The sequence below is a fragment of the Chrysoperla carnea genome, chromosome 2 (assembly GCF_905475395.1).
Source record: "Chrysoperla carnea chromosome 2, inChrCarn1.1, whole genome shotgun sequence".
Classification (NCBI taxonomy): domain Eukaryota; kingdom Metazoa; phylum Arthropoda; class Insecta; order Neuroptera; family Chrysopidae; genus Chrysoperla; species Chrysoperla carnea.
Genome location: NC_058338.1, coordinates 55,318,559 through 55,462,737, shown reverse-complemented (window position 1 = coordinate 55,462,737; position 144,179 = coordinate 55,318,559). Strand labels below are relative to the sequence as shown.

Below are 144,179 nucleotides of genomic sequence, written 5' to 3'. Positions count from 1 at the left end.
TTGTAACATTTTTAAGTATTACGTAATATTAATTTTGTTGGAGTTTTCAAATTACGCATTTAAACGTTAAAAATAAGACTTGTTTAAAAAATCCCAAAAATGTTGTGTCCCTTCAAAGAATTGTTGAAAACTTTTTAATAAATTAATTATATTTTCATACCAGAATATAACTACAAATTCTTGATTAAAAATTTCGGAAATACAATTTTTTAAACTTAAATTTTTAATGTAGGTGCGGAAAAAGAAACGCCTGCTTCCAAAGAAACTGTTAGAAGGCAACGTTCTGATTTATCAGTTAGTATTCTAGAACAATTAACTTCACCAATATTGGATGGTGAAGGTATAGTTGCCAATAAAAATGTCAATAGTAGACCCATTACTTCAAATAATGATAACTCTCAAGATAATGTTAGTAAGTCAGAAGCTTCACAAGAAAATGTTGATCAAGCGTCTGAAATAAAGGTATTTTAAGTTCTTTTTTTTTTTCGAAATTCAAGAACAAATTTCTTCAAATTTGAAGTTTATATATATTAGAATCTCGATAGTCCAGTAAATATAGAAAAATACCACTAGTTTTAATGTCTTAAGAAATCCTTGAAAGTAAAAATAAGAGGAGAGGACTTTAAAATAAAAGAATTGTCAATAATAAAACTTTAAAAGGCCATTAAAAGATATTATCAATATATTCAACGATTGTATTGATCCTACGTAAATCACTTTGAAATATTACGCAATATTGAGTCAATCAAAAAGAGATTAAATTTTATTGTGCAATCTGGTAATTATTGCTTCAAATGTGAGTAGCATTGCTCAACTTTGATTCAAAAGTTTTATCTTCAATGTCTCACTCAAGCTAGATTACGGATTAAACAGTAAACATTGAGTTGTCAAAGATTAAAGGAAAAAACAAAAATTTAATTTAGAATGTATGGAGTTATCCGTAATCTAGCTTATTGAGTAATAATGGTACCCTGCGTGGGTTGTTATATTATTGTATAATAAATGGTACCACAAGAGGCCGCTTTTTATATGTGTGTGGTATGTGCGTATTGTAGATTGTTAACAAACATTTCTGTTAAATATTATGTATCTATGAGCGTTGCAAACTATAGGTCTTTTTTCTATCGCTAGATAGTCTTTCTAAGTATTAAAATTCAATAAGATACTAACTCGCATATGAATGCAAAGTTACTAGCAAAATATTAAATAAAGCTAAATTTATTGGTGATTTTATTAATTTCACGCTCGACCTTGGTGGGAAGAACTGTCTAGCGTTGGGAAACATGTGTCACAAATTGAGAAGCAGACTTTCAAAACATATGTAGATGATTCTTCTTAAAACGTCCAAATTTATTTTTTTAAATGTTTAAACGAAGGTTTTTCCAAGCATTAAGAAAATCTAAATCCCCTTGCAGGCAAAATTTGAAGCAATCAAGCGATTCACTATTGATAATCAAAATAATAAAAGGTTTTTATTTATACAAGGTATTTCTCACCACGAACTTCCCATGTTTAGTATATGTATAAACTTCGTAAATTTCCCACATGTAATTCGTTATAAACTTCCCATTTCAATATTAAAAAAAAAAAAAATTAAGAATGAAAACAAAAAATTTTTTGAATTAAAGTTTCAGTAGTAAAATCATTTTTTATTTATTTAATTATTGAGATGGAAAGTTTATTATAATACTTTTGATAAATTTACAAAGATACACTCGATATAGGAAGCTTTTATATCAAAACACCCGGTATATGATTTTGTAATAAAAGCAACATATTTATAAACATGGTCAGGAAATTTAACTTTGAAAAATTTTTCCTATCATGAATTAAGAACACACGGCGCTTAGTAAATCTTCTCAATTCCACTTTTTTTTTATCTACTCCTCAATTCGAAGTTAACCAAATGTATTGTTAAAAATTTGTTGTATTTTTTTTTTAGAAATTGTTGAGCATTACTAACAGTGAAGTATTACAAGAACTTAGAGCTAGTGAAGTATTACTTGATTTAAGTCTTAAATTACCTACTTTACGTAAATATTCAAGTAAATATGACGACACAATTGGAGGCAAACCCTTCAGTTTACCATCGAATCATACTGAAACTCAGGCTGTGAGATCTAGTTTATCTTCCATGGTATCAGATATAACACTAGTATTGGATGCAATTTCATTACCTATATTAGAACCATTAACAATACCAAAATTACAAAAATTAATGACAATTAGTGGATCAGCAATATATTGTGCATTTTGGGGTGCAATGTCTGTAAATAGTGGTTCAAGTGCTACAACATCTGTATCACCTCGCACCAGTTCGACACAATCAACTACAACAAACACTGGACAAAGTACTATATCCAAAGAAGATGATCTAGATACGTTAGCAATACAACTGGTTGAGACGGTTTTAGAAATTTTCAATTATGTTACAAATACAATTAAAAAATCAACTAGAACAGGTGGACATGTAAGTTAATTTTATAATTCATATGTCTTCCTTTCATCAAAATTCAAATACACAACTTAGATTCAGTGTAACATAAAATAAATTTTGACCCCAAAAAATACAAAAATCGGATTCATTCGACGATTGGATACCCAGTGACTGATATATCGTTAGAAATTTAAAACCATGTTATTTAACTCACTTTAACGCATATATCAGGTTTCGGTAGTTTTTGCAGCTATTGATTAGATAAACCTTTCTCATTTCACTTCGTTTCATTAGTTTACGTATTTTTTGTATTTATTATGCTAATAATATGTAAATATTAAAAACTTTTTTCTTCAGGTTTTACAAAATCATGTGCTAATTGGAGCATGGCTGCTTGTATCTGGACTTCAAGCTCAAATTTCAGCTAGTCGACTTAATTTAATGTCAGTAGGAACAACTGAACGCGAACGTAGTTCACCTAGAGAAGATAAAGGCCGAAGTCCAAGTAAAGCTCGTGATAATAGTTCTCGTGTTAACCTCCTAAAAGTGTAAGTTACTATACTTTCGCAAATACTGATTGTTATAAACTTGTCTTTACAATATATTTTTATTTGATTAGGCAACAAAATTTTGGAGTATTATCAGTTGCATTAGCAACAAAAGCATTAAGTTTAATGTCAGAATTATTAGATGATTTACATATTGAAATATCATCGTCAACAGTTGTACCAGATACAATTGAACCAGCTCCGTTGAATATTACAGCAGAATCAACAGCTTTGCAAAGGACTGTGCGTTTATTAAGTGCTGCACCAATAAATCAAATGCTTTACTACTTAGCAACAATTAGTTATCGTAAAGCGTGTACCTTAAAACGGATACAGAAGCATCCACCTGAAGGTGACACTTTTAGTCAATCGGATTCGACTACTTATTATGAAGATATGATCAGTTGTTCAGATGAAACTTCAACTGACGAAGGTAGATGTACAAAGATGATATTTTCTTTCATATATTTTGGGTATTTCATGACAAATCATAAGGTTTTAGTATTTCATTCATATCAAAAAATTTCTAATAATACTACAAAATCACATGTTTTAAGCCTTGTTCATATAATAATATATACGTATAGGGTGTTCGATTATTCGATGCCTTGCTAATCGGGAACCACAAATGATCAGATCAGTCAAGTAATTTCAATAATAAAATCAAAATTTTTCGAATTAAATGAAACTTCAGATAAATTTTATCGCAGCAGGGAGGTAAACAAAGCAATTTCCTTGGATATCACTTTTCGAACATTTTTCAAAAACTATGTTAGAGTCACAAAGTTTCAAATAAAAGTTGTAGAAAATTTAATATTCATATCTTTCGATTTAGATACAAAATGTCGTTAAAAAGAAGATCGGAAGTAATTACAGTTTTAAAGCAAATCCTACTGTAACTTTGTTCTCATGTTTAAAAAAAAATAAGTAAATTATTTCAGTTTAGTATAAGGGGTCTCCATAATAGAGTGAATAGAATTCTAAAAAAAATTTCCTTTTCAATTTTTGAGCTCGAAGTACCATTAAAGAGATAGAATATTAAATAAGATTATGATTTTTGGTGGAAAATTGTATATTTTATATTTTAGAATATTGAACGTAAATATTAAACTGAAAGGAAATAAATTGTAGTAATTCTTATTTTCTAAAGCTTTACTCGTTATGATAATGGTACATCAAAATCCCAAAACTGCAAAGATATTTTCTGCTTAGAATTAGCCTGTTACTAGCCTATTTAAATAGAATTATAGCCTATCACTCCGCTCTTCTAATGTAATAGTTTCGGGACACGTTGTATTTTTAGTCATATTTCCCCCGAAAATATAGACTTAACCATTATATCTAAGGTCATCGGGGAAGGGTGAAGGTGTGTTGTAAACCCGTTTCATGACCCTCAGAACAAAATTTATGGAGTTTTTGGATATGTCATATATATATATTGTTATATCTTCACTACTTTTGAGTGTCCCATTGGTTCAAATGAGCTGAAATTCGGTATGTAGGGTTGTTTACTAGCCAAATCGATTCTTCGAATTTCTTATGGTTTTCAACTTCAGTATAGTCTCTTCCAAATTGAGCTAGAGAATTGAAAGGTATGTACATAGATTTAATTGTCAAGGATGTACCTTTTGAGGTAACAACTACTCAGTCCTTTTCTCTCTTTTTTATGACGAAATATTAAGTTTTTTTCGCGGTTTTTATGTCTATGAATATCTGTTCTTACTCTCCAAATTGAGCTAGAAGGTTGAAAATCGGTGTGTAGGCATCTGTAAAGTCTCTCCAAATTAAGCTAAAGGGTTGAAAGTCAGCATGTAAGTTAAGTAAGTTCAGGGATGTGCCTTGTGAATGTGTCAACATTCCAGCCTACTTTACCGTTTATATAGATATTGCACGTTTTCAAAAATTTTTAAAAATATAAATTCCATTTCAATAAAAAGCATCATTAAAAAAATATGATGCGGGGGAAATATGACTGTAATGATCGAGCTATGCTGCTCACGATTTTTTTTTATTAATATGAACAAGGCTTGTTAAAAAATTTATCATCTACCTTTCGTGCAAATTGTTGTTATACTGCATAATTAGCATGTAATACCTTTGGACTGCATGATGTCCACTTTAATACTAACGATTTAAATTTTCTTCTGTATATAAAATTAAAATTTTCAATACATTTTAAGTACCGAAAATTTAAAAAAATTGTCTGATACGCATACAATATGTATATAATTAATCTTAAAACAATTTCTAAATTATTCTTAAATATTTACGTTGGCAATTTCCACATTGTAACTTGTTAGTCAGTTCTAAATTCAAAAGCTTTTCACTCTAATACCCTTTTAAACCTTATAGAATTTGCCTCTCAGTCAAATTCTTTGTTTTTGAGATATGATATAAACTATAAACTCTTGATTAACATTTATCATCCAGGAGGTTCGAAAAAGAATTTCTGCAAATCCCTAAAACAATGAATATTGAAAGTTATGACATTAACTACAATATATCTCAAATTCGGAGGACTATAATTCTGAGAGCCGATTTTTATAAACTATAAGGAGTGTCATTTATCATTAAATAACTTTCATTACTGAACAAAATTTCGATTTATTGTATTAACGTCAATTAAACTAGATATTCTAGATAATTCAGTTCTAAATTATATCTGGTTTACAATATTTTATTGATGGATAATAATACAATCGTAAACGTTTTTGTTGTAAGTCTATTTTACCTTTTAATGTTATTCAAGCAGCTACGGGTCTAAAATAAATATGAAGTCAGTGTTGTATTACAATTAAACAATTCTTAGGATTTTGCCTTTCATTAAATGGGTAACTCAATAATTTTTAAAATTACTAGTTTTTTCCTTTAACAAAATATTTTACCAAAATTATTCGAAAATTTAGCATGGATTTTCAGTAATGAAAGTATATAAGAGTTAAAAGTAGATTCTTATATGATCTTAAGTAACCTTTTACAAGCAGGAACTGCAAGAGTAAATATGGCGCGTCTCAAAGCACGTTTATCAAAGCCTGAAGAAAATCCTCGTCCTATATTTCCCATAACTTCAAGTGTTTTTCCAACAAATGATTCAATTGAGTCATCTCCAACGTTACCACCAATTCAAACAAATATACAAGTTGTGAATGGACCTGCCTATCAAAATTCAATCGTATCTTCCACGCATACAAATAATTCATTAAGTTATGTTCATATTCATAATCCTACAATAACATCAAATCAAGGTTTTAATTATGCATCAGTTATATTAAATAATTCAAATCCACGAATGCAAAATAATCCAAATAGTCAATCAAATTCAATTCAATCGTTGCCACAAAATGTGGCATACAGATCACGTTATAATACAGTACCACCAAATAATTCTATCAATAATAATATAATAAATCAATCACGTGATATGGCACCAAGTTTAACACGAAGTATCAATCGCGGTATCAATCAATTTCATAGAACAATTATACGAATACAACCCGTTGATTCGACTTTAACAACTAGTATCAATAGCAATAATGCAAACAATAATAATCCAACAATGAATGCGATTCCAATAGCTGCAACCGTACAAAGTATGTATGCTATAAATGATAGTTGGCATCCAATATTACCAACAATTATACATACGGGTACAATTGGATCCGAAGAAACAATTGTATCAAATCCACAACATTTATCAACATTTGTACATACAGGATCATCTGCATCACATGATTGTGTACAAAATCCTACCAATTCCTTATCGGCAAATGCTATTCCCACCACAACCAATGATCTTGAATATGCGACGGTTTTTCCACATGCATCTATTTGGCGAAAGAAAAAGAAACATAATAAACCACCAGCTAATGTATTGGGTGAGCTTTGCAGCCTTCCACAGCTTTGAAACTATCTATTAATTACGTTACTTTTTCTTGGATTTTTGAATTAACGTCGATTTACAAATAAATTTCAGATAGAAATCAGAACTTATTATATCTCTTTACAACGAAAAAGGACAGGCTGTTAGGGTGGTAGTGCTATCGTTTGCCATCGTATTTTGATTTACTATTAAACTTTTGAACAATAAATGAACAGAAAAATCTATTTATAATGAAAGTATTATTTGAAAGAGGCAGGCATGACTAGAAGGTTAATGTACATAACGTAAACATAACTCAGATTAAACCGATGACACACGTGCGTCAAAATTGACGGGCGTTGAAAGAAACTTCCCACATTATAATATGCTTTAAGACGCGTCTAATGAATTTTTGTAATATGAATAGCTTCTATGAAACACAAAGCATTGCTAAAATTGACGTTGTAAAATCAACGTCCATTTCACAAACATGTGTCCCCGCGCTTAGATTTGAAATCTGAATAAGTAATACAAAGAAGTCATGTACAAAAGATAGAAATTTTAACGTGTGTAAACGATCAATAAAAAAGGATACCTTATTGCTTCTGTAGCCATTTTTTATTGGTTGATTTTTAACGCATGTTGAAGCGCATAGCTTCTGCTAATCAGGCCCAATGTTAATAGCTAATTTAAATGTGGTGTTGAATTTTCAACACTTTCTATAGTAGACAAAACAAAAGACGTGGATTCATGAATTATGAAAAAACCCAGCCTCTCTGCAGGTTGGTTTACCCGAAAATATATTTGGCAATAGCTCAGTAATTAATGGATAGTTCCTTAAATTTATATAAGCTATTTTTCTCTGTAATACAACTTTAATTATAAGTGGAAAAATATGTGAGTCATTTTTCTACTTTCTATTAAAATAGAAAATATATCTATCTAAAAATAGAAAATATTTTTTTAATATTTTCTAGTTTTAGGATGATTTAGATCTTGACTAACTTGTAGTACACCATTCTTAAAAAAATTTATGTAATTGCTAAGGTGGATTTTTAGAAAAATTTCAAATTTTACTGTCTAAAATATTATTTAGAATTGTGTTAATGGAATGTTAATTGTATTTACAAAAAATACAAAATTGTTCTTTAATCCAAGCTCCTTACACGAAGATAAAGTTCCTATCCCACGATACCAGTGCTTTGAGGCTCTTTTTATGTAAGATTTGTGTATTATTTCTTAAATGGATCGTTAGAGAAACCTATCCCGTGTTCCCGAAGTTATTAACGAAGTTTCATCGATATAGATACTCTAGGCATGAAGAAATGGTACCCATCTCAAAAATCAATTTTTTAAACTTAAGAAATTAAAATATTTTTACAAAAATTTATTATTTTTTTCATCAGATGATGATAGTGAACCAATTTTGGGTCAGTGGTTTGAAGAAACTATCGCTCCACCAGAAAATAATGATACAATAGCAATGAATTTAGTAGATGGCCAAGATAAAAGTAATACACAAGATCGTGTCAATTCAATAGTTCCAGAGAAAGGAGAACCTCATGGAGTAAGCATTATTAAATTTTTTTTTTTTAATTTAAACTCTTAATCTATATATTTTTTCTTGTTTTAGTTTATAATCCTATCAACAAACGTCTTTCTATTCATGAATAAACACTTCCTATGTAGCAGATCTGCATATTTACAAAAATATATTAAATCAGGATTATCTGAACAACAAATGGTTATCTTAGCTGCTATTATACAAGATTTGGACCGAGAAACTGCCCGAACAGAAACTGGTAGATATATTATTTTAATTATCCTCTCATAAAATTCGAGAACTGTTACAGATTTTTTAAGTTTGAGAGCGTTAATTTGTGGAAGTTATTAACATTAAATAAACACATTTTATTTTCTTAAAATTCACTTTATTTAAGATTTTTTCAATCAAAATAATTTGTTTATGTACAGTTCGACTTGTTAGTCATCTTCAGAACAATTAAAATTATCTTCATTAACAATTGTTCTGAAGATGACTAACAAGTCGAAATGTACATAAACAAATTATTTTGATTGACAAAATCTTAAATAAAGTGGATTTTAAGCAAATAAAATGTGTTTATTTAATCTTACAGCTTTGTCTTATAACTACCGGGAATTTTTAACCAAAACATAAAATTTTTATTCGCCTTCAAATTAGACTCATTTGATGAAACACACGTACACCAATGATTTTCTGAGTCTTCAAAACAAGTTTAAGTAATCTTAAATTCCATTAAAAAATTTTACCTATTAGATTCGATTGATTCAAAACTTTTTGATTTCGAGAACAAACTAAAAATAATACGGGTTCAAATCTAGTGAAGACAATACTTTATCGTTGGTATTTGTTGCGTTTTTTACATTATTTTATTAACCATCCGTCGTTCTGTAACGAATACATATTCGACTAAACCACGATAATTGAGGACTTTTATGAGCTTTAATTAGAGTTGTCTTTGTTCTTTTTTATTAAAGTGTTAATATAAACATTTTTAACATTTAAGGCAAACTCTGTTCAATAATTTCATATAATTTAATCAACTCTTGGATTTTTTTTCCGGTACTTTAACAGAATATATGTTTAGAAATCGAATAATTTAGGGGAAGTTGAATGAATGATTAAATTGAATTATTTTTCTTGCAGGAACCATTTCGGTATATTTTGGAGCAACACTTGGTCAATTATATGTTGATTTTTCTCAAGCGTTGGCTAGATATACACATAACCTTATAACGCGTAATATGTTAAGTACATCCATGCAAACGGTATTATTATCACATTTAGGTGTATCACCATGGACTGTTGATAGTAATGCACCGTGGCCATTACAAGTGTATCCTAGAACGTTAGCTGTGTTATCACAAATTTTACTTATGAAACCACAACAAGAAAAAGAAGCATCATGTATCAGTATTTGGCATCGTCTAGTTAATACTTTAGTGGAAAATGTTTGTAATCCACCTGCAACAATCGATTCAGAAAATGAAGGTAATAAATTTATAGGTTGTTGCTTTTTGAATCAGCCTCATATTATTAAAACAATTCTTTAAAAAAATCTGACAGGCGCCAGAAAGCATATCATACATGGCGCACAGTCTCAAAAATTCTTATTACATCTCAAAGGGTATAAAAAAATTATACTCAATGATTTTCTATGAAAGTTCATTATACGCCACTTTCTATCATTTTTAAATTATCGGATGAACTACTAAAATCTTTTGTATTTTGACCAGTTTTATTAAAACTAATCCATTGCAATTTTTTTCAGATTTAAATGTAGAACATGCCCAAGTACTGCTCTATTTATTCCATGCCTTAAACTTAATGCAGAAGAAATCGGTCCTTTTATTAATTGCTGGAGGAGTAGTACGTTGTTCCGAAGTAGCAAGACCATCAAAAGACACATCCACAAAAGTGACCATAGAAAAAACTGAAGATGAGTCGAAACAAGAAGAATCAAAAGATGTAGTAAAACTTAGTGAAAAAATTAGCACAGTTCCAACTACAACCCAACAAACTCCATCGTTACGTGATATTCAATTATTACATTTGTCAAGACTTCTTCTGTTATTAGAGTACGCAGTTCGACATTTATACGATGCACCTGCTTCCTTATTACAGCAAATTCAATGGAATTTATTTATTTCAACGGGTTTGATACCATCTGAACAAGAAAAAGATTTAACCAAAGCACCTTCTCGACAATATGCACCTTGGAAGAGTATTGAAGATAATTATCGTAAAATTGGACAACCTGACGAATTCTCAATGAAACCTAGATTTTACAGTATTGTAAATGTGGAATTAAATAATCAAGATACACCACGTTTAGATGGATTGGCGTGTAATTTTATTTTAGGAACGCCAGATAAATTAATGTATCCATTATTAATTGATGCATTGTTAGAAATTATGAATGTTGCGAATATTTCCACAGAAGGTGAAAATCCTAAGTTATCATTTCAAGGATTATGTGCAACACAATATTGTTTCACCATTTGTTGGAGGTAAATAAAGCAAATTCGTTTTTTATTATAACGTATTAGGTTATTCTTTTCGACAAATTAGATCTGCATGTTTAAGTTTGGTAAATACTGTTCATACTAAGCTATTATTTAATAAAACATTGTCTTTATGGCCCGGGAGACTAATATTTCGTAAGTGTTTGATCGAACGCACAAGATTCGCTTTTCACAAATATTAGCTGAATCCATGTCCAAAAAAACCTTTTGGCCTTCCGGACTGTTGTAAGTAAATTAGCAATAAATGTCCTTCGCATGTACGTCGCCAAGTTCTTAGCTATAACGCAAGGTTTTAGCTATTGTCCGAGATTGTCTTATAGTTTTTTATCAATCTAAAGTCTTCGAAACAGTTTTTATAGTCGTATTCCGGTTTAGACTTGAAATTGGGTACTACGGATTGGAAGTTTTAGTTTCGAAAACAAAGAATCGAGCGGGACAAAATCTAGCAAATGTAATGGTAAAAGTTGGATTCAAACTAATAATAAAATATAAATTAATAATATTAATGCCCGAAATAAAACTAACAGTTGGCATAAGATTGAATTTTGGTTTGGTATAGGTTCTTTTTATTAAATAAATAATAATTGTAACTATGTAAAAATTTCTTTTTGTTGTAGATTATTACAAGTTCTACCTCCGTCAACAACCTACATGGAAAAATTAGCATTAGGCAAACCATTACCAGTTGGGCCACTATTATTACATTCATTAATATGGGGACCACGAGCGGCTCACAAAACATTTAGTAGATGGTTGAAAGATGCTTTAGTAAAACAAAGTATTTATACCCAATGTGCGGAAAAACTTCTAAATACTGTAACCGATGTAGTTAATACTTTACAATATGATATTACAATGACTAAAAATACAATTATTGCCCTGAAACCGTCATTTGGATCAGGTAAAATTAATTTATTATACCTATTTGGATTTTTCAATTATCTAATACATTTTTTTTTTAAATTATAGATTCAATAATACCCAAGGAAAGTCTGCCCCAATTATCCACATTGATATTACTCGATTCAGTTATTGCCAAAGTTCAGATTGCTTTAATTGACGAAGAAGTACGCGAATCTTCAAAATCTGCTGGAAATCGTAATTCTCCAACAAGTACTGAATTAGTACAAGATATAATGCCGCATGTTATACAACTTGCCAAAGCTGTACACAATTGTATAAGGTAAATATTTTTAACAAACTTTTGATAAAAAAATAATTTAAGCCGCAAATATATATGACAATTCTAATTTTTCTATATTTAACACATCCTTTTAAATTATTTTGTTGTAGTTCGAGTCTTCTGTACGAAATGCACGAATCTCCTGATGCAGTAGTACAAAATAATGCTACCCCTGGAAATAAATACAGTATCCGAGAATTAGCAGCATTAACACCGGTTCTTGCCTTATGCTCATCAAAACATTCTTTGACTGAATCGTTAGCTAATCCTATCGTCGAACTATTACCTTTATGTGCTAGAAATGTACTAGAAAAATGGAAAATGTGTAGTTTACCAGACTGTAGTTGGGTAAGTAGTAATTTTTATATTATACTCTAAGGTGCGTTGATTTCAACGAGGTTGCGTTTAATAATGAAGTTTAAACCATGGATCAAGAATATATATATATAAGGCGCCTATTTGGGCGGCGTCTAGTCATCGGTCGTTGCGTACTTTGTACTGCTCGTCAGGCTATCTAGGTGATTGAAAACAATTGAAATTGTTCAATCTATGGACACTACACAAGCATATTCAACTCAAACGGGGGAATTGTCAAAATTTGTCATCAAAATAGCAAAATTAATAGCGTCGCAAGTGTTCATTTTGCACCGAAGAAATATAGTAAAATAAGTAGAAGTGAATTAATTACATTGTTATATTTTGTTAGATTTATTTTTTATAAATAACAAATTAATTTAATATCTGATTCAATAATCTAAATTGATTTAAATCTCTTATCACTGTGCAAAAGGAACACGATTGCCATCTTTTTTTTTTTTGCAGATAATTGTTTGGAGTTAAGTGTCCTTGTGTAATGAATGTCGGTGTAAAATGTCATTTTGAGCGCTTACTGATCACTGTTTTCTAGAACTTAACATATTAAACTTTTTGCTCACGTCAAATATTTGGCACTAGCGTCAATTAGACATAACTTGACGCCCAAATTAGGTGTCAATCAAAACAAATCTTAACAGTTATTGTTGTTTTTTTTACAGACTCCATACTTGAATGATATTATACCATCTGAAAGCAATATATTTGCTATTGTAAATGTTCATATCTCAACATTATCTACCCGTGCAAACTACTCAATTCATATAAGTCTAAAACGTTTACTGTTTGTATTAGTAAAATTCATTGGCCAACATATATCAAAATCAGATCCAGTTGAATTGAAAAATTCTGCAATCGATTTATTAATTCCATTAACATTGGACATTCGAACAGAATTCGCTCATGAATCGGCTGCAAAAACATTAGAAAAATTAATTGGTGATATTAATGTTGAAGAACACCAAAAACGTGTTTACTTATGTGTGTTAGAACATATTTATGTATTACTAATTAATTTTACATCATTAATTGATTTAAATTATAGTATCATGATTGACGAAAGAATTTTACATGATTGTCTAAAGTTCTTAGAAAAATTATTAGATTCAACCGGTGGTCGATATGCGTTAGCACAATTTTTCGTTGGTGATCATAATTTGGTCAAAGTATTAATGTCAGTTTCTAGTCCTTTAACATCTCAGCAATACAGTACTAAAGTGCTACAATTTTTCAATAAGCTATTCCAAACAGCTGATAAAAATCCATCCGATATTAGTTTAGAATATTTATGTGCTACAATGTCAATTCTTGCTAAAGTTGATTCTGATAAGTTACAAAATTGGTTACGTCATGTTATCCTGGGTAGTAATAACATGGATAGCAGTGTAACCTCATCAAATATTCAGACACCAACGATAATGACAACAGCAGCAGTTGCAACAACTTCTACAAGCCCTCCAGCCGCTGATGATATTACAAAAGTTGATGAAAATGGTTCAAAAGATGCTCCGACCAATGCACAACAATGGAACGGTGCACAAGTAGCCAGTTCTGAATCAAATGATTCACCTAGTCCAACTGTTGAACAAAAATCTCTTTTACAAGAAAATAGTCAATTATTACAAGCCTTAACTTCGTATATAGTCAAAGAATGTCGGGCTGTAACTGAAGATGTTTCACTCACTATTTTAAAAGCTTTATTGTCAATTGGATCGCAAGTATTATCTGCTGATATTGAAGGCAAAGGTTTTCCAGAGCTTTTGAAAGTTATGGTTAATTTAGCCGATGCACGTTGTGGAAAAGGCCATCAACATTTGTTTATTGCAGCAATTGATTGGCTTCAAATTTGGTAAGATATTATAAAATTGTAATCAAAATTTTTAATAAAATAATATTTAACTTCGAAAGAAAACGGATGAAATAATATAAGAAAAATAAGGTTTGATCCAAAAAATTTAAAAAAAGCACAATCAAAACTTTTGCTATAAATGTTGTGTGGACCTTTCTGTTGAAGATAACATAAAATTTAAGATGTGCTACGGTCGCTTTCTTAAAAAAAACAAGAAATATATGAAGCTAATCAAAAAATTGATTTTTTTTTTTTACCCTCAATTGTTTGCTCTTCTTGAAAGTGATCCATCACCTGGGAACAACGACGATTCTTCCTATGTGTAGCATCTTAACACTTTATATTTCCCTCCACAAACAATTTGATATAGATCCCTAAAGGGTTCTAGATGTCGCTGGCGTGACTCATTGAATCTTTTCGTATTACTTTCTAAAAATTTCACTGGCCACTAACCAAAGAAAGTGGTTTCCGTTATTCCAGATTCTATTTGAACTTCATATTCATTTAATTAATTCGTATTCATTTCCTACAAAGTCGTAGCTATCCCTTTTGAAAATTATCTTATTAAGCCTACTTTAGTTAAATTTAATTTAAAAAATTTTGCATTTTCTTGTCTTTCTTTTTTCAATATTTCAAAATTATTAATATTACTTTTTTTTTTGTTTATAGTAAACAATATTTAACTCAACCTGATGTACTACAAAAAATTGAATCCGGTCAAATTACTGGAAAACACACAGCCATGTTGGATTCGACATGCTGTTTACTATCATATATTGGAGATATTATTTCCGCATTAATACCTCAAACACCTGGAACGTCAACTTCATCGATTATCGGAACAAACAGAGCTTTAAGTCCTCCATGGGAGGGTGAAGTACCTGCTGAATTAGATCCTGAATGGTTAGACGATGTCAACGAAGAAGAAGATAGTGGTGCAGAGGATTCCGATGAAGATTCACTATGTAATAAATTATGTACATACACAGTTACACAAAAAGAATTTATGAATCAACATTGGTATCATTGTCATACATGTCGAATGTTAGATGGTGTTGGTGTATGTTCTGTATGTGCAAGAGTTTGTCATAAAAATCATGATTTAAGTTATGCAAAGTATGGTAACTTTTTCTGTGATTGTGGAGCCAAAGAGGATGGCTCATGTCAGGTATTTTTTATTTGGAATTTTTTAAACCTTTCAAGCTTTGTATTATCTCGTGGTGTTTTTAATAACAACAGTAACTGGTACTACTCTTTAACATCGCTTTCATAGAATGCGAAAAAATCTTAGTAAAAAATTTGCTCTTAATTTCAAATTGTACAGCTTAAACTTTATTTTGAAGTTTCCAATTTGTATTTACAACTGATGTCCTTTGTAGTCCTAAACCCAGCATACATTATCTGGATTTATTTTTTCATAGCTAAAAATTTATCCAGGCGAAGTTATTCGACAGTATATTAACATTGTGCAAGGGCGATATTGAGAGGACTGCCATTTTAAGTTATAGGCCCAAATGTATACAATAATTCCAAATGTATACTGACTCTAAAACTATTAGATTTTGTAAGAAAATTTATGAAAAATCAATTGGGATAAAAATATTTTTTTAAATATACGTGTTTAATTTTTTATAATTACAATTTTTATTACAGGCATTGGTTAAAAGAAATCCACAAACATCAGGAGAAAATCGAACGGCGGCATCCACAAGTGGAGCAATTACTGGTCATACTACCTATAATACTGAGCACGTCCTTACAAGTTCATTACGCCGACGTCCAACGTCACCAATTACCTTAGATAAAATAATAAATACTCGTGATAAAAACAAAATTGTAACGTTAGCCAAACAATTAGAAGATTGTCGAGAGGCTTTAATTACTCATGTTTCATCTAGTTCAGCTGTTACTGCATTAGTTGAGTTAGCTGATGCATTAGTACCTGCTGTACAAACGTCATGTCAACAATATTCACCAGTAGGATGTTTAGCACGAGCACAAAAAGCTTTAGAACAATTACATACTCTACCTAAAAAATGTGTGCATAGTGATCCATTTATGATGTGGCCAACATTAGGTTCACAAGAAGGTGCCTTTGAAAATGTTCGAATGAATTATTCAGGCGATCAAGGACAAACAATTCGACAGTTGTTATCTGCACACATGGTGCGTCGTGTAGCTATGTGTTGTATGTCATCACCGCATGGTAAACGTCAACACTTAGCTGTTTCTCATGAAAAAGGCAAAATTACTGTATTACAACTATCAGCGTTGTTGAAACAAGCTGATTCAACAAAACGGAAATTAACATTAACAAGACTAGCTTCTGCACCAATACCCTTCACTGTGTTATCATTAGCAGCTAATCCAGCAAATGAAGATTTTCTTGCTGTGTGCGGTTTAAAAGATTGCCACGTTTTAACGTTTTCATCAACTGGATCAGTTTCTGATCATTTAGTATTGCATCCACAATTAGAAACTGGTAATTTTATAATACGTGCAATTTGGTTGCCAGGATGTCAAACACAATTGGCGTTAGTTACTGCTGATTTTGTTAAAATATACGATTTATCTAAAGATGCCTTGAGTCCACAATTTTTCTTTTTGGTACCGAGTGGAAAAATTCGTGATTGTACTTTTATGTATGCAAATGGTTTGTTCCACATTTTGTTGATGTCATCGCCAGGGCATATTTATTATCAGGCATTAGATGATGCTAGTTCAGCAAAACATGGATCGTTTTATGTCACAAATACATTGGAAGTATTAAATGTAGACGTTAATGTAAGTAAGATGTTTTGCTAAATTAAAATTCGCATTAAAATTTATTTTGTTAAAAATATACGTGCCTATATGTATCTCATATTTCATGGGTTCATAAAGCGCCGCAATTGATGGTGACAGAAAAAAACATTTTGCTATTCCATTATAATATATTAGCAGCTATCCGCCCTTTTCGCTGGCAAATTTCAATTTTTAAAACAGACTAACGCGTTATAGTCTTCACTTCCCTTACCCTCACTTATCTCCCCTTTTGTTCACAATGTCATGATGCGGAACCCTTATTTTTTTTGAAATGAAAAACACTCCAGATACCAGTTTATACAGATAGATGTGTGAAATTTAATAAAACAATTTTAAATTGAGAGTTACGTTTAATTTAATTGTATTTTTTAGGATGATAATGGTCAAGTTGCTGGTGGTGGAGTCTCTATTTATTACTCGCACACATTACAACTTTTATTCTTCAGCTATTCACAAGGCAAAAGTTTCATTGCACCATTAAAAGAAATGAATGAATGTTTACCAGTTGTATTTCCAATTAATTTAACATCAGCAACGACAACCACTACAAACTCATCTAGTGGTGCAGCTGCTGCTGGAAGTGGAAGCAATGCAAGCGTTGCGAGTGGCAGTGTTAGTGGTGGAAATACCAAAAGTAATGGTAATAAAGTCACTAATCCACAACCACTTTGCCAATGGATGGAAATTGTGGGACACCCAGGTTTAGTTTGTAGTGTCATGCAAACGAGTAAGTTCTAAACTTATATAAGTAATGTCATTTTTACCAATTTACAGAGTTGGACATAAGTACATTTATAATGACTTCTATTTGATTCTGTATTATAAACAAATGTATTGTGTAACGACTTTTCTTTAAAGACTCGTATATCTAAATAAATATAATTTTATTGGAAATTCGGTGGTATACTAAATATCGGTTAAAAAATAACGTTTACAAGCTTTCGAAGTTTTTATATAAGTATTCTTGGCCATATTTTTTAGGCAACCCATTACAAGGATATTTGTTAGTTTTGATCATTTCATAAAAATAACTTTAATTTGGTAAACAGGTGAATGAATGTCGACCTTAATTTGGCTCTTGTACTATATATACAATACTGTGGTTTATAATGTTGAATCAAATAGCATTACAACGGTATATCATCTTGTACCGTTGTTCCAATCTTAAGCTTATTTTCCATTCGCCTAGCCAGTCTACGGTATCTAAAATAATTAATTTTTTTTAAAGGTAATAACCCAGTTATTTTAATGATTAAACCGAACACAATCCTTGTACAAGAAATAAAAATCGTACCAGCAAAAGCAAAAATAATGGATATGGTTGCTTTAAGACATGCAGCTTCACCATCGACAGCAACAGCTGTACCTGTTAGTAACAGTACTGGCACACCAGGTGGTGTACCTGCTTCAGCTGCAGAAAATCGTACTACATTGATTCTACTTTGTGAAGATGGCAGCCTACGAATTTATATGGCATATATGGAACAAACTGGTAAGTATCGTCTTTTATGATGATATATCGTCGTTTAAATAATAAGAACTATATTGTTATGTATATTTAAATTTTGATCTTCCCCCTCCATATCTCAAAAAAAAAAAACTTTGTGTACTTTCAGTCTTTTGACCTACACATAAACAAATATCAGATTTGGTTTTTTTTTTTTTTTGACAAAAATGGAAAGATTATAAAGTTACAGGCAGTTTTAAAATAACTTCAAAAGAGAAACGAAAACGCACGATCAAAAAAATGTTCGTAAAAGATCGTGTAACGTCATAATGTTATTTAATAATTGTATACAGTGAATACTATTCAATTAACATTATTACGTCACAACGATGTTTTACGAACATTGTTTTTGTCGGGCGTTTACGTTTTCCCTTTTGAAAAGTTCTTTTAAAACTCTGTAACTTTAAAATTATCATGAAACAAATGAAAACAAACAATTGACTGAGTTAATTGTTGAAATACCCTGCATAATCAGTTGATTTCTTTATCACATTACACATACAAACATGTGACACATACATAACTGATAATCAAGTATAGTACATATTATAAAATTTTCGCCTAATTGGCGCCCTCACGGGTAAACAGTGATGTTTACGAAAAAATGTTTCAAACAAAAGTTGTTTAATTTTTGATAAGGAACATTTTTTACATTTAAACTTTTGTTTTATCTCTAACGGTTTACAAGATGGGTCCTACGGACCCAAGACCCAATTGACCTATGATGCTCATTTACGAACTTGACCTCACTTTTTACGTCCTGAGTACGCTGTAAAAATTTCAGCTCGATATCTTTTTTCGTTTTTGAGTTATCGTGTCCACAGACGGACGGACGGACGATTGGACAACCGGAAACGGACTAATTAGGTGATTTTATGAACACCTATGACAAAATTTTTTTCCTAGCATCATTATTTTTAAGCGTTACAAACTTGGGACTAAACTTAATATACTATGTATATTTCATATATACATGGTATAAAAATAAAAACAGTTTTGTTATAAAACTAATATATCATCTTTCCATTTTTGTAAAAAAAAATTTGGTTCAAAATACCAATTTATGGTTTCAGAAATTTTAAATTTCTGCCTGGCCTATTTCTTAAGAGCATCATACATTTTTTTGCAATTTGCTAAAACTATACTTTTTTAAATCAAATAAATATTAACTAAAAATATAAATTACAGGTTTTTGGATGTCATCAGCAATTCAACCAGTGACCACAACACTGGCAACAAAACCGGTTCGAACAAAGAAAAAAATATTAAAATCTGGTAAGACAACTGGACAAGTGACATTCCCCGTTGATTTCTTCGAACATTGTCAATCTATGAATGACGTTGAATATGGAGGCAATGATCTATTACAAGTATATAATGCACAACAAGTAAAACAGCGTTTGAACACCACTGGAATGTATGTGGCATGTACAAAAGCTACTGGTTTTTCAATGGATATAATAAACAATGATAATTCAATGGTGATGACTGGTATTCGTGTATTGTTCGGTAACCAAGATATTCAGAGAACACCCACCTATGTTGAAGTATTTGGTCGTGTAATCGCAACAACCGTGACACGTAGTCGATGGTATGATATACCATTTACACGTGAAGAAAGTTTACAAGCTGATAAACGCATAACAGTCATATTTGGACCATCCTTGGATCCTGATTCCGTTACTATGGTTGACAATATTAAAGTGTATGGTAAAACAAAAGATAGTTTTGGATGGCCAGATGAAGCAGAAGAATCATCAAGCAATATTGTTGCACCCGTTGCAAATCCAACAATGACAAATACTGATTCTGATTTACATTCACCTAATCAGACTCAACTAACCTCTTTAGACAAGTAAGTTTTTTAGGCGCGTGTTTGAGACCTCTTTGATCTTATTGTTATTTTAGACAAAATTGATTGGCCAAAGTCTTTCTTAACGAAAAACAATTTTAACTAGTATTTACGAATGTTTAATTTCTTTTCTAGACTAATATCAGGAGTTTTAGAAGTACTAGACAGTAGTTTCTTGTTATTTGGAAATTCTAATGAAGAAAAATTATTAAATCAAAAAACATTAGCTTTAGAAATGGCTACAAAATTATTAATATTACCAACACCAATGACGGTACAAATGCAAACAAAAGCAGTTTTATCATCGTTACATACAAATAAACAAGTATATCACAACTTTAAAGATGAAGCATTACTAACGTATGTGCTGGAATCATTAAATACAATGTATGATATTGGTAAAAATAAAGATGCTACACATATTGATGCTGAAGATTTCTATCGACTTGTATTAATTGTGCGTGGTATTGCTGTTTCACGGCCACAAAATATTGTACGATTCACCGAATTACATCAAAGTAAGTTTTTTCTATTAGTTTAGGTTTAAATTTTCAAATGACTTAATTAATTTTACCTTACAGATGATCACCCAACTAATACAAAAGAATCACCATCAAATTATCTACTAGCACAAATATTTGAAGTACTATGGCTCCTACATTCTGTTCGACCCACAAATATAAATTTAGTGTCAGTTGTAGTACCTGGATTATCTCATGCTGAACATATAATACATGCCATCGTTGATATAATACATGCATATATGATATGTTGTGATAATTTAGAAACAACAGTAACGGCTGGTGCTAACTTCTACATAAGTCTTTTATTGAGTGAAGACTCACAAATCGCTTTTAGTGCAAAACAAGCCATTATTCGTGTACTCAAACCGAAAATAAAACGACGTCGAGTATTTATTCCATCGCCTCCACATTGCTCAACGCCTGGAACTAGTGGAATTAGTGAGTAATTTGGATAATTTTTTAAAATATTTTTCGATTATTATGAAATTTATTATTTTATTTGAAATTTAGAAACGTCAAGTGATATAGACATAGAAAAAGTAAGATCATCCACAACTAATAACGCAATTCGAGAACAGAATGAATCAGAAGTGCAATACGAAGTAGATACTGTTGAACCAATGGCACTTTTACAGGGAGAGAGTAAGTATAGTGTATTATCATTCACGATTTGTATTCGAAAAATCATCATTTTTTATTGTTATTAGATATTCGAGATTTAAATATAAATCCACTTGAAGCGTTACTTGGAGGTGCTGTAGCGGGTGGATTTTCGCCATTGTTAGATATTCCTCCAGACGCAGATGATGAGACTATGGTTGAACTAGCGATTGCACTTAGTCTTCAAGATCATGAATTAGCTGCGGTCGCAGCTGATCCAAGAGGAAACGGTATAAATGCAGGACCATCCGCATCAAATGGTGCGGCCACTGGAATTGCAGGATTATCTCGTGGAATGTTGCGTGCAGCTGCAGCTTTAAGCAATCACGAACTACAAAGTTTACAAGTAATAAGTTCAATATCATCCAGAAAAATAGACTAGTTTTGCGTTAAACAGGAATACAATGAAACACTTCACCTTAGATCTTTAATTCTCCCTTCCACTAAACTGAATATTCGAGGTGTTTTATCCATTGTCTTCATAAATATTGATTTTTTGTGGAAGAAGTCTTTAGAAGATAATAACTTTTTCAAATTTTAACTATTTAAAAAGTTATAAATTTTCAAAAATAACAGTTCGACGGTTGAAAACGATTGTTTTTTTAGAATTTACGAACGAATTTTAGGCGAAAAATAGATATGGCAAGAGTCGTGTCCGTTTAAAATTTCACTCGTTTCTGATTTAACGCAAATCCGAATGTGCATTATATTATGACTGTATTATATTATTAAATTTCATTATTTTAACTTGATAAAATTTTCCAGGCAATTGCTCAACAAAGTGTTTCTCAAAGTAATCCAATTGGTCAGCAAGCACCCGAAACAGGTCACTATAGCGATACAACTGCATCGGCTGGTGGATCCGATGACGAAGGTAGTACTGTTGCTACTGATGGCTCAACATTACGAACTTCTCCTGCTGAACAAGCTGGTAGTGCAGGTTCAGAAAGTGGTGGCAGTGCTGTTGAAAGTATTACAGGTGAGCATAATGTATCTGGACGAAGTTCAGCATATGATGGTGATAACATGAATGAGGGTATAGCAGGATTAGTTGCTCGATCGGATACTGCATCATTGGTTAGTGTTCAACAAACAGAAACCGATGGAATTGAACCAGAAGGTAAGTTATAGTGCAAATAAGGTAATCCCCACCAAATCAATAGACAATTTTTTTCTGACAAATGTAATAGGAGTTTTTTTTTTTTTTTTTTTTTGAGTACATCTTCAGGAGGTTACCTACCGCTCGTGCACTGGTTTACTAGTTAGTTAGTCTTAATTAACCTACAAGAGACTAATTAATATAGTGAATATGTCGTGATTATAAACTCTTACCGAGTCAATGTTTTGAAGTGTAGGTTTAAAAACTTACATAAAAGCCTCCCTTTTTTATCTGTATTTTCCAAAATTTTTTTTTTTTTTTTAATGGAAATTTTTATGTATTTACCCAAAATAACTACTAATATGACAAAAAGAAGTGGAAATCCCAATTCGACGAACGCTATTTTTGGTGGTAAATAAATATTGCTTACTGATGGCATCTTGGCAAAAAAATAACTGACGCTTTTTGCAAGATGAACCTAGTATTATATTATTTTGTTTCACGATAATAAATTTTAACAATGAATCGGTTTCTCTTGCAGGTGATCCGGATCCTGATGGTGATAATGATGCCGATACATTAGATGGAACCTCTGCAGCCAGATTACACTCACTGCGTGTCCTACTTTTAGAACGTTTAACTCAACAATTCCCCTCATTAAGTAATGTATCCGGTGTACGCGCTATACCATTTATGCAAGTAAGTTTTAATTATATTATCTGCTTGAATATATTTTCTGTATGGTTTGTCACAAACGCTCAATTCTATTTTAGGTAATATTAATGTTAACTAGTGACCTTTATATTACAAGTGAAAAAGATAGAAAATGTTTAGAAGGTCTTCTAAATGCTTTAGTAGCAGAATTACATGTTGATAATCCAGATACTGAAGATGTTAGTTCTAGATCAAATACCAAAGAAGTACGATTAATAATTATGAGATTATTAAGTAAGTAAAATCACTTTTATATCGATACTAAACATTGAGTATTTTCAGTTCTCCAGACAGACATTGTTTTAGAACTCCTTATTCATATAAAATTTTAATAACTTGGCTAAAAATTGCTTCTCTATGTCGTCGATAGTCTTTAATTATTTGGGCTCTAAATTAAATATAAGTGATACTTTGTCGGATGATCAAGATTTTAATTACTTTTAGAAATTCTGGTTTTTCATTTATACTTTTTTAAGCGATTCTTGTTGTTACCTTGTATTAAATTTAAACTCTCCAGCGAAAATTTCTTTGCTTTTTTCGTACCGTCTTAAAGGCGATAATTTTTTCAGATTCAATTTTTTTTTACAACCGAAAATAATACCAGAAAGACGTAAACTTGAAAATGTTATAATTTAAAAATATTATAAATTTTAAATCAAGTTACTTATCGTATAAATTTTATAGGTGTATTAATGTCCCGTTGGAAACTAACTACGACAAAACAAACTGATAACTCAGTATTTGTATCACAAACAACTGCAACAGTGTTACAAGAAGCACATCTAATCAACTATTGTTTAACATTATTACAAAATCTATTATCATATTGGCGTACAAATTCACTGGAGGAAACTGGTGGTATTGCACTAGGTGGTTCATTATTAAAGGAACATTTGTCAACACCAGCACCAGATATGCAACCATTCTTTTTACGACAATATGTCAAAGGTCATGCATCTGATGTATTTGAAGCTTATCCACAATTATTAACCGAAATGGCATTACGTTTACCATATCAAGTACAAAAACATTCAACACTTGGTCTAACAATCAATCAAGCATTTGATTCGGAATGGTATCAGCATTTATGTGAATATATGATGACGTTCCAAACTCCTCTGGTGAGACGACAAGTTCGTAAATTACTTTTATATATTTGTGGTAGCAAAGAAAAGTATCGACAGCTACGCGATTTACATGCTCTTGAAAGTCATGTCAAGGTAATTTGTTATTTTACACTTATACTATTAATGACTGCGATCACTTTGTAAACCTCATTGTTGACTGCCTGAAACAAAAAATTAGTGAATCTCATTCTCATAAGTTCAAAGTAGAAGAGTCTTGTACACCTTGTACACTGTGTTGCACACCATTAAATCTTTGCACCAAGGAAATGAAGGCGCCGAAGAAGATCCATTATTTTTATTGAATCAGGTCTCGAGTCCACGCCTTTAAAATTATTGTGATTACCTCACCATTGAGATTTTGTTCGTATGTTATTTACATTATGTTGGACAACTTCTTCTTTTTAAAAAATTATCTTTGAATCTTTTAAAATAGAAAATACTTTTTTGTATTTTAAGCTCTTGATTTAATTACGATTTTATTTTAGGCTGTTGAAAAATGTTGTCAAAAAGGTGGCTTAGACATTACCGTTGGAAATTTACATCCAGCTTCGTTGCCATACGATTCTCTTGTAGAGTTAATGGAACATTTAAAAGCATGTTTAGAAATTGCAGCAACTCGGACTGGAAATTGGCAAAGATTTTGTCTTAAACATATCAATACTTTGTCCTATTTATTAAACATTAGCTATTTACTTGATGAAGGTAATAAAATACAGGGTTGAATAGAATTCAAAAGCTCTCGAATAACTCAAGGAATATTGAATCCAATTTTTATTGTTTTATTTAAAAGTAACAGTGAAAAAATTATTTTTTACTGTACTGATAATATTTTTTTATTAGCTGAAAGTTTTTCGACCACCCCACTTTGAAATCGTGGATTATTCGGAAATATATTGCCAAATTTGATTATGGGTTTTTATCAAGGTTGATATTTCAGTTAAGAGTTAATTGTGGGCTTCAGAACTTTGTGGACATCCCTTTATAAGTTATACTTAAACCAAAAATAATTTTTTTTAACTTTTTAGGTGTTTGTTCAACCATATTACAATTACTACAATGTGCAATTTGTCCATCAAGTACGTCCATACCAAAAAAATCACATACAAATGAACAAAGCACAGCAGGTAAATCAAATTCAACAGCTACTACATCCAGTTCCCGTAAAGAACGTGAAAAATCTGAAGAATCTGACAACGAATCCAAATTTGAAGAAACCAATTGCGCAACACTTGTTGAACAAATTAATTCTCAAGTGCAACCTGAAATATTAGCTAGATTTATGAAAGCATTTTTGCTTGAAACTAATGCAACAAATGTGAGATGGCAGGCACATTCGCTTGTTCTTGCAATTTACAAGTAAGTTATAATTTTTAATTACAGTTTATTGAGATTGTTTTCTAGTATTATCTGTGCCCACTAGATTTATAAATATTAATAGTTTTCTCGGGCAGATGGCATAAATTAATATTAATAAAATATTGTTTACAGAAATTCAACAGCAGCTGAACAGGAACGATTACTAGAAATCCTATGGAAAGTGTGGCCACAATTACCAGCTTATGGTAGAAAAGCAGCTCAATTTGTTGACTTATTGGGTTACTTTTCATTACGTACCAATCATACAGGAAATCAGGTATAATTTAGTACTTTGATTGGAAAAATGTGTTGGATTTTTTAAATTGTTTTCTGTATGCGATTTTCAGATGGAGCAATATATGAAACAAGCAATAAATGTTTTACGTGCACAAAACGATTTATTGGCATGTCATCCAAATGCCAATTTGTATGCACATTTGGCTCAATTTGTTGAATTAGATGGTTATTACTTAGAATCAGAACCATGTTTGGTATGTAATAATCCAGAAGTACCGTTTACGTCAATGAAAATATCATCTGTAAAGGTAAGAATTAAAAAGCTACAATATCTTCTTCTCAAGTTTAACAAATAAATAATTTTCATAACTAAAAAAATTGATTCTTTTAAACAGATTGATTCAAAATACACGACAACTACACAAATTGTAAAATTAATGTGCAGTCACACAATAAGCAAAATAAGTTTACGAATTGGTGAACTAAAACGTACTAAAATGGTTCGTACTATCAATATTTATTATAATAATCGTACTGTGCAAGCTGTCGTTGAATTGAAAAATAAACCAGCAATGTGGCATAAGGCGAAAAAAGTACATTTACAATCAGGCCAAACTGAAGTTAAAATAGATTTTCCATTACCAATCGTTGCCTGTAATCTAATGATTGAGTATGCTGATTTTTATGAAAATATACAAGCATCGTCAGAAAATTTGCAATGTCCACGTTGTTCAGCTGTAGTTCCTGCAAATCCGGGTGTTTGTGGTAACTGTGGCGAAAATGTTTTCCAATGTCATAAATGCCGGTAAGTAACATAATATAATTTAAATTCCTTATTTAAAAAAAATCTGGCTAGGTGAGCGAAACTGCTTTAGTCGCTATGAATACGGTACCATGCATACTTTTTTTTAGCATATATAAATGATATATTAATATTGCCATTTTTTACCAGTGCTATTAATTATGATGAAAAAGATCCATTCTTATGTCATGCCTGCGGATTTTGTAAATATGCGAAATTCGATTATACAATGTTTGCAAGACCTTGTTGTGCTGTTGAACCAATTGAAAATGATGAAGATCGTAAAAAGACCGTTTCAAATATTAACACGTTGCTAGAAAAAGCTGATAGAGTGTATAAGCAACTTATTGGAAATAAACCAACACTTGAGGTATTTTCACGTTTTCATACTTATTGGTAAAAGTGAAAATAAAAATTAATATTAAACAAATTTTTCCAGCTTTTACTTTTGCAAGTTAGTGAATATCGAATTGATAGAAATGAAGATACACCAATTTCAAATACAATAACTGTAGGCTCAACACAAGTGAATAAAGCTATACAATTATTAGCTCAACGGTATTGTGGCGATTGTAAAACATCTTTTGAAGAACTTAGTAAAATTATACAACGTGTGTTGGCATGTCGAAAAGAACTAGTTGCATATGATCGAAAACATCGAGATTGTACAGTGCCTGTGCCACGATTGCAACAAAATTCCTATTTAAGTGTAAGTATCTAGTTATAACTAGGCTTTAGACTTTATACTCTATAGTATAAAGTATCTTAAAATAGCCGAATTTAGATAAAAAGTGATACAAAAGACAAAATTCTTAGAAGTTTCTTAATTCGATATAATATCATTAAGGTATATTGCATTGGAAATAAACTGAAACAGTTTTTCACCACATTTTAAAGAATAGTATATTTTTATTTAAGGATGTACGAGCGCAAGGACAATTTTAAATAAAAGGCTTGATTTTTTTAATATGACGTTAGACTAAGTCCAAATCAATTCTAAAATTTTAGGGTTGCCCGATTATTTAAATAAATGTTATAACTTGACAATATAAGACGAAAAGTAAGAATAAAATTTCTCGATATCTGAAATAATTTTCAAAATATCGATAATTGAAAATTTTGTTTAATTATTTAGCTGTCGATATTTCGAAAATCAAGGCAGATATTGAATAACTTCATTCTTATTTTTCGTCTACATTCATGAAGTAATAACCAAATTCATCATCAAAGTTGAAAAATAATGTAAAATTAATTTCAACCACAAGCATAAACTTGCCTTAGCGATCGTACTACTTTTTTTTTTTTTTATTTATTTTTTTTTTAAACTGGCTTTAGCTACTGCTATACAGCCATTAACAATGGTACCATGAAGGTTATAAAGAAGGAGAAAGATCGCTATGTACTAAAGCATTAGCGCACCCATGAAGGTTATAAAGAAGGAGAAAGATCGCTATGTACTAAAGCATTAGCGCACCTGTCCCTGAAAATTTGTAGAATTTATAGTTAATTTTTAAGCCACCAGCCGCGCTGTCATCAAGAAGTAGTATCTGCGAAGTGGATGAAGTTAGTTGCATAATGTACAAATTGATATATCATTTCAAATTAGCGCACAACAGCCCGCCTTTATTGATACTTCTTAGCGGTCGCAGCGCCTCACTTATTTTATCCATATTTCGGGGACAATATTTTCTATAGCGATCGTTCTCCTTCTTATAAGCTTCATGAATGGTACAATCGTACTACTTTAATGAACACATTTCTCAAATTAATAAATTTTCTGACGTTGGAGTAACTTATTGTAAATGAGAAATTAAAGAATTTTTTGATCCAACTTAAAAAAATTATCACGTTGGAGAATTTTTATACTTTAAAAAACACTAAAAAAGTATTTACACATAAAGATACATAAGCATTTCTTTTCACCTACATTACAAACTAAGGTTTCTAATCACTTGCTTAATTCACTTACAGCTTTCGAGAATATATTTCGCAAAGTACCTTTAACAAGATCTTTTTAGAGTAAAATTAAAATTGAAAGAGGCTTAAATTTCTATTTTTAATTTATATGCTAGTTATACTAGTATTTTGATTGAAAATATACTTATTTCTAGGATCCATCTTCAAGTTCGGGTGATGAAGATAACACATTACAAAATCCCCCATTAACTGGTAGATGTTATGGATGTGCGTCAGCCGCCACTGAACATTGTTTAACATTATTAAAAGCGTTAGCCGGACATATTCCGTCACGTTTAGCATTATGTGATTTAGGATTAGTACAAGAATTGGTTGAAAATAATTTACGCAAAGGTTCAGTACAAATGCAAGAAGAAGTACGTCAATTATTATGCATGTTGACACGTGATAATGAACCAAGCACACGTAAATTATGTGAATTATTAATGGAACGTATTACATTATCATTACGTAATCCGTCATCAGCACCAGATTTTGGTTCGGGTGTACGACATGAAATTATGTTGTTAGCTGCAATGGTACAAAAGGAGGATGATTGTTGGGAAATGAAGCTACGTTCTATGGTACAATTATTCTTGATGGCGTGTAAAGATTCAAAGAGTCCGCTTGTGATGGATTCAGTGATATTACCATGTTTGAAAATTATGCAGGAATTAATTGAACCACCACAGCCAATTAGTAAGAAAAATAAGGTAAATCATTTGGTTGTACGTATTTAATTATTAAAAAGGATAGTATATTTCTTTAGCCTTGGAACAAATTTTTTTATAAATACTTCAGACTTTTCAAATTATAAATTCTCTATACATTTTTGACAGAATATACTCTTTGAGTCTTAAATCTCCTAAATATTGTCATCACTTTTAGGATAAATCTGTGAATAACGTCACATCAATAAAACGTCCAGATGGTCTCACACTAAATCTAAACAAATGGCTTGAAAACGATGGGAAAAATACATTTGAAAAATGGGTTGAATCAATGCCTCACAGAGGTGATGATGGTAAAACGGTACGAAATTTATTGAAAGAAGAATCACGTATAATATTTGTAAGTGAAAAATATTTCCGAAGATGGCGCATTAAAGCGTTACATTTAGAAGAATCTGAACCATTAAGGCTTAGTGAAAATGCATGGATTAAACGTGTACTCTTCAATCCAAGTTCAAGACTTGCACGTCAAGTGGCGTGTAGTATAGTGGAAAGTATGTGTGAAGGTGTTGAACGAAAAAAAGAAGTATTGCTGCTGTTAACTTCGTATCTTAGCGAGCTACGAGGAGCTGGTGAAAGTGCTGCAGAATTTTTAGTTTTATATCAACAATTAATTAGTGATTCACAATGGAAACAATTTTTGGCTGTGCATGGTGTACTCAAAGAAATTGCTTCACTTTTAGTTCGTGAAATCGATGAATTACATAGACTTGAAGAAACAACTCTTACTTCAGATTTAGCTCAAGGTACAACGATATTATTACGTTTGATTTCGTGTGATTTTTATTTTGTTTTTGAAAATTTTCATTTTTTTTACAAAAATTAAAATACTGAGGTATGATATTTAGTTATTTCATAAATTACGAATTTAGTTAAGCTATATTCGAATTTTTTTTCCTAAATATTCTACTGCATACACGAAAGGTATTAGCATTGGTTTTTTTTTCAAATGAAAAAATTATTTAATTAGAAAACCTTTCATTGTTAAAATGTGCTTTGTAGTACAAATCCTAGGGCCGATGCGTTTTATTATTACAATCTCATAATAAAGCAATAAAAAAGAAATCGGATAAACGGGATCTGTTAAATTCTTTAGTATTTGTCACATTTTTACTATTGATGTGTATGCCGTGGTGAAATTCGACCAAAATAGTCTTATTTTCTGACGTGCTATCTATCCTTCCGGGTTGAAATCATAACGGACAAAACCATGAATATTAAACAAAAAAATAAACATAATATTATATTACGTAATCAATTATGTAGTTTCTTGTAAAAAACGTGGCACATTAGTTAGGTATATTGATTTTATTAGCTGCTAAAAAGAAAAGGGTTAACGAATCGTGTTTGTTTTAGACCATATAATTAAGGACAGGGAAATCAGTTTACAATTTAAGCATTTTAATTGCGGACGGGGAACCCAGCTTACCAAATAATGTCACAAGCCTGGATAGATTATGAAAATTCACCATTTTCTGGATTTATAATTATTTTTAGATTTTATTACGATTACTCTTATTTAAAGTGGGATTTATTGTGAAATAACTGAAAATTTTTTGCACAAATGAAAAACCTATGAACTCCTATAAAATAATATATGTTGTAATAATGTTGATTTTATTTAAATTTTAGACCGCTTACATTCCTTTTCCTTGGAATTTTTCCTTGTTCCACGTCTTGTTACTTGTAAGTAACAAATTTTCCAATTAGTATTTAACAACCAATTTTCTGAAACAAACGGTAAATGTTCCAGGTTACGCTTTAAAACAACTCACATGCCTCCTAGCATCTTTCTTAGAAGATTCAGCAATTAGACGCCAATATAAAGGACGCTTAGTTGGTGCTGTATTAAACGGATACTTATCCCTTAGACGATTAGTTGTACAAAGAACACGTCTTGTAGATGATACTCAAGATAAATTATTAGAATTATTAGAAGAAATGACCACTGGAACGGAGGAAGAAACAAAAGCATTTATGTCTGTATGCATTGAAACTGTACAACGATATAGTCCACAAGATGTTCGAACACCTGTATTCATATTTGAACGGTTATGTTCGATAATATACCCAGAAGAAAATGATATTGGTGAATTTTTCCTAACATTAGAAAAGGATCCACAGCAAGAAGATTTCCTTCAAGGGCGTATGTTAGGAAACCCATATTCAAGTAACGAAGCAGGTTTAGGTCCATTAATGCGTGACGTTAAAAATAAAATATGTCAAGACTGTGAATTAGTGGCGTTATTAGAAGATGACAATGGCATGGAACTATTGGTGAATAACAAAATTATGAGTTTAGATTTACCAGTGAAAGAAGTGTTTAAAAAGGTGTGGTTAGCCGATGGTGGTGAGGGTGATTCAATGCGTATTGTTTATCGTATGCGAGGTTTATTAGGTGATGCTACGGAAGAATTTGTTGAAACATTAAATGCAAAAACACAAGAGGCTGTTGATAATGAACAAGTGTATCGAATGGCGAATGTGTTGGCTGATTGTGGGGGCTTACGTGTTATGTTGGATCGTTTAGCTGCTATACAAAATATATCACGAGCGCGACCATTGTTACAAGTTCTATTAAAATTATTTAAGTTAAGTGTTAAAGTGAAAAAGAATATTGAACAATTAGCTAAACCTGAAATGGAAGCAATTTCAGTCTTTTTACATGTGTTACAAAGGTGTTTGGAAGAACCGGAAGCTAGTCAAGCTGGTTTAACAGAACAATTGCTTGATGTAAGTTTTTTTTAGTATTTATCTTTATGTGCCACTCTTAAAAACTTGCGTTCTCTAAGGATTAAATACCAGTTTAATAAGTGGACATAATGGCGCTAGTTTTACCATCAAGGTTGTACACAGAAAAGAAAAGTACATATTTATCGTCGTGTATGTACAGGGGTGGATCATGAATTTGTGGAGCCCTAAGCTAATACTATTCAGGGGCCTATTTAATTACTCAAGAAATTGCCATTTTATTTTGATTACACTGATATTTTGATTTTGTATAGTGATATTAATACATAGTATAAAACAAAATCGCTTCCGTCTGTCTGTCCCTAATCCCTATGTATGCTTAGTTAACTACGCAACGAATTTTGACGCGATTTTTTTCTAATAGATAGAGAGTGATTCAAGAGGAAGATTTTTATGTAATAATACAAGCATAATATAGTAGAGTAAGGATTTGAAATAGGGGTTGAAAACGATGTGCTTCAAATACTTAAAAAGTTGTGCATCGATTAAGCTCAACAAGATATACAACCAGCTTCAAAGATTGTTTTTATATATTTTTATCCTTCGGGGGAGGGGTGGAAAGATGGAGCGAGAAAGTGGGGATGAATAATCGAATATTTTCAAATATACCCAAGTAGAGTATCAAATAAAAGAGCTTTACAAAACTGTAACCTCTAACCTCTTCTGCATTTTGTGTTCTATATTTGACATTGTTGTCCTATATATGTTTTCCATATACGGAAAATGTTTTCTATATCCTGGAGAAGAAGCGCTCCGCTTCAAAGCTGGTGATTACGTTAAGAAAATCTTTAAGATGATATACAAGATATACAACTAGCTTCAAAGATTGTTTTTATATATTTTTATCCTTCGGGGGAGGGGTGGAAAGGTGGAGCGAGAAAGTGGGGGTGAATAATCGAATATTTTCAAATATACCCAAGTAGAGTATCAAATAAAAGAGCATTACAAAACTGTAACCTCTAACCTCTTCTGCATTTTGTGTTCTATATTTGACATTGTTGTCCTATATATGTTTTCCATATACGGAAAATGTTTTCTATATCCTGGAGAAGAAGCGCTCCGCTTCAAAGCTAGTGATTACGTTAAGAAAATCTTTAAGATGGTAGTTATCACTTATTTGTAAAACTCACCTAACGCAGTTGGCAGTTTTAATAACAACAAAGTCAATTTGTCAGCTTAACGACGAGAACAGAATTGCAATTGATCTCAGACTTGCCAACCTTTTTCCCCGTTTTTTGTTTTTGTTTTTTTTAATTTAGATTTATTTTTGTCACAATATCGTCTATTATTTTCAATGGAGGCTAAGGGACTTTTATGCACGGGGCTTTGGGTTGCAGGTCAAAAGGTCTTAAGTAGAACCGCCTCTGTGTAAGATAATAAAATAAATAAATATCAGATGTATATTAATATCTAATTATTACCGCGCTTTTTATACCATGCATATATGAAATATACATAGTATATTAAGTTTAGTCCCAAGTTTGTAACGCTTAAAAATAATGATGCTAGGAAAAAAATTTTGTCATAGGTGTTCATAAAATCACCTAATTAGTCCGTTTCCGGTTGTCCAATCGTCCGTCCGTCCGTCTGTGGACACGATAACTCAAAAACGAAAAAAGATATCGAGCTGAAATTTTTACAGCGTACTCAGGACGTAAAAAGTGAGGTCAAGTTCGTAAATGAGCATCATAGGTCAATTGGGTCTTGGGTCCGTAGGACCCATCTTGTAAACCGTTAGAGATAAAACAAAAGTTTAAATGTAAAAAATGTTCCTTATCAAAAATTAAACAACTTTTGTTTGAAACATTTTTTCGTAAACATCACTGTTTACCCGTGAGGGCGCCAATTAGGCGGAAATTTTATAATATGTGTACAAACTATACACTAAATGTCGGTCGGTAATGCAGAAACCTATAAAGTCATTTACATATGTACTATCTATACTTTATTAGTTATGTATGTGTCACATGTTTGTATGTGTTATGTGATAAAGAAATCAACACTGACTATGCATGGTATTTCAACAATTAACTCAGTCAATTGTTTGTTTTCACTTGTTTTTTTTAATGTATTATGGTTGATGGTGTATTTGAAGGTATAATCTATATCGAACAAATCAAAACAGTGAACTGTTAATTTTCAACAGTGGAAAGACAAGTTCGGTTTTGATTTATTTTCGATTGTGTATTGTTTTATTGAATATTTTCTTATCTTGTTTGGAAAACAAAAAATATAATAAAAAAAAGATAAGAAATTAAAACTGTAACGTCGATTTTGAGTGAATTACAAAAATCTAATGATTATTACATATCTATATGCTTCTATTTCAGATTATGGAAACGATATTATCGCATGCAACTAGCCAATCGCTAGATAATTTCTTAGTGTTTTCACAAACATTCGGGGGTCCCGAATATATCCAATCACTATTATCATGCACAACATCAACAAGTGTACGCAATAATCAATCAGTGATAATTCATTTAACACGGGTATTAGCTGCGCTGGTTTATGGTAACGCTGATCGTATGAAATTATTATGTGATCATTTCGCTTCTGTATTAGATTTTAATAAATTCGATTATGAGCATAATGCCGATGATGATTATAAATTAGAAATGTTTTGTGTATTAACTACTGGCATTGAACGTAATGCTATTGGTAATACACTTAAAGATTATATAATATCATTGGATATTGTGAAGAATGCATTAGAGTATATTAAAATGCATGCACCATTTGTGAAGCCAACATTTTTACGGACTGATAGTGATGAATTAAAAGAATTTATATCGAAACCAGCCTTAAAATATATTTTACGATTTTTAACTGGTTTGGCTACTGAGCATGAAAGTACTCAAGTAAGTTATTTCGTTTATTTACTATTATATCAAGTCGAATTTCTGTGAGAGGGTCATATTTCTTCTAAAACTATGCCCACATCTATATCGATGTCAACCAAATCGTTGTATATACCCTGATACATCACTACACTTGAAAAATTTATGTTTTTGTGTCCTGTTGGACAACTTCTCTTACACGGGGCGCAGAAAATTTTTGATTGTGATCGCAAGCTTGAAATTGATGGATATTCGTTTTATTAATATTAAAACAGGAAGATCATCGAATAATAAATGAAAAAATCATTTTGTCCGATAAATGTATGTTAATCGAAACCATGTTTGCTATTTTCTAGAATGTACAAAGATTTTGTTGAGACTACTGTATTTAAACGAAAGTTTGCTGAATGCATTAAAATTACACATATCCTTTTAACGTAAAATATTTCATTTTTAGCTGGCAGTTTCAGCTGATGTAATACCAATAATACATCGACTAGAACAAGTTTCATCCGATGAACATGTTGGTTCATTAGCTGAAAATTTATTGGAAGCTTTAAAATCATGTGATAGTGTGGCTCAACGTGTGCAACAAGTACGTGACCATACACGTAATGAGAAGAAAAGACTAGCAATGGCAATGCGTGAAAAACAATTAGGTGCCTTAGGTATGCGCACTAATGATAAAGGACAGGTTACCGCAAAATCAACTATATTACAACAAATGGAAGAATTGGGTGAAGAAACTGGTCTTGTATGTTGTATATGTCGTGAAGGATATCGTTATCAACCAGCTAAAGTACTCGCAATATACACGTTTAGTAAGCGTTGTTTAGTTGAAGATTTTGATTGTTCGAAACCTAGAAAAATGTTGGGATGTTCAACAGTTACTCATTTCAATGTTGTGCATGTGGATTGTCATATGAACGCTGTTCGGTAAGTACCCATATACTAAAAACTAATTATGTTATATCTTTGAAATAAAGTTTTAGTCAAGCACAACTTTTAACGATTATCATTTCTAGAATATTGAAAAGACATCTAATAGGTGACTTTAAACGCAATTATAAATTATTAAAATCAATTTTCATTTTATCGATATTTATTTAAATTAAAAGTGCACCAACCTTTTCCAATCTTCGGAATATTTTTAGGTGCTTTCGGGTATAGCTCTTTCTATCACAGTTTTGTTTTAAGAAGTCAATCTAAATCAATCTCAGTTTTAGTTTCGAATCAATGCTATTTGTCTCGTTTTGAGTCTTAAAGTATATCATAATTGCTGCTCTATATAATTATTGTCGCGTCGTGTTAATTGCTTGTTTTCCGAAACAAATTCCAAAGACCAAATAGACCAAAGTATCGAAAAATATTAAATATTTCCTTGAATTTTAGGCCATATTTACGTCATTTTTTCGGACATCATTAATGGTTTGTCACTTTTCAGTCCGTATTTTTGATAAAACTGATTGCAGCACAAAATTTTAAATAAACTCTGTTAAATTAGGTTTTCCATATTCTAAAATTCATAATAAAGAGTGTAATGATTTAATCTCCTATAAACAGAATGATTGAGGATTCCCGCTTATTTGAGGCACAGTACTTAAAGAACGAATTACTAGGTTAAAGAAATTTATTTATTTAAAACTTCTGAAACTTTTATAGTGGAATCTCTAAAATGATTGTTGTTTGTATTTGATTTTAGGCTGGCACGAGCTCGTGATGAATGGGATTCAGCAGCATTACAAAATGCTAATACTAAATGTAATGGATTGTTGCCACTGTGGGGACCTGGTGTACCAGAATCAGCTTTTGCAAGTTGCTTAGCGCGTCACAATACATATTTACAAGAAGCGACAGGAAATCGTGATATTGGTCACACTGCAACTATTCACGATTTAAAATTATTATTACTACGGTTTGCCCAAGAGAAACCATTCCATGAAGATACTGGCGGTGGTGGTCCTCAATCGAATATGCATCTAATACCGTATCTCATTCACATGGCACTTTATGTTATTAACACGTAAGTATATCATAGCATTTTAAATTACTATATAATATTTGTTTGTCCCGGATATTACTATTGTTTTTCGAAAATATTACCAAGTTTGTCCAGTCAAATTAATACAAAAATGTTGGCAGTTAAATATATACGACGAAACGGGTTACAGGTCCTTAGAACTTGGATTATGAATCATTTTCATCGAAATATTTTCTAAAATACATTAATTCCAAAGAACTAATTGCACAAAAAAGAAAAAAAACTCTTATTTCTTATCCAAATTAGAAACCCTGAAGACCATGGTTAAATTCGTGATCTAAATAAGATGTCCTCCTTCGTCAAACAATTTTTGTCTGGGTCAGTTTTGTAGCTGCTGGTGTATTCTAAAAGATTTTTATGTGTATCGATGTATCGATTAAAATGATTCCTTATGTTATATACTACAGATAAAAAAAATTCATCAAAAACACAAATCGAAAAATTTCATTTCTATAAATCCAACAATAGAGCTACGATTAAACTACAATTTTCTTTATTATCAAACTTGCCATTATCAAGCCTCCAAAAGATAAATAAAAACAATCATAGCGTTTCATCTAATTAAAAGCTTAAGATCTATTAATTCCTGTACAAATTTAATAAAAATCACCTTGAGTGGATTTTGCTTATTAATATTATATTTTTTAAATTTTAGAACACGATCTGCGACACGTGAATACAAAAACTTATGTACATTCTTAGACTGTACATCAGTTGAAAAATGGATACATTCAAGCTATGAGATTGAAGGGCCTCTATATTGGGCTATTTTCTCAATATTATTGTTAAGTCCGAATAGATGGAGACGACGTCGTTTATCACATTTAAAACGTTTAATTATTATTGGTCATGTTCGTCATATACAGCCTGAAGGACCATGTCCAAATTTAAATGATAAAACAATCAAAGATTATAGTGTATACAAACCATATTTAATATTCTTTGGGCTAATTGATGGAATTTATAATAATTTCTTTAAGGTATACCAAGAAAATTTAATTTTTAAAATTGAAAATGACGATTCTATCATTTATTTTAATTTACAGAAAGTGGTTTGTGGATCCGACGAGCAATGGCCAAGTGTTCTTGCGGATTATATAAGATATAATGACGAATCTCTTTTAAAGGCTTCTGAGCGTTTGCTTGCTAATTATAGGGAGGAATTGTTACCTTGTGCGTCTTTTATGGAATTTTGTGATGTGTGTGGTAAGTTATTTCTAATCAAAACCTTTCATTTCTCTTATAAAGTCATTTCTCTTTAAAAAAAAAAATCAAAGTTTTCTCGAATCTCCAAATTTAGTTTATTTGACGAATTAGATGAGTATTTTTTTGAGATATTTCAAAAACTACTCACAACCTGTCAAATATTTATTTACTGATAAAATAATGAAAACATTTTTATTTTCAGAATTACTTGGTGATATACAAAATCCTGATACATATATTGCTGATATTTTAAAAGGAGTTTGATTTTTTGAAGTAAAAGGAATATTTCGATTATTATTTCCTACACAAAACAAACTTCATTTATATTATTAATAAAAGTAAATCAAGCAATTTCCTTCTCTTCAATACTGAATAGTAAAAAATATAATTGAATTTATATAAATAAAAATATATGAATATATATATAAAGAAAAACAGAATAATAAAATAATAATTTAGGTTTTCCTTTTTTTTTTATTATTATTTCAATTCAATTTTGATGTTAGATAGTTTCATGATATTTCACATTTTCCTTAATCTCTCTTCTCTCTCAGTTGTAATAAATATTTTTATTATGTTTTCTGCTTCTTTAAAAACAATGTTTCATCATATTTGCGCAATATATATTATTATTCAAAATATCATCATAAATAATTATATATTTTTTTGTACGATAAATAAAATTTTTAATTAATAATAAATAGGAAAAATATTTAAAAAAATGTTTTGAATTTTTAAGAACTTCTAATAAAATATAAAACAAAATATTTTTCAGATTGTCCATACGAGGAATGTAAATAAAAACACAAAACCAATTTTAATTAAATTTATATTAAATATATTTTATTAAAATGTTTATAGAAATTCAAAGCAACGAAAAAAAAAACGATAAATAGGGCTGCTCTGGAACTATAAAAAAAATGTAACACAATTTTCCACACAGTTGTTAACAGTAGATTGTGTTCGTTTTGTTTTCTTTGTCCGAAGCTTGGCATTTCAAATTTTTCAAAGTTATAATGTTACAAATATTCGAAATGAAATTATATTATTTAAATATTAATAAGTACATAGTTTTTTTAAATTATATTTTGTAGTCGCCAGGAATTTGTTTTGTGTGTTAATTTTTTTTTTTAAATAATTGTTTTGTTATTGTAATTGCCACGACTACAAATTGGAGTGTTTCTAATCCAACTCAAGTTTTCTTTATATGTTAATTATTATAGAATTCATAACACACACTTTCATTTAAAACAAAAAACCAATTACGGACGTAATTATATTGTGCTTAACGAAATTATATTTCAATAAAAATTGTAATGTAAAAATATAATATGTATGCATTGTTGATTTTTTATAAATTTAACCCCACAAGTCGTTGAAAAGCACTACTGTATAGTTTTACATATTTACACCCAAGTTGTGCCACTTGTAATTAATTTACTTTGTTGGAACAAGTGGCCTACCGGTGAGCCACAACACTTTTCCTTCTTTATTCTCATCCGAAACTTTTTAAATGAGTCCTTCATATGGTTTGATTACATACTATACAAAAAATTTATCTAGATCGGATAGAATGGACGTTTTTATATTTTTACAACTTACAACAGCTACATTTTCAATAATGATTTTAACCCCAAAAATAGGATTCAAATGCAAATATTTGTATAACTGTGTGGTTATAGGTTCTTGATAACACTCAGCCAGGTGCTGTGTTCAACAACCCAACGCCCAATATCTCAATAACGTCGGGATTTTCAACCAAGTGTAGAAGAAACAAACATTTTGTCATATCACCAACAATCAACCTACCAACCATCAGACGGTTATAATTTTTATATAAAAATGCATGTCAGCTCCTATAATACTATTAAGATGTGCGAATATAGTTCGAAACGAATAATAAAAGCTGTTTCGAATATCGAACCAAAATTCGATATTTTGAATTTTTGGAATTATTCGAAAAATAATAATCATCATCATCATAATTTTTTCTGATAGTTACTGTTTTCTTGATTAATTCTTATTTTTCCGAAAAATTCGATAATCATAATTTTTATTTTATCTTGGTGGATCATGAAAACAATTAATAATAATAAATATTTTATGTATAATCATAAATAAACATAGAGATAGAGATAGCTAATAAACACACTTCTACAGGTGATGGGCAGAGAAGACGGGAAAATTAACTGAGATAAGTAAGTATACCAGGTAAAAATGCCTATTCTATTCTATGCCTATCCTGTTTCCCTAACGAAAAATTGAATAAAAATGTTAATCCATCAAAATCTACAAATAATTTTTCAATTTAGCTTTTTCAAACATAGAATGTGATGTGTATTTTTTGCAGCAACTATATTTTGTATTTGATATTAGTAAATGCTAAAATTTATCTCTATTCTGCGGTTTCCCAGGTTTTCCCCACAATAATTCATGTTAAAAACTTGAACTTTGACTTAAAATATTTTTAATTAAGACCTTGGTGACAGCCCCCTCATATTTTTGTTTATACTTATAAACAGTGCAGTGTTTAAAAAATAGACTTTATCTCGCATTAGCTTCCGTATTCGTAAATCCTTAATTCATCATTATTATTTCTAATAGAAAGTTTTTGTTTTCCTTCTGGAAATCGAGATAACAACTTAAGTTGTATCTTTACGTTTTGAGATTTAATCTCCCTTTGTTAACATAGAAGTGGATACTGAAATAAATGTTTAATTCTTTTCGTGAGGGTTTTTTTCCCAAAAAGATTGTGTAATTTATATTAAAAATTATTTTAGATTATTATTTGAGCAGTTCTTCGTAAATGGAAGTATTTGATGGCTCAAAAAAAAAGAAAATTTCGCTCATTTAAAGGATGGCTTAAAATGTTTTTCGAGTCCTAATTACTCAAGCTAATCCAAGTCACAAAAATCTGGTTTACTTTGAAATGAACGACAAATTTCTGAGAAAACTGCTCCGGAATATTACTCCTCGTATATGATTTTATTTGATAACCCAGAAGTTATTCAGTTAACCGTCAAATGTTCCCCGCTGTTTAGCAATTTTCAAAAGGGTACCTTCTTAAACAAAAATCAAGAAAAAAAAATTTTTGTTACAGAACTTGTTGAAACGTGATATATAGGATAATTTTGTCCCAAAATTTACGATAATTAGATTCATTTAACGATTGAATGGTTAGTTTTTAGGACATCGTCTAAAATCCTTCACGAAATGCTTTTATTTCGAATAGATTCTGCAGATATATCGAAAAATATTTATCTAGTTATCAAATGAGTTGGATTCCAGAAAATGTACGCCTCTATTATTTTAATTATTAAAAGATTTGATCGATCATTTGAAGAAGGTATATAAGTTAACATAAGAAGAAGAAGAAGGTATATACAGTTAAATCTGCCACTGACTTTTTATGCCCTGGCACTCACCCTGTTTTAGTGTAGAATAAAGTTCAAAAACTAAAGCCTCCACTACTACAAAATCACTCTAAAAATTATGAAACAAGAAAATATTCTCATCTGAAATTGTTATGATTTTCATTATGGTCAGGGGACTTCTAAGATTAAAAAGTTTTCCACCGAATGATCTCCCTACGTAATGACGATTTTGCTTATCACAATCATTCTCTTGTTTCACACTTTTTAGAGCGTGATTTTGTAGTAGTTGGTGTTTTAGTTTTTGTACTTTATTTTTAAATTATTTTTCGATTTTTTCTACATGGTACTTTGAGTCTTACATTATTGTGCATAATTCAAGTTCTATAGTTCAAAATTATTTATTGTTATCGTCAGTTTAGGGACCATCAGGGGTAAGGGGGTTAATGTTAAAATTAAAAATATTAACGCAAAATTTATATGTAAAAAAAAGATAAAAATAATAGAATTAAAATTGTAAACAATTGAAAATTAGTCATAACAGCACTTTTTAATGCTAGACTTTTTCAAAGATTCCCCATTTGCCAAGTTATGATAAGTAGTTAAGGAGCCATGAGGGGACAGATGAACCTACATACATGCATACCGGTCAAGCACATAACTCTCCTTCGCCGTAGTCGGGGTAAAAATATAAATATTTTTCATTTAAAATCAGAAAGCTATTGACTTGTGATCAAAACGTCATATCCACCATAACTTATTAACAATACATTTAAAATATAATTTTTTTCTATCCCATGCAGTAATTTTCACACCAAAGTGTATTAAGTAACTCATGTTACCTATGACTAATTAGAACCTATTACATTTATTAAAAGTAATTAGCGTACATAATGTAAATTTTTAAGTACACTACTAATAATAAATTATTTATTTCTAACAAATATTTATACTTTTTATTAATGTTCATTAAAATATCTAGAATAATTAAACACAAAAATAATAGGAATAAGTACATGTACTTGCGGTGTTATCAGCAAGATTAGATAATTTTAGTCAGAATATGTATAAAATTATTAATGAATGAATAATAAACAAATAAATAATGTATTTAAGCGAATAATTATTTTATAAGACAAGAGATTTATTTTGTGGTTTTGGCTTTGTTTTGATTTTATTTCATATTTATATACTGAGGTATAGTGTTCAATAAAAATTTAGTGATGCGACCCGATTCAATTGAATTGGTATCAATTGCTGTTGATATTCATGGTGAAAAACATTTGAAAAAAATTCATATTAGACATGAAATTCAAAAAATTATTGACGACTTAATCAAAGAATATGATTTAGTAAGTAATTTTTTAAATAATATTTAACATTAATAGTTGAGGAAATAAGACTTTTGAGATTGAAATTTAAAAGTACACTTCCGATTTTCACGGGACCGGGAGCAAACTGTTCGAGGTAATTGAAAAAAGTCAGTTTAATCAGAGAGTGTGGTCTTTAAATGTACGTGCGTGAGCGAATTTCCAAGTTGCTAATAACCAGCCGTGCTGAAAAAGTATGAAAATAGAAAAAAAACTAATGGATCTCATATATTTTGAACTATTCGTAGCATTTAATCGACAATAATACCACACATTAATTGTTAATTTTGTCAGTATCAAATTTGTATCAAAATAACGAATTTGTGGGAAACGGAGAGGTTTCTATCTTTTAAATTAAAAAAAATTAATAACGCGTGCCGAACAGACCCATTGTCGTGGAAGTGCAAGAAAATGTATATTATTAGCTCATTTCTTTACCCATAAAATGGGTAGAAACTTCAATCCCTCTCCTCTTTGAGCAAGCGGGTCTGATAGTGAAGAAAGTGAAAAAAACTATACACAATTAAAAGTTGTAACTTTTAGGATGGAACTGCTATTGAATATGGATTGCGGTTAACACATGCACGCAATAAAAAAATTGCAACACGATATGTTACTGATACGAATAAGAGTACATTAATTCAAGATGGTTGCGAATTAAAGCTTGTTGAAGCTCCCAAACTTCACTTAGAGTTTATATTTAAAAAGATTTTTTCAAAGGACCAAAGAGAAAGTGGATATGATCTTTTAAATCACCAATTACATGATGATTACTTATTACAAATAATTCGTAAGTTGAGCTCTAAATTAATAATTAAAAATGGTGGATTAAAGTTTCAGTTTTTTATTGATATTCACAAGGCCATGGTTTCATTTCCCTCAAATAAATATCAATGCTACTAAAATCTTATATTATTTATCTTATATTAAGAGTAGGTAAAGTATTTGTGAATATGCATGAGGTCATGGGTTCGGTTTTTGCATTTGCATCTGGACTGCAGCATCTGCTGCTTAAATGGACTTGATTATGTATTAATTGGTCTTATATAATAATGTTTTCAACTCAAAATGCCTAAATAAAATGAAAAATGCAAATTTATGTGAATAAATTTTTAAAACAGCTTAATTATTTTTCAGATGAAGTAGGTTGGGATACAGATATTTGCAATAAAGTAATTGCTGACGATAATTTAAAAGATAATGAAATTATGGTAACATTTAATATAATATTTAAACTGTTGCGACGTAAATACATAACAAATGTTCCATATGAAATTGTTAAAATTGTTATTGATAAATTGAGAAATTTTAAAAAACCTATATTTATTTATTCCGCCATACTTCTTTTACGTGAATTGTTATTTACAAGGCATTTTGATTTAATTATTTCTAAGGTAAGCCGGTCAGAATATCTCATTTTTACCCCCTATGCAAAAGAAAGATTTTATAAGTTTGTCCGATATATGTATGTGTCTGTTTGTCTGTGGCATCGTAGTACTTTAACGGGGGAAATTATTTTGATTTATCTTTTGTTTAAAAAGTAATTTAACGGAGAGTTTTATTCTTAGCTATGTTTCAAGAAAATCGATTCGATTGATCGATTTGTCGGGGTTTTTTTAAATTTTGTAAATTTCACTTGTAGATCGATTTTTGTTAACATATAGTGTGGCTCGTTTGATTAATAAATTTTTTCTTAATTTGGACAGGAAACAAAGAAAAACAGTTTAATCCCTATCTGTTATAGCTTAGGAGAAAATGGACACCAAAGTTTTGTCCTGATTTTCGCCCTCACGGGTAAACAATTATGTTTGCGAAAAATGTTTCAAACAAACAATTTTTTTATAAGGAACATTTTTTATATTTAAACATTTGTTCTATCTCTGATGGTTAACAAGTTGGGTACTAAGGACTCAAGACGCATATTTGACCTAAGTTGCATATTTGACGAACTCAAACTAATTTTTTACGGAATGGACTAATTATAGATGATTTTATAAACACCTATACCAAAATTTGGATCGTGTCATCAATATTTCTAAGCGTTACAAACTTGGAACTAAAACTAGTATACTTTGATATACCGGGTGTCTAGCTAAGTTGGCTACATATGGAAAACTTTTTTATTATAAGATTTACGAACAAAATTTATTCTTTATAAAAGCTCTGCGTTCTAAAATATTAAAATTATTATTTAAAATTAAAGTGGTCAAAACATTCCCTTCGTTAACAATTATTCGTTCCTAAACAGTTATTTTCAGTTCGTTTTTGACTCAACGTATCCACTTTCGTTTTACAAATGAAATGATAACTCTAACACAACTCAAAAACTATCTGAAACATCTCTTCGAGTAGTTAATTTACTTCGTAAAATTATTTTAGTATTAGTTCCACTGGTATAAAACAATCTATAATTGTAGGCATTTTAAATCAGAATCATAACGAAATTGCATGTAGACGTATTATTAATGAGTTTGGTTTTTATACAGATTTCTATTGCAAATGATTTGATACCGATTTTGTGGTATAGTGAATTGCCAAAATTACAATGTACAACATTATCTTGTATAAATGTAATTGTTAAATTGTGCGATAGGGATGAAAGACAATCAATTATACGAATAATGAATATAAAAATAAGCCGCAAAACCATATCTGAGACAATATTAAATTCAGAAACGAAATTAAGTCCTGAAATGGAAAAAGAATTACATATGTATCAGACATACATTTTAAGGTATTCTCGATTATTTATATTATAAATTACTAAAAATTTGTTTGTTATGTTCTCCCGATACAAATACACTAAAATTGATTTTTTTGAATTGTTATTATATTTACTTACATTATTTATTTTTATTATTTATTATTAATAACTATAGAAATTTTTTTAATATGTTCTCCCGATACAAATACATAGCAAAATTGACCAAACCTTTTTTTTTAATCCATATTAATTAATTATTTATTTTCTTTTCAATCATTTATTTATTCATTTTTCTTCCATTCATTGTTTATTTATTATGGGGTTTCGTACCCGAAGGGTAACCTACGGAACCCTTTTAATAAGACCCCGCTGTTCATCCACCTGTCTGCCTGTCTTTCAGCGGACTGCTTCTCATTAACTGGAACTGGAAGTTTAATGTGCATTATTATTTTAGTATAATAACAAACAACATATAATTTAAAATCCGTCAAATGCTTATCAAGTGATTAATCCTGCCATTCCAGCCTCGGCGAAGCAAGTTCACTTGATTACAAAGATATTAGGGATTTTCAATCTGCAAAATGTCCTTTACAGCTCTTTTAAATAAGAATGGCCGAGCTTGCCAATACATAAAAACAATTTTAAGTAGCAATAGATTCAAAGTTAAGAAAATGAAAATTGAATTCCATGCTTTCAGAGCCCTCCTAGTTTTAGCAGAACTTTTCTTACCGGGCTCATGTTTCCTTATCTTCTTCTATCTGCGGTCTGACACCCAATAGCAACTAAATAACTGCACAGGAATTAATTTCTGTTCAGTTTTATATTTCACAAATTATTTTTAGTAATATTAACTCTTTTTCTCAATTTCTCAATTTTATGAAATTGTAGTTTAAACTTGGAAAAAACAACTCATAAAATTAATTTATCTGATGACAATTTTGATTTAAAATTTTTACAAGAAGATATGTCTCATTATATGAATCAAAATTTGTATAGTCGTACAATATCATTTTATGAAAGTTTAAAAACAGCAGAGAAACCGAAACAAGATTACAATGAGGGTGCTAATACGTCCAAGTGAGTTCAAGTTTAAATGTATTTTAAAAAGTCTGTTTAAAGAATTAATATTTTGATTCTTAAGATTTTTTTTAGGTGAAGATATATCCGATAGCTTAGCATTGTTATTTGACGATGATTATACATCTTACTATCACGACATAGATGCCTCGTTAAAATGGGTCTCACATGCTAATAAAGATACTTATAACGATTTTTTGGAAGGTAATAAACATTATTACAATTTTTTCTCAAAACTTCTGCAGTGTATAGTTAGTCTCAAACGAGCACGAGTAAATTTTTTCGCATGCTTTGCGTGAAACACTTAAACTCTTAAGAACATAGTGTGAGCTTTTGGCATCCGCACTATTTAATTTAAAAAAAGCGTGAATTTTCTACATCATTGTCAGAAAATCTGCTATTTCTTCAGTCTAGTCATATTGTTATTCAATATCTGGTTTGGTTTTTAGAAGTTTTAGTAGATCGAAAATTTAAAAACCGAAAATTACTAATTAAAAATTCATAGTTCTTAAATCTCTAGAAAAGACTCTTGAATGCCCACTTTCAAAATAGAGGTTGGAAAAATTTGTGTTGGCGAAATGTGAAAATCAAATTTCGATCTTTAGGAAAGCCACAAAACAAAATAAGCAGCCAACAGTATGAGTTGTAAAAAGGGAGAATTTCTAAATAGATCACCTCTATGAATTCTGATTCTGTGGCGAGATAAATTTACGAAATGTCGAGAGTCACCCAAAATCATTAGTGAGAAGGCCGTTATTTTTTTGTATCTAGAGAAGTCACTTTTTGTAGCCAATGAATAAGGAGGAAAAACTTATTTTAATAGGTATTCATTAAAGCTTTTGGCGAAGATGTTAAGCAAGTCATTTTTTATTCGTTTATTTCTCGACCTCATTCCTTGGTTGTCAAACTCTATGTTCACCTGCATCAGTTGTCCCAATGAAATGTACAAATTTAAATATTTTTAATTTCTTTAATAGAATCATCGTACATATTACGAAAAACTGTTACGAACGAAAATGAAATTACAGAATTAACATTGGAGTGTTTAGGTATGCCAATTTCGTTAAAGCTGTTATGAACAAATTTTTGATTATATAGAGTGAAACTTTACAATTTTTTAAAGAATTCTCTTAAATATTCATTGGTGGAAAAACAAGTTATAAAGATAGTCGATTTTCTAGATAAGAATTATTAAAGTTATAATTGATTGTACAACTAAATTTCAAGCACTGTGATTATACTCTAGTTACTCCATCGATTTGAAATTTGAATATGTTATAGGTATTCATATTCTACCCGCCCTTTTTCTTATTTCACTGTACCTGGGTGTGAACAATGAAAATTTTAAAAATTAACAGGATTTTCGAAAGTTAAAAACACCCAGAGCAGGTAGAATTTGATTGCCCATAACATATCCAAATTTCAAATCGATAGAGTAAAGAATATAATCGCAGTGCTTGAAATTCAATTGTAATTTTAATTATATTATTATCTGGAAAACCGCTTTCCTTTTTAAATTTTTTTTTCATCATTAAATATCTAAGAGTATTCTTAAAAAAACTATAAGGTTTCACGCCAATCAAAGAATGTTTCACTCAAATCAAAAATTTGTACATAACAGCTTTAAATGTTTTGAATTGCATATAATTATAAAAATTGTAATTTTTAACAGTTTATTTCAAACAAAAATATCCACAAAGCTATCACATTGCATACCTTGAACAAAATGAGTACGAACCAGGATTCTTTACAACAAGCGAGCGGTAAATAATTTTTAATTTTTAAATAGAACTGTAAATAAACGATAAACCGTAAGTCTTAATTTAATAATTTATTTATATTTTCAGGATTTGTCAAATTATGTGCGAACAATTACGAATAGGTCAAGACCCATTAAAAAATAGTACTCTGTATTGTCCATTAGTGTTCAGTTCTTTGGAGCAACCATTTTTGTCTGAAATATTTTGTAGATTAATGTGGTTGTATGTTAAAACACGGATTGAAATGAGTGCTAAAACAGGGGATGATCAGTTAAAAGTTATATATGAAATTTATTTATGCAGATTTATTTATTCCTTACTTTTTGCTAGCCTTTTTTCAATGTGCAATAAATAAACATATGAGTTATAAACTACCCACATAGGAAATAACAAGCAGCCTACTATTGGTTGAAACCTAGGAGGAGATTATTGAGCCCTGGACCAAGCTAAGAAAACGAATGATAACATCATAACCAAGACAAACTCAGCCTTGAATTAACATCGAATGATAACATCGCGCTAAGCTCGAAAGTTAGATTTTGACCCAAAGCCTGAGTATCTGGTCTTCATGCATGCTTGGGTATTTGCCCTTCACCCAAACCTGGGTGTGAGTAAAAAAAGTTCTAATTTCAATCACTGCCTGCGTTTTTATGGGCATGTTTAGCTCTTACCTAGGCCGACCACTTTGATAATCTAATAGCCACAGTTGAAGTACCAGTATTAATCAGCTTGTGTGAATCCAAAATTGATTTTAAGTCTTAGCGATGATTTGGAAGAACTATAGTAACAAAAAAAATTTGACTTATTGCCCTTGGACAAGGACCGGCAAACGAAGACTTGATTTATTATATCCTTGGTCGAATCTTGGGAAAAAACTGGCAAACCAAGGCTTAGGTTAATAAATATAGTTGATGCTTGGGCAAGGACTGAAATAACAAGACATGGATTTCCCAATGTTATCTCAATTTCAATCCTATTTGCAAGCTTCGCATTTCCTATTTGGGAAGTGCTTGTTTCAAAATTTATATCGAACATTCATTTTCTGTTTCTATATTAAATTACCGCGCACATTTTAAATGGAAAATGGAACTCGGTTAAATTCGCTAATTTTTTTATATTTTGTTCGTCTCGGTGTGCTGAACAAATGTTCTCTCGGACCGAGCCTCAAAATGCTTTCTTACAAGTTCAGCAAAAAACGTAAGGAAAATGAGCCTTTGGTGTCGCTCATAACGACGTAGAGATTGTAACTAACCATTAGGATCCGTTTTTTTAGTTTGTGATAGTGTGCTTGTGAGAACATTTGTTCAGCACATCGAGACAAATTTAACCTGGGACCATTTTCAATTTAAAATGTGCGGGATTCTTTCTTCAAATTACGAATGAAGAATAGTTATTCTGAGGACAACACCTTGCAAATATTTTTAAATCATGTTTTATTCCGATAGGTATTAGCAGTTTTACATACGCAAACTAAACTTGTTTTTAACACTAAACCGAAAACATATAATGATTTTATGGCGGCATTAAAATGTTTTCCGTATTCTTTTATAAGTATCCTTTGGAAGGTATGTTTTTTGATCCCCGTGAGAAAAAATATTATAAAAATGATATTATTTATAAATAAAATTTTAGAACGAACAAAGAGTTAAATGGAAACGTATGTTAGAAAATAATCCAAATATAATTGAGTTGTCCGAAGCAATAGAACCACAAATAACCGGGTTAATTAAAGAAAATCGATATAAACATCTAATGAAAGGGAATAAATTTCATTTGTTTGAACGCGAAAAGGTTCGAAAAATGTTCAATTACATTTTTTTTTGTTAATATTTTCAGTTAATTTTTCTGTTAAATATATTTTAGAAATCAAAACCACAGTGGATATATTTTAGATTATTACAGAATCAGCAACAATTAGTTTATAGTGAATGGAATCCACAATATGAAATATGTTCGTTGGAAGTGACAACAATTCATATATCAGACATCAAATATTTAGTTACAGGAAATGCTTGTGTACACGTTAAGGACCATAGGTAAGTAGAATTGAATAAATTCTTCTCATACTGAGAAAATTTTCTGCTGTAAAAACTAGTCTTATGGTCCATCTCGAGATTGCAAACTTTTTCATTTCTAAATTTAATTGACATATGTTCAGTGATTTTATTGAATTAGTAGCTAAATGTGTAGATATTAATTGATGAAAATTTGGTAGCATTTTCAAGAGTTTTAGACTACAAGCCCATGCTGAAATTTTTCGGGTAAAATGACCCACCAGAAATTATGTAGTAAAAGATGCTCCTATATATGTAAAGGAAAGTTGAAGCACCATGTCGTCAGTTTTGCGCGGTACAGATGAGTACAGTACACATCAGCACATCAAATATGTACGGCGTATTACCGAAAAATGTTGTTTTTTCTTTTATAACGTTTCTAATTTTATAATTTCAAGCCTACACGGTAAATTCCCTTCAGGTTTTTTCCAGACAGATTTTCTATTATAGAAAAATGCTGTTTCTTTAAGGCGTTTCTCTAAATATGTCCGGCAGTGTAGTTAGCTGGGGCGTATTGAGATACAAGCAATTGAAAACATTTATCATAAAATTATCTTACTTTTTTAAAAAAAACTTTGTTATCTCACGTCTTCTATACTTTAAAGATTGAAATCTGTGATAATCGAGAATTGATGATGTAGATAAATGGTGGAAACGCAATGAAATTTTCCAATATGTGAATACTTATTATGTTTAAACGTTTATTTGCGCTCCCACCATAATTTTTTGAGTGTTTTCAAAGATGAAATTTGCATTTGATTACGATTGTAGGTATACCTACGTTTTAAAAATGGCTTAATATATACTTTTAAAAATGGCTTTATATAAGTCTTTTTTCTTGGAAAATTAAAATTATTTTGTTTTACAGAGTTAAAAAACCAGATTTTGCTTTTTCCATTCTTACCGAAGACAATTCATACGATTTTGAAGCCATAAACGAATCAGTATATAATACATGGATTGATGGTCTTAGTGCATTAATTGGTAATTTATGAAAGTTTCAAATTTTTAAGCTTTCTAAAAATTTTTCTTTTTGTAGGTAAAGAAATGGGTAGTAATTTTTATCAAAAAGATAAATCAAAATTACTTGAATTGGAGTTAATGCTGAGACTATTGGATACGGAAAACATTCCTTTACCGATGACTCCCCCACCAATACCTCCGCCACCGTCAAATTATAACTTTTATTATGACGATAATGAGAGTACTTGTTAAATTATTTTAATATAAATAAAAATATATGAATATAAATATATTTAAGGTTTATTCGAACACAACATTTATTTATTTCATTTAATCGCAGACGTGGATCCAGGATTTAATTCTGGTGAAGACAGTTTGTGATAAATGGAATATAAAATATACACATGAATGGAAGGGAGGAGTTTCGTCGAATCAACCAAATTAAAAAACCATAAAAACTTTTTTAAACATTGGCGGGGCAAAAAGCGATGGTATCTTAGGACAGGACCATCATTTTCGGACTCCGCCGCGAATATTACATAAAAATATCCTTACCTCTTTATAAAAATAAGGGTTCACCTACCAGGATATCTATCTGTTCCATTACTTTATAAATCAAATTTTGCAGTCGATTTCTTCCATTAATTTTTGGCTTACAAAAGAATGTTTCGTATAAAATAATGCTTTTTTGCACGACAGTAAATATGGAGGCTGCATTTGAAATCTTCAAGTTGATTTTCATAGGGTCTTCCATGGTTATTTCAAGGTCAAACGTATATGCTCACAAAATAGATATTGGCTCTTAACTCATTGTTTGAAACTTATAAATGTTTTTTTTCAAAGTACTTGGACCGCCCCGTTACTTTTGACATCCATTATACGTAATTGGGTATGTTTTTCACGAATTTCTTGTATGTATGTATGTATATTTGTTTGCAAAGGACTCGATGGATTTCGAAAGTGAAGGTATCGTTATATTCGACTTAAATGGACTAATAAGGTGATTCTATGATCACGTATACCAAAATTTTGTGCGTAGCATCAATATTTTTAAGCGTTACAAACTTGGGGCTAAACTTAGTATACCTTGTATAATATTACATATATGCATGGTATAAAAATTATTAAAACTTGAGCAATAGCTACAACACATATAAAGTGCCTTTTGCCTAGCATAAAAAAAATATATAAATTTACACATACATTTGTTGAAAATTTTAATTTAATTTTCAAATTCTGCCTTTACGCATTCTATTTTCTACAATTAAAGAAGTTAACTGTTGTACAGAAGTAGGTACGGGCGTTTTCGTTTCATTTTTGAAAAGTTTTATAAAACTGTACCTATGTAACTTTCAAATTAGTATCAAAAAAATAAAAATAATAACAATTAGTTTTTGTGTTGTGGAAATAATCTTTTAATCAAATATATGTGATATACATGGTGATTGATAATGTACATAATTATAAATTTCATGAACTGTATTAATTGTTGTCGTTACAGTTAATATAATTCCAAATAAAATCACAAATCGGGGCAGTAAATATTGAACAAAATAATTACATTTCGATTCTATCGATGCTAATTGTTGTGCTACAAAATTATTGCCATGTGTACTCCCATTATTATCCATTATTAATAAATCATTCTTTTTATAAAAATTAAATTTAAATATTTTAATTGAATCGTAATGATTATTTCTACGATTTGATGAATTATTAAATTGAGGATTTTGATGCTGAATTGCACGTAAATTTATGAAAAAATACGCTGGTAGTATAAACATCAATGGTCCAGTGAATGTTCCACCAATTAGACCCATAACAATATCAAAACGTGGTACAGATTCAGCTAATACAATGGATAATAGCATTAATGTTGTACGTGCGAAACAACGTTTGTACGTAAATTCTGAAAATTTTAATTTTGTAATTTAATATCATCATTACGCAAAATTAGGATATCGTCTATTATTGGATAAAGAATATTGTTAAATTATCATTGTTTTATAATTTTTGAAACTACTTAAGGTAGTAGGTACGAGCACCAATGCATTTTTAGGTTTAGGGTTGAAATTATTTGTACCTTATTTTCAACTTTGATGATTAATTTTGTCAACCCCCCTAACAACCTCCCCTCACCCTAATAATAGAGCAACCCCCCTCTCCCTAACATTTTCATAATTGATTTAGACTTAGTCTAACTTCATATAAAAAAAATTAAGCTTTTTATTTAAAATTGCCTTGGTACTCGTACATCCTTAAGCCTCACTGGTCATAAAATTACAAGATCGCATGATAAGAACGCAGGGTTGATTGTGTTTTAATTAAAACAAAGGCGGGCAATTTTAATGTATACGTAAGAAAAAGACTGGTAAAATGAGTTCAATGTTCAATCATTATAGCCATCGAGAGTGAATCAGAATACCTAATCCATATTTGAAGAATTTGCCCCCAAGTAGAAAGGAGTAGGTACTCAGACGCGAGTGGTGTAGTTTCATTCGAGAGAACAAATATTTTTAATATTTTATTTATGTAAGAAATCAAAAAGTCATACATTGGACTAGGAAAGAAACGTTCGTTTATCTTTACAAAAAGTTAAGACGACTTTTTATTAGAAATATTAAAGTTGAAAAATTGACAGTTCTGCGATCTCCGCGGCTCATAAAATGCAAACATACGTTTTCCTTAAAGATTTTTTACCGCATCATGAAGTGCTTCATTATGATGTCAACATTCATCCCCACATGAACAGGGATGGCACTTTAGAGAAAGTATTTTGCTGAATGCCTTATTTCTCTAAGACCCGATTATCAGTGGCTGGTGCGTTAACCAATTTAGCCTTTTATGAGGCTATCTGAAAACTATTGTATGCACCGATTATTCCAGGACCTTGGACCACGTTAGAAATAAGACATAAGATGTAATTTGCCGAGTTCATAACACGCCGAGTTCAATAAAAGTTTTCATTTACAGAATGAAAATTGAATCTAATAATTAGTTCATGCAACAATTTTAGGATGTCGAAAACCTTTATTTGCCAAGTTACTACCATAAAAAATAAGCGAGGGTTAATATTCACGTCAAACCTTCAAAATTTGTCTGCTTTTTTCACGCCATACCTTAAAAATATATGTGTCATAAAAATTTGTTTGATATTTTCAAAAAGTTTAATTTTATAGAAAATAATTATATTTTTATAATCGTGGGTTTTTATAAATAATAAAATATGGCTTACCTCTTGGTATGTGATAATGGTCTTCGATATCTTGAAACAAAGCCGTATTATATATAACCGATGTGAAACACAGTTGCATTGTTACCATAATTACCACAAAGTATAACCAAATATTCAACGGTAAAGTTTGTAAAATATTATAATCAACAAATTTTCCATAGTGCCAATATGCTAGTATAGCTGTAGTCGTAAACAAGCAAGTACTAACTGAAAATCAAGAACGAGTTAAATTAAAAGTTTGTACTTAATTTTATGATATATTAAGTATGATATCTGGTATGTAGACTGACTATAAAAATGTACGAAGTGTACTCCATCCTTTTTCACATTAAATTACAATCAAAATTATTTAATTATTTTGTACTTTTTTGTTTGTTTTAATTGGGTTATATCCAGTTTGAATTTTCAAAGAATCGATTTTTTGCCCATTTCTGGAATGTATATATATTTAAGTATAGGTATTCTCTGAAAATTTCAAGTTATTCCGATAAATATTCACAAATATACGCATCACAAGATTTTTCCGAAACGACTCGACCGACCAGTTTCGAATTTTTACACAATCTTCTTAACATTTTCCCTAGGTATTAATCGAAGGAATAAAATTTATGAAAGTTAGTTCGATATTTTAGACCACTTTAAAGTTAGAAATTTTTTTGTAGAGAACCATTTAGTCAAAAATCATAATTTTGACAATACCTTCGATTAATACCTGTATTCATCTATCAACTATAAAGAAATTGGATTTTTTATTTTGGATAATCCAAATCATAAATATGGTGCTCACCGCCAGACAAATTTTTTTGGAGGACCTACAGGAGATCGCTTCCAGGAGCAGTATCATATCAAATTTTTGAAATCGGACAACGGGATGTTCTATATGTATACGTTTTTTATAGTTAGGTAATATAAATGGTCTTCCAAACAAAAACTTGCTTGCGCTCGCAACTGGATATAATCCTTTAAAAACGTGATATAATAAAAAATTTATTATTTATTTCTTACTAAAAACAAAAATGCAAATCCTCGTTTACTTGCGGAATACTAGGTCGCTTGAATGGCCACAATAGTTTGATAATTATTTATTGCGTACATTAAAATTACTCCATTTAATGGAAAATCCTATACTTTTATCAAAATATGGTGGAAGCGATGGGAAGAAAAAAAAAACAATTTAGTTTTACAATACTTTCACCACAATTCGCTTTTATTTTTAATTTTTAATCCTTCAAGGCTGTGTTTTCGGAGTAATCATGCCCTGTGATCTTCAGGAACACAAATAATTGTAGAAGTGTGTAAATTTTAGTCAACTTTGTTATTTTGAGTTTTCCTATCGTGAACGAAATAACTTTGAAGTCCGAAAGTAGCTAATAATAATAAAAATGAATAAATGAATGGACACAATTCATGGTTAAATTTCTTACATATAAATGCATAAATAATAGCATGAATAATTTTTGATCTCTTCTCCATATCGACTTGAATTGTTAATAATAGTGGATGTACGTCAAATTGAAATGCAATGATTCCATAAGTTCTTAATAAATTATGTATAATTAACATATCGTCATCAAAACGAATTGTAGGTAGTTTGGTAATATCAATTTTTGGATCTCTATAATCATATATGATACACAAATTTATAAATATTGACGAAAATATCACCATTAACACTGATATTCCCGATATTAGCCTGTAACAAAAAGAAAACTGAATATCAATAAATGTTATTAATTGTTCAAACAACCTGAATACACTTAAACAATCTTTGAAATTAAATTTTCTATGTCAGTAATTCGCTAATTTTAACCTATACGATACCAAATATCGAAACCATACTAATGCATTTTTTAAAGGACTCCGCACGAGATAAGAAAATGGCTTTCTGTGAAACTTTTTCAAACCACCCCCCAAAATATTATTGAATTTGTTCTGATCAAAAAATATCATGACCATAAAAATTTTTAACGAATAGTTTTTGAGCTACGGGCGATCAAAGCCACACATATATTATAGTTATAGTATATAACTACCGTGTGTGGTATGTGTGTGTAACACTACCCCAATTTAGTATACATAGTCATACACACTTTGTAATTTGTTTGTGTATAATTGTATTATGTTGTATCATTTCGTTAATTGATGTGTTATACGATGTATTATAATTAAGACGGTAGTCATATAATGTAACTATAATATGTGTAGCTTTCATTTCCTATGGCTCGAAAACTAAACGTTAAACAATTTTTGTAGCCTTGTGTGCTTTTGATCAGAACGATTCGAAGAACATTTTGAATCAAAATTTAAAAAATAGGATCCAAATTGATTAGGATTATACAAACTTGATTTGTCAAAGTTGGGTAGAATTTGCGTATGAAAAAGCAAAATCAAATTTCCAAAAATCGGCTTTTCAGATAATTTTCAGTCAATTTTAATCCGACATGAATAATTTTTTCTTGAATCTCACTACTTTTGGTTCATATTTGCCTTTTATCGTGAGTAAAGTGGCGGTCCTAGGGTAGAGCTTGAGGAGCGGTCGCTCTAGGTACCAAGTAGTTAGAGGCAACAAGTTTTGGTTATTGAAATCGAAGTTGATTTATGAAAAAGTTGGTAATTATTATTTAACATGAAATGAAATATAATTTATTATTTAATTATTATTATTAAAGGGCGCCGAAAGACAATCACGCTCTACTTTGATTAAGGGTTAGGGCCAGCGCTGTGTGTGTAACGTATTTTTTATACCCCTCAGCTAATAATTATATCCCATATAAGACCAATGTTAAATATGCCTACTTTTGTTAAGTCATTTATTTTTAAATAATCGCCCCCCCTAAAATTTTCAGAATTGTAGACTTGACCAACTTCATATAATAAAAAGTCAAGCTATTTAATAAAAATTTCCCTGGCGCTCGTACATCCTTAAATAAATAAAATATTCATTTTTATTATATGGTTTATATTTTTCGAATTGATCCAAATTTTGTAAAACCACTTACCGGAGATCTTTGGGGCTGCCTAGCCACATAATTGGGATTTGTGCTATACCAAATATTAAAATCCAATAACAATATGAAACATTAAAGGAGTACGTTTTCACACCCAATTCTTCCAAATTTTGTGCAGCTTAATGGAAAATAAAACATATAGTTTCAAAGTTACAACAATATTAAAAAATATATTCATGGAAGGTGGTCCAAAAAAATTTATTATTCTAACCTCAAGGTACAATTTTTTTGAGCCACTATAAATTTTGATTACCAATAATAAGGTTTGGAATACCAGCAGCAAATACAGTAAAATCTAATAAAAATGCAATGATACGCTTCCATGAATTGCCTAACGTTAGTGATGCTAATGCCGCATATGGATATCGATTTTGTTGTTCCATTTGTTCGGGTGCAATTTGTTCAGCAATTATCCATGCTTTACCCAATAAACTTGCTGTGTATACCTGAAATCCTAACATGCCATAGACTAGTGGAACACCAAGCCAACCTTCAAATTAACAAAAGTTTTATGCAAATTTTAGAATGTAATTATTAATTTACTTATCTTAAATAAAAACTTTTGCTACGTCCCTCCCCTCTACCATTACTATTTTAAAATCCTTAAAAAAATTTGATTTTTCAATTATTTATCCAGATTATTATCCCGAACACTTATAATGTTTATAATTTACAAAAAAAATTTTCGTAACTGGGACTTCCTTCATGTATCTATAATCAAACCTAGTTAAGAGAGAGTTGAAGGGACCGCGAATTTTTTTTTGCTTATAGAGGTTTTTCACTAATTTATTTTTAGCTTATACAGGTACAGGAGAGGTTTGTCTCACTTAGAAAGGTCTCTTAACAATGTTCAAAATATTTAGTTTTAAACATGATAAAGCACAATTTATCATGTTTAAAACTATGTTGAATTGTCGCTTATAGAAAGTACAGGCAAGAGAGACTCTCAGTTATAGAGGTCAGGGTAAGAAAAAAGACTGTCACTTTTACAGGTTTTTGTTTTTCACTTATAGAAGTTTTTGAGGTCAAAGTGCGGGACCTGACAAATATTCTCACTTACCCAGTTTTCTCTTACTCAAATTTGACTGTATATCTATAAAAATTCGTTTCACAAAATATATTTCCGATCAATATTTTACATGCGAAATTTCCTGTAAAATGGGTAACAAATTTTCAAACATATTTTGACTTTTAGCCAAAAAATTTTGCTGAGGAAGCCCCAGTGTCCAAAAGTTATAAACATTGTAAATGCTTGTTATGCATAAAATTCCAAACTAGCAATATATAGTAGGTCTTTATACTGAATACCTTCGGAAGATTCCGGAATTTGTCATTTGTGTTTTTTGACGATTTCTTTTTGTCTGCCGTTTATGTTAAAAGAAAGTTATTGATAGAGCAGGATTCGTGGAAAAAATGGGCAACTCCACAACTGTCGAAAGTTGCAAACTTCCTGCAATATTCCCCTCGTGTCCTATTATTAATAACTTTCGTTTAACATATACGGTAGACAAAAAAAAAATCGTCGAAAAATATGAAAATCGAAAAACTCGTTTAGTATAAATTGGACACTTAAATCTTTAGATTTCTATAGAACTTAAAACTTCAGAGCCACGCTTAAAACTTCCAAATTTTTATTACCAAACTTATCTTTATCGATCCTCAAAAATGCGCACAAAAAGAAGCAAAAAATACTAAAATTTATGTAAATTTATTTTATTATCATCACTTACCACATTTTATAACAGCTCCAGGTAATGTAATTATTGGATAAACCCCAAAAACATCAATAATACATAATGTGGCAAAAAATAATGATAATTTGTTCGTATTATCATTATTATTTAGCAATGGTTTCTGTTCAGCAATCATTGTTATGCCATTGAAAATCAACAATTGAAAACAAACACTACACAATAATTTAGAATTTCATCAAAATATTATTACGTATTACCTATAAACTAAAACTTAAATATCGGTCCTCTAGTATTAACAAACACTAAATATTTTGCTTTAACTATTTAGATGGGTTTGTTACCATGAGAGAAACATGATTTAGGTTTGGGACCAGTTGTAGTATTTGATATTCATTTTAAAATGTCTGAAAATGTGATATTATGTTGAGAAGGTCGCGTTAAAACAGCTTTCTTCTTTTATGAAAAAATAATTTGCACAGCCGTGTGTCTTTCAAGGATCCTGGAAAATTTTCAATTATGCCGCAAGCTTGAAATTGATGTATATCTCCTATTCATTATAAGAACGGTGTTTAAATAACAAGATAATTGAAAATTAAGAGAAAACAAACAATTGAGTTGATTGTTGAAATATCCTTAATTGTTGAATTAGAAAGTTTTGAATGTCAGTGCTTGGGTTATTTTTAATAAATTAGAAAAGTTTAGAAAAGCAGCACATTAGTATTCGAAAATTTAGAAAATTTTCGAAAATATTTTTTGGAATTGTGTCTTATTTTTCGAGAATTTTTCGCAAGACCGCTAGTTGATCTCCGCTTTTCCACTTATTGGAGAAAATGGACACCAAAGTTTTGTCCTAAATTGTGCCCTCACGAGTATGACACTGATGTTTACGAAAAAATGTTTCAAACGAAAGTTGTTTATTTTTTTTAGGAGTAAAATTTTTTGTACGCAAACTATTTTTCTATCTTTAACGGTTTACAAGATGGATACTACAGACCCAAGACACAATTGGCCTATTGTTAGGCACGACCTTGATATGAGTCTCTCAAATTTCTATCCAGCCGTTGTGAATTATGATAATCAAATACTACACCCTGCCCTAGACCTATTTGTAATAGATCCATAAAGCTAAAATTGAACATAATAAAGATTTTAACTTTGTCCCTAATAAAGATTTTTGAGTAATTCGAAATTCTGTGTCGTAATTTAACTATCTAACGGCATTAAAAACTAAAAAATTACAATGAAAATCGAAAATACGAAAATTTGTTTATAAGACCCCCTATAATTATCCGGAATTTTTTACATAAGGGCACCTTGTAATCTGACAAATCGCAAATCTAATGATAAGATTCTATAATGATATATTCAATAATATGTATCTATTTTCCATCTTTTAATAGAAAAAATAGTTCGGATTTCAAAGGGCGCCGGATTAGCCAGGAGCCGGATAACTGGGGGTCCACTGTAATTCATTCCAAATTCGGAATCAGCAGATCAAATTACTGAGAAGAAGCTTAAGTGGAAAAGATATAACGAATACTGAGCGTTCCACCACTGTGTTAAATAGGTAGATACTCTTATTTTGTCTCCAGAGATTTGTTACAGCTTGTCGGTAAGTTGGTAACACTTTTGGTAAAGTGAACTTCCTGGAGAAGGTTGTGTGCCTAAAGAATCGCTAAAAGTAAGGTCAAATACAACTTTAATTAGGTTAGCTGAGGTTATATTGGCTGTCCACGAAGGACACACTTAGGCTTTAGAACCCATTGTGATACCATATATGTGTTTTACCACCTTTTCCGCTGATAATTTCATTCATCAGATTCTCAATTATTTTGAGAGGTTGAGTGGATTCCCTCATGCATATACCATGCACTACACCAGCCCATCACAACTATTAATTAAATTAATTTTTGTTGTACGACAGGAATTGAATGCGCTAACCCGAACTAACGAAGCTACCCGGTTTGACAAAAAACATTGCTTAAAAAAAAATTTCTTAAGAGAAATGTGAAAAATCTAGTAAGATAGTAAGATAAATGTCTAGGTTTGGTAGTTTGAATTTGTAAAAAGTTTGTGCCTAAGCTATTATCTTGGAAACTTAACTGATCTTTATCATTTCTACTCCTACTTTACGGTTTATCAAATAGTAAAAAAACTAAATTTTGAGTGACAACTTTTGTTTTTTGTTTATTATTTTTGTACTTTGTATATAATAACCATTGAAAATAATTGTTATGTATATGTATAAAAAGCAGGTTTTAAAATCCCTTGTGACTATCCAAATGTGTATAATAAATTACTATATTAACCCGTTAATAAAAATCATTAAGTGCACCATCACATTGATTGTGAAAGGCAAATTCTGATTTCTTATTTATCAGATATATTTGGTGGTTGAAAATACACATTATTTCATGTGTTTTAATGCCACCAAATATATCTGATATTCAGTTTTGTTGCAATTTCATTAACAGCAATATACATATACCATGTGTGTATCTACCATCTTGGGATATAAATTTGTCTGTAGTATGCTCCTCACGGATCGAGCTAGCGTATATTTAGTGTAGAATAGAATCTGAAAGTGACTTAAATTTTTTTTTTTCCGTTATTCAATGAACTTGTTGCCAAAGAACCTCCAGAACAACTCTGCTATATATAATTAAGCCGTGTTCATTTTTAAAGATATGGATTTCTGATTATCCTCTCGGGGTGCTAAGAAATGCAAGAGGCCCGTCTGCCAAGTGATGAAATTTATCGCAAGTGGACTCGCAAAACAGCCTGGTAGCCGTAGTTTAGTATATTTTTTATTCGTTCTCAAACGCACTGCTGCTTATATATATTTTTCTAGCTATAACTTCAAAATTTGTCCCTTAGTACGAGGACCGGGTTGTCGGTCCTCGCGTCCTAAACATCCAAGTAATCTAGTGGCCAGAACTTGAAGAATTGACCAATTGATGAGGTCCTTAGACAACAAGACACCTCGTATCCTATTTTGTGATATAACATATCCCTAAAACAAGTGTGGGTAATAATTATTTAGCTGATCAAACTGAACACTCCATGTATGCATCTTTTATACACCGAAGTTTTATTTTATTTGACTTGACAGTGAATTGCCGTTTATTTTGATAAACAAAAACCAGTTATTAAATTATACAAAACCCTAGAGAATTTGATATTATAATATTTTTTATTATTCTATAAGCATTATTTCTTTTGCATCATTGCTAATAATGAGCATTATTTCTTTTGAATCATTTAAAGATTTTATTTTTCTAGAAAAGACTTCAAAAACGGAAGTTATCGGAATTTTCGATAACTTGAACAAATAGCAATCGAAAAGCCACGCGGCCATAAATGTGTTGTTACTTTTATAATTTATTAAAAATAATAAGTCAATTATTTTTTTTCCACATGCTTTAATATTTCTTTTCTAATTACATAGATAATATTATATTGGTTGAATCGAAAGATGAAATAAAAACATGCAAGATATTCTTTTAAGCATTTTTTTTTATTATAAATGAACAAATTAATTAAAAAATACCACAAATAAATTTCTATATCACTATCAAAAACGTGAAGATGAAAATTTTATCGGAATTCTATCGCTCCATCGCCTTGGATGTTTAGATATTGTGAATTGAGCTTTGGATTCGTGATCATGGATCCCGAAACCCCCGAGAGAAAATTTGTGAGTTAAAATTCTGAGGTGAGGTGAAATTAAAAAAAAATTTCTGTCACTTTTGGGAGTAGTTTTAATGGGGTTGCAACTATCTTCAGTTACTTTTTGACCTCGAATTTGTAATAGCGACTTCTAAAACCCTCATCTAATTTTCTCATTTTTCATAGTAATGATGTTCCACTTTTACGCATTTACCGGCTTATTTAGTTTACTGCTAATAAAATTACAGCTAACGTAATTTGGTAAAGGTGGGGTAGTGGCTAGCACAGTCGACTCCGGTTACAGTGTACCTCTGTTCGTATCGAGCATTGTCTCGATTAGCTTTTAATTAATTAAGTTATAATGCCGAGAGAATGTAATTTTTTTAGATAATTGTTATGAGAACCAAAAGCGACAAATAAGTAAGAAAGGTAGGTATATTTTATGTTATTTTAATTTCCACCCCCTGACAGAAGAGTGATTTATGACATAGTAGGAAAGTGGGACTAGCATAATTATGTATTATTATTATTATTATTATTATTTTTTTTTGGGAAATAACATATTCTCCTATTACAAAATCTAAAAAAATTTCATTTCATTTATGTTATAAAAAAAGTGGGATAAAATATATAACATGTTCTCCTGTTACAAAATTTCAAATTTTGTTCTTAACGAGCGATTTATAAATGAAAAAATTTTATAGCTCCGCGATCTTAGCACCTCATGTGCGGAATTTCGATTGACCAATTATACCATCTGAAAGGTCAGAAATTGGTCATAAAAGGTCAGTTGGTCTCATTAATTGGTCAGCATCAGAAAATTTTTTTTTTTCAGGGCAGTGAGTACTTACGCACAGCTCTTCACTATAAACCAGACAGAGTAGGGGAAATATTTTTTTTATAATTTTTTTTTTTGATATGTACTACTATCAAATATACATGTATATTTGATAGTAGTACATATCAAAAAAAAAAAAAAAAATGGATACAATTTTTACTTTTAAAAAAATGAATTTTTCCTTTTATTTAAATTTTTCACTCTTTTTATACCATGTATATATGAAATATACATAGTATATTAAGTTTAGTCCCAAGTTTGTAACGCTTAAAAATAATGATGTTAGTATAAAAATTTTATCATAGGTGTTCATAAAATCACCTAATTAGTCCATTTCCGGTTGTCCGTCCGTCCATCCGTCCGTCTGTGGACACGATAACTCAAAAACGAAAAAAGATATCGAGCTGAAATTTTTACAGCGTACTCAGGACGTAAAAAGTGAGGTCAAGTTCGTAAATGAGCATCATAGGTGAATTGGGTCTTGGGTCCGTAGGACCCATCTTGTAAACCGTTAGAGATAGAACAAAAGTTTAAATGTAAAATTTTTTTTCATAAACATCACTGTTTACTCGTGAGGGCGCCAATTAGGCGGAAATTTTATAATAGGTACTATCCTTGATTATCAGTTATGTATGTGTCACATGTTTGTATGTGTAATGTGATAAATAAATCAACACTGACTATGCATGGTATTTCAACAATTAACTCAGTCAATTGTTTGTTTTCACTTGTATTATATATATTTGTACATATGTCACCTATAAAAAATTTGAATGAATAATAATTTTTTAATGAATAAAATTTTTTAATAAAATTTGAATGAATAATAATGGTTATTTTATATAGTAAAAAATCAATTTTCGGGATAACGTTTTCAAATTAATATAAATAAATAAATATCGTTATATATTTTAAATTTTGTTTTATTTTATTCTATCCCATTTTTCCTTTCAGAACAAAATTATTAATTAACTAATTAATTTTTTTTTAGTAAAGGTACAAACAAATTCTTATAAAATATAGGTGAGATAAAGAAGTTGGATTGTAAATACGTAATATTCTTTTTGGATTTTCATTTTATTTTTGTGTGGTATTTGGTTTGTAAAAAAAAAGTTGATGCAAAAAAATTTTTTTAAGATGAAATTTTTATATGGAATTATGTGCAAGTAATTCGTAAATAGTTTTTATGTATTTTGATTTCATTTAAATAAAGTTGAAAACTCAAACCCTGTTTTTATTTTATTTTTCCCCATCTCTCTGTAGCTATACAATATTATTTCAGTTAAAAATAGGTGAGTATTTCGAACTTCACGATAGGTAAGTATTTCAAACTTCGTTTGCCATTTTTTTTTGTAATAATACTACTCAAAATTTTCCGAAAATGAGTTTTACTTTTTGTTATAATTTAAGAAAGTCGAAAATATGAATATAATTATTTATTAATACGAATAACAGAGCCCTAATGGTATAATGGTTAGCGTATCTGACTTCGAATAAATAGTCCCTTGGTTCGAAACTAGGTGAGGACATATATTAAAAAAAGTTCATTAAATCTTTTAAGCAAAATCTGATTTTTATTTTCATTTTTTTTCAAATTTCCACCACAGCATGTTTGCCTAGTAAATGATGAAAAAATTAGTTTTTTTTCGTTCAAAAACTTCAATTTTTTTCACATTTCTACTAGGAGAACATCAAGGACGGACGGAATAAGTAGTACCTGATAGCAAGGTAATTGTTGTCACCTCGTAAGTCAGAAAGTTAGTGGTCTGCACACCCGTGTTTGGTGAGTGTGACCTCTAGTGGGCAGACCAATAACTTTCTGCCAAAATAAAATTTTAGACTTTCGGGGTGAAAACACTTACTCACCTTTCTCCTTATCAGGAACTACTAATTCCCACTTATGTTCTCCTAGTACAAATGTTGAAAAAATTGAAAATTTTTTCGAAATTATATTATTTTTTGAATATAAAATTGACTTATTTAATTTTTTTTAATATTAAATTAAACTGACCAATTATTTATATTAGCTGACCAATTATCAGCGAATGCTTCCCGATCGCGCATAGGTGGAGTTTTTTATTTTTTCTGCGAATGAGGTGCTAAACTTATTAATTGACCTTGAAAAACTTTAATCTTTAATACAAAATTTTCTAATGCTGACCAATTAATGAGACCAACTGACCTTTTATGACCAATTTCTGACCTTTCAGATGGTATTATTGGTCAATCGATATTCCGCACATGAGGTGCTAAGATCGCGGAGCTAAATTTTATAAATACAAATTTTAATATTTTGTAATAGGAGAATATAAGTGAGATAAACTAAATGACATGTTCTCCTATTAAAAAGTTTCAAATTTAGCGTAACCAAGCTATTTTTGTGCAAATTTTTTAATATTTTGTAGCAGAAGAACATGATTTTAAATGATTTATTTATGATTATTTAAATTCCCACCTCCTGACAGAATAGTGATTTATGACATATTTATAACTGAAATTATTTATAATAAGTGGGCGGGTTATATAGATTATTTAAAGTATAAAAAAAAGGGAAATTTTTAACATCAGGAAAAATTAGTTTAATTTAATATGCTAACCCTACCAGGATATGAACCAGCGTACTTTTGTTTCAAAGGCAAGTGCTATACCCACACAGCCATCTATCATAATTAATAACAAATAATTAACTTAATACTTACCTTTACTAAATATGTAATTAATTAATTGATAATTTTGTTCTGAAAGAAAAAATAGGATACAAAATTAAAAAATAAAACAAATTTTAAAATATATAACGATTTTTATTTATTTATAACAAACAAAAATGTTTTAAATTTTCATGAAAAATCATATTGTACATTTTCATAAAACAAATTAACAGAGATTCTTCTTTTCTTATTAAAGTTTTTATAAAAAATAAGTAAAATTCTATCACTTTTTTATAATAATAATAATAATAAAGGATATTCCAAGATTAACGTCTGATTCGAACTTCTTGCGTTAATTTTGGAAAACTCCTTTATAAAACACAATATATACTTTCTTATAAATAGCACTAACTAAACCATAGAGATATGAAGATAACGAACGCTAGCCTGTAAGCGGATGCGATATGACGAATGAGAGAGAAGACTGCCAGTTAGTTTCTATGTGTCCTTGTCATAGTCATATGTCATAATCATATAATGCATAAAGATTTTGTGTAATATTAAACAATATCTAGCCAATGACATATAGATTAGACAAGGACACATAGGAACTAACTTGCAGTCTTCTCTCTCATTCATCATATCTCAAATTTTAGGCAATGGCGTTCTTTATGCATAACATTCTATGCCTAATACAGAACTAACGTAATTTGGACCCCCACAATAATTTATTTTCGGATTAATTAATTATAATATTTATTATTAGCAATTGTTGGATTATAAATATTTGACATTAATGAATTTTTAATTAATTCAATTCCTTCTCAGGTATATACGACTAGCAATGGATTTAAAAAGATTTATAATTAATTAATCCGAAAAAAAAAATTTTTGTGGGGGGCAAAATTACGTTAGCTCTAAAATATCTGCTGTGAACGCCAACATAAGTAAGAAATTAAAACTGATCGACTTTTTCATTGATAGGCAAATAGCTTAAGCTAAAGAACAAATTAATAGTGGTTAAACAACACTACGCTCGGCTCTTTTGTTAAGCGAATAGTTCTAATAGTTTAGAAAAACGTTCGATTTCGAGGTATTTATCTCCGTGTTTCTAATCTACATTAAATTACATATATTAAATATTCAAAATTAAAATAAACAAACTTCTTAAAATCTGCTATTTTATAAAACGAATCGTTAATTTAACGTTAATTTAGTTTAAGTACAAAGTTCATTTCCTACATGAATGCATGCGTAGATAAAAATTACAATATCTTTGAATGCAAGTATATCGATTGTGTATGAATTGAATTGTTTTTAAATTACCGCGTTACGATGCGTTTGTAAATATATCTGTAGATGCAATTCTTTTCGATGTATTTTCTAGAATAATCTGTAAACTTCTATTTATGTCAAAATCGTGCTTATAAACGAGGTTATAAATACTAGATTCGTTAGTTAGGCTTGGATGTTATGTGAATTAAGTATGTGACAAGTTTTTTTTTTTTGTTAATATTTGAATAAACTTATTGTATTGTCGTATTTTTATAAAATTTACTAGTCATAAAATCAATAATGTTGGGGCTAATTGTTTCAGGACGATTGGCAAGTATTTTAATGTTTTTAAAATTAAATTTCACACATAATTAAAAACTACATATTTGCAATTTTTAGGTTCAAACTGATTTTCAACAAGTTGGAGAAAATCAATTTTTAACTACAATAACTGATGCTGATAATGTTAATCATATAGTTGTATTTTTAACCGGTCAAATGCCTTTACCCGATGGATATGCAGGATTAGGTATTTAATTATTTAATATTTACATTTTACCTAAATGATTTTATTTGGTTGATTTTAAGAAATTGAAAATAAAAATTTTGGTTCAGTTTATTAATTTTTATTTAAATTTTGATATTTTACACTGTTGTAAAATGCCTCCTTGAAAAATGTTTGTTTATACAAAACAAGGTAATTTTGGGTTATACTGAAACTGATATGCGGTTCAAAATTAATGCCCGAAAAAGTCTCTTGATTTCCTTTCTTCATTTGCCTTAGTGAATATGCTTTATACAGTAAAACAAAAGTGGCGATTTTGTATCGATCTTTCTAGTTACTGAAACCTATTCTTTTAAAACTTTCTAGAAATTAAGCAACCGGTATACTACAACTTAATTTTTTAGCCAGAAATTAGTCGAATGTATATAATAAATACATACATAAACTAGTCACGGGTGAAAGCTATCCAAAAAAGAGCTCCATATTGAGTTTTCGGCGATTCCATAGAGAATACTCGATCAATCGTCAAATGAATCCGATTTTTGCTATAATCGATAAAAAATGCGTGTCAAATCGTAAAAATTACAAACATTTAATATTCGATGTGGATAAAAATAAATAGAGTAATATCTCAAAAATTAACGATATATATTTTTTTTCAGTGTATTTTAGCTGGCCAGATCCCAATGCTCCACCAAATTGGCAATATTTGGGTCATATATCAAATGCAAAACCATCTGCAATATTTAAACTATCAACATTAAAAAAATTACATGAAATGGGTGACACAACAAATTATGCATTTGGTACTCAACAAATATGCCACAACGCTCAAATCGGTGTATCAATTGAATTAATTTCAAATGTACCGCCAGAACAACCACAAACGAATAATTATGTGACATTTGGACAGAAAATGTTAGAGAATTTATTTAATTATGTTGCTAGTTTTGCACAATCTCAATCCCAGATGTTACCGAATCCTAGTGAAACATATGTACCAATATCAACATTACAAACGTGGTATACAAACTTTGAGCGACGTTTAATATCGAATCCAAACTTTTGGAAAACTTAATATATATAATATTTATATATATTTTTGTGATAATTAACTATAAATATGTACGAATATGTGTTTTTTTATTTATATAACAAATGTTTCATTTAATAGTATGCGTGGCTTGCAAGAAAACAAGGTGAACGCATGTACACATGGAACATGAATAGTCAAATATGTGCTTTGGCAAATTAGGCTATTTTCCACATGCAAGTGCTATCAACAAATTTTTTTTTGCGAAAAATTAGGCTATTTTTAAGCATTTGTAATAAGTTTCTATTTATGAGTAATAAATATAATAATAAGTTTAGTAATTTAACTTAAACTGTACTAAAAAGAACTTACTTCTAGTAGTAGCACAGAGCGGAATACATGCGCACGTATCGCACACATAATATTTTAAATTTGTATTTATAGATTATATTATGATCATATCTTTGTACATCGATTAACTATGCGGACTAATGTACAATATGTATTTTGTTATTTTAGTGATTACTTAGTTCGAATCCAGCATCAGTCACAATTTGTTCTTTTTAATTTATTATCCTATGTAACTCTACTAGATTTTTTTATCTATTTGATTCTGTATTGTTTTAATTACGAGTTTGATAGGTTGAGTTTGTTGACTATAAAGGAGTTGGTTAGGTTCTAAAATTTTTAGCCCTTGCATTCAAAAATGGGACACTATTACAGAAAACGGAGATATTATCGTAAATAAAAGTTCAAGTTAAAATTTTACATGCATATATTCATACATAAGAGATACGCGATGCGCGCGCATGTATTCCGCGTTGTGCTACTACTAGAAGTAAGTCTAACAAGTGAAAACAAACAATTGACTGAGTTAATTGTTGAAATACCATGCATAGTCAGTGTCGATTTCTTTATCACATAACACATACAATCATGTGACACATACATAAATGATAATCAAGTATAGTACATATTATAAAATTTCCGCCTAATTGGCGCCCTTACGGGTAAACAGTGATGTTTACGAAAAAATGCTTCAAACAAAAGTTGTTTATTCTTTTATAAGGAACATTTTTTACGTTTAAACTTTTGTTCTATCTATAACGGTTTACAAGATGGGTCCTACGGACCCAAGACCCAATTGACCTATGATGCTCATTTACGAACTTGACCTCACTTTTTACGTCCTGAGTACGCTGTAAAAATTTCAACTCGATATCTTTTTTCGTTTTTGAGTTATCGTGTCCACAGACGGACGGACGGACAACCGGAAATGGACTAATTAGGTGATTTTATGAACACTTATGACAAAATTTTTGTCCTAACATCATTATTTTTAAGCGTTACAAACTTGGGACTAAACTTAATATACTATGTATATTTCATATATACATGGTATAAAAAGATACCAAATATTCATTAATTTAGTTCTTCTAATGGCCACACAGTCTTTTAGCGCTAAATGTAATGACTAATTTGTTGTTGGTTTTTATATACAATAGGGTATTTCACTATTTTTGAAAAAATACTTTAAAATGTTGATTTTCCTAATAAAAAGTCACAAAAAATTTATTTCAGAAAAATACATACGCTTTCTTGCCAAAAACTTAAATTAAATTTTAAACTGTCAAAAACGCGGGCATCCAATTTTATGACGTAATATCGGTATCATTATACGAAATAACATTAGTTTGACAGATATATCCATAGACATCTGATTATAATAAATATAAATACTGATTACCTATGTATATATTATACCCAGCTGTCTACACTAAACTAACTGATGGTCTATGACTCATACCGCTATGACCTCACAGCAGGGCTTACCTGCGTTTTAGATCACGTTATATACAGTGTAAAAATTACGGTTTTTAATTTTAATATTTTAAAAGAAAAATGTGCTTTTATGACCCGAAATCATTTTACATAAATTTTAACTTTTTTCAAATTTCATGATTTATTTTTGACAAACGATAATACCCTATTTTACATACATTTCATTTATGTAAAGTAAGTTGTCATGTGAGTTTAAAGTAGCACATTAGGCTCTTTTCATCCTAGGTGAAAGCTACTTGTGTAATTTGTGTATCAAAGCACTATCCATATGATTACCCGTTCCACTCTATCCCATTTTCATAACGAAATACACTACTCATTTGCTGTGTTACATTAGAAAATACAGCCTATATTCAAGATGAACCTTTTTAATCGTTAAATTTATCATAAATCCTTTAGGGTAGCTAAAATACAGAAGATTTGTTTGTCTCATTAAACATTATTTATTTCAGTCTATGACTGACATCCTATTTCATATATTTTTGATTCTGTTAACACGTATAAATTTATGTATGATGCAATATGGCGCTCATTTGATCTAGTAAGATTTTGTTTAAAATAAGACCAATTTTCATGCTGATTCACTTTGTTTTCTTTTTGTCATCATGATGTATCAATTAAGATCTCGAAAACGAAAGTATTTAAAAATAATACTCTTAAAGAGCAAAAATAAACTAATGACGCTAGAGTCTCAGGCAGAAATCACGACTGTAACAAACATTTTCCATATTAAATATTCTTGTTTTTGGTGTGATAAGATTGTCAATGAAATGATGCGAGCTCGTTTAAGTATAACTTCTAATTAAACATTACCCTGCTTAATCTTGTAAAATATGCCTGCAAAATATCATAATATACTGTTTTCGAGATGTAGTTGATTTCAATTGTGTGAAGAGTATAAATGAAAACTCGTATAATGTTCGATATACAATTATCTTTTTTTAAATAATAAGATATGTTTTTATGTTTATCATGTATGCGCAACTGTATATTTTCTCAAAAAGTACAGCTCAGTGATTGAATACCTTTCAAAATATAATCACTGCGGGTGACTGTTAACATAAGAGCTGCCTGTAGAAACATTTTTTTTATTTCATTGTGTCGCTGAAATTATTCCGAATCAAATCTTATTATAAGTCTCATTGATTTTTAGTCACTTTAAATTACGTAGAAAATGAAAATAATTAATTAGTTTTTGGTTGATTTTCACAAATTATAAACGATCGCATTCTAGCTTTAAATAAAAATGTATTCCTTTGGCGGTAAAATTTTTGGAACACAAAGTTTACTTGACAATTGAATTTTTCTAATTTTTTATCCAATTATTATATCTGATAGACTGCCCTTTCAAATAAATTTACGCATAAACATAAAAACATACAAGAAATATTTGCATTTTCGTTATTGAAAGCAGTTGAAATTGACTATTCAATAATATTATTTGTATTTACTTAGTAATTTAATTTTTATAATAATTTTATCGTTAATCGAATAAAAAAAATTATGCTTAAAATATTTGTGTTAATTTTTTTCGATTTCATAAATTATAAATTTCGAATTCGCCATGTTATTTCAAGCGCTTTTGTTTGCTAAACCATGACAATTTCTATAAAATGTTGGCAAAACAGTGTCTTTTAATTTTAAGAAGACATTTATGAAGTGAATCCCTGAATTATTTTAAGGAAGAATATAATATAATAATTTATTTGAATCCGTAATTTTCGCTTCATTAATCCAACTTTTTTTAATAAAGTAAATAAAAAAATTAACGTGATTAGATAAAGATTGAACAATTTAAAAGATATTTTCAGTTTTTTAGAAAAAATCTACTTTTTTGGATAGTTCTAAAAAGGGAATGCGCATCGATTTTCATTCTAACATCGCTTTTAGTGGTCAGAACCTTGTCAGAACCCAAATTAGGTAGTAATTTCATCTTCTAGTCAGGGTTGCCAGAAAGTTTTCATTCAAGTCGTCCCATCTGTGATCGAAAGTCGCAAAATATTCTGAACAGTCGCCCAATAAAAGTTTGAAAATACCTTAGACATAACAGACTTGAATTTACCATAGGTAATTTGAAATGGATTTTTTCTAAATAAAAATGCTGAGAAGAACTAAAATAAATTTTTGTATACTCTTTTATAATATAATAATTTCAGAGTCAATGGAAAACTCAAGAATATGAATTTGATATATATCTTTATTTAAATAAGTGAAATTTATTACTTTTCACACTAAAAAATACAGAGTACAGCAGATTTTCATGCAGAATTTTTATGTATTAAATACATTTTTTTAGGTTTCACCTTCTAACAATTTATAATGATATGTATTTATGATAATTAAGTATTTAACCTTATTAAAAGTAAAACTTGTAATAAAAATGTTGTTAAATTAATCTTATCTTTATTATTTGCAGTATAAAAAATTCTTTTTAAATAAGTAGAAAAAAAAAATATTCATTAACTTACACGATGCCCTAAGATACTAGATAAAATATATAGATGAAAGGAAATAACGTAATTATGACTTGAGCTCTAAGTTTTAAGTAAATTTCAACAAAATGAAAATAAGTTAATTTTGATATTTAAAAAAAAAAATATCTTTTGTAACGGTTTTATACTTTTAAATCGGTAGATACCTGTACTGAGAAATGAAAAGCGCCTAATTTGCGACTTGTCGCCCAAACTCAAAAAAAGGAGCGTATTCATGAAAAAAATCGCCCAATTCGCGATAAATCGCCCCATCTGGCAACCCTGCTTCTAGTTTCTAAATGTAATGTTCTTATCGTAGAAAGATATATAAATTAAATGGCAATAAAAAATAACGAATTTTGGATATTTGGGGGCTGGTTTTAGTTTAAAGTTGCACAAAGATTTAAGTTGATAGGTTAAATAGTTTTTTTTTAGAATCGTGAGAACCATTTTTTAAAAAACATTTTGAATAAATAAAATGAAGTTATTGAAATAAATACCACAAGACTCGAAGTCATTCGTTATATTGTTAAAAATAAAAATGTAACAATATGTAAAACATTACAAACAATTAAAACAAAAAAATAAAATAAGTCAAGAATAATTAATTCCTATCTATCATTAGTCAGGTACTCCTAGTTCATATAATAAGCCAAATAAATTGTTTTTAAACTGCAGAAGAGACCACTTAATTATTAATAGATAATTTTATTTAATCATTTAATTAAAATAACATTTTTTTTTTTAATTTGGAGTATTTATTTCATTCTTCTAAATATGTCAGCAATCTAATAGATACGAAATTTAAAAAAATTTATTAGCTACGAGATTAGGTTTCATGTCCTAAAAAATGTTGGTAGGGGAAATAGTCTTTAGCGGATATCTCGCCTAAAGTGGGTAATCGGAGCAAACGTGTTTGGCGCGAAAAACGGGTATGAAACTAAAAGTTTGTATGAAAATCCAAAATTTTTAATCCACTTCTTAACCGATTTAAAAATTATTTCGCCTGTAGAATGCTACCTTGTCAACAAATAACCTGGGCTATATTTTAAAAACAGGAGTGAATAAAAGGAGAGCGAAGGCTATAGCACGATAGTCTTTGTTTTTAAAGTTGAAACTTTCTAGGGAACATGAGATTCATTGACTAATGTTCAGCTAGTAAATTAATGAAATAAGTGCTATAAATTATAAAATATATGCATAAAATATTATCTTAAATATGAAATATGGGCGAGCATTATTTTCATATGGCACTGCCGGAGCTAACGGAAGTTTACAAATTACAAGAATGGAATGCATAGAATAATAACCTGAAAGAATGGCTGGCGCTCTCCATAGAATATTATACAGTGCTCTCATGTAATAAGAGCTTCATGTTATGAGGTTTTCAATATTTGTTTTTTTATTTTGCCCATATATAGATTAATAATTAACATAAGGGCAAAAAAGAAAAGCAGTAATAATTAAAAATTTTTTCAATGAGCTGCAATATAATTAAATTGTTTAATTAGTAATAACAATAATCGGAAATTAAACAAATTTTATCATCAATTGTTATTTTTTGTTTTAATATTTATTTTGACAATCAGCTGTTCCAGCAGCTGTGGATGACATCATTTGAGAAGAACTTTAAAATGAAAAACAAAATCTCTCCTCTTTACTACCTTTTAATCTGTACATAGAGGTAAAAATTGCAGAAAAAATTAACACTTCAACACTTTCCTTGATAGTTTTTATGCTTAATTCGATTTTGGTATTTTATGGTTGATAATATACAAGAGATTTACACATTCGGTACATTTTAGTAACTCTCATTCAATGGATCAAATTTTGTAAATTATTCAATTTTATAAAAAAGTAATTGTTCTAAAATGCATATCATATTTTTTATTTGTTTTCTAAATATATTCATTACGTTTATTGGGAGCGAACCAACCTGCGATGAAATACTTCCAAAAGAATTAAAACAAGAAATTCAGAGTTATCAAGCAATTGTGGATCGGATTATTAAAGAAGTTCTTAGTGGAGGGTACCAAAACAAAACTTACGATGAGCTGGCGGTAATTTTTCTCAAAATAATATACTTTATATAAAATTAATTAAAATTTTTTTATCTTTAGTTGTTTACCGATACATTTGGAAGTCGAATAGCAGGTTCAGATAATTTGGAAAACGCAATTGATTATACTTTAAAAAAGTTACAAAATATAGGCTTGGAAAATGTTCATGGCGAGAAAGTTGATGTGCCTCACTGGGTTAGGTAAAATTGTTTCTGATTTAAAAAATTTATTATTAATATTAACTTCTGATAAATTTATTGTTTATAGGGGATTTGAATCAGCCGAATTAATTCAACCCAGACACCAAAAATTAAATATGTTAAGTTTGGGCTATAGTGTAGGAACTCCACCTGAAGGAATAACCGCGGAAGTAGTTGTATTTAGATCGTTTGAAGAAATGTATGTTAATGCAGCATATGTATGTAAACTATTAATTTAGTACAATTACTGTAATTTAACTTCGAACTAATTCTAACTAAGGGGTTTTTTGGGAAAAAAGTGACCAGTTACAGGGAACTGGAAATTTGAACAAATTTAAAAAACATTTTTCAAAGTGAATTAGAGAAGTTTTATTTTTTTATTTTCACACAAAAAGTGTGTTGTTAGTCCTAAACTAACTAATAAACGTAAATTTAAGTTTTTTGATCGCAAATTTTTGATGCTTTAAAACTACCTTAACAGGAGATAAGAAGGAAAATAATGGCTTATTAGTTTTTTTAATACAGATAACAATCCAGACAAATTTTTTTTTATTTGACTCATTTAAAATAGAAAAAAAAATTGTTCTGACTTCAGATTTAGTTGCGGTAAGCAGGCATTTTGAAGTGTCATCACTCAAATCCGTTTATCTTTGTTTAAACTTTACAATGGACTTTTGCATGCATTTTATCATGTTGAGCTACTTTATTGCTCCAGAAAACGCGCATCAAAGATCCAACACAAATTTTATTGACGTTTTTTATCAATCATTATTGACAAGCAATATTAAAATTTAAGCTTCACAAAATACGTATTAAAAACAAAATTATTAGTCTGTGTTTTATGTTGATTTTTATTCTCTTGAATCTTATTCAAAGCTTAGCGAAGTCCGGAAGGTCGAGCTGTTTCCAATAATTTGATGATTATTTTATTATCAGTAATGGAATTCAGTATGTCAACTTCTTCCGCCATAAGCATGAATCTGTCCAGTTTCTCTTGACTCAAAGAAGATCTAATTCTATTTTTGATGTACTTGAGATAGCTGAAAGAACTTTCGCAATCCACCTTTGTGAATTAAAGCGTCAATGCGCATTTCATAGTTAGGTCTAAATTTGGTAAGGTTGCTGTTAACAAGTATATTTCTCATATAACTTAAGTTTAAATACTGAAGAATTCATTAATGTACTCTACACTCCATACACTGCGGTCAATAATTATAGAGATTTTTCGTTTATTCCACAAAATGGGGCCGCAGTTTTGAAGTTTTAATCGATTAAATATACGGATATATTTTAATATTTTTAATATAGAAAACTTTTTCCCATATTACCTACCGGCCCGTTTTTCATTTCTGACCAATTCGCCCTGAATATTTGTGAGCCATAATTTTAAATTTTGAAATTCAGAAGTGGTTATCATCCTCATAATGGCATATTATGGTATTAATCTCTATTTAATATTCGAAGTTGGCACTTTGAAGCTGAAATACTAAAAAAAAAATAAATTTCCGAACGCTATAGAATTAGTCCGATGTTTAAGTACTTTTTGATCTCAAATGATGATTATTTTTCAGGCGAAAAATAAGATCGTTGTTTTTAACGAAAAGTATACCACTTATGGCGAAACAGTAGAATATCGTTCCAAAAGTGCTTCATATGCAGCTCATTATGGAGCTTTAGCTGTATTGATTGCATCTGTTACACCATTTTCATTGGATACACCCCATACTGGTATGCAAAGCTACATGGATAATGTTACACAAATACCAGCTGCCTGTATAACTCATGCCGATGCTCATATGTTGGCACGAATGCAAAAGCGGAAAACTAAACTTGTAATAAAGCTAATAATGAGTGCACAAAATTTACCCAATAGAGTATCAAGAAATGTTATCGCAGATATAACCGGAAATCAATATCCAAGCAATGTGGTTATCGTATCTGGTCATATAGATAGTTGGGATGTTGGACAAGGTGCAATGGACGATGGTGGTGGTGCCTTTATTTCATGGAATGCATTAGGTCTTTTAAAAAAACTTGGTCTTCGAGCGAGAAGAACAATAAGGTAGCATTATAAAATATACTATTTTCTAAATGGTTGAGTCAACGGATTCGTCAACCTAACAATTTGTTATAATCGAATTTTTTTAATTCTAGATCAATTTTATGGACATCTGAAGAGTTTGGTTTAATTGGCGCAGCAGCTTATTTTAAAAGTTTTGATATAAAATCTATAAATTTAATTATGGAATCGGATTTGGGTACTTTCAAACCTCTTGGGTTTGATTTTGCTGGAAATTTAAAATCATCATGCATCGCCCAAGAAATTTTAAAGTAAGCCACAAAATTACTGTAAAGTTTACACTAACAATAATTATTATTCCATATTTTGATTATTAAAGGCTCTTCAAATCGATCGATCTAACTTATTTTAAAAAATCGTCCAGTAATTCCGTCGGAAGTGATATTGAATTATGGACGCGTGTTGGTGTACCTGGTATTTCGTTGAAAACATTGGATGAAAAATATTTTTGGTTTCATCATACTAATGCTGATACAATGGATGTGGAAAATCCGAATGAATTAGATTTATGTACGGCCGTTTTTGCTGCAACTTCGTATGTTGCTGCTGATTTAAGTATCAATTTCCCTCAGCAAATTAACAATACACTAGTTGATATTATGAGACAAAAACAAAAAACTCCTTTGTAAATTTTAATAAATTTTTGGTATATTTATTTCAATTTTCAACTTTAAATGTCCAAAACTGATATTTTTCTAGATTATTGCACTTTCAGATCTCATGATAAGGACAGTTCTGCAATTTTTCCTCTCTTGTCCATCTATATTCTTTTGCAATGGAACATTTTCGTTAATTGATAGGAGCTTTGTTAGTTCAATAATTTATGGACCTAAGCTTTCTGTGGTAATTTACGTTTGTAAAACATACGTAATTTCAGAAGCATCCTAAACAGCAACGGATGAATGGATACAAAGAGCGCAGGTATTTGGGAAAGGAAAAAAAAATTTTATTTGTCAAACTCTAGGTTTCGACAGATTTTGACAATCTTGAATGGACGGAAATTTTACAACACAATCTAAAGAAAAAACGTTTAATTTTTTGTTGGTGATGAATAAACTTAAAAACTACTAGACCGATTTAAAAAAAAATTATTTCACCAATAATATAAATCTACATTATCAGCGGGTAACATTAGATGTATTTTATTTAAAAAAAATTAAGGTTCCACATCCAAAAATTAAATATTTGATTTTATGTTTCTTTATTTTGTTTGTAATGGATAAACTCAAAATTACGGGCTCGATTTTAAAAATTCTTTCACTAACATAAAGCTATGCATTATCAACATAAGCTGTATTTTTTTTTTTTTTAATTAGGGCTCCGCCTCAATAATTTTAGATTTACATCGTCAAAAAATTAAAATCCGTAAAATTGATAATAAAAGGGGGCATAAGTGAGGACAAAGGAAATGAAGGCTATAATAATTAGGCAGTAATTTTTGTTTTTTTAAAGTTCAAATTCTTCAACGAAGCCAGAGAGTAATTGCTAGTTAATTATAAAAACAGCTAAAACTAAATAAATATAATAACAAGATAGTTACTTGGATGACAATTAAAAATTGAAATTTAAAACTTATAATCTATTTTTTTACTGCATTTAGGGCTGCCACCTCCAAGTTCCGCGGTTTCTTTCTTTTTTAGAATTATAATACTGCTCGATATTTCGGATATTTTGTGTACCCACTTTTTCATAATTATTTAATTTTATCAAGTTTAAAAAAAGCTGCTCAGAATTGTCGAATTTACCTGAATTACGAAAAAATAATCAACACGCAATTTTTTTACTCTAGATAATTTATGTTGATATTGGAAATCGAGACTTAGAGAGTTCCCGATCAAATCTGAAAAGGTAGTAGGAACCTTAACTGCATTTATGTGAGCCGTCCTGTACTGGAGACGTCATGAAAAATATAATTGACATATGAGAAACCTAACTTTTGATGCACATGTAAATATAACCAAAAAATCGAATTAATAATTTAGAAGTTTAGAAAATGTTAAAAATTTCTTAAAAAAATTATTAAAAAACAAATTTATAAAATGGCATCATTTGGTAAGTCATTCCAGGCATAAAGATTTTTCTGTAAATATAGACATTTTTTCACATTAGAAAAAGTAACCTACTTTAGATATTCTTTTATATCTTTATGTAAAAGAAAAGGTAACTTTGACCTCGAATCTTATTTAGAAAACCGCAAAGCATCTAGATAAAAATCGTTACAACTTTCGGTCAATAGGTACGCTTTTCTGGAGCACTATTAGATTCAGTACGTTTATTATAAAAATTATGCACAACTGCTAACGAAAATACCTGCTAGTCGCGAGATCTAATTAAAATGTGTCAATTTTTTAGGTAAACTCTTAAGTAGTTTAAATACTGCTTTCAAATTTAATCAACAAACAAATATTATAATATCTCGAACGTATGCGGCTAGAAAAGGTACTCGTGAAAAGGCCCGCAAGAAAAAAGTGAAAGTAGAAGTAAAAAAAATTGGGTTTATCCCACATAATCAACGTGGAAAAGCACAGTTAGTATTTAGAAATAATAATTTTATTTAATTATTTATGCTAAAAGGGTATTTTAATATTTAGATTAGACTTACTGCGTCAATCAAATCGCTTTAATGATTCATGGAAACAGACTCCTGTTGACGATGTTTGGTCGGCTCAATACAACAAATCAAAAGTGTATACTTTTGAAGAAGCAGTCAGTTGTCATCGAGAAACTCACCACCCTACTATGTACAATGTACCAAATGCACCATTGATTGCAAAGATTGAATTGGATATGAGAGCAGAAAAAAAGGTATAAAGAAGAGTATGAAAGAAAGCTGGGGCATATTTACATATTGAGTGCAAGGCAGCAGAATTTTAGAAGCGTAAAATATCTTATCACATTGATGTAAAAAAAACTATCTGTTACAGAATCGATTTATTGACAACATAAGCAGAATTTGTCCAATTCCATATCCATTTCAACACGGCGATGATCGTACAATACTTGTATTTGCCAAAGGTTCAGAATTACAAGACGAAGCTAAGAAAGCTGGTGCTACCCTTGTCGGTGGATCTGAATTAATAAAAGATATTCAAAATGGGGATTTAATGTTACAAGAATTTCAATATACAATAGCACATCCAAATATACTACCGGAATTAGTATCCTTACGTGGATTAATGAAGAAACGATTCCCAAATCCAAAAAATGGAACACTGGGACCAGATATATCGAATATGATACATAACTTTTTAACTGGAATTAAGTATAATGCAAATAAAGATGAAAGAGAACAAGATTATGCAGCTGTAAATGCCGTATTTGGAACTGTAAGATAATTTTTTTTTTAATATTATAAACAAAAATAGGATCGCTGAATCACAAGTCTTTGCACGTAGCTAACCTTAGTAGATAAATGAGAGTTTTACAGTTACAGTAAGTATACGTTGAAAGAAAAGAGGGACACTAGAGCTAGCTTAGCATTTGGTTCTACTGCTCCTTAGGACTATTGATAAAATATCGATGTATCAATAATAAGTTTTTATATGGTCATTTTTTCTCATTAAATTAAACGGACGAATTTACCACGGGAACTAAAATTAATACTTGCCGCTTTTCAGTTTACTTTATTTAGGTACTAACAACATCCTCAAAAAATTGTAGCAGGTTTGGATATTGTCTTTGAGTATGTTGTCAGTATCTAAATAAAGTCAATTGGAAAGCGGCAAGCATTAATTTTAATTCCCGTGGTAATTTCATCAGTTTTTGTGTTGAATAAAACATAAAAGATACGAGCAACTTTCTTTTCATCATAACTCCGTTAATTTTTATGCAAATGACATGAAACTTTTTTGCTTAGATTTCATCACTCTATCGATTCCATCGCCGGGAAAAAAGCACCACTCGGCACCATATAATTTTTGATCTAGAGAGTGAATAAAGCTTAATCGAAAATTTTCATCAAAATCGGTGCTGTAGGTCAAATTTAAGAGATTTCATTTTTTCTTGTTTACTGGTGTAAAACTGCTTTACATCTAAAACAACCAGTGTTTTAAATGTGTAAACCATTTTTGAGCTGACTTGCATTTTTTTTTAATAAAGCCTGTATCGAAATATCGATTTTTTTCGATATATCATACTCCGTTATTGATTATTTAAAAAATATCAAAGTGCTACTACATCCCCGAATTGTAGGTAAATTCTAGATAACTAAAATTAACCAGACAAAATAGCGAGGGAGTAAAATTGCATATTTGAGGGGTATCGAATGATACATATCTGATGTTTGAGAGTCATGTTTAAACATATAGTCTAAGATCCCAATTAGGATCGACCTTCACCCATCTGTTTACCGGATGAAAGTTATTTTTTATGAAATATAAAATGTTAACAAATATCCCTGCAATGGGTTGCCTAAAAAAATGTTGTCCAGACTACTTTTAGTGAAAATATCAAGAGTAAAATTTTTAGAAATTTTTCACTGACTTGCAAATCTTACGAATTTTGATCTACTCGAAAGTAAAAGCCATAAAGAATATGCAGCAGCTATGTTGTCTGCCTTTTTTCGTTCACTATAATCGCATTTATACAGGTTGTAAATAGTAATTACGTTCATCTGTTAATTCATTGACTCGCATATATAAATAAAGATAATTTTATTGCAAATACGGTGCTATATGATTGTCCACAAAATCAGTCAAAAAATAATGTTTACAAGCTTTCCCAGTTTTGATATTTTTATTAAAAGTTGTCTGGACTATATTTTTTAAGGCAACCCACAACAGGGATATTTGTAAATATTTTACATTTCATAAAAAATAACTTTCATTCGGTAAGCAGATAGGTGAAGGTCGACCTTAATTCGGATCTTGTACTAATAATTTTTTTTGTATTGCTATTTTAATTTTAATGATGTTTTTGTTATTTACAGTTAAATATGGAAACAATTCAATTAGAAGAAAATTTAATTGCATTATTGAAAGATGTTGACAGCGCTAAACCGAGAAGAAATAATCCTTTTATTACTAGGTAATTTCTTAGTAAAAATTTAATATATTTAAGAATTACTAATATTTTCATCTTAATAAATTTTGCTACTATAGATGCTATTTATTAAGTCCACCGTCTCGAGAAAAATTTATAATTAATTTGGAGCAGTATATTGATAGTTCAGAGAACACTAATAAATCTTCATTGTCTGATGAAAATGAAGAAGAGGAAGAACCAGCCGAAAAAACTGCAGTTAATTAATTGATTTAATAAAATATGTGTTTAGTTGTTTTAAAATTATAGTTAAGAATAAAGTTTTATTACTTTATAAATTAATATTTTTTTGTTTCATTCAAGCTCCTTTTATTAATAATATGGAGGGTAGAGATAAGGAGAACTATCTTAAATAGGAGTTAAAGTAAAAAAGCGTCCATCTAAAAACAGCAACGACTTAGAACACTTCTTTTAAAACTTACACTTTTGCTACAGCAGCGCCACCCTTATTTGCTGCTTTTAGATGGTTCTCCTTATCTCTACCCTCCATAATTAATAACATGATTTGAATCAAAAGTATTGATCTTGTAGGTACAGTCGTTCTGGGATTGTTTGCGAATGCTTGCTATTATGAATACATTATTATTTGTATTTCGTAGATTAAATGAAAATGAGGAATATACCGTGTGTGTTTGAAGCATCTTGGGATAGAATTATGTCTGTAGTATGACTGAATACAGAATACATTCGTTTAGTAATGCATCTAAAAGAGTAAGACTACAGATACGATAAACAGATACGATAGGACAAGCTGTTGTATGCCTGCAGAGAGTGGGAGATTTGTTGCATACAAATATTATTAATTGCTTTGATAACGTTCAATCATTACTAGTATGTGAATGCTTTTGGAAATACGTGTTTGTATTCTGTTTATTGGTATTCCTTTGGTATACATGTATTGGTAATCCAATGCATGTATATAATACCTCTCTTTTAGATGCATTACTTAATGAATGTATTCTGTATTCAGTCATATTACAGACATAATTCTATCCCTAGATGCTTCAAACACACACGGTATGCTGCAGGGGATACTAAAAAACCAACAATTGAGACAAGGTGTAGTGAATGCATTTTTTAATATAATATAATATTATAATATTTACGAACATACGAACAATATATTATGTTTAGTCTTAAATAAATTATAAAATAACATAAATCTATAAATATGTATATAATTTTTTAATGCTTATTAAAATTTAAAACATATTTTTATATATAGATATACAATATTTGTCAATTCGTCTCTCGTAAAAAAATCATCTTTATTTTAAACTCGTTGAATTTCAAACAATTTCACATATGTGTCATACCATATTGGAGGATCCATGTTCCTAAAAATTATACAACCTTAGTTGAAAATATTAAGTATTGTCAAAACTTGAACAAACAAAAATTATCTTAGGATAATTAAAAAATAATAATCGAAACCTTAAATATATCACACCCCACATGTATGTCCGAAACCATGTAGTTGTACCAGCATTTGCTTGATATTTTCTGATAAGTATTGGATGTGGTACAGGAAGTAGTCCAACTAATGTACCATGTTGTAGAAACTTTAAAATCTCACTTTCATCAGTAAGTCCTCTAAAATTTTAACAAAAATATTTAATAAATTATTAATTCATCCAGATATGTTATGCCTACCACAATCAAAAGCCCTAAGTGTTCAAAACACGATTTTATGTTATGTGAGCGTGGGTTAGTTCCTTGTACAATTTCGAACAATAAATTATTAGAATTCACAAATAAACAATTAAAAACAAACAATTGAATGTGTTAATTGTTTAAATACCATGTATAAACAGTGTTGATTACACTTTCACATTACATATCACGGATACATAGTGATGTTTACGAAAAAATGTTTCAAACAAAACTTGTGTATTTTTTATAAGGAACATTTTATACATTTAAGCTTTTGTTCTAGCTCTAACGGTTTACAAGATGGATCCTACAGACCCAAGACCTAATTAACCTATGTTGCTGATTTACGAACTTGAACTCACTTTTTATTTCCTGAACACGCTATAAAAATTTCAGCTTGATATCTTTTTTCGTTTTTGAGTTATCGTGTTCACAGACAGACAGACAAACAGACAACCGGAAATGGATTAATTTACTGATTTTATGAACACCTATACCAAAATTTTATAAGTAGTATCAATATTTTAAGCGTTACAAATTTGGGACTAAAATTAATACTTTGATATTTGCATGGTATAAAAAGTTTTAAAGTAATTTTGAACAAGTAGAGTTTTGACTGTAACGTGCACTAAAAATATATTACTTGTCAATGCAAATTTTTTCTACTTGAGGAACTAAAACTTGTAGTAATCGCATTATTGTTTGTAATGGTAATTTACTTTTCCATGAATGTACCCACTCTGCAGTTGGGACCCATATATCATTCATTGAATGTTTTTGTGTTGTTTCTTGAGAAACACGAATTAAGTCTTTCTAAAAACGCAAACAAAAATAAAATAAAAAAACTTGTATTAAGCGACGGCCATGAGTAGTAATCCATAAATAATAACTTACCTGATTTACCGTACACTTTCTTTGAGGTTCATTTTCATTTTCAGGTGTCCCATTCTTTGATGATGAATTTGAATGTATAGACAAGGCAGGTGATCCAGGTGATAATGGCTACAACAACAAAAAATCACCAAATTATTTTCGTTTTTATAAAAATAACAATTAACTAAACTTACTGATTCAGCTGTATTAATTAAACTAGTTTCAGCTCCAGATTCATTCTGATTAAGTTTTGGTTTATCCACATGTACATTATTTGAGTCATTAGTTGTTGGACTTAAATTTAAATTTAATGCATTCATTTGATGGAATGTTGGATGCGCACTTTCTTTTTCAGTCATTTGTCCAATACCCGGTGTATCTGGTAATGATGCTTTTAGCGTACCCGGTTGTGCAGGTAAAGCTGGATGTGAACCTTCCATGGGTATTTCAGGACTTAATGGACGAACATTATCATTTGTATTTTCAATATCAATATTTGATTCTATATTAGATGCCAATTGACGTTTACTGCGTTTACTTAACGAACGTGATATAGTACTGTAGTCAGATGGTAAATTTGCAAGAGCATGGAATACTTGACGTTTACGAATTATCGTGTATATTAAATTTGAATTTCCTGCAAAATTATTTAGAATTGAAAATAATTTAATTGAAAATTGCAACTCAGTGCAAATAAATAATAACCATTCAGGTCTCTTGATGTTACGGAGGTTATGGGAGGAATCGCCCAAGTGCACTTCTCACCTGAGCCTATAGCGAACCTTGATTATTGGGTTTTAAGGGAGGCTATGCTTCAGATCAAGTTGTGCTTAATCACAACTAGAATATTTTACTATGTTCGTTAAACTTACTAGGCTGAGAACCATTGAACCTTTTGACATGAAAGATTCATTCGTTCTGGAGTAAGCCCTGACAGAAAATTTGTGGACTTCCTGTTTTGCCTTAGCTTTTGACAAAATTCCATAGTTTTATTTATCTCTTTATCCTTGTAACAATAGTTAGGTTAGAGTGGCTGCCTTGGGGTGGAAGATTTACATATCTAGATGCTAGCAACTCGATTGCAGTACCCTTTTCATTATTTATTATTAAGTTCACTAGTTAAAGCACAAGTTCAACGCTAAAATAATATTTTAAAATGGTGTGGCAACTTTTTGGCTTGTAATTTATAAAAATTAGTTGTTGATATGCTAAATATTCGAAATATACATACCGTCAAATTGATACTGAATGATATTATTAAATATTTCCAATAAAAAGAATACTAAATGATGATTATTTTTTGAAGAGAACAGGAACCATGGAGTACTAAATGCTTCCAATAAATGCAATAGTTTGGTACTGGCAACCATTGATAATGTTTTTAAGTACGGTGATACTGCAAACAAAATTGTAATTAATAAAATCTGAGTGATAAATAAGGGAAAGGCGAGGGTATTTAATTTTATATTTTATACTATTTTGGAACTTGGCTAGAAATAGGATATACTATACCATTGACTAGAATAGTAAGTAAACAATCAAATAATGGTTGTAATCGTTGATGTCCAGTAGTAATAATCTTATGAAATACGGTGACTAGTAAATCAGCATGTGTGCCAGAAAACACAGGAATGTCCATTGGAATGGTTGCAGTATATGGTTTATTTAAACGTACACCAAAATTACGTTCACCAGACAGTAATAATAAAATAAACACACCAATATGCATTAAACCAACACGAGCTTAAAAAGAAATTTTATTTTAATTATAAAAACTTCTTTAAATTTGAATTAACTATAAATTGTTTTTACTTACATTGATCAGCACGCGAATCGTTCAAATGGTATAAAATAGGTACCAAAATTTCTAGTACATCACTGCTTTTTAAAACATAATATAAAAATTTCTAGAAAATAGGCACAGTCTAATTTTAGTATAAAATAATATTATTTTTTATAAGTTATCCATTAATTACATTACACATTAGTTGGAAGAGATAATATATAGTGGAGATGAAGCAGTAATAACTATCATGAAATCATTTTTAATTAACAAACCCTCGCACAGTGGAAAAAAATTCAGAAAATCTTGACTTTCTTCGTCTATAAAAGTCTACAGTGAGCCAATTGTAGAAGGTTTAATACGAAGCCTTTGATATCATTAAAAACTCGTAGTTCCATTCGATCTAGACACTAATGACGCGGTTATGGCACCTGTTTATGATATGGAAGGTAGAGAAAATAAGGGTTCTTAAAAAAACCGAAATCACGATAACGTAGCGAAAAAAGTATGACCTGCAATTATTTTTCAGATCAGGTTTCATATTTTCAGTCAAAATTTTTTTTAAATACATAAAAATATTTTTAAAACTCTACGAAATAATTATATCACCAAAACTCTTCAAAATAATTAAATCTAATAATTAAAAAATATTGTTTTAATAAAAAAATAGGCAAAATATATATTTTCATCATTTAAAATTTAAAAACATTTGTTTATTTAAAGTTGGCAGCAGAGACTTTTCGGATACTCAGTCTCATTTAAATGAGACTTTTCGGATGTTTTTATTATACGGAGTCGGTTCTACTCATCCTGTAACCTCAATACAACCGCCTTACCAGTGAATGAGAATAACGAGAATATAATTGCATTTTGTTAAAATATATCCCCTTAAGGACCCACAATAAAAATATTTAGCTAGATTATAAAATTATTAATTAGCTAGACCGGTTTCGATTGCTTTGGCAATCCTCTTCAATAGCATTAAACCTCTTAAAATTAAAAAAATCTTAAAATTAAACAATTAATTACTAAACTCCGAAAAAAGGCCGCATCACCCTGAAACAAATAATAAAATATTACCCTTAAAATGGAATGGAACAGTTAACTAGAGTACATGTGACGATTAAGTTTATTGCTTAATTATACTTGTGGTGTACACTTTTTACCTGTTTTATTTGAAGGGATCGAATGGTGATCGAAAAACAACACAATTTGGGCAGTGTTTCTTTTAGTTACCTGTTTCAGTTGTGTTGTCTCGAGATACTATAATTTATTCTATTTTTCAACTTTATTTTTATTTATTTCTCTTTCCTATTATTATTTTTTGATTTTTGATATATTTTTTGATTTTTCATTTTTGCTTATTATTTTTACTTAATTTGATTTTTTGTTTTGTTTCAGTTTGTCATTTGGTAAATTTTTTATTTTTCAACTTATTTTCTTGTATTTTTATTTGTTTTATATTTTTCTTTATAATTTTGCTTACTTCAATTTCATTTTTTATTTTATATTTTATTCTGTTTTAGGTACACTAACTAATAACTTCTTTTGTTTTAGGTACACTAATCAATAATTTCTTCTGTTTTAGGTACACCATTTTACTTCATTTGGTAATACTTATTCTATTGTTCTTTAATTATTTTTATTTATTATTTTTTGTTTTTTAATTTGCTTATTTTCATTGAATTTTATTTTGGTTTGTTACAGGTTTTTCTAAATTCTAATTATTTATTCTGTTTTAGGTGTATCGAGGATAAATTTTTTAATTTGTTGGTAATCTATTTTTCTCTTTAATTTTTATTTCTGTGTTTATATTTGATATTTACAACTTTCCTTATCTTATATTTTATTTTAGGCTAAGGCTTAATCCCTTAGTTTGTTTGATATATTCATAACGATAATCCTATCTTAGGATTTAAACTTAATATTTTATTGTGTTTTAGGTGAAAGCAGGCAGATACATTGTTTTAGAGGGTGTAACATAAAGATTTATTATTATAATCTGGTAAATAATTTTATTTTTATTTTAAGGGTAATATTTTATTATTATTTGTTTCAGGGTGATGCGGCGTTTTTTCGGAGTTTAGTAATTAATTGTTTAATTTTAAGATTTTTTTAATTTTAAGAGGTTTAATGCTACTGAAGAGGATTGCCAAAGCAATCGAAACCGGTCTAGCTAATTAATAATTTTATAATTTAGCTAAATATTTTTATTGTGGGTCCTTAAGGGGATATATTTTAACAAAATGCATAATACAGCCCACAGAAATGCTCATCTTAATTTGAATGAGCATATAATTAATTATGGATAGTATTAGGTAAAAAAATTAACGAAATTTACATAACGTAATTAATGGAAGCAACTTATACTAAATAAATTAAAAATTACCTTATTATAATCACACATTTTCCAGAAAAATACCAATAATTCTTGATGAAAATGTACTTTCTTTGTAGAGTTTGGTAAATAAGTTTGCATTAAAGGATTATTAAGTAATCTGGTAACACCACGTAGAATAAAATGAAAATCTTCATCACGATGAATACGTGATAAATAATTTATGAACAAATTATCTGGTACCGAACCCTAAATATAAAATAATAATTAAGAAATTAAATTATAGAAAAGAGGATTTATGATCAATTTTTATCTTCTAAATACGTATTGGGGGGAGCATTCATTTCACGGTTGACTAATTTTAATAATATACGCAAGCGCGTGTTAAACATTGCCCGGTTATTTTTTGCAATAAAAAAAAATGTACATTAGATAGTTGCTCAAATATGATCAATTTTTGTCTTGTAAATACTTATTTCGAAAATACAAAACTGACCTTATTGGGTTAAATTATATTTCATGATTCTAGAATCTTTTCATCAATTACCTACAATATATTTTTAAGACTAATTTTAACAATGTACAAAAGCGTGTGTTAAGTAAGCATTGCACGGCTATTTTTTCAATACAAAAATAGCCCTTGTTTATAAGGTGACACTACAGTTATCAAACATTATTTTTAAGATTAACTTTAAATGGTTTGTATTTAACCACTATGCTTTGTTTATATAAAATTATCGAGATTATATTCTTCAAACATTCGCTGAGTATTTAAAAACGAATATTAAAGACATTTTCTATGATAATTTAAACAAATTTAGGCTTGTAAAATATGTTTATATAAATTCTTTAAAACTGTAAAATTTACAAACTACTTCACTAAATTAGTATTTACCATAAATCTACGAAAGCTATACAAAGCGTCGGCATAAAGCAATATTAATAATTTTTGTTATTCTTACCGATAAGATCACGCGTAGCTGTTAATTACATTAAAAAGACAAAATTTATAATATTCAGTTATATAGGGTGCCGTATCGTTTATGTCGGTATGTAAAAATGGAATAATTTTGAAAAAAAAAAACAACCGATTTCTGTATATAAGGTATATTTATTCAATTTGGTCCTCAACAATTTATTTGGATTAGTTTTTAAATACTACTTCGTGGCCACCTCTATTAGCCAAAACGAAATATGCCTTTTATGCTGTGTTTTGAGCATGCAATGGCGTTTCATGAATCTCGTTTGAATTCTCCGTTCCCCAAATGCGGCAATTTTGCTTATTAGCGCCGCTAGAGAGTGTGAAATAACCCTTGTGAGGCATCAAAATTTAGTTTTAAAAATCTGATTCAGTGCCAATCATTCAAGCGACTGTTTGGTGGCCATATGACACTTTTGGGTTCTGGGCTCTCCCTGAATGTTTCAACCAGTTCATTGGAACGCTTTGGTCCTTATAAACGGCAGGCTGACAATCTCCTATTCCCCTATTCCGTGTTCAAAAAAATAACACCAAACGACGAATAGTGTTGTTGTCAGACGGTTCCTGTTGGCCACGATATTTTCGACGATTTGCACGCTGAGTGAACGACTATTTTCAATGAACAGAGTCACTATTTCGCCGCGTTGTTTTATTATGAAGCGACTCGTGGTTAAAATTGTACTGAATTGTTTCAAAAAAAATGTCTAATCAACTCAATCTGTTGACAAATGCTAAAGTTATTCAATGTTTTCATACTGGCATAAAATATGGCACACCCTGTAGAATGAAATTAGTGATTTCTATTCGTGTTAAAAATAATTATATGCGATAATGAATATTAATAATAGGTCAAGACTAATTGATTTTTTAAATCTTAATAGTTTTATGGCACAAATGTTATCGGTTTTTAATTAAAATTCTATTTAATTCAACCAAAGGATTTATGAGTTAGTACAAACTAATCAATCCCTAATACACAATGGCGTACCCTGAGTTATTTTCAACCAATTCAAATTTTAAATTTAAAACTCCTTCGACGCAGATCACAAACTCCATTTTACGCCACTGTTTTAAAAATTTTTTAAAACATATATATAATTGTATTAAATGCATTACCTCTTCAGTATCAGCAGAACTTGTATCATGATCTAATGTCACAATTAATATTTGCAATGCTGTGTCAACCAAAGGTTCCATTGTATCAGCAAATATTAAATGATTGTATGGTACACCTAAGCCGACTGGATCATAAGCGCATACGGTATTCAATAGTGAAGTAAACATTGGGAGAGCATGTCTATTTTCTGCACTAGTCAAATAACTGCAAAAAAATTGTTATAATTTTTCTTTAAAACACAATAATATTGTTTAAAAAAGTGGGTAAGTTTGCGTTAAATCGAAGTAAGGTGAAATTTCAATGGCAGGAAGTGATGAATTTACACAGATATACGTTCCTGGAAACATATATTACTGGCTTTATTTGAACTTTAATCAACTCATCTCATCTAACAAAATTTTTAGGGCTTTGTATCCTTTGAGATTTTTTACCAACTCATCAAGAACTATCAGAATACTTTTTTCATAACAGGCAAGTCCTTTAGTTAAAAAATTTAGTAATAAAATAAAAAACACTTACGCAATCCATCGATTTGGTGATGTAGAAATATCAGTTGGAGGTTGATACATTGTTTCACTAAAACATGTTAGTAATAACTTCAATATTTCAGTACGATTATGATCTAATGTTGGATGCCGTGGCGGCGAATGGGCAAAACCTACACCAGCTTCCCATATATATTCACAACTATCTATTGCACTTAAATCTTCAGCTTTATCCTACATTTAAAAACAAAATTATAAATCCATAAAATATGTATAATTATTTTATAAATAATTATACATATTATTTATAATATATATAAGTTCTTACCGGGCCTAATTTTCGACTACCTACAACAGTAAAATCTGGACAAAATAATAAATCCTGAAATATAAAAAAACATAAATTTCATTGATAATGTCTCCAGTCTATTGTAATTTTTGAGATAAATTAATACAAGTTGTCCGATTTCAAAAGCTTATGTACGTTTGATGATTACTTACGCATAATGCATTTATGAGGGATTGCGCAAGTGGAACAGATTCTTCATCCTCATCGGTTTGGCTAGGTAAAGCTGACCAAAAAAACCCTCTCCACTCATTATCCTCGAATATGTACGGTAAGATACGGGTTAATAATCGTACACAATTTAAGACTAAAAAAGTAACAAGTCTTTATTTAAAATGTATATTTTTTAACGAAATATTATTAAAAGCCAAGTGCGTATCGTACAAGCATAAAATGAATTAGGTAGTTTTTAATAAAACATTAGGTAGTTTAACAATAATAAATTTTTTCATTAGAAATTGTAAATAACTAGCTCGGCCCGTGCGGAATTCCACAGTGCGGTACCCGTGGCTAAAAACAGGCTAGATAAATATCAATAGTAATTTACTTAATTTTTTTCATAGGCAATATTATAACAGATATGATATGCAAATTACATACTAAACAAAACTAAAGCTTAATATTATTTTTATTTATTGTTTTTTGTTTACTTATAATCATGCATACGATATTTATTTACATCATGGTCTATTCGACTATATTTGATGAAATATGATACATACAGCAGTTCGAGTGTATTTTTTCAATTCTCTTTAACTAATATTACTTGACAAGATATTTGTCAATATTTAGTTTACGCCTGTATGTATCATATTTCATCAAATATAGTCGAATAGACCATGATGTAAATAAATATCGTATGCATGATTATAAGTAAACAAAAAACAATAAATAAGTGGATAAACAAATTAAAAAAATTCATTGAGATGAAAAAAATGCTTTTGTGTCTAGAACTCGAATAGCCTAATTGGTAGAGCGCTTGACATGAATCCAAGAAGTCCGGGTTCGAGTGTATTTTTTTCAATTATTTTTAACTTAATATATTTCTCTATGCTGTTTTTTCCTAAGCGTTACATTTTAGATAGTGACTCTATTTTTCGTCATTAGCCAGCACGATAAGGTCTAAAATGAGGGTCCGTAAATCATAGAAATTAATAAAGGAAGATCTCGAAAAGTGACATAAAAACAGGCTTAAAAAATATATATATAAGATAACTAGAAATTTTCTTTTTATAAAAACAAAAGCGATGAATAAAAATTTGTATTTTCATAACGATATGAAATTGGTGCCATTAAAAGTGTTCGTAATATTAGAAAATATTTTTTATACATTTCTCTCCAGGAGAGTATTTTTCGAGATAGGAACCTAAATAATTCTTTCAAGGCAGTGCAAAATATTTGTCATTTTTCGTATTCCCAGTTGTAATAACAAAGAGAAAGGATGTTTCTTAATATTGATAACAAAAATAAATAGAGAGACACGAAAAATAGGAAAAATGAAAAATTTTTGTATAACAATTTAAAAGGTACGGCATTTTTTATCGCTTTTATGGTAAATTGATAAAAAATCGACTGATATAATACCCGCAACTACACTGCAGTAATGTATAATTTAAATAAAACATTTTATGTTAAGTTTAGTCTGATAACTAAAACATTTGAATTTATGATTACTGCGCATTGACCGGAAGTTTTGTGTGGGAAAATCCACATCATACCAAAATTTCTGATACAAAATTTAAGTAATTATACCATGGTCTTTTCATTTGGAATTTTCACCCTTCTTCCCTGAACAAAACAAATTTTTACTCTCAGGCTTGGATTATCTAACGGGTTCAGCAAAACTTGCCCTTAAAAATTTTACCATTTAACAAAAGATATTGTGCATAAATTTTAGATTTAAAAACTTTAAGTAATGGTTAATTAAAATTGTTATCTCCATAAATTTAATTAACAAACACTCATAAAAATATTCATTTTTATAATATTAGTAGGAAATTATACGTAATATAATAATAATAATGTAAGATAATAAAAACGATTGAGTGATAAGAAACTGTCAAAGCATTTTTAGTATTACGTTATAAGGAGAGAGGAACTTACCCGTTTGCTGTTCTTGTTGTGTTCGACAACTGTTATCAACTGCTTTAACTAATTTCTCCACAGCTTTATAACATAATGTCGCTAAATTAGACGGTGCCTCTTCACGCAGAGCACGTATTTCTCTAGCTGGTACTAATGTAAAAACATCTTGTACACTCGTCACATTTTCAGACCAAAATTGTTCCCAAAATGTCTCATCTTCAGGGTCGATTGGCTATTTTAATAATTTATACATTAAATACATTTTGTTTATGTTTACTAGTTTTAACATATGTTTACCTGTGTTTTTGATGTTAATTGTACAACAGCTTTACGAAAATTTAATTTTGTATCACTATTTCCCATAATTAATTAATGTTTTGAATCTTTTTTTCTATGTTTTGACTTGTTTATAGCAAACGTCAAAATTATTTATTGAATAACAAATGACAAGAAACCGGAACTAATGGCGTATTGCATATTGAACTAAAAAGGAAACTGGTATGACAGAAATGTATTTGTCTCTTTTATAATCATGAAAATGGCAATTAACTATCACTTATTATTGAATGACGTCAGTTTCTAAATGAACTGATATGAAGGTCTTTCCGTCAACAAAAGATTTTATGTTTTACCACAGACTTATAAATGTTAAAAACATAGACTTATATAAACTGTGGCTGTAGAGTGTCGTGCGTGCGTGCCAAGGCTTTATTGAAAAAGTTTTATTACTCAGTTTTATTCGATAACATGAGCGTACAGAGGGGTGGAAACATCTCCGGGCAGCTGCCCTCCCTGGACTCACCATAGATTATGTTGCCTACGTATATGCTTAAAAAATAGATTTATAAAAATAAAATCAAAATTTTCCTATCACTTTTATCTTAAGGCGTATCGTTCCCGAAGGCATGTATTAAAGCCTGTATTTTAATTTTTAAGGATAGAGGATGTATAAAAAGATTTTTTTTTGAAGTCATACAAGGTCCAACTTTAATTTTTTCAATTCAAAGTCGCCAAATTTGTAGCGTTCCTGGAATCAATGTTCCCTGGCAAAGTCGAAGTCATAAAATAATCCACCTATACAAAACTTTTTTTTAGTATACTCTGTAAATTTAACTCCTTAATATACTAAAAATTTTCTTACAAAGGTCATCCTAAATTTACAAAAGTGTATCATTTCAAAAAAGAGCGGAATATTATCAATGTTCCATAACAAAGTAGTAACCGAAATCATAAAATAATCCGCCCATACAAGACGCTTTTTTAGCGTACTCTGTTTTAGCACCCTAACACATTGAAAACTTACAGAGCTCGTGCTTAATTTACAAAGCAGTATCATTTAAAAAAAGAGTGAAATATTGATTAACAACGATTTTAGAACAAGGTTCATTTAACAAGGATTATAATTAAAAAATCATAATTAAAAGGAAAAATTGTAAAATATGAAACACATTGACAACTTACCTACAGAGCTCGTGCTTAATTTACAAAGCAGTATCATTTCAAAAAAGAATGAAATATTGATAACAACGATTTTAGAATAAGGTTCATTTAACAAGGAATATAATTAAAAATAGTATAATATGAAATAAAGCAAGTTGATGTATAGATTTTACAATTTTATTTAATCGATGATAAATATTTAAGTCCAAAATAAAATTAAAAAAATTATAATTATATTATTCTTATAATACCAACTCAATGCTGTCTTAATATTTTTTTTATAACAATAACCGACTAATAAAGTATATTTCTGTTTTATATTTTATGCATTATAAACTGGATTGATTTTTATTTCGTTAATTAGTTTTTATCTACTACACCAATGATTCTTATTCACAATATTTAAAATAATAAATACTGAAATAATATAATTAATTAATTGGTCAAAATATATCCTTAGTTTATCTGTAAAATAATAATATTCGTCTCAAAATTTTATTATTCTCCTACGTCTTCTATATTTGGCCAAAATAATTACTAGTAGCGCAGTGATTGCATTCTCAGCTTAAGACGTCATCAGAGTGGTCACAACAATAAACTTTCAAAATTCCTCTTGATTTTCAAGTATAATATACTACTAGAAACAATATATTCATTTCCAGTATAAATAATTTATACTTCTTCCTCATTTTTTTGAAATTCATATAAATTCAAGTATACCAAAAAAAAATTCAGCAAAATAAACAGCTCGTTTCTGGTTTGGATAAAAATCTAATTTTTCTAAAGTAATTAAAACTCAAAAATTAAAAAAAGTCATTGTATTGTTGGACAACTTCAAAGGTTTGTTTGATACTTCTTAAATTTCATCCATTTCTATTATAATTACCAGATATTTAGACCCTCTCTTTAGTGGTAAATATTGCGATACTGTAGTACTAAAATCGACCTGAAATTTACTATTTACGACAGAATTCAAATACAATCATGTAAAAATGAGGCAAAGAGTATACTTGAGCTCTCATAGCTTCCAGTTGTTGGGGCTTCAGACCATAATGTTAATTTTACGTCGACCTGTAGAAAAACTTTTAAGAATATATATTTGACCTGCTGTTGGACGTAAATTAAATGAATAAAATTTTGTGAACAGACATTTTTGATAGTTATAATAATTATAAAATGTATATTTGTTCAAAACCTTACACGATCTTATAACAATTAAAATAAAAAAAAGATATTTTATATAAAATTATACAAAATAAAAAATATAATTTAAGAAAAATTATATATATATATATATAAAAAAACAAATTGTGTAAAATTTTTCTTTGTGTATAAAAATATCTATAAAAAATGTGCTTATCTTGTCTTTTTTCATTCATTTTGGCACGTTTTCTTATTATAAAGGGAACTGAAAAATTTATTTATCAAGTCTTATATTTTAGAACAAATTTTAGTACGTCTCATTTTGATATAAATACCTTCCATGATTACGTTCTATTTAACGCATATACAAATTATTTTTAAGGATTGTTAAATCGTACGTAATCAAGAGTTTTGAAAAATGTCGAAATTTTTTTAAATAGTTTTTACTTTAAAACACTTTGAAACAAAAATGAAAATTAAGATTATTCATATTATAGATCAAGAGAATTAATAAAAATTCATTTTTAATTATCATCTGTAGAAAATAGTAAACCATTGATATTACAAGTAAACATTTGGTAGTGACTCTTACTATTTAAACTAAAAATGGGAATTGAATTCATAACTTCTGATATTCTTGACCAGCACTCATTTTAATTTTGTAAAAAATAGTTCTAAAAAATATTGTTAAAAATTTTATAAAAACTCAAAACCTCATAAAAAATAATTTACCAAAATAATATTATTGAATAAAAGATTTCATTCATTTGCAATCAAAACTTCCGCTTTAATTGAAATTACAAAAATCGTAGGTAGATTGAGCTTTTGGATTTATGGATATAAATGAATGAATAAGGCAGTTGTACACGGACATTTTGCTTTGGAACTATATAAGAGAGGGAATTTATAAAGAGTAGATTTAAATGTTATTAAATGAAACAAACTTATTCTCACTAATTTTCTTAAAAGCTAGTTTGAGCAATTATATTATTGCATTGTAGGCGCCAGAGTGAGAGTAAGATTGTCTTCACAGCTCAATGTACTTTCGAATGGAATATGTATTACTATTTAAAATATTTTAATTTGTTTATTATTGGCATTTTATTTAAAGCTACGATATACCACAATTTCGGTTAAAGCTGGCCTAAACCTATTGGATAAAGCAACTTTTGTTTAAATAATTTAAATAAATAAATAATTACACAGAAGTCGGGTCCTCTAGATATCCGATCTAGGACGTAACCAAATCCGCTGCTTTCAAATCTATATTATTCGATTAGAAGGAATGAGGGAGTTGTGTACATCTTAGTACGGATATCTATAGAATTCGGATTCGAGTCTCGGCTTCCGTGTAATTTTTTTGTTTCTTATTATTTATTCAAATTAAACTAAGTTTATAAATGGTGCATGGTTAACCACTTCCCTCGAATTCATAGCGAATAGATTATCGACCTTTTAACGTATTCGGAAATAAGGTGCAATTATTTAGCAATATTGGCTATAATTGACAATTGACAATTAGAAATAACAATTTAAAATATTATTTATCGAAGAAAACTTGAATGTAAATTACCGAAGATACAATTAAGCTAGAATTGTTTCTAGACACCGCTCATAACATTTTTATTCAAAATTTATTATTGCTCTACTCTTCTAGTTTTTTTTTTGCCAAATAATTTTTTAATGCAGATTTTATGAGGTTATTTTGGTTTAGACTTTTTTTTTTAATATTAATTATTTTCGGCGCAGTTTTTATAAAGGTATATTGATTGTGATAATTTTAATTTAAGATTCGAGTACTAAAAATATTCAATACAATTTTTATTAAAACTCTTATATTATTATTTTACCCATTCATAAAAATCATTATTTACTGTAAATAGTTGTTCCCAAAAAAACTACTATCGACAATACATTGGCATGTCACTAAAATATCCTAAAACTATCAAAAATATGTATATATAATATATTTTTATTTATGTATATGTTATTTAAAAAAAAAATGAAAACAAAATATGCAAAATTACATTTTTAAAGCTATATAGACATAATAAAATTTATAAATTTCATTTCTTTTAAGTATATAAAATAAAACAGTACGATTAAATCTATTGCATTCAGTACGTAATTTATAATTAGCACACATTTTAGTGTAATTTACTTTGATCACAATCATTTAGATACAGGGTGATTCTAAAAATATACACTCAACGTATTACTCATTAAGCGCTACACTTAAAGTGAAAAAATATTTAATCTGGTTCAAGATCGTATCAAATTTTGATACAGTCTGGGATCAATCAGTTGAAGAATGAAGAAACTGAAAATGATTACCGACATATTTGACGTTAAACACATTGAACATTAATATCACTTGAATCGTGATTAGTGATTTAAAAAAATTGACTGACATTCAGCTGTAGCTTTGTACATACTTTATTTTGACGAGCAGTAAACATTTTTATTTGAAAAATTTTTTAATTATGTGGTTTTACTTTTACACCGACCAAAAGCTGAAAATTAACGAATATTCGTTTTTTGTCATTCAAACTGATAAGTTTATGTACCGCTTTCATTATCTCGAAAATTGCTATTTTCGAGGTCGCAGGCTACTTATTGTCGTGTGGCTGCCGTTACAAATTGCTTCAGGATCATTTCAATGAAGCCACATACTGAGTTATTAACGAGTGTTATATAATTTTTTTCACTATTACGGCCCAAGATTAATATTAGTATTTAAATTTTTGCTGAAATTTCCCCACCGATAGGAATAACGTACGGTTAATTAAAAGAGAAAAAATTCCGGAAATACAATTTTGTGAATATTTGGAAAATGATGTTTAAAATTATAGTGTATATGTAATAGTTCCGCTATAAATTGTAGCTAAGACAAATGAGTTTCAAATGTTTTTTCTGTTGAAATAACCATTTATGATATGAAGCGCTCTGAAAGCATTATTCCTTTTGATCCCGCGCAATTAATCGTATCTTTCGCGTTGCTAAAAGATTCACGGAACATTTTCTGTATTAATACTAAGCTCTGATCGGAATTCTGACATTTTAATTAGAAAACTTGTATGCATTTAGTTAGAATCACATCTGTATTTTATCAACAATAATTTTTTTAATCAATTTTCACTAATTTTATAGTAGTTTTATTATCATAAAAGATATTTCATAAATGGATTCGATTTTCACACTCACTATTCTTAAGCAATTTATGTCAACATTTTAATATAAAACTTAAAAACTATCTTTTCAATTGCTAAACAAATTTCCTTCCTAGCATTTCATGAACATTGGAAAAATTTATCTAATTTTCAAGAGACGTATTTAACAGGTAAAATGTGTTTAAAAGAGCATAAAGAATAAAAAATGCGAAATTTTTCTTATCAGTTGATCCTTGACGTTCTTCTAAATGCGTTGTATATGCTAGATAGGTATATTTCCAACCTTCCCAAATGTAATAAGCTATTAGTTTAACAATTTTAAGAAGAGTATTAAAGAATGAACATCAACATTTATGACGTATCGTTCTGTATTAAGATTAAAATCGTGAAGGACTTTCTTAAATAATATATTTATACTACATTAAAATAAATTTTTTTTAAATAAAGTTAAAACGATTTTTATAACGATAATTACTCTTTTTTTTTTCTTTTGAAAAATAAATTAAGTACATTACAATTTGACCAATATATAACATTTAAAAATTTTTTAAAAGCACAGAAAAAACGCCCAAGATTTTTTTATTAAAAAAGGTTTTGAAAAAAAAAAAATTTAACAGGCACTAATAAGTTTTTTCTCAGAATAGTATGCTGAAAAATTAGCGCAAGAAATTTATAGAACGACAATTCATTCATTGTTAGTGACATTTCTAATATGGCTCACATGTATACACATCTGGGTAAAAATCTAACTCACCCTATTTCTCAGCCACCAGGTAGAAAAAAATGTACACATCTTATCATCTACATATGTGTATTCCAGAGGACAAATTTCTGGGCTAGAACACCACAAGCTGTGGGTGTGATTTTTATCCTGATATGTATATTTCTTCCTATTCATGTATAAATTATTTAACCCGGCGTCATTGTTGCCGTATATTTAATACTCGACAGTTTGTAAAATCCTAATAATTTTTAAGCAAAATACGCGCATTATTTACCGCTCATAGTAGCTGCTGTCGTTGAACTCTTTTAGCGGATTAGCTAATAGTGTCACTGTCACTAAGTTATACCCGATCACAGTGCCCACGTAACTATATAGGTTATTTTTTGCAACTTTTGATTATTATATTCTCATTTTATAATAAATAAATTCTTAATATTTATAAATAATGTGTATAACTACCTATTTCCCTAATATAGGAAACTAATATTATCATAAGATTGATTCACTGTACAATAATGTACATGGATAAAATACCCGAGCACAACGGCTTTGTTCGGTTTATACAATGACGCTGAATTAAATGCCAAAGCTGTGTGATACATGCATGCTCTGTTCCTGGTTGCTGAACCGTATTTATATCTAAGTAAGCGGACTATTAAAATGGAATGTTGCACTATGATAAATTTCTTGCATTGCCTTTCTGAACATTCTGTATTATGTCATACAATAATTTTGTATAAGAACTTTATATATACACAGGGTTATTTAAAATTGCACTAGGTCATTTCAGGCATGTATTCTCTACCACAAAAGAAACAACAAAATTCCTTTAAACTTCTGTCTCTGGAGTTGTTAAAGGGTCACCACAATCTTCTGATTTATCCCGTTAGCTTAATTTGTGAGTACTGAATGAATGTATTTATTCCCGTCAACTTATTTTGTGAGTACTCTATGTCTTCTAGTAAATCTACGTAATAAATTAATTTTAAACATATATGAACTATTTTGTGTCAGAGAATGCGTACCTAAAATAGTGCTGTGCGATTCTGAAACACCTATATAATGTTTTTTTATTTTCTTTTCACAATATCCGTAAGTATTATCAGTATGAATTTCATCAAGATACAACTAAATTTTAAGATTTTTCTAATTTTCACAAACAATTTCAACATTAAACTCCGAAATTAATATTAATAATTAAGTATTGCAAACAGTACAACTTATATAAAATTAAAAATTATTGCACAGCCATTTAAAAGAAATAAAAAAAGTATTAAACTTATTGTGTTTCAACTACATTTTGCTTATTTGTAAATCGTCTTTTAGTGATGTTACAATTTTATTTGCATTTAGCGAATAAAATTAATCAATACTTAAATAATAGAAATTAAAAAGAAACTTTAGTATATTTTAAAAAAATAATAAAAACATAACAAAATTAAGCGATAATGTAGTTTATTTAAGCGATAATGTAATAAAATGTATTCGTACTGTTTCAAAATTTTTTAAAATCCATAAGAAATATTAAATTCTTTTTAAAAAGATAAAAACTCATTCATTGTCCATTATTCAATAATTATAGATATTGTACTTTAGAAAATTACGCGCAAGTCATGATTTTGAAGACCTTTAATCATGTGACAATTTGGACTTATGGAAAATTGGTTTTTCAAGAGAATTTGATATCTAGTAAACAATATATTGGCAAATTCCAGTTCCCATGAACTTCTTCACATATTTAGGTTATTAAAAAGAAAGAAAAAAATAAAATTTCAATTTGAAAAACGTACGACTGTATTTTAATTGGGAAATTAAGAAGATACGACATGAAATCGAACCGAAACTATGAAAAATTTAAAATTAATATGATCATTTTTAATAATATTGATTGATTATTTTTTAGTATTTTCGATAGTACATTATAAAAATTGAAAATGATTCAGAGATTGGGCGATAAAGAATAATGATTAAGAGAGATTCAAAAAAAAAAAAAAACAAAAAAAACAAAACCGCTTTGAGTAGTTGTTCCTAACTAATTTTTTGATTCGAAAATTAGATGTGATTATTTTAAAATAATTTTTTCTTTCCCTTTTTTATATTTAAATAGTTATAAAAATTCAGTTTACAATGCAATTCTGATAAAATAAAAATATTTTCTTTCGATTGTAAAAGGCAAGCGAATTATTTTATACAATAAAACTTAAGGTTTAAAAAAAATAAACAAAAAAAAAAGTTAAAAATTTTTAGTAAAAAAAATTTTACTTTTAATAAAAACCCCCCACCATTTAGACATTGTGTATTATTATTATTACATTTTTAAGAAAAGAAAATTAATAATAAATGCAAATTGTTTTTTTATGTTGGGTTTTTTTTTATAAATTGTATAAATGGTCATAAATTCTTTTAAAGTATAATTTAGCAGAAAAAATAATACCTATAGAAATCATTCTATAAATTATTTTATACATGTCAACACTATCGAAAACTAGCTGTTATCAATAAATAATAATCTTAAATTCACTTTGATTGATATTTGTTTTTTCGCAATATAAGGAGTTCCCTAGTGTTGACATCTATAAAATTATAAGTTATAAATAAATTTCGATCAGATTCATTTTTTCTGCTACTATTACCCCTTAATGCACAATCATTACATCTATTCAATGATTATGCATCGTTCTCAGTCTTGAATTATTGTTTCTGTGTTTAATAACTTTTTATGATTAAAATACTTTTTATGACAAGTCTTAAAAAACATAACTAAAAAGTTAGCAGCCCTTGATCATTAGATCAAAAGACTCCATAGATACAAAGGCTTAAAAATTTCGATTTTCGAGATATATAGAAAGTTCAGAGATCAAATATAGGCAATAATATGCGCTTTCGGGAGTATCTGGCATAATATTCGTCTGAGATGAAAGATCGCTGGAAGTTTTTAATTATATTTTAAAAAAATGTACCCACCGAGAAGGAGCGAGAAGTGCGTGAACACAAAATTTTTCATCAGCTACTTCTTTTTTCACACATTTTATGGGTACTTTTTGCATGTATTTTTAAAATTAATACAAAAATTCAGTGAATTTTATTCCCAGACGAATATTACGTCAAATATAAATCTCTAATGCATGCATTATTTCCAATGTTTAAACTTTTTACATCCAATATCTCGAAAACTCAAAAATTTTTAGGACTTTGTGATCGTGATGACTCTAAAGTTACGAGAGTTACTTGTCAGAACCCACAAATTCATAAAGTTTGTACGATTTTCCATGCGTAAAGTTTATTTATTGTTTTATCGAATATTTAAAATTCGGTATAGAAATTAAATTCTTATTTTCGAATATTATTAACAATGGCAGTTTTCGTTAAGTACTATAACCTATAAATAATTTAATAACTTAAATGACTACTTTTAATTTCAAAATTAAAAATTTTTGTTTTTAAATTTCATCATAATTTTTATAACTGCAAAATACTAATAAAACATTTTAACTATAAACTTAATAAAAAGATTTTTAATCATAAAAAGGAGCTGAGAACCTATATTTTTTACATGTAGTAATGCGAGATAAATTAAAGAAAATTTCGAAAATATTTACATAATAATGTTTCTTATTTTTTTTTTTTTTTTAGCTTACACTCCTATAATTTAATAATAATAATAAAGGCACTCATCAATATTATCGATATGTACAAATAAGGCATTGTGAATTTAACGCAATGTATATAATATGTATATATATAATATAAATATATACGTAAGTACGTATACGTATAAAAAAATTTTAAAAATAATAAAATCTACGATTTTTAATGATCACCACGCAATAATTCCATCAGTAAATTGAAACTGGGACCTTCGCCTTCTTTTGATTTTATAGATAACATTTCTTTGCCGACCTATAAATGAAAACAATATGTTAAAAATAGCTCCTGAGCAGAAGAGCTCCATTACTAAATTCCTATTTCCCCCTTGATTTATACATGTTTAATATATATTAAATGCTTTTTATTGAAATGGAATTTTGTCTTTTCATGTTTCTGAAAAGATGAAATACCTAAATAAAAAGCCGGGAAGGCGATTGCAAGGTTGACACTACACCCACAGGCTTAAAATTAACTTAATTCACATACAGATTTTTAACCCTCTAGCTCGATTTAGACTCAATGAAGAGGTGCGTACAGAATTGAAAACCGCATAAAACTTGATAATGTGACATAAAAAAGGAAGAAGACAATCTGAGAAAACGCCACCCCCAAAAATTTTTTATTTGACACTTTTCAACCAACACACAAATTTCTAACTCTCTAGCTCGATTTAAAGGAGTTTAAAAGTTGCGAAGTCTTAAAAACAACGAAAAATTTGATTTTTCTGCTACGAATCCCTTTACTGAATTGCATCTCTAGTTTGAAGATATTTTTTTCGCCTAGTATACAACTCTACATATCCAATTTCTGGTCTTTTGGACTAAAAGGGGACGCTGCAGATGATTAAATGTTGGGGGAAACTAATATTTAAGCCATCAGATATTCTCATAATTAGTGTTTTGGGAGTAACGAAACGGATTTATAACGTCTCCCACCTTATGATTTTTTAAACAAGGGGTAAAATTTTTACACAATTAAAAAATGAGGCTTAAGAATCAAACAATCTTTAATTACCCCTTAGAACTTTATAAAAGATGTTTAAAGATAGCTTTAAGATTTTGAAAAGCTCAAAAATTTAATTTATTTGCATTAATTTTCAGTTTTGAAAATAACTTTTTTGGAGTTTTTTCCAAACATTAAACTGTTAATGACTTAAAAACGGTGGGGAAAGAAACACAAGGAGATATTGTTCTAGAAAACAACATCCAGCCCATACGACGCCGTAGGATCTATTTAGAATTTGTTCATGAAGACTGGAAATAAATCCGAAAGACTAACGGAGGTTTTCCAAAGCCTGCTATTCATAGTGTAAGTAATGTCACATGGAAAGTCCTGTTTGGTGAAGGTGATTAAGCTATAATCTGTAATACTTCAATTAAGTTGATATTCGTACTTAGAGGTGTTCATCTCATACGACATATTTGGGCAATGAAATAAGTACCTATATTGAGTTCAGAATTCGAAATGTTACTTACTTGACAAGTTCGTTGTAAATCAGGAATTCGTAAAAGTAATTCACCAAATTTTGCAGGACTATCTGGATAGTGCGCTAATGTGTATGCTTGTAAGGCTTGCAGTGCTTTTTCTTGTGAAGCACGTACCTTTTCAGGTTCTCTTAATTCAGATGCATCTAAGATAAAACAAATAATTTTTAAAAACAAAAATATTTAACTTATTTTAGAAATTTTCAGCGTCGAAAAACTCTGTCCTTATTTAATTAATAACTCAATTAATTACCTGAAGTAAGTAACACAATCACTTTCATTGCAACATATTCGTATTTATCGACACGTAATCGTCGTAAATGTTCTGTAAAATTTAACATACGCTCTATACATGCTTGTAAACCCATCTCACGTGCCTGCGCGAGATTAATACTTTTGCCAAGTGAAACCTAAAACAATTTGAAAAAGATTCTGTAGTATTTATAAAAACAATTACTAAGACATTAAAAAAAACAATAATAACTTACTTTTATTTCACCTGGCGTAGAAATTGACCGAAAACAACATGAAAATAATAATAATTCACACCATGAATTTATCAACAAACAAATTTGATCGTCAATCTGCAAAAAAATGTATAATTTTTCAATATTTCTCAAAATATTTAAATCCTATCCCTGATTTCTAAAATTCCTCGACAAATTCTCAGGTGGCTTTCCAAATTTACAGGTTTTCAAACGTTTCTAAGTGGCTTTACACTCTGTTTATTACATGGAATTAACTCAAGTATAGGGCCGTCCTAAGATATTTGGCTTTCGTGAACTGTTATTATCATAAATGTATGCGTAAAGAATATCGATAGCGGAATAACCAGCAAATTTTTATGTTTAAGGACTATAAAATTTATAAAAAAACGCTATTTCAAAACCAATTTGTGTCAACATTAAAAATAGACATTCTCAAAATGCCCGGTAACCTGGGGGTGATTATATGTGGTGAGAATGAACTTGTCTACGGAAACAGGAAAACAAAAGATATGAACTTACAGAAATATTTTTAAACAGCGGTAAACTTTTACACCATTTGACAATTTTATAAAGTCTATGATCAGCAATATTGCACAAATTTTGTAAGAAATCAGAATTTGTTTCATCATTAGCATTTGCAGCTAATTTTGTATTCATGAGTAATGGATTTGTTGATAAACCAACAACTGGATTACTGGAACCACCTGATGCTGATGTCCTGCCTAATGATCTTTCATTACTCAATTTTGTTAATTCTACTTCATTATAATGCCATAAATGTTCCACATCCATTATTTCCTTTATAAAAAAATCATTTATTTTGAATTTTTTTTTGTAGATTATGTGGTTTTTAATGTTTTTATTTTGAAAAATTATTTGATTGTTACCTGTAATAATGATGGAACCGCAAGGCGTTTTTGAGACGAATATGGTGAACTTGAATTTGATATGTCAGTTGGTTCTAACTTAACAGAACCTAAACTGCCAGGACTTGCCTGTAAATCACTTAATCCAGCCAATGATGGGGGTATACTATATGAACATTGATACGTAGATCTTCCACCTCTTGTACGATCTTCACGTATTGCTGTATTTTTTTAAATAAACATAAGATGTTATTGATAAAAAAAGAATCCCGTACTAATCTAATTAAAATTGGATCGTGATCCAATTTGCTTATATTGTATGCATGATGATACACATTCAAACCCTTTTGTTTAATGGACAATGGAATGTCAATATAATCATTTATACAGATCCCGACTTTTTACCGAAAAATGTAAATATAGAGACCCAATTTTCATTAGATTAGTGCGGGATACTTTTGCTAAAAACTTCTGATTTGTTACCGAAAAATGTGATTATTTCAAGGTTATTTAGTTGTGGTTTATTCTAGTTTTTATCATCTTAACGTGAAATTAAAATTACACCCGCAGAGTTGAAAAATATTTTATCAATAAGATAATTTCTTAAAAAAAGTAAAAATTTATACCGAAAACTTGGCGTTGGCGAATATTACAGTAAAATTTTATTAAAAATTAATAGGACATAAAAATATTATTATATATATAAAAAAAAAAAAAAGTAGAAATATATATCCATCAAAATGGTGCTGGCTGATAAAAAAACCTTTTCACATCACTATTACTTTACCGGGATTAAATTAGAATTATTTTTGAATTATCTATCTTACTTACCCTCTAATTTCATGCCACATTGTAAACATTTATCAAATCTACATGCTGGGCATTTTTTTCGTGTTGTAACTGTGACTGGACACAAGGCACCACGTAAACACACATAATTTTTACGATTTTGAACAGTACGTTTAAAAAATCCTTTACAAGATTCACAACTAAATATTCCGTAATGAAAGCCCGAAATTTTATCACCACATATTGGACAAGGGCTAAAAATTAAAAATATTAATTAGAAAACTATTAAACTTACCAGAATTTTTGTTTCTCCTAATTTTTGAATGCCTTTTCAGGTTTCAAATTTTAGTAGATTTAAAGTAGTACGAGCGCCAAGCTAATTATTTGTGCCTTATTTTTTACTTTGATGATGAATTTTGTTATAGCTTCATGAATGTAGACGAAAATAAGAGTAAAATTTTTCGAAAACTGCTTTAAAATATCGAAAGCTAAATAATTAAACAAAATTTTCAATTTTCGATATTTTGAAAAATACTTCAGATATCGAAAAATTTTATCATTACTTTTCGCCTAAATTAAATAGTTTTTTTTTTTTTAATTTCCACTGACTAGTTTTAGAGAAATCTATGCAAACATATCTCCCATCTACCGTTTTCCCATAAGACCAATGTTAAATATGCCTACTTTTTAAGTCATTTATTTATTTAAATAATCGGACAACCTCCCCTAAAATTTCCAAAATTGATTTAGACTTAGCCCAACTTCACATACAAAAAAAATCAGGCTTTTTATCCAAAATTGCCCTGGTGCTCGTACATCTTTAATGATTCTAATGTCAAGAAATTAACAATTCTAAAAAAATTTGTATGGGTACTGTATATAAATAAAAGCAATGTATTAATCATACCTGTTAATTAATTGCTGCCTGGATATACCCTGGGTATTTTGTAATGTTGATTGCGAAATACCAGTTTTATCATCAATTTCATCAAGTTGCCCTATATCAGTTTCACCATTCAATTCATTGCTGCTATGTCTGTGATTTGGGGTTCCATACAGACTTGCATGTTCAATATCTTGTATACTTCTATATATTGCATTATGATGTAACGGACTACTGTGTATATGTTGTGTATGTCGGCCCTAATACACAAATAAATAATTATTTAATAATCCTGTATATAATAAAAACTATTGAGTTTGAACCGGATGGACTAATTCCTAACTAACTGTTCATGCTAAAAACAATTTTTTTACCTGAATGGGGGAATGTGTAGGAGAAAATTGTTGCGTTGGCGAAACAGAAACACTCGAATAGCTGCAGCAACTGGAATGCGATGCGTCACTATTATTTCTTGATAGTGAGGATGTGACATGTCTTTGTGTTATTGGAGATTGGCTGGGTGAACTAAATACACTGAAATAAAAATTTCATCTGAGTACAATTGCATTCTGATAATCGTTTAAAATTCGTGCTAATGATGCTGGAATGTTGACTATAATTTTAGTAAAAATGCGATTCTGCAAGTTTTATTAATATCTGATCTCTAAAATCAGGAACAATAGACCTATAAGTCTAGCTAACGAAGTCCCCATTGGGGCAAATTTATAAATAGTTAAAATTATGACTAATACCTGTATGCAGAATGAATAGCTGAATCAGGACTGGGCGTTGGAGGTACATTCAATTGACGATGACCCAAGGGCCGTTGGCTTAATAACGGTGAATGGGATGGTGTACTATGTAATGAGTAACCACCCACGGGCGGAGGCGGTGGTGCAGGTTGTTTTAAACGTACAGCTGTTGGATTTGATGATAAGGGTGTGAATGGTTGTTGTGATGATTGATGTTTAGTACTTATATTACAAGCGGTACTTAAGTTTTCTGGTATTATATATTGTGTATTTTCAATTAAATGTATTGAATCTTCGTCAATACACATTGTACTCTCACCATCTGATAATTCACCCTCCCATGACATCGGTCGAGGAATTTCTGGCTTCTAAAAAAGAAAATAGCATATGAAATAATATTAAACAGAAAATAATTATATTTATTAGCTTCCCTCCGCGCCTAAGAAAATATGTAATATTCCTATGATTTGTTTCTGAAGACCTTTAACCTTTTCAACATTACGATAACAACGCAAAAGCAAAGGAAATTGTGTTTGAAATTTTATATTATAAACACAATCAAATCTCTCACGAATCCGTTCGTTAGAGTTTGGTGAATAATTTGGACATGAGACGTAACGTTGTTTTAAATGAGCTGAATTTTGAACGAAAACAGTATAGACCTATTTTGGTATACTAAAAGGCGTCAATTATTCATATTCATAGAACAAATAATAAATAAAAATGGAAAATAAGTCTATGAGGAGCAAAAATTAATCAGCAGACATCAAAATTGAGAGCATAAATCGAGCTTAAACCTAAGAAACAATATTAAAATTATTATTGAAATAAATACCACGACACTTGAAATAAAATTATGTATTAAGAAGTTTATTTAAAAAATATAATTAAAAACATACAACATACATTTCGGAAAATATCGATATGTCGATTGCAACGGAATAATTTTCACTAGCTAAATTTATCCGTATAACACATTGAATAAATTTACCTCAAAGCTCATTTATGGTTGTGTTGCAATCAAAATATCCATATTTAGCAAAATGTAAGTCTGTAAGTCTGTTGTATATTTTTTAATTAAATTTTTTAAATAAAATATATTAATATACAATTTTATTTCGAGTATCATGGTATTTATTTCAATAACTATGTCTCAACTCGAGCTCAACAAAAATTCACCCTTATAAATATTAAAATGGTTCAAACTTTCAAGGATGATGTTGCTGGCATTTTTTGTTATTCTCGATTTTGTTCATTATGAATTTGTTTCAAATGTTCAAATCAAAAACGGACATAATTATGGAATAATTCGCGAAATTTGAAGACAATAATTGTGACAATTGTGATCGAATTTTAAAGGCAAAAAATAAATTTATCATCGATCACCTTCTTATTACTTAGATTTAACTTTGCCTGAGTTGTTCATTCCTGAAAATTTGTTGCAGGAAGTGATAGCTATATTGGAAACCGTCTATAAAAAATATTTCGAAAAAATGCTTATTATGTTACGTCGAAAACTTCTTACTTTTGAGCTAATAAAGTAAATAACGCTGACAACTACTTTGATTTTGGCATTTAGTACAGATTGTACCTTCTTTGAGTTTTCATCGGTATCACATAAGAATATAATCGAAAAAAAACTAAGTCATCAGTTGAATTCAAAATTTACTTTTAGCTCTTTTTATTTTTGAATAAACTAAATTTCTGGCTATTTATTTATTCTACAAACATAAAATCACATCACACAAAAATACGAACCTTTCCTTCTCCATTTTTAGGTCGTAAATTGACATTTGTACTCTGAAAGTCGATTTGTGCAACTTCTGAATCAGAATCACTATGTCTATTTAAGGTAGATCGCGAAGTCGAATGTTCTGTAATAACATTAACGTTAACTGTATCCTTTCCTCTACTATGCTGAGTCAAAACTCCACTATGTTGTTCATTTAAGGAAGATCGTTCAACACTTGAACCACTGTCAGTTATATTTACGGTGACTCCATTTATTGATGATGTACTACTTGTTTTATAATAGTCGGTGTTGTCCACATTGATTGCAGTCACCGATACGTTAGTTGAACGCAGATCTGCCGCTCCCGCGGCTGATGCCATGGCACATCTGTGAGAGGTACTATACCTCTCGCAAATGTATTCAATTTGATTCGAATCGAATCACAATTAGTGTAGTGAAGACTACTTGGCATATGCTTCATTCAATAAGTCTTCTCTTTTTTCTCATTAATCAACTAACCGCACTGGTTGTATTGTTGATTATTTTTCGATCATGATGAAGTCTTAATTTTTTATCCATTTTCTAAAAATTATAAAAATAAAAAATATATTAATTAATTAAGTAATATATTAAGAGAATTGGAGCGTGATTTGATGTTTTTAATGATAAGGTTTCAATAAAATTATGCATAAAGTTATCGCGAAAAAAATAACAAGTTTAGTACTTTTAATATAAATTAACAAGTGAAAACAAACAATTGACTGAGTTACTTGTTGAAATACCTTGCATAGACCGTGTTGATTACGCAATCGTTAGTTTCCTTACGTCAAGTAAGTAAAGAAAGTCACTCTTAGATAGCCACACACACATACATGTCACACACGCATAACTGTATGTATTATATTCCCACACTATATAATTTGTGCCTAATTTGCGATCTCGCGGATAAACAGTGATGTTTACGAAAAAAAGTTTCAAACAAAAGTTGTTAACTTCAAGGAACTTTTTTTACATTTAAACTTTTGTTCTATCTTTAACGGTTTACTAGATGGGTCCTACGGGTCCAAGACCCAATTGACCTATGTTGCTCATTTAAGAAAAATTTCAGCTTGATAGATTTTTTCGTTTTTGAGTTATCCTATCGACAGATAGATGTACAGACGGGCGGACAGCCGAAAATGGTATAATTAGGCGATTTTATGAACACCTATACCAAAATTTTGTTCGTAGCATCAATATTTTAAGCATTACAATCTTGGGAATAAAGTTAGTACACCTCGGATAGTGTAAAAATAGGTGAAAGCAAATGTGCAAAAATACAGTATATCAAAATAGTGATTATATGCGTACATTAAAGCATAGAGGATCCCTTGGTGCAGGTGCTAAGGACCCATTTGCGGTACCTTTTTATGATTTATTATGCATACACAGCACACATAGTCTCAAATTCATCAGAGCACTGTGGCCCGGAACGTTTAGATTTATTTCCGCTCAAGTCTGTATTAAAGAATGTTACAATAATTGTTCAGACGTATTGTTTAAATATGAAAGTACATGACCTATCTGTCATTTCCATTAGCAAAGCATAACCTTATAGTAATCTTTACTAATAAGACGAATGATTAGGCAAAAATTTTCTTTACAATTAAATAGCTAAATTTTTCCAATATGAGCGCTTAATAAACTATGGTCCAAAAGCGGTGGTCATCAGCCTTCATATTGAAAAATGCAGCCATTAAATCTTTATGATTAATATATTAATAAAACAATATAAAAGTTGCGTTGGTCAGACACTTGGCATAAATCCAAAGGATCTGGGTTAGATTCCTGTTATATGTGAATTTTTTTCAATTCCTTTTAATTAAAACATGATAAAATTTCAATTATGTGCAACTAAAAGCAAAGTGACTATCATACATCTAGTGCTTGAATTCAATAGTGGCCTTATTAGCTCAGACTGGACAGTGTTTTTTTTATTTAGATGAGGTCAATGATTGAAGATGCTGTACGAATGGGATAGACCCGAAATAAAAAAAAACACCAAAAGAGTTTTTGGAAATAGTTTAAAACTTTAAGACTATCGACTTTTTTTCTAGGCCAGTTTCTCTATTTGCGGAGTCGAGTTTTTACGGGACACTCAAATGCTTAATTAACCTCCTCAACGTTAATAAAAAAACCATTTTTTTACATTTCATAGAGATTTTAGTTTTATTTAACCTGTAAAGAAAAACAAATAGCAAATCTGCTGTTATAAACAATATAGCTCTGAAAAAAAACTCTAAATAATACACTAAAAAGGTACTTTTTTTATACTTTTTGTGTGATTTAAATCCTCGAAATCGACTGTCTTGGCAGTTAGTGTTTCGGTGAATCCGTGAATAATGTGCGGAGATTATAGTGTTCACAATAACTTTTTTCATTATTGACTGTACTAATATGCATGATTATTATGTTAGATATTTTGTGTATGACTAATTTTAAAATACTTGAGTACAGAAAAATGTCAACCTAAAGCACTAAAAACTGGTTTTTGATGCAATAACTAAGTTAAACCTAACAGTTTTTAATCATATAAAATCATATAATTTTATGTTTAACACCACTTACTGCTTACTACTTAATTATAGTCAATACCATTAAAAATGGCTACAAAAACACATACGTAATTTTTTTTTAAATAGAAAAAGAATCGAACCACGAAAGTCGAAATGAAACTTATTGTAGGGACAACCATTTATATATAATAAGGTTTAAAATTAAAAAAAAAAGATATCGGTCGTGGGACCCCCGTTAGGAACGAAGTTCCTTACGAAACTGTACAGAAACAAATGTAAACTTCAAATAAATACATGAAGGTAATCTGTTCAATCTGTAGTGTCAAGTAGGCAGGGTTCCAAGACACATATAATTATAGTACACGAATTTTTTGCCTTTTTTTAACTATTTATATCCAAATCTAGTCATGTATATAAACAAAAATGCAAAATACGTGTGCCATAATAAATAAAAATAATACAAAGTAGGATAAAATATCGTGGTTGCCATGGATATGGCACACACACTTAAGTGTTCCAAAATCATATTTATCTTTCTTATATCGTTTTTTCAAAGCTGTTCTATACACATTTGGCGTGAAACTTTATAATTTTTTAAAAATCCTCTTAAACATTCATTGGGGGGGAAAAAGGTTGTTAAAGAAAAGCAGTTTTTCAGATAAGAATGGAAGTTACAATTGAATTTCAAGCGTTATAATTATAGGTACACTTAACTTTATCGATCTGAAATTTGAATATGTATCCATATATTCTACCAGATCTGGATATTTTTATTTTACGAAAATCCTGTAAAATTTCTCAATTTTCATTGTTCACGGAGTCCATCGACGTCAAAGCTCTCCTGTTGTTCTTAAACAGCTCCAAATGGTTTATGGAGTAGTGCCCGGGGATGGGCCAACCCTTTTTCGGTATCACAACGGACAGTATGATCAAAGTGTGTCCCACCCCAGGACAGCCACTCTAACCTAACCTAACCTAACCATTGTTCACAACTAGATACAGTGGAATAAGAAAGTACCTGGATGTGAACAATGAAAATTGAGAAAATTCGTTTTTTTATGCGAATCAACTTTCTAATTTAAAGTGTAATTCTATCTCTTACCGTTTATGATCAAAATTGGCTATTAAAGAAACACGAAGAACTAGGTCCAATCTGATGTCAGGACATGATGTCCTACACATCAAACTCTTCAACTTTTTTAAAGTTATTTTTTGATTGGTTAGCTACAAAACGAAATATTTAGGTGTATAGATTAAAATGACCCACTCTGTATACACTGGTTGTTTATAATAATGCTCCGCCTAGTAAAAAACCTTATATACCCAATTTTATAGGGTTAAGTGCGCTGCCGCTAAACATATTGTATACGGCTGTATTTTCGTGAGAAATATGACTAAAAAGTGGCCAAATCAGAGAATAAATACTGTACTACATATGATATTCAAGATATGTGATTCAAGTTGCCTAAATACATATACACTAAACCAATCGATTAAAATTTTATTTAATTATTATTATGCAACGAATATTTTGTGAATAGGTAATAATACTGTTAAGTATGCATATACGTATATGTATATATACAACATATAATGCAATAACCAATACGTTATTACTTTTAATTTCAAATCATTTTGTACATAAATAAGGAGTTTCAAGATAACTTTAATCATTCTATTTTATCGAGAGATCAATACAGGTAAAAGACCTCGCACAAATTAGATATGTAATTTGCATTTCGGTCAAACTTTTTCAAATTATGGGAAATGATAGTTTAAGTCATTCTAAAGAAAAGTTCCCATAGTCACAAGTCATGAAAATGACAGGATTTCATGTTATAGCTAAATTAAAGTTGGAAAATGTACTTATTTGTATAATATATGTGCCTATGTGTGTATAGGCAAATACATACACAGATATGTATAACTACATGCATATTTGAAGAATATGTTACGAAATTCAAAGAAGAAGCAGTGTTAAATGATCAGTGAGTAGATCAATAATATGAAGTATTAAGATCAATATTTTCAGCTACATATATACGTTTATGATTTTTTGACAATTAAATTACAATAATTTTTTTATACAAATTAGTACATTTTCCAACTTTAATTTAGCGATAATTTGATATCCTGTCATTTTCATGACTTGTAACCATGGGAACTTTTATTCAGAATGACTTAAACTATCATTTCCCAAAATTTGTAAAAGTTTGACCGAAATGCAGATTACATCTCATTTGTGAGAGGTCCTTTCAAGTCGATTCTCTGTACGGATTACGAGAAATTAATTAATAAAAACAGTCCTTTTTACATGTAAATCCGGTAAAATCCATCAATGAGCATGAATAATTTTCGAATGGAAAATTTTTGCAGGATCCCGTTTAAAAAATGCTCCTGAAGTAGTGGTAAATAATATTAAATAAATAATTTTGTCCGAATCACTTCATATAATTGCGGTCAAAATTAACAAAAAATGTGCTTAGACATTTTTCGATAAACTCTCCAGTTTTCGAGTAAACAATTCGTAAAATTTGGAAAAACGCTATTTCTATGATTTTCAAAAAGTGTATGAAAAAATCAAATTTTTAATTTGTATAAAATTTTCATTTGCAGTATAAAGCTACCTTACTTAACAACATCCCGCAAATTTTCCCAAAAATAACGATTTTTTATCCTATACATACTAAAAAGATGGAATTTTTACTAATCGACTCGAAATAAAGTCAAATTAACAGAACATTCGAAAAATTTTATTTTTCAAAACGTAACCACCCTTCGTTTTGGAACCTTCGGAGTCGATTGGTGAAAATCCCATTTTTTAGCATGTATAAAAATCTTTTTTTGGGTGATTTTTCGCATGCTTCTCTTAACAATTATTAATCAAGCACTCAGAATGCAAATAGAACAAAAATTTTTTCGGAATGTTGTTGAGTAAGCTTTACAGTACAAATAAAATTTTTAAACATATTAAAAATCTAATTTTTTCATAAATAGTGTGAGTATGCAACAAGCTTTACGTCCTACCCAGACAAATCTCTAAATCACTCAAATTTGTCCACGGACAAATTTAACGAACATATCACAGTATGTGCTGTCACCGTAAGAAAGGCTAAAAATGTGTTGCATATAAGAGTGTTGAGTCTCCTTAATGTTATTTACAAATGAATAAAATTATTTAAAGAAAATACGTGAGCTATAAAATAATTAAACCAAGGATTTAATATAAAATACATAAATTTTTAATTAAAATTAAGTATATTATGAATTAAAATAATAAAATGACCTGTGTGTGATTTACAAATACAATTAATTCTATGTTTTTTATTTGTTCTTTACAATAGATTGGACCGATATGACCTTAATATATTGAAGGTCATGTCATGTAAGCATAAATATTATACTAAACTAAACAATCATTCAAAAGTTAACGGCACTAACTCCATTAGGTATTATTTTATAAAATTATACTAAATATTGTTTACAATGTGTCATGACGCGACGGTTCAACAAAATCATAAATTGAGGCCCAAAAAAAAACCCAAACCATGAGGATATGACCCTCAGAGGATAATTTAGAAATTTACTGGTATATAAACTTTTGTTGAGTTAATTAATATTGAAGTAGTATTCAAGATGAGAGAATCGTTTGCGATTTGGAGCAGTATCTCAGAATTTAAATTTGCAAACTCGAAATAGACTTGGTTTTTGTATTTTAAGGGGCAAAATTACTTTAGAACTAGACAAATTTTTTTTTAAATCGGAGACAACGGTAGATTGAGAAAATCTCCAAAATAATTGTTTCAGAATTTCATCAAACTTGGTATACAGGGTGGGCCATTTTAATCGATACACCTAAATATATCGTTTTGTAGTTAACCTATAAAAAATAACTTAACCAAAAGTTACAGAGTTTGATAGGGAACATCTTGTTCTAACGTCAGATTCCACTTAGATCTTCAGGTTTCTTTAATAGGCAATTTAAATCCTAAACGGTAAAAGATAGAATAACACTTTAAATTAGAAAGTTGATCCTCATAAAAAAAAACTAACAATTTTTGTTTAAAACATTTTTTTCGAAAAACGTTAGCTTTCGGAGGAAATGCGACATAAAATATGTCCTTATTGCATTCAATCGGAAGAAAATACGCTTCATAATCTTTAACAAGACTTACTAGTTGAAGTTAACTTACAAATTTTTAACTCTCTATCATTCATAGTTGTGGAAGACACAAAAATTATGCCATAATTTGCTTCCTCAAGAAAACAATAAAGGTTTCAAACGAAAGTTGTTTATTTTTTATAAAGAAGTTTTTTACATTTAAATTTTTTTCTATCCCTAACGGTATACAAGATGGGTCTTACAGTTCCAAGACCCAATTGAGCTATGTTGCTCATTTACCAACTCAAACTCAATTTTTGTATCGTGTAACGTATTGTGATGACGGACAGATAGGCGGGCAAAGGAAAATGGACAACTTATGTGATTTTATGAACTTCTAGATACCAAAATTTTGTTTGTAGCATCAATATTTTAAAGCGTTACAAATTTGGGATAAAATTAGTATACCTTGTACCAGTATAACCGACAAGCTGAAGTCTTCATTCTCTCAAAAGCTTCTGAGTTCAAACGCAATCGACTTAAACGATTTGACAACTTAGACTTAGGTTGCGAGTTCGAATCCAGGCAGCGGCACTCTTATCAATAATGGGTTAATAATGATTGATCATAATAGGGCGGTAAATTGATCACACTGTCATCGCTTGCATAACAACAAAGTAACGAAGTCCACCCACATCATAAAAATTTAATTGTAATCGGATGTAGTTTAAATAAATAAAAATTAAAAATAATTATGTGGGTGGCATCTGTTATAGACGTATTTGTCTGAAGAACGGAGGTTTAACCCCATTATTATTTATAAGTTCGAAAGGTTCAAACAAAAGCTGTTAGGCTCGAAAATAACACACTTGAAGTTGACCTTGACTTCCAAGGTCATTTCAGACTGATAAAGATAGAAAAACTATACTTTAAAAATTAGAAAGATTTTATTTATAAAAGCCTATATTTTTTGAAAATATTTGTTGAATTCAACTCAAGAATTAAGTAATATAGAGATGAATCCTTCAAAACTTCTCGCAGCTCAACCATATTATATTCTTTTCAATACCTTCATTTAGATATAGTTATATAAACTCTTAGTCAGAAGGAATTGAAAGTATTGAAACTGTTAAAAAGCTTTCGTTTCAAGTTTTTCAATTTTCTAGGCTTGGGTAATTTTTTTCGCAGAACTTTTTCGATGTGTGTTTTTGTAAATTTCATTTTGATGGATTTTTTACTTAAAATTGTGGCGAAACTTTCTTCTTTGTGGTGATTTTTCTTCTATCTCTTAACGATTTAGAAAATGCAAAATGAATAGTTAAAAAAGTTTGTTACTGGGATAAAAATTCAAGTTAAGTAATCTAGGCTTCTTGAAATTCTCTTTTATAATTGAAAAATAGTAAGATACAAGTTTGGATGCGAAACATCATCCAAAAATACATTCTTTTTGTTGGGTCTCGTCTAATTACTACGGGTGAAATCCTTTAGACCTAGTATTATTAATATAGCAAAAAAAATGAATATTAAACATATATCATATACTTTATTCGCCTTCTTTGCAGGATCTGACCAATTATTTCTAGTAAAATTATTATTTTAACCGTGCTCTGCAACTAATTAACTCACTGTTATAAAACTTAACATGTACAGCTATTATATGTCAATAGAAAAAATAACCACCACTACATCAATTGAACAAAGCCACAGGTTAAAATTATTTCATTACACAAAAGACTTTAGCCTAATATTCTAAAGAATCTTATGATTAAAATCTATTAATAAGTGATAAATATTTATAAACACTTACATAAGATATTAAGTATTTAATTAAGATATTACATAATTAAATAAAAAGGTGCATATGTCACATATGTTTTCAGAAAATTATTATGCATTTTATTATTATATAGATAGATATAAAATAAAAAGACCAACATGTCTAGATTGATCACGTGACTAGTAGTATACGACCTTCAGGATATGTTAGTTGTGCATTGAACGCTATCTTTATTATGTACCTGTCACCAATCAAGCTTTACCAGAGAAAACTTCTTACATTAAAATAAATAAAAATAAAACTATTTTTATAATTTAAAAAAAAAAATAGAAAAAATCAAAGAAAATCGCACCTATTAAACATGTTTTTCATTAAAACAATTTTCACATAACACATGAAAAACATTTTTTTGTTTTATGATGAAATAATACTGTATTTATTACTTGTCATTGGCAAAATAATAAAAAACTTTTGATAAAATGATTAAAACACAAATAAATTTTCCATATTACATAAGTTTTCATAAAAATGAATAATTTTCACTTTCACAGCAGTACGGAACACACGGCACGGCACACCTTCGGTTTCGAGTTTATTGACACCACAATGTATACAGGTAAACCCTTGTTCTCATACAATATTTTTATCACTATACAATGAAAAAGTTCATTATACACATTCACTTCTTTGTTTATTTGAAATGAATTCATGTAATTATTAAATTGATGTTCAAATGTTACAATTTATTCATTTGTTTAAATTTTATTTTGTTATGTTATTGTTTTAATTTTTATTTATTTTCATACACTAAAAAATGTCTGACTAACATGAAAACAATAGCCTCAACGTTTGTTAATATCCTTGCGTCATCTACTAGCAACATACTCAACTAAACACCTGTTTGCCGCCTTATTTTTAAATATTTGAATAAATGTTTATTATTTATCCGATGATATTATTTTAAAATATTTTGAATATATGTATGCACTTATAATTTACACGCACACATTCATTAATTTCATTTTATGATATCATATTGTTATTTTTTTATATATTTTTAATTGAACCTATTTTGAAGGTTAATTGTTATTGTATAATGTTTCTACTGAATGGTCCTTTAAAATCGACTGTAGGTTTATACAATTTGGATTCTTCTTAATTCAAACTGTAGGAGTAGAAGCAAACTAAGTTGTGCATAACCACAACTAGAACGATTAAGTAAGTGTTCGATGAAATCAATGGTGTAATTAAGGTGATGGTGAGTTTGTTAAATGTGTAATTGTCGGTTGAATTACTGTCTACATTCTACACAATTTGGGGGTCTTCAGGAATTCCACTTGTAAGGCAATTGTATGTCGGACAGAGGCGAAATATCTTTAAGACAAAGTAAGCACGCTAAGACAAAGTAAGCACGCGCCTATAGGTGCGAGATTACAAAGGGGTACGTGCTTGGAAATTTTTAAACAAACATAAAATTAATTGTGTAAATATGCAAAAAATTACCCCGGTCCATGGATATTCAGATTAGTACAGCTATTAAAATGCATGATAATCTAATTCATATAATTTCTACAAAAAGGGGAAACTTTAATAAAAATGAACACCAAGCCTTGGAACTTTTAATAGTCAAATAATAGGAAAAGGATACGGAAGAGAAAGCTCACAGCAGATGAATTTGCCTAAAAGCTAATACTTCTTCATTAAATGATCAAAAAACATTCAGGGGACAGCTGTATACTTAGTATAGACTTGTGGTTGAACTTCAAAAGAGGCGAGAATTGCAGTACAGCAATTTTTACAGTAAATTTTTGTTTCTAAGCAATTTGATCAATTTGAATACTAAAGAAGTTCAAAATAAAGAAAATATGTTAGTATAACAATGTAGTCTGATTATTTAGAAAAGTGGCTTTTTGATGAATGCATCCATTTACGTTTCATTTAACAAGGATAACTCGAGTCGGATCACTTTCCTGAAAAACCAACGCGATTTTACAGGTTCTAAGAAATAAAGAATTTGAAACTAAAGAACTAAACGATTGTCTTTATTGATAGATTTAGATAGATGTCTTTATTGTTAAAAAATGGGGTTGTTATGAGTTATATTAATCTTCTAAGATTTCTTAAGACTTCCTAAGGATTTCTTAAAAAAGACTTGTATTTTTCATATGCTGCCTGGGTTAAACTATGTCAATGTAGTTATTGAGATAAATACTACGATACTCGTGATATTTATTTAGACATAAAAGTGTATATTACAAAAAATTCTATTTAAAAAATTTAATCAAAAAACATAAACAGACTTACATTTTACTAAATATCGATATTTCGATTTCAACGCAACCATCATTAGTAGCTAAATTTATTCATATAACACTTAAAAACATTCTTTACAAAGTTAAAACTAAATTTAACTTTAATAATTTAGCTACTGGTGATGGTTGCGTTGCAATCGAAATATCGATATTTAGTGAAATGTAAGACTGTTGTTCTACTCTTTAAATAGAATTTCTTAATGTACATTAATTTTCGAGTACTTATTTTATTTCGAGTACCGTGGTATTTATTTCAATAACTATATCTCAACACGAAGTCAACAAAAATTCATTCTTATATGTAAATGTCATTTTACAGTCTGTATTAAATTGACACTCAATATATTTTAATTGTTTGACAGATAGGTATATTATTCAGCAAATAAGTAAATTGATTATAACATTTATAACCTGTACATATATTTATTTGACAAATTATTATATAATTACGTATTATAAAAGTATTTATTAAGTTAATCAAACAAAAATGAGTAAACACTTTTTAATAAATCATGTTTAAAAATAAATCAAACATTTCTTAACATTTTTTTAAAATGGCAATAATATTTATTTCTATAGTAAATGTAAGAGGCATTTTTTAAAATCATGTGATATATATTATACTTTTTTTTGAAATATACAATGCGTTTAAAATATAAATATTTATTAATTATTTACATATCTTAAAAAATATATACACATTTATATTATATATTATTAGTATAAAATTGTGTTTAAAAAACATAATGTCCGAATCATTAACGAAATGTAAAATAAAATCACAAAAAAATACACTTTTAAAAGTTGTTATACTCGGCGATGGTGGTGTTGGTAAAAGTTGTTTAATGAATCGTTTTGTTTCGAATCAGTTTGATGAACATTCATTTCATACAATCGGTGTTGAATTTTTGAATAAGGATATTGAAATTGATGGGGAAATTTATACATTACAGGTAATATTCAATTGTTTTTAGAAAAGTTTTTAGTTCGAAAAAGACAACAATTAGATTCAGTATTTTGGGAATAATTAAACTATTCTAATCTTAGTATTTGTCATAAAGATAATAATTATTGAATTTTTTTATTGGGATCAATCTTCAATTGTAATAAAATAATTTTTTTATTTACCTATTACCTATATATCTATAATTATTGTTATTAAGTGCTCCTATACATACAAAAGAAATACGTATACAATAATGAAGCCACTAATTGGCTTAATTATCAATAGTTACCACAGATAAAAAACAGAATATATAATAAGAGCCTGAATGTTTATCAAGCCGCATGTGTGAAGGTTTATAAAAAAAAGGTTTGAGAATTCGATCATGATTTAATATAATGTGCGTCATTGCGTGTTCAGAACAACAAAGTGCTGAGTAATATAACTTAGAAAGTCCGAATAACTAACGAAAGTTTCTGGCCAGAACAAAAAAGTAATTTAATTACGATTTAGCTAGATATTCTGCCGAGAGTATAGCCTAGATTACTAAGCAATTAAAATTTGAAAACATATATAATAATTTGGTTGTGGCTAGATAATACAAAAGACGATTTAAGTGTTTTTTTTCCTGAATGAGCCCTTAATTTGAAGCTTTATGAAGTTATGACAAACTTTAAGATAATTTGATTTAGCCCTTGAAATAAAAGGTATAGATAAGTAATTAATTTATAAATAACTACAATTTCATTCGTTGCCAATCCAGAATTGGAAGTTTTATGAGACATCAATTATTTTCCTACCTTGTAATTCATGTAAAAAATGAAATTAATAAAATAAAGAAAACAATAACTTGTCTTCGACATTTCACTTCTCTCAAAATATGGTATAAAAATTTAGATTTGCACTCTACAGGGAGGTTAAAAAGAAGAAGGGCGAGTCGAGGGTTTGTTATTACACCTTTAAAGATATACAGCGTGATTTTATCTACCGATGTATTAAGGATCTTTAGCCTTTGATCTTCAACCTGACTTCAGCCTCGATGTGTCCTCAAACTCTTCCCTCGCTTCGCTTGAAACTGGTAGCGGTGGTCTACGCGAGAAGGGTTTTATAGCAAAAACTATCGTCTCGACAAAACAAATATATTTTGAGAATTTTACGTTAATAGGTCAAGTTGTTCAAAATTTACACGACTCCAAACAGACGTACCGACAATTAATACATAAATAAAGATTGTCCTTGAAAACTAGATAATTTTAATTAAATAGAAAATATTTTTTTTCTAGATTTGGGATACAGCGGGACAAGAACGTTTCAAAACACTTCGAACACCTTTTTATCGTGGGACGGATATTTGCCTATTGACGTATGCTGTAAATGATAAAACTAGTTTTAGAAATGTTGCGTTATGGAGGAATGAATTTATTTATTATGCAGATGTAAAAGAAGATGAAAGTTTTCCCTTTATAGTTGTTGGAAATAAGGTAAATATTTTAACTATGCGATAAATGCGAGCAAGAATAAAAGGTTTCATGGAATTGAACTATCAAAATATCTTTGAAACTATGGATTGAACTTATGGTTTTTTTTTAGTTATCAAATGTAACCTTAGAAAAAAGAAAAAAAATTATTTGTGATTTTTTCGATTTTTTTAAAGGGAATAGGAAAATTGCAAATAATAAAGAATTATTTTGGTCTTCAATTTAGATAAAGTTCTCTACATAATTGTGATCCAAAAAATACAAAAAATCGGGTTAAATTTATGATTAAATGCGTACCTAGTTTCTGAGATTTTATGATTAAGTGAGATTTTTCGAATTGTTTTAAGGACGTTCCCAAAAAAAAAAAAAATATATTAAAATATTTGAGACTTACGTTTATATTGATGTCTAAAGATTTACAGAAAATCATTTATAGAAGAAATAACACACAAATGCCATTCATTTCAGCACTGTAAATGAGTTTTATGGAAAAACGTGTGCCGCTTGTTATAATTTTCTTTATAGGAAAATGTTTGTCCTGCTTTTAACTAATTAATATTAGTTTTCCAAATAAATCTTAAGAAAATTAGCTTTATGCATAATAAAGTATACCTTTAAAAACATTTCAATATAGAATTTACATGTACCACCATATAAAAAAAGGACTGTATAAATAATTAATTTATGGTAAACTGTACAAAGAATCGACTTGAAATTTATACAGAAGGCGTGTTAAATACGTATTAATTGACGCACAAAATTTAAGTTTTTTTGTAACTCTTTCGTTTTGGTATCAAAACATCTTAAATAAGAAAGTGGCATTCATTTTTTTTATAAATTTTATTTAAACCCAAACAATTACATTCTTAAATTTTTTTAGTGTGATGTACCATTACATCAGAAAGAAGTTACGTTGAATGAGCTAGAATCATGGTGTAATGAAAATGGAATCTCATGTAATATAGAAACATCAGCTAGAACCGCTATCAATGTACAAGAAGCATTTCAATTAGCTGTACGTCAATGGATTAAAACAGAATCTCGAATCGAACCAGATACACGTTCATTTGGTGATACCGTTGAGCTGACACGAATAGGCAATGAACAGGCATCTGATTATCGCAGTTCATGTTGTGTTTCCTCGTTTGACAACGACCAAAGTATTTAATAATAAGTAATGCAATATTTATATTTTAATCAATGGTTTTCAAATAACACAGGAGTGGAGGAATGTGTGATTGACGACGATCGCTCACGCTTTTGTATTTAAATATTTTTTTTAAGCGTTGTTTAAGAAATGAGATTCCAACATCAAAAATATTTGAATATCATTTTATTAACCTCACGAATTTTTAAGTTATACATTAAATGATGCATTTGACGAATATTAAGTCGCCGTGAAACTTTGGGATAATTATTGGCAATATTGCTGATATTCTAGCAATTATAGATATGCTAAATATTACTTTGAATTTCTTCCATCTTCGTATATTTTAGATAGAATAAATAATGCGATAAAGCAGATATTGCCAACGTGGTGGCAATATTGGGGGCTACCCGAAATGTATCCGGGTCAGTGGTAACTGTAATAAAACATTATTGCGAAACTATGCTTGTGCTATTGACGATGCGTATCAACCGAGAAAACAATACGCTCAAAGATGTATTGTAAAATTCGCTTGGACAATGTCGGAATGCTTTATTTCATCTAATCGTCATTTCAACTTTAAAATTAAACCGTTTTCGTTTTTGCTATTAATTATTTTCGGTTTAATTTTTTATATATTTTCAGAACTTCGGTAGGACTCTTCAAATTATCAAAGGGGGTAGATAAATCTGTGTTCGTGGCCAGCGAAAAAATCACAATTATCGAAATTAGGCTGACATTTTTGAGACGAATTAGTCACTTAATCTTCATTTATAAGAAATTTTCAGTTTCTTTCTAAACTGTGAAAATTACGGACCATTGTCAGAATAGTTGTTTAGAAGAAGTCCAAATAATTTGCTTTGTGCAAAAATCCTTAAATGATCCTTGTTTTGGTCTGTTTATCGGTCTAATTAGAACATCTTAATTCACTTTTGCAGTAAGTCTACGTGGAATAAAAGGATTGACAAGCGCTTTTTTTCTCTATAAAGTCGAAATATTGTTACAAAAGGAAATATAATTTTCAGATAATCTTTTGCTTATAAGTTGACGATTAAAAGATGATGGCAAAATGTTGTTTCAAAAAATTATCTCAAATTCAGAGAATTAATGAAATGATTTCAATTCTGTTACAATTAAAACCATGATGAGAAGACAGTGCAAAATAATTTTTTTTCATCAATTGGGGAAAATGTGTTTTATATTACAGAATGATATTGAATTGTAGCTTTTATAAAATGAAAAAACGCTTAACATACCAAATTTTGTCTGCAATCAGACGTATAACAGATTATGGAATCTGAGAGTTGATGTACATAAACCTTCTGACTCTTCTTCTAATATAATTTGCAGTTTTTCGTTTTATTTGTATATATTGATGTAAAGAACATGTTTTAGATTATGTGATGAATTGAACTTTAATTATTAATTCACTGCAATATATTATATACCCTTGTAACCTACGATATGACCGTTTCTTAATTTTGCCAATTAAAATCCTCATATAGAATTAATTCAAATAATCTCAAAATTAGTAATATATAACTAATATAATTAGTAAAACTGGATTTTTCACTTGCTTCTAAATCAAGTGCACATGCTTCTATGCAAGCGTTGAGTTCACGATAGATAATTCCATTAACTCAGTTCGTTTCATAAAAAAATGTGCAAAAAACGATTTTCATGTAATAATAGTACAATTAATCTTTAATAAATACGCATTAAGGTCTATTAAAATCCAAATCCAAAATTGATACAGGATTCACCGGGTTACACAAATAATATGCTGATAAATTTATTAACATATGTTAGTTCATACTAAACTGTCATATATTTATTTATTTATATTCAATTATACGAACTCTACAATTTTCAAGATACTTATTTCAAACTCTTCTCAATAGAGAATATGCATGATTTTTTTTTTTTTTTTTGCTTTAATAAAAGCTCTTCTATGCAAAAAACAGCAAAGAAAAATTATTTTTCGAATAAATATAAAAACAACCAAGATAAATGCCATCAAAGATTTGTTTGTATGTCTTTCTAGCAAAACAGAATTTAGCATGGCCGTAGTAGCCTCTGGCGTCACTGTTTCTCTCAGATCTATCTCTCTAATTAATACTTTAAAATATTTATATCACGGTATTTTCATATTTTGTTGAGGAATGCGAAAAAAAATTTCATGCATATTCTCTATTTTACGATTAACGTTTTTGATGTTATATAAACATGTAAATATTGACGTCATAGTAAATAATGTAAATTTGACATTATAGTAAATCAAGTTACAAGATGTGAACGCATGTAATTTTGACATAAAATTGACATTAATATGATATAAAATGTGATTCTTCGATTTGTAACGACATCGTATTTAAAGCGGACCACCGAGAATTTTATTCTTGCAAAACAACTTTTGATATGTAATCTTTATGGCAATTGCAGTTTATGACGTCACCAAGTGTTATTTTCTTTTCTTTCTATTTGTATATTTAAATCCTTCATATTTTCGTAGTTATTGATGTTATCAAAAAATTGATTTCACACGAAGATTTGGCTCGGAAACGAACGTCTTTTGAAGCCTTATTAAATTTTAGGACAAAGGCCCATTATACCTTGTAAGAGTTAGTATTGTCATGGCTATTGAATTCTACTTTATCAAACACTACAAGTACATAAAACTTTATTTCCTAGCATAGTAAATAATAATAGTTTTTAAAAAATATCTCGAAAAAATTTTAGTCTTTAATATAATTTTAATTTGGTATGGTTTTATATTCAAATGCCTGCCTTTTGTTTTACGAACTAAAATCATATTAAATTTCATTACAAATTGCTCAATATTAATTTCAAAACCTTTATTTTAATTTTATTTATTTAAAAAAAAATTATATTTCTGAATATTTCAATTAAATAGGCTAGCATAAGCCTATTATAACTGACTAGGTAGGAACAAACGCTGTCAAAATAAAATCTTATTTGTTGTAATTTATTGATAGTATTTGTTATACTGTTATAATTTTTATCATTGGTTATATTTGTTATACTTTTGGGCAGCATTTGTTCCTACGAAATATTGTGCAAGCGGATTTTATTCTTAGTGCGACTGTGTTAAAGGATAAGATTGTTTACTTTTACAACCAAAGTGTCATTAAAAATTATTAATACTATTCTGATTAATAACAACGAAATTAAATTATTAACAAATATTAAGGCATCTATTTTGCCATATTTATTGATTAGGCCAGACTCATTAATTCAATGAAGCTAGCCATTTATTTTATATATAGGTATAATTTGAGAGATCAGATACCAATATTATTTATTGATATTAATAATTTATATTTAATATAACGGTGTATATAATATAATTCGATGGTAGCAGCTGTTAACATGTTTCAAAAGTTTTTCGAAACTAAATACATTTCAAAGAAAAAAGAATTTATTAATATGTATATAAATTTGTATAATTTACGTGTTATTTTTCGATCCTGCCATCGAATTATTATAATAAATAAGTACTTGATAATCCTCAACTAAGTTCAAAGATATTTTGATCGAGAAATAGTCAAAACATTGAAAAAAATAGATTCATCTTGAATTATTTGTATCATAAATATTTTACTACTTTAAAGATATACCAAGAAATATTCCATTTATAAAAAGTTTTAAACTTATCATATACAAATTATTACGTGTCCACAATTCGAGATTTATATTCAATTTCTTGAAACTATCATCGAAATCGTATATATTAGAAATTTTAATATAAAAAATGAATGACATATTTGAAACGAAATAAAGAGCGTATTGGAAAATCAGGTTCTAATTAGATTCAATGTTTAAAAAAAATATTTTCAACCGAAGTTTTCCGTTATTTTATAAGGAATAACTTTCTATCTTAAAACGTTTTGATGTTTCTTTTCAGTTAAATTGAAGCTTATTTATAAATAACCCTGAGAGTTTCAACGTCAAATTTAAGTATCACCATTAATAGCAATCCTTTTCTTTAAACTTAACAAACAATTATTGTTTGAAACATTTTTGTCAATAAAGCTTATTTTTCGAATAATTTGCATTTTTTAGGTAAAAAATGCCCTGTATAGCCCATGAATAATAATTTACCTCCTGTTAATTTAAATGATAAAGCTTATTTCTCAATTACACTGCCATTTACCTGCCGTTTAATTAATTTGGCAAAATAAATATGTTGCATTCGAAATTTCGTATTTTGGACACAGGTATTATTATAAACAATTCACACTTTAGTGTCGTTTTCGAAACATTATTATTTTATCCGCGTCGATTGATTAAAAAAAAAAAAACAAACATTATTCAGTATTATATTCAGAACCATTGAATCGAAATGTAAATGGAAGTAATAGTATAAATTTTTCATTTGTAAAAATATTTAAATGAATCGAAATCAAATCGATATCGTTACTACAGCGTGAATTGAATTGAGCCCTAATCGTGTCATTTTGAATACGAAAAAGGATTACATTTTGTTTGTTTCAAATGACTGTTTACATTATTTATTATAATTTTAATTATAAAGCAATATGATCCTCTTTTGAAGTCTTATTATATAAATATTTAAAATTACTAACACATAAAGTCTCGAATATAAAATACCAAAGAAAATGTTTGAAAGCCATTGTTTTTATACCAATATTTAATTAAATGCTTGTGATTATCATTAAATATAAATAATTAATAAATTTATTCATTATAAAAGTCAAATTAATTTTACAAGTCAATACAGGAGGTGGTTTTTTATAGTTAAATATTGAATTTTAATTAAATGTTTTATACAAGGTGTCCCAAAAGTCAGGAAGCTATTTTAAACCAGAAAAACTTTCCAGAATAAAATATTTTAAAGAATACCACATAGGTACATAAATATAAGAAATACAAAACTCTGTGTTAGTGTTCAGTTGAAAAAAATTTAAACTAATGCAGGTATCAACTAATTAATTAAACACCCTGTATTTTTCCAATTTAATTATATATTTTCAGAAAAGATACATTCAATTATTATAAAAAGGGCAGGGTAAAAAATCCCATAAATATTTTAAAATTTATTGGTAGTTGTATTCAGTTGCTCATTTCCTTGTATAATTATTAAAATTGTGTTATAAATTGCTTGTGAGCAAGCGCATTCCATAGATTACACAAATTGTTGATTATCAAAAATGGGAAATACTTTAAAAATGATCGATTTTATTAAAAAAATATGTAGCTAAAAATTATTCCCCTTAGCCTCTAAGTTAAATGATTGTTTTATCAAAATTTCTGCGAGCTAAAAAACAGATATGGAAAAAACTCATTTTCAAACAAGAGATTTCGATAGTGTGTGAAGGAATTTTAATGCAGTTACTTAATAATAAATTATTTTTATATTCATACTTGATAATAGTTTAAAATTATGATAAAAAATTGAAAATATATAGAAAAATGATTTATTTTCTCAAAAAATAGTTTGTTTTTCTGCTCTATCATTATCATACCATGGAATACATTAAGAATGACGGGACCTAAACAATCTTTTAGTTTTCTATTTTTAAGCCTTCACTTAAGAGATAAATATCACAAAGCCAGTTAACATATAATAAAAACATTACTTAATTACTATTCTATAATAATTCACTTTTTGCTCACGCTCGAATTTTTTACTGTTATATAAAAAGTTTTTGATTTTTACGAAATTACTGATTAAAAAAACTTTTTTTATTATGCATTTAATTAAAATTCAATACTGCTGGAACACCTTATCATACTGCGGTATTATTTGATAATATTTTTATAATAATTGTCAATGTAATTATAATTTTTAAAGTATATTTCAAAAATATTAGTCAAATTTGTGTATAAAATATAAACAAACATCAATATTTTATAGCATATTCATCAAAATGTCTTGTAATAAATGAACATATTATGCTTTATTTAATAAATTTTACAAAAAATTGATTTATTTTGTCAATTCTTTAAGGATTCCTTATATCGGCCATAATAAAAGTACGGAACTATCCAGAGAAGCAGTTTTTCGAAAAAAATTTTATGCATCATGAAAATCTATTTAGTCAGCATATAACAAAAGTTACCTCAATTAAATATCCATCTGATACTTTTTAGGTAAAATATCGCATTCGACATCATTCAACTAAAATATTTTTTTTACGTGTAGTTTTATACGAATTGGCAACAAAATATGTTAATTTTTATGTTATGGGGATAGTACGACAAGTTTCTGAAACAGCACAAGAAATTTCTCTGGGATATCACCCCTTGTTGATGATTTTAATCTACATAACATAAACTACTTAACCAATCGTCAGAAGGACTCAATTTTTATAACTTTTTAAAAATTTTAAAAACCCCCGACAGTTTTTTCTGGTACGGAACTCTAATCTCGCACTTGAAACATATCTGAGAACGCTTTTCATTAAATTACTTTTTTCCTTAGAGCCTTCTCCAAACTGAACGGATTTTGGAGATCATCGACTATTTTTTAATTCTTCCGGGTACGGAACCCTAAGCTCGTACTTGAAACATAGCTAAGAACACTCCTCATTAAATTACTTTTCAAACAAAACAAAAAAAATAAAAATCGGTTCACCCGTTTAGATGCTACGATGCGACAGACAGACACACACACATAGGGATCAAACTTATATCGCTCCTTTTTTTGATACGAGAGTTAATAATTTTAATTCAAATCGGAGAAAATATTTCCTCAATTTTCGATATTTTTAAGGGAACCCTCTTCAAGGAGAAAAAATAAAGAAAACCTAAAATTTTTTGATATTCATTCTATAGGCTATCCAATTGTGTTATGCATTATGGCTTAGAGCTACAATAATTGTTAATTATTTAATTAATATAGTAGACTTCCATTCTTTTTGGAGGGGGCAATTGTCCCAAATCTCCGTTTCTGGTTGCGCCAAATCTGTATTTTCTCGTGCCTAAGCCCCTTATTTACTAAAGAAATGTTGCAGCGAAAGTCTTCATTTAACAACAACGGGGAAAATAATAAACAAGGGTACAATAGTTAGAGGGTCTTAAGGAAAAAGGATGATCAATAAAATGGACCACAAATCTCGGAATTACGAAATTAGTTTGGTTGTGATACTTTTTGAGTTTAATATAATAAAAAAGTTTGGTAAAGAATATTGATATATTTTGTCAATTAATTAAAAAAATGCAATATAATTTATTTATATTATAACATAATACATTCAGTCATGAAACACATCAAATACAAATTTTAAATACAATTTTAAGAATAACGAAAGCTACAATTAGGGGTAGATAATTGTTTGTAAATGTATCCTAGTTCTTTCTTTTGTCTATTCGTAATAATAATCAAAACTAAGCATGAAAAAATTCTTTCTTTCAATTGGCTGTTATTTTACAATACATGTAATTAAAAATTATTTGTTTTTTAATAATCACAGCCTATTATTATTATTTTAATTATACACATCCTCATTAAGACAAATTCTTGAATTATTAATGTTCAGTTATATTTTATCTGTGAATATAAATATCTTATCTTTTTAAGTAAAAATCTAAAACTAATTTCTTGTAAAGATGCGCAAATTTAATCTGATGGTTTCTACATTTTAATATTAGGTAAAACGCGAGTATATAGCCATGCAGGGTAGGGCTATTTTAATCACACGACGATAATTATTCTTAAGGAAATCATTAATAACAGCTATCTTCAAAAGTTGCATGGTCTGCTAAAAAAAATTAACAACTTTTGTTTGAAATACTCTTTCAATAAATTTTATAGAAAATGAATTTAGTTTTTAAATTTCAAATCTATCTAAATTTTAGCACCGTGTGGTAACATATGGATCATTTGATAACAATCAAGGCATTTTTAAATGACAGCTTCGATAAACCATGGTACAATAGAATAGTTGGCACAGTTTAAATTGAGAAATTAACGATTACATTATTATTTTTTAATAAATTTACAAGTTAGTTTTATTTAAGTGCCAAAACTGTCTACTAAATTCTTAAGTATTGTATCCATATATTTAAAATTTTAATATTCAATAAAGGGGCGTTATACGAGAATATTAATGATTTAGTACTTTGGGTATTAATTAAATTTACATATTAAGGTGTTTAAAAAATGGGCGAAATTTAATCAAATTTAATATGAATTAAAATCGAAATATATTACATTCATCATAGCCTTTATTATCTTATATATTATTTCTCTAGCCTGTTTTTCCTGTCCACTCGAGATCTTCCTTATTCCTTTATCAAATTCCATGCTTTACCCCTTGTTTTAAAGCTTATCGTGCTGGCTAATGACGAAAAATCGCGATCTAGAAATGTCTTGCTTAGGAAATAACAGGCTAAAAAAATAATATTAAGATTTATTCATTATTTCATATTTCCTCAACTGAGAAAATATTTTAATTTGACTAATGTATCTAACTTACTGTAACAGACACTTTGTTATTCTGAATACGCTGATTTTTTTTCGAAAGTAAAGCTACTTTTAGAAGCAGTAGAGAGAAAATAAAAATTTATTGTTATACTAAGCTTCTATTTCATTTCATTGGATAATGTGGAGATAAAGTTATGGAATTCTAAATGAAATTACCTAACAATAACTTTTAGAAAGAAGCATCTACAAAAACTTAATAAAAACAAAAGATAAATAGATTTTGAAAACTAAACGCTTAAAATATTAATAATAAGAAATAATTTGTATATATTAATTTATATAAAATAAGTAAAAATGGAATGATTTGCATTTTTTAAAACAATTATTGGCAAGCAAATAAAAATGATTTTTGTTTATACACGTTAGAAATTGTTACTTTTAAATAGTAAAAACGGTTTTGATTTATAAATAATAAAATATAAGATAAGATAGATTGACTAAATTTTTTAATCTAATATTTGTTGTGACTTTGTTATATAAGTTTGGTTAGACTCCCAGAGAAATTTTTTTAGGAGTTTCAAATACAGTTCTCGGCTTTGATAATAGAAATTCGGAAATGATAAAAGAAATAAAGAGGTATCTCTGGAGACGATTTGACGTTAATCAGTTCGATTTTAATTCATCACTACACAAACATAAAAGAGTGCGTCGTCTTCCCAAACGATTAATATAATAACGTCACGTTTCTTTAACAGACTTATATGTTTCAAATTTTATAGTTCCTTATTATAATTTTTAATTGAACTATTATTTTTGCTCTCAGATACATTTACAAACATTTAAACTTGCAGAATTAATTACATTTTTGTTAGTTCATTTAATTAATTGTTTGTTAACCATACTAAATCAACTGGTACAAAACAAATATTTATAATATAAAAATTTAATTTACAAGTGGCATACATTCAGTCATTAATGGTCATTGTTGTATTAGCTTGTTTGTTGTTCGATGTATTGAAAGAGTTAGTAAAAGAGTTATTCGAATTACATATAAATGAAAACTTAGCGTAGACAATTATGAACTAAAATGCTTTGAAAAAAAATTAACTATGGGTAATAAATCAATAAAATAGAAATTCGGTTATTTTCTTTTGCAGACAGTTAGTGTCTGCAAAACAGTAACACTAACGAATTTGCAAACAGTTTAGTAGGAAAAGCAATACATTCCCAAGCGACCATGGAATTTAGCAACCATATGTGTCCGAGAATGTGCATTTCCTACTAAATACACATGCTATTTTTCTGAAAAACTGGTTTAGTAATTTAAATAATTATGTACAAGTGCGGCACGGATTTACGCAATGTTATTTTTAACACTACGTAAAAGTAAATGAAAAGCGAGGCTCAGTAGAATGATACCGCATCTTGTACCTTGTAAATAAAATCATTTGACATGGCAATTTCTATATGATATATAAATCAAACAAAAAAATAGTAGCAGGTGCTACAACATTTGTATAAAAAAATTTTAGACAATGTTGAATTATCACCAGAGCGACAAACATCCGTCCAATGAACTCTATTCAATTATGATCAGTTGATTTTTCCTTTGACAAGAAGTAGTGATAGATCATATATGGGGGGGGGGGGCAAATTTACAGAAAGAGCGACTGCTGTTGTAAACACAGTATCTTCTCTGTTATACAGTGCGTTATGCTGAATAAGGCCAATGATTGAAAATCTATGATTCACGATTAAAAAACTCTTTGGACAAATCTGTCAAAATTCGCGGTCCGTCCGTGGCAATTTTTTGTAAGATCTACAAAGGTAAAGTTTACAAAAAATTGAATATTAGCATACACAATTGTCTACGAATTATAATACCCACTTTAGTTATCTTTTATTTTCCCATATTTAGACTTGTTTTTATCATTAACAGACCAGACAAAAGAATGTATATTTAATTAATAATGATTCCTATTAAAATAAACTAGTACATAAGTTTAAGAAATGTTAAAAATATATTAATTTACAAATAAACTAATGGACGCTTTCCAATAAATAATTTTGTGGAAAATATGAGGGTTCATTAATATTCTTGAAAATTAGTAAATACATATACATTTGATTGAAAATCTATTATTTAAAGCCTCATACAATAATTTTGTAAATGAATAAATATACCAATTTTGTCTTACTTTCATCCTCCACCCCTAAAGTTGTAATTTAAATAACTAGACCTTATTTAAAATTAATTTAGCAATTAGATTGATTTAATTTTTAGACGAAGTCAGCTTTTTGCCATTGAGTTCATATAAAAATTAATCAGAAATATTCCAATACAATGAATAAAAAAAGTAAGCAAATTTGTATACCCTGTAATTTCATAATAAATAAATCAGGAGTATATTAAATTAGTCTAACATTAATAAAGCTTAGAAATATTGATGATAGAAACAAAAATTTGCTATTAGTGAGTTGAAATCGAAAATAAATAAATCCGGAAATTGTTGCACAGATTTTAAGAGATAGATGAAAAGTTTGCAAATAACAAAAAAAAATTTTGTTTGGAATATTTGTTCATAAACTTTATTGATTCGCAAAAATTTCAACTCAAAGCCGATTCAAGATTATTACATATTACATAATATTTGTATGTAAATTATAATACATATTTCACATAAAAAATAAATGGAGCGCCCATAATTATATTTTTCAACTGAATATTTAATATAATAATATTTACAGTAGTAATTATTGAATTAATTAATATATTTTAAAATTGAAAAGAATTCAACAGATATGTATAATGAATAAAAAAACAGTATTCAGAAAACTAATTCTAAATATCCGTGAGCTTACCAAATATTTATAATTTGTATTTATATTAATTAATCTTACTATTGGCAATATTTTAAATGCATTTATTTTTTGGACTATATGCTTCAAACTAATATTTATATGTATGTATATGTGTAACAAAATATTTATTATTATCACATGTAAGTGAAAAACGTGTCATGTCCATTGTTCTCTAATTTACAATATTTTAAAAATATTTAAGTCCATTAAATATCATCTGTGGAGCTCTCAACGTCAAATAATTGTATATTTGATTCTTGGAAGTATTTCAAAATTTAATAAATTAAAATTGATAACTTAATAAACATATTTTTTCAATTTAGGATGTAGGATGTTCCGTAATTATCGCATTCGGAGAGCACGGTATTCGGAGTATAGTGATATATAGTATAAAGTTCTAAAGAGAAAGTTCCTTTCCTCTTTTATGATTTGGCGTACTATTAACGAGAAGATCGGACTTCGAGAATTACCTTTTATTACATTTATAAGTTCTATAAGTTAAGGAACTGACGTTCATTTTTATGTAAAAATTTTAACTGTCTGATGGTTGGCAGGTTAATAGTTGGTGCTAACACAAGAGATCAGAAATTTAATTCATTCTCCAAACTTGGCTGGGCAACCCGACGTTTTAGAAATAACGGGCGTTGGGCTGCTGGAAAGGATACAATTAATAATTCCATATGAACCTAGACCACGTATTCAGACAAAAATTTTGATTTTAACTCATATTTTGGGGTTAAAAATCATTATTGAAAGAAAGGGTACTGGAAGGGATTCAAGCAGCCACGTGATAAAAGATGACCATGTGAATATAAGTTCATTTGTTTCTCAATAACACTCAATTAGAAGGTCAGACAAAAATTTTTAATCCAATCCCTACCAGTAGGCCCAGCCCCAACATTTCGAAAACGCCGTTTATTATATATATTTATAGAGATATTTTTATTCTATGCTCTTCTAAAATAAAAAAAGGAGCGGAACCATGGAATTGCGCATTATTGATCTAAGCATAACTCCGTCAAATTACATATTAATTGAGATTAGAACAATAAAACTGCTTGTCAGCAAAAGTGGCCGCTGAATGCATACCGATATTTTACATTTGAAAAAAAATTGACCTAGCCAAATAGTGAAATAAATAATTTATGTCTTAAAAAAACTCTAATCCTATCCTGACCACGAATAATTTCTCACATTCAAGACCTATGGATCAACGGCGGTGATGCATAGGTCTTGATCTGTGATTTTTTTTCAGTATCCTTGAAATCACGCTCTGCTGTATACATCGTTACAAAAGCAAATTATTGTTCTATCAAAGTTAAATATTTGTTTCGAAATTGACAAATTTTTAGGAACCTTTAAGTATCCAATTATTTTTTATACAAAAATTCTAACCACCTCCAAGAATACATATTGAATGTATTTTCAAATATTTCTTAGGTCTTATTTAATTTTTTTTATTTAAAATGGGGTTTTTTCTATGCATTTATAAAATACATATATTTTAAACATTTTCAAACAATTTTCTATTTATTTATGAACTGTGACATAGATGAATGTAACTAATATTTCATCTATGACTGACAAGTTAGGCTACATTTCTAATTGAAATTGAGCATTTTCGTAAATTCATTAAAAATATACCCACAAGTTAATAAGCTTGTGCTCAAAAATATTTCTTCTGTTTACATCAATCTATTATAGTCTTATCTTTTTAACTTACTGCTCGAATATCCCTAGCTCGAGGACGCATAAACGTTAAAAATGGCGGACGTTGAAATGCATTTACTGTAGTTCGTAATGGATTTATTTAACATAATATATTGTTAAAACGTACGTTTTCATGAACGCTCGTGCGTCCTCGGCCTTACCTTTATAACATAAAATTAAAAATATTAAATCATTTTTAAATAAATAAATAAAAATATTGGCAAAATTTTTCTTTTGAACATAATATTGAGACAATCGTTTAGAAAATATTCATTGCAACAAAAAGAAGGTAAAACATAAAATAAATAATGTGTTAGAAAATTAAGGACGGAATTGGAAGACTATATTTTAGTGACTATTGATTTTAAAAATAAGTTTATACCGTATCATTTGTGGAGATGAGTTTGAAATGAGAGCGGGTAAATGTAGATCGGTCTCATTTCAGTTTAAACTTTAAATATACTTTATAATATTATTAAATTCAAAAGACTTTCTGAACGTGTTGATAAAATCATTTAAATTTTAAACTTATAATGAAACTTTTTACAATTTTTAATGATATAATCATCAATCTTACTCTGAAATTATAATCAGAAATTGAAATTTTTTGTAAGTATATGCTAGTGATTTCTTTTACGCAGAGCCGTCTTACATCTTACGAGGGTAGATAGACAAAAATATTGAGTTACCTGTCTTCTCTCATGTATTCTTGGATTCGCAGTTCAAAAATCTGTTGAATGACAAAAGTACTGAGTTTTTAATTTTCTTTTAAGTGTTCTTGGTTGCATAATCTTAAAATCGGTTATATGACCTTGTATTGCTCGTGGTTCACCATTTTCTTTAAAGGGCTTGTTTAGCAGATATTTAGCTGGTTAAACTGCGTACGAATCACCAATATCTGCTAAAATACCAGATACTGACTTCTTATAATTCTTACGGCTATCTTCTTAACCTTTTGCAATTGAAAATGACTTCTATTTCACCCAAATTTTATTGAAGACTAGCAAAATATGTGGAGAAAATTATTTTGGACCCTAAGTTTTCTTACTTAGCACTCGTATGTTTACACTTTAACACAAGAACGAAATACCTTTAACACATGGACGAAAAACTATATTTTGCTTCACATGATGGTAATTTATTCAGTTAATCCAACAAATTAAAACTAATTTTTAACAGTTCATAAACACATGATTCAAAATACAAGGTGTCACAAAAACCGTAACGAACTATGCAGTATCAGTTTTTATACATATAAGTAAAAAATGTTTAGTAGCATTTTTCGATTTCCTTTCTGTTTAACCGTGACACACCATTATGTCATTAGGTTTTTTAGAAAAAAAAGTAATATTTTACATAACCACTTCAGGGTATTCGTATGGAACTCAGGAAATCTCTTGCAACTTCATAAAATGGCGGCTTTTAAAAATTTTAAATAGTTACGGTTTTTTGTGCTCCCTATATATTTAATTTCACATTCATCAGATCAATACCTGATCTATTTATACACCATAATCTGATGATATACCAATATATTCTAGGACATTGGTCTTTGTCTAAGCCACGATATGACTTATGGCAATGTATTGTACATTTCTTCACTATCCGGTGTTCGTGTGTTTACAAAAATTCGTACGATTTCAGATGAATAAAAAATAAAGAATATAAGAGTATGTTTAAATGTTAAAATAATACAATAAAATATATATTTACATGTATAGAGCTTTATTTAAAAAAGTGTATAGTACCTTGATATGATAATATATAACATTACGAATTTAGAAAAAATAAAATCAATTCATATTATTATCATTAATTATTACTACATATTAAAACAATATTAGAATAGAATATATTAATTTGAAATGTAAATATTTTCAAAATACAATGTTGTTTCAGTTTAATATTTTATTTTCGAGTACACGGTTATACTAGCTTCGATTTAAATGCACGTTTTACGGAACTATTTGCCTGAAATTTTCAAATACCTAAGTAATTGACAACCATGACAACCTTCAGACCACAAGCCCTAAACAAGCCCATGTTGAAATTTTACAACGTGGGCCCAACAAAGCCCATGTTGAAATGACCCACCAGGAATTATGATCAAAAAGATGCTCCTATATGTAAAAATAAGTTTAAGCACCATGGCAACAGTTTTGCGCGGTACAGGTGAAAATATGGATGTCACACCCCTTGGTATCTCACCCCTACATCAGCAAATATGAACGACGTTGCTGGATACTAACTCTGCATAAGTATTCGAAGCGAATAACATAAATATCGTACAGAAATAAAAACTGACATCATGGTGCTTAAATTTACTTTTACATATAGGAGCATCTTTTTCAAAATGTTTCCTGGTGGGTCATTTCACCCGAAAAATTTCAGCGTGGGCTTGTGATTTACTAGTATTTAGGCTGGAAATTATTCATAAAAATTAATATCTCAAGTAATTAACTGGAGTAGATCTCTATTATATATCTATGGAAGGTTTGCTTCAAATGAAAAATTTTTAGTATTTTATTGTACGTTATTTCATCAAATAATGGCCTTTATTATAGACATTTAGTCAAGTCACCGTTCAGTAATTACTTGAGATTTCAAGTTTGATTTATGAATTAATGCAGGGAGTGCAAGCAACTACCGTTTTATGGATTTTAATTGGCCGTACTTCTCTTAGGAAAAAGTACCTAATATGACGCGTTTTTTTAACGATTGAAGATTTTTCTGTAACTTACACTTAACAGTCCATATACTTTTTTATTTAAGAATAAATTATCTAAATATTAGGTGCTAATTGTCCAGAGAAAATTTCGGCTGCTAAAACACAGCGTCGTGGTCAGCTATGGTCTAAAACCATAGAGTTAATCAGAGCTGTAACGTCCGTTAACATAATTACATTGCTTCAAGCGAACGTTGAAAATGTGGGTGTGTTTTGACGCTTATGTGACCGGATAAGTATGTTACATTTAAATACTGTGTTCGCGTATTGAAATACACGAAAAAGATATTTTCCTCTATTCATACTGAGCAAAACTGTTTTGGAGTTTCATAATGATTTAGCAATGGTTGAAATTAAACAACTTTAGCTTAAACTTTATTTTGGAAATTTATATTTTTTTGTTGAATTGCCAAATTTTTTGAAGTGTTACATGACTAAAAACATTTTTTAGAAATAAAAAATGTGTTTTCTTCTAAGAATACAAAATGTTTGACATTTTAACAATAATAAATTATAAATTTTCAAAATAAGTTTTTGAAAGAAAATACTATACAATTTATAGAACTTAAGTATTTAGGGCTCAGTAAATCGTAGAGTAATTTTTGTTGTTGCTAAAATTAAATCATATACAGAAGATAGCAACAGATTTCGATTGGAAATTTCCATTAGTTTCCAGAGGGTTGGGCAACATAATTCTTGTACACTGAAACTAGATGGAAAAAACCCAGCTGAAAATTGATTTATTCGTATATCGTTTGGTTACATTAATCTGTAACTGGTTGCCAAGCTATCTAGAGACATAATGGTCACGAAAAATGATAAACCCGATTTTTTTTTAATTATTAACTGAAACACTTGTATTATGTTGTATTAAATATAATGCAATTTGATTTATCACAAAATACTGATTGGAAATATAATTATTCCGAATATATCGAAATAATATTCAATTCTAAATTTCAGAAATGAACAAGACGTTGAAATCAACTGGGATTTCATAAAAAATATTGACTTTTGCTTGCTAAATGTGTGTTGCTTATTAGTTTTTAAAATCAATTATTTATGATTTGATTTTATGCGAATCTTAAAACTTAATTCTGCTACAGCACATTGACTTAATTTATTTGACAACTTATTATTTAAAAAATATTTTGTGAATTAATCCTGCCCGTAAGTTTTTTATTGTTGTAAAAAATAATCTAATCAACCATCATATTTGAAATTTGAATTTAAATTTACTGTAGAACTTCAATTATCCCAACACCAACTATCCAGATCGCTAATTATCTGAATTCAGATATACTGACATTGTAATAGACTGAGAGGCACTGAGACAAATAATAGATTTTCAATAGGTCGAATTACGTAATTGTTGAAAGGAAAATGATAGTCACAGCGCTGTTTGTCGGGATGTAATTGCAGAATGATTGCTAAAGATTTATTTTAATTTTACAGATTAATTTTGTTTGTAACTATCATTTGAAAAGTCATTCACAAAAAACATCGTAACATACTTTTTCAATTCTTCCAAATAAAAATGATTTACGAAAATATTTATTTCATTACAATATTCAAAAATTTTAAGATTCGCATATCGCACTTTCAAGTGTGGGTTCGCAATCGTTTCATATAGCTCCATCTGTGTATGTAATATATTACATAGAAATTCGATAGTAAACAAATTCTAGACTTAATTTTGTTTTAGATTTAGATGAAAATTTGGCAAGTTGATACATAAATGAGCACTTACTGTGAGCAAATATATTATATTAAACATAGCTTCTTTTTTTTGTTAAATATAACACAATAAAAATTGTTCATATGATTTTAGCATTAAAAAAAATGCACATACATTATTAGCATAGCAATAACAATTTAAAAAGCACATTCGAAGTCTTTCGATTTTAATTTGCAACGTAAAGAGAACACAACGATACAGTTTTAAAGATAGGAAGATAA

The 144,179-nt window shown here is 29.1% G+C and overlaps 10 protein-coding genes across 16 annotated transcripts in view; 7 read left to right on the top strand and 3 right to left on the bottom strand.

The window, feature by feature from the left end:
* The window catches only part of LOC123293344 (E3 ubiquitin-protein ligase UBR4), a 39,803-nt gene extending 974 nt beyond the window's left edge, over nt 1-38,829 (top strand). The window contains exons 4-45 of one of the 3 annotated variants that reach the window (XM_044874131.1): nt 233-462; nt 1,943-2,470; nt 2,795-2,985; nt 3,057-3,418; nt 8,251-8,411; nt 8,478-8,646; nt 9,534-9,878; nt 10,159-10,897; nt 11,530-11,813; nt 11,882-12,095; nt 12,206-12,443; nt 13,130-14,316; nt 14,986-15,484; nt 15,970-17,100; nt 17,494-17,848; nt 18,350-18,613; nt 19,817-20,483; nt 20,616-20,998; nt 21,062-21,442; nt 21,515-21,646; nt 21,712-22,010; nt 22,430-22,643; nt 23,305-23,462; nt 23,537-23,711; nt 24,162-24,697; nt 25,090-25,306; nt 25,630-25,960; nt 26,093-26,237; nt 26,308-26,505; nt 26,593-27,002; nt 27,150-27,369; nt 27,439-27,708; nt 29,111-29,668; nt 29,844-30,432; nt 31,319-31,372; nt 31,440-32,419; nt 34,768-35,298; nt 35,735-36,213; nt 36,980-37,300; nt 37,974-38,298; nt 38,365-38,524; nt 38,727-38,829. In XM_044874131.1, the coding sequence (XP_044730066.1) occupies nt 233-462; nt 1,943-2,470; nt 2,795-2,985; nt 3,057-3,418; nt 8,251-8,411; nt 8,478-8,646; nt 9,534-9,878; nt 10,159-10,897; nt 11,530-11,813; nt 11,882-12,095; nt 12,206-12,443; nt 13,130-14,316; nt 14,986-15,484; nt 15,970-17,100; nt 17,494-17,848; nt 18,350-18,613; nt 19,817-20,483; nt 20,616-20,998; nt 21,062-21,442; nt 21,515-21,646; nt 21,712-22,010; nt 22,430-22,643; nt 23,305-23,462; nt 23,537-23,711; nt 24,162-24,697; nt 25,090-25,306; nt 25,630-25,960; nt 26,093-26,237; nt 26,308-26,505; nt 26,593-27,002; nt 27,150-27,369; nt 27,439-27,708; nt 29,111-29,668; nt 29,844-30,432; nt 31,319-31,372; nt 31,440-32,419; nt 34,768-35,298; nt 35,735-36,213; nt 36,980-37,300; nt 37,974-38,298; nt 38,365-38,524; nt 38,727-38,788 (15,692 nt within the window). In that variant the 3' untranslated portion in view covers nt 38,789-38,829. Of the gene's footprint in view, nt 1-232; nt 463-1,942; nt 2,471-2,794; nt 2,986-3,056; nt 3,419-8,250; nt 8,412-8,477; nt 8,647-9,533; nt 9,879-10,158; nt 10,898-11,529; nt 11,814-11,881; nt 12,096-12,205; nt 12,444-13,129; nt 14,317-14,985; nt 15,485-15,969; nt 17,101-17,493; nt 17,849-18,349; nt 18,614-19,816; nt 20,484-20,615; nt 20,999-21,061; nt 21,443-21,514; nt 21,647-21,711; nt 22,011-22,429; nt 22,785-23,304; nt 23,463-23,536; nt 23,712-24,161; nt 24,698-25,089; nt 25,307-25,629; nt 25,961-26,092; nt 26,238-26,307; nt 26,506-26,592; nt 27,003-27,149; nt 27,370-27,438; nt 27,709-29,110; nt 29,669-29,843; nt 30,433-31,318; nt 31,373-31,439; nt 32,420-34,767; nt 35,299-35,734; nt 36,214-36,979; nt 37,301-37,973; nt 38,299-38,364; nt 38,525-38,726 lie in introns of all 3 variants that reach the window. The other 2 variants (XM_044874129.1, XM_044874130.1) reach the window with 2 other exon arrangements.
* Nucleotides 38,830-43,095: 4,266 nt separating this feature from the next.
* LOC123292792 lies at nt 43,096-44,922 on the top strand. Its single transcript, XM_044873507.1, has 4 exons — nt 43,096-43,247; nt 43,809-44,055; nt 44,403-44,437; nt 44,908-44,922. Exons 1-4 carry the CDS (start codon nt 43,119-43,121, stop codon nt 44,920-44,922), a joined length of 426 nt encoding a protein of 141 aa, XP_044729442.1. The 5' UTR covers nt 43,096-43,118.
* Nucleotides 44,552-52,075, top strand: LOC123292791 (engulfment and cell motility protein 2-like). Its single transcript, XM_044873505.1, has 12 exons — nt 44,552-44,659; nt 45,752-45,999; nt 46,858-47,046; nt 47,111-47,250; nt 48,024-48,095; nt 48,719-48,809; nt 48,894-49,083; nt 50,252-50,371; nt 50,439-50,597; nt 50,670-50,842; nt 51,729-51,844; nt 51,900-52,075. The coding sequence occupies exons 2-12, from the start codon at nt 45,887-45,889 to the stop codon at nt 52,073-52,075; spliced, it is 1,539 nt and encodes a 512-aa protein (XP_044729440.1). The 5' UTR covers nt 44,552-44,659; nt 45,752-45,886.
* A 1,163-nt stretch (nt 52,076-53,238) lies between these two features.
* Nucleotides 53,239-60,061, bottom strand: LOC123292790. The gene is made up of 6 exons (XM_044873504.1): nt 59,797-60,061; nt 58,320-58,556; nt 58,058-58,184; nt 56,483-56,751; nt 55,059-55,265; nt 53,239-53,732 (listed from the first exon to the last, which is right to left on the bottom strand). The coding sequence occupies exons 1-6, from the start codon at nt 59,933-59,935 to the stop codon at nt 53,239-53,241; spliced, it is 1,473 nt and encodes a 490-aa protein (XP_044729439.1). The 5' UTR covers nt 59,936-60,061.
* An 8,312-nt stretch (nt 60,062-68,373) lies between these two features.
* Nucleotides 68,374-70,074, top strand: LOC123291400 (protein OPI10 homolog). The gene is made up of 3 exons (XM_044871674.1): nt 68,374-68,520; nt 68,590-68,719; nt 69,358-70,074. Exons 1-3 carry the CDS (start codon nt 68,491-68,493, stop codon nt 69,771-69,773), a joined length of 576 nt encoding a protein of 191 aa, XP_044727609.1. The 5' UTR covers nt 68,374-68,490; the 3' UTR covers nt 69,774-70,074.
* A 5,574-nt stretch (nt 70,075-75,648) lies between these two features.
* Nucleotides 75,649-79,713, top strand: LOC123292789 (carboxypeptidase Q-like). The gene is made up of 7 exons (XM_044873503.1): nt 75,649-76,101; nt 76,162-76,301; nt 76,369-76,519; nt 77,873-78,363; nt 78,456-78,632; nt 78,701-79,006; nt 79,698-79,713. The coding sequence occupies exons 1-7, from the start codon at nt 75,913-75,915 to the stop codon at nt 79,711-79,713; spliced, it is 1,470 nt and encodes a 489-aa protein (XP_044729438.1). The 5' UTR covers nt 75,649-75,912.
* Nucleotides 79,714-80,277: 564 nt separating this feature from the next.
* LOC123292421 (50S ribosomal protein L1) lies at nt 80,278-83,649 on the top strand. Its single transcript, XM_044873070.1, has 6 exons — nt 80,278-80,433; nt 80,734-80,908; nt 80,973-81,186; nt 81,306-81,707; nt 83,309-83,406; nt 83,481-83,649. Exons 1-6 carry the CDS (start codon nt 80,421-80,423, stop codon nt 83,626-83,628), a joined length of 1,050 nt encoding a protein of 349 aa, XP_044729005.1. The 5' UTR covers nt 80,278-80,420; the 3' UTR covers nt 83,629-83,649.
* A 1,002-nt stretch (nt 83,650-84,651) lies between these two features.
* LOC123292506 (protein HID1) lies at nt 84,652-95,537 on the bottom strand. Of its 5 annotated transcripts, XM_044873216.1 has the most exons (16): nt 95,378-95,537; nt 95,099-95,312; nt 93,151-93,302; nt 92,978-93,031; nt 92,684-92,883; nt 92,164-92,368; nt 91,031-91,048; nt 90,120-90,317; nt 87,764-87,854; nt 87,460-87,690; nt 87,179-87,343; nt 86,142-86,584; nt 85,969-86,076; nt 85,718-85,887; nt 84,856-85,014; nt 84,652-84,758 (listed from the first exon to the last, which is right to left on the bottom strand). In XM_044873216.1, the coding sequence occupies exons 1-16, from the start codon at nt 95,441-95,443 to the stop codon at nt 84,695-84,697; spliced, it is 2,538 nt and encodes an 845-aa protein (XP_044729151.1). In that variant the 5' UTR covers nt 95,444-95,537; the 3' UTR covers nt 84,652-84,694. The 5 variants fall into 5 exon arrangements, with proteins under 5 accessions (XP_044729151.1, XP_044729152.1, XP_044729153.1 ...); XM_044873217.1 differs by lacking the exon at nt 91,031-91,048; XM_044873218.1 differs by lacking the exon at nt 91,031-91,048 and having other exon boundaries at nt 85,969-86,022; nt 86,211-86,584.
* Nucleotides 95,538-105,367: 9,830 nt separating this feature from the next.
* LOC123291534 (nuclear hormone receptor FTZ-F1 beta) lies at nt 105,368-121,114 on the bottom strand. The gene is made up of 12 exons (XM_044871849.1): nt 120,986-121,114; nt 112,226-112,781; nt 110,468-110,835; nt 110,090-110,249; nt 109,740-109,975; nt 108,875-109,086; nt 108,065-108,264; nt 107,697-107,975; nt 107,178-107,273; nt 106,943-107,099; nt 106,681-106,835; nt 105,368-105,457 (listed from the first exon to the last, which is right to left on the bottom strand). Exons 2-12 carry the CDS (start codon nt 112,577-112,579, stop codon nt 105,368-105,370), a joined length of 2,307 nt encoding a protein of 768 aa, XP_044727784.1. The 5' UTR covers nt 112,580-112,781; nt 120,986-121,114.
* A 2,577-nt stretch (nt 121,115-123,691) lies between these two features.
* Nucleotides 123,692-128,420, top strand: LOC123292787 (ras-related protein Rab-9A). The gene is made up of 3 exons (XM_044873502.1): nt 123,692-123,898; nt 125,172-125,369; nt 126,247-128,420. Exons 1-3 carry the CDS (start codon nt 123,692-123,694, stop codon nt 126,532-126,534), a joined length of 693 nt encoding a protein of 230 aa, XP_044729437.1. The 3' UTR covers nt 126,535-128,420.
* Nucleotides 128,421-144,179: the final 15,759 nt, after the last annotated feature.

Excerpts from the sequence above, each read along its gene's own strand:
- LOC123292792 (XM_044873507.1), top strand. The coding sequence starts at position 43,119 with ATGCGACCCGATTCAATTGAATTGGTATCAATTGCTGTTGATATTCAT. Across the intron at positions 43,248-43,808 it reads TAATCAAAGAATATGATTTA|GATGGAACTGCTATTGAATA; the intron begins GTAAGTAATTTT and ends TGTAACTTTTAG. Across the intron at positions 44,056-44,402 it reads TTACTTATTACAAATAATTC|ATGAAGTAGGTTGGGATACA; the intron begins GTAAGTTGAGCT and ends ATTATTTTTCAG.
- LOC123292791 (XM_044873505.1), top strand. The coding sequence starts at position 45,887 with ATGAATATAAAAATAAGCCGCAAAACCATATCTGAGACAATATTAAAT. Across the intron at positions 48,810-48,893 it reads TTCTTTACAACAAGCGAGCG|GATTTGTCAAATTATGTGCG; the intron begins GTAAATAATTTT and ends TTATATTTTCAG. Across the intron at positions 50,598-50,669 it reads ATTTGTTTGAACGCGAAAAG|AAATCAAAACCACAGTGGAT; the intron begins GTTCGAAAAATG and ends AATATATTTTAG.
- LOC123292790 (XM_044873504.1), bottom strand. The coding sequence starts at position 59,935 with ATGATTGCTGAACAGAAACCATTGCTAAATAATAATGATAATACGAAC. Across the intron at positions 58,557-59,796 it reads TGGAGCTGTTATAAAATGTG|GTTGGCTTGGTGTTCCACTA; the intron begins GTAAGTGATGAT and ends GTTAATTTGAAG. Across the intron at positions 58,185-58,319 it reads TATTCCAAACCTTATTATTG|CTGCACAAAATTTGGAAGAA; the intron begins GTAATCAAAATT and ends TTTTCCATTAAG.
- LOC123291400 (XM_044871674.1), top strand. The coding sequence starts at position 68,491 with ATGTTGGGGCTAATTGTTTCAGGACGATTG. Across the intron at positions 68,521-68,589 it reads TAATTGTTTCAGGACGATTG|GTTCAAACTGATTTTCAACA; the intron begins GCAAGTATTTTA and ends TGCAATTTTTAG. Across the intron at positions 68,720-69,357 it reads CGATGGATATGCAGGATTAG|TGTATTTTAGCTGGCCAGAT; the intron begins GTATTTAATTAT and ends ATTTTTTTTCAG.
- LOC123292789 (XM_044873503.1), top strand. The coding sequence starts at position 75,913 with ATGCATATCATATTTTTTATTTGTTTTCTAAATATATTCATTACGTTT. Across the intron at positions 76,102-76,161 it reads AAACTTACGATGAGCTGGCG|TTGTTTACCGATACATTTGG; the intron begins GTAATTTTTCTC and ends TTTTATCTTTAG. Across the intron at positions 76,520-77,872 it reads TGTATGTTAATGCAGCATAT|GCGAAAAATAAGATCGTTGT; the intron begins GTATGTAAACTA and ends ATTATTTTTCAG.
- LOC123292421 (XM_044873070.1), top strand. Across the intron at positions 81,187-81,305 it reads ATATGAGAGCAGAAAAAAAG|AATCGATTTATTGACAACAT; the intron begins GTATAAAGAAGA and ends TATCTGTTACAG. Across the intron at positions 81,708-83,308 it reads TAAATGCCGTATTTGGAACT|TTAAATATGGAAACAATTCA; the intron begins GTAAGATAATTT and ends TGTTATTTACAG.
- LOC123292506 (XM_044873216.1), bottom strand. The coding sequence starts at position 95,443 with ATGGGAAATAGTGATACAAAATTAAATTTTCGTAAAGCTGTTGTACAA. Across the intron at positions 92,884-92,977 it reads GTAGTCGAAAATTAGGCCCG|GATAAAGCTGAAGATTTAAG; the intron begins GTAAGAACTTAT and ends TTTTAAATGTAG. Across the intron at positions 87,855-90,119 it reads AAATGTGTGATTATAATAAG|AAATTTTTATATTATGTTTT; the intron begins GTAATTTTTAAT and ends CCTATTTTCTAG.
- LOC123291534 (XM_044871849.1), bottom strand. The coding sequence starts at position 112,579 with ATGGCATCAGCCGCGGGAGCGGCAGATCTGCGTTCAACTAACGTATCG. Across the intron at positions 107,274-107,696 it reads CGCTGTTTAAAAATATTTCT|ATTGACGATCAAATTTGTTT; the intron begins GTAAGTTCATAT and ends ATTTTTTTGCAG. Across the intron at positions 106,836-106,942 it reads GATTGTGTTACTTACTTCAG|ATGCATCTGAATTAAGAGAA; the intron begins GTAATTAATTGA and ends GTTTTATCTTAG.
- LOC123292787 (XM_044873502.1), top strand. The coding sequence starts at position 123,692 with ATGTCCGAATCATTAACGAAATGTAAAATAAAATCACAAAAAAATACA. Across the intron at positions 123,899-125,171 it reads GGGAAATTTATACATTACAG|ATTTGGGATACAGCGGGACA; the intron begins GTAATATTCAAT and ends TTTTTTTTCTAG. Across the intron at positions 125,370-126,246 it reads TTATAGTTGTTGGAAATAAG|TGTGATGTACCATTACATCA; the intron begins GTAAATATTTTA and ends AAATTTTTTTAG.